This window comes from Bombina bombina, chromosome 5 (assembly GCF_027579735.1).
Source record: "Bombina bombina isolate aBomBom1 chromosome 5, aBomBom1.pri, whole genome shotgun sequence".
Taxonomy (NCBI): domain Eukaryota; kingdom Metazoa; phylum Chordata; class Amphibia; order Anura; family Bombinatoridae; genus Bombina; species Bombina bombina.
The window spans coordinates 119,457,351-119,601,529 of NC_069503.1; the positions used below are offsets into that span (position 1 = coordinate 119,457,351).

Below are 144,179 nucleotides of genomic sequence, written 5' to 3' on the forward strand. Positions count from 1 at the left end.
GCATGTATAAGTGTAAGCTATGTAGTGTGTATGTGTATCTGTATGTACAGTATAAGTGTATTACTATATCCTATAAACAGAGGCATTAATGCTATTATAATTATAAACATACATGGCAAATATAACTCATAGACTATATGTATACACACATATACAGTATATCCAAAAACACAACTCGTTTATCACGTTTGTTTATAATTATATTAACATTAATGCCTCTGTTTATAGGATATAGTAATGCTGTAAAGATAAGAGACTATAGAGGGTTAACGGATGTGTTTTTTTTTTTTTTAATGTTTATCTTATTATTTGGAGCAGATATAAATATAAGGTTTTAAGGCCCTTTTAGACGTTTTAACAAATTAGTAATATAGTTGTTTCTATGTTTTAAGAAATTGTATAGTGTTATTGTATAAGTATGTGTTATGTTTTTTCACATTGCGCTTGGGGAGCTTTTGCCCATAACAAAGATGGAGTAAGGGCGTTTGTATCTCTGTGTCCCAAGATGCAGAAATTAGAGGAGTAGGGGGGCGTCACCTACCTCTGAAGAAGCAACCAATAGCGTTGTGAAACGCATCAGGCCACACCCTCCACTTGTGTTAGGCTAACTTTTAGTGCTATGGCACGCTGTGTATGATACACACTGTGGTGGGATATTTTGTCACAGTTTTAACTTGTGGATGCATTGCATCAACTGATTGTATATGGTTTTATACACATATGTTTGATTTTGAATAAATATCCATATATGTACATTCCCCTCCTAGTCCATTCGTTGATTCCACAGAGTCCCCTTCCTGCTTTGAATCAAAGCTTTTTACAGCACCCGGGGAGTCAGTGTTTTTCTCCTTAACGGTTCATCTTCTGTTTTGGAGGAATACAGAGACACACAGAGAGGATTCTCTGGGCTATGATTAGCCTCCCTGCTGTTATCATACCTCATACTTGTTGAGGGTTATACAAGTGAGTGAAAGTTTAGCTTGTCTTTCCTCTTTCTTTTTGGAATTTTACATACTACACCAGATTGGATCCAGTTGTCTGTGCACCCTTCCCTCTTCTGTTTGTCTTATATGTATTCATATATGTATCTATGTCTGTAAATACATATATACACACATAAATACATAAGTACACACTTGAGTCCTTGTAATTTTTTCTGCCATTTAAAAAAAATGTTTTATTAAGTGTTATTAGTGTAACTGTACTTTGAAATGTGTTTTTGATGTGTTTTGTGAAACAGTTGACCAGAGCTTTGAGGATGCGATAATCATTCTAGCATATATTGAGATTGCACTCATGGGTTACTTTCAACTTGTAATTCGCTAAACTTGATGCGTGCAAACACCTGTAACAAACCCCTTTTGGCTCAGGCTTAACTGTTAGCACGCCACATTTATAATCTGGCCCTACATTTTTACTTTCAACTTGTAATACCAGCGATAACCTGATAGCGCTATTTTTTTTACCATGAACGTAGTTAGTGAGGGATAAACAAATAACACAACACTTGTAATCTAGCACTAAGTGTGTTAGTGTAAAGTTAGATTAAATCAGACGTTCTGGTTGGAAAAACCTTTATTTTTTTGTATCTTGTGATACTTACCAAAAGGAAATGATCACACTGAGCCGGGGAAAAAATTATATACATACACCAAAAAGCCAGCGGGTAAATGGAGATTCCTCTAACTCCAAAAAGACAACCAACACAAGACAAACACAGTAGTGTCAGAAAGACACCACTGTTAGACCCCAGGCGCTGCTAAAAACAGCTTAATTTGGTGAAACAACAAATATATTATTTTATATTATAATCAAAACAAATATATAAAAGACAATAGATATAGATAAATAGCTTACCGGGAAAATGAATCATAAAATAAATGTAAATTTATTGGAACAATTTCACACATTCAATTCATACATACAATATATCACAATAAAATACCTTCAATATACGCTGATCAGGCGTTCACAAGTGTAGTAACAAATTATAAAACTAAGTCTCCCTAACACAGTTGATATATAAAACTAAATAAATGCTAGAAAATACTAAAAAATAATGATCCCTGAGATATGGTGTAAACGAAGATCCCAGAGAAAGAATCAGAATAAGATCCACATCAGCTGGAGATAGGAGTCGTCTGGAGCTGCAATGAGATTGAAACCCAGATCAAAAGACAGGAAAAGAGCCACAAATTATGGTGTTCACTTATTACTTACACCATAATGGTTCTCTGTAGTCCCAGGCTCTTTTTTTCTTCTCTCTTAGTACTTTGCAGATAATCGCCGCAGTCTCCCTTCTTCCAGGTATATAGCAGCACTTTGCGGTGAATAGACCAGGACCGCTCACAGTTGTTCATGCAGTCTCGGCACTGGTAATTTCATCAGGATCACCTGAATAGTGGAAAAGGTGGGCGGAGCAACGTGTTTCAGCCCGTTCTGGGCCTTTGTCAAGCTTGGGACTACAGAGAACCGTTATGGTGTAAGTAATAAGTGAACACCATAATTTGTGGCTCTTTTCCTGTCTTTTGATCTGGGTTTCAGATTTTATTTTATGATTCATTTTCCCGGTGAGCTATTTATCTATATCTATTGTCTTTTATATATTTTTTTTGATTATAATATAAAATATATTTGTTGTTTCACCAAATTAAGCCTTTTTAGCAGCGCCAGGGGTCTAACAGTGGTGTCTTTCTGACACTACTGTGTTCGTCTTCCCAAGAGTTTTCTATTTTTGATTATTATATTTTTTAAATTTATTAAAAACAATCATATTAAAAAAAATTAAAAAAATCCTTTCAGTAACATTGTACTCTTTTGTAACATATGCAGAAAATGACTAATGCAATAACAGTAGATACATTAACTGAACGAAAATTCTGATTTAAAAGTAGTGAGTTAAAGGGATAGTAAAGTCCAAATTAAACTTTCATGATTCAGATAGGGCATGTCATTTTAAACAGCTCTCTAATTTACTTTTATCATCAGATTTGCTTTGTTCTCTTGGTATTCTTATTTAAAAGCTAAATCTAGATACAAACTTTCACTGTGAAAAGGAATCACAAAACAAAGGCACCTCCTAGTGTGATATAGTTAGTGCAACTGGATAATGTGAATGCCAAAAAGATAGTCACAAGTGGAGCGCCACCCAAGTCTGATGAAACAGACAGCAGTCTGAGAAACGCGTTGCTATCTGTGTTTTTTTAATTATCAGTGTCATATGGTTGACATCTGTGTTTTATATATACCATTAAATTGTGGAATTTTAACCTTCTCTGAGAGTTTGAGCTTATTCGATCCATTGAGGACACCGGAGAGACCGGTATACATGCTGTGCCAGTGAGCTGGGACACTGCAGGTTCCCAGTCTGCTTGACTTAGCACAATTGGATGCTGCTCCACTTACAAGTATCTTTTTGGCATTCCCATTATCCATTTGTACCAACTATATCACACTAGGCGGTGCCTTTGTTTTGTGATTCCTTTTCACAGTGAAAGTTTGTATCAAGACCATTTACCTGGCAAAGAGCTGACTTCTCATTGGGTGTGACCAACAGATCATACATCATCTGTATAATACAGGAGGAATATCAACATCTAAAGGACCTTTGTACCTTTGCATCCACTTAAGGATTGACTCCTGGAACAGATAAGAGTCAATAAGAGCATTTGTGCTTTTGCATATATTTTATTACTTTTGCATATCTATTAATATATATGTTTTACTACATTCAATATTAGTATATTACCACAATTGTCCTTTAGTCTTTGGTGTGTATGTCTATATATATCTATCATTATACTCATTTGAGTTAAAAGGTCACATCAATGATTATCTTATCTGTATTTGCGCCCCCCTAGAGTTGCCACTTAGTTTGTGTGACAGGATATCAAAATCTAAATGGGCTCATATGTTAATTTCTAAACCTTTGAAGGCCGCCTCTCAGCTGAATGCATTTGACAGTTTTTTCACAGCTATGGAGCGTTAATGTGTTTCATACAGACAACATTATGCTCACGCACATAGTGTTTTAACTAATTGCCTGAAATGCAAGTCTATCAAAAGAACTGAGATAAGGAGGCAGTCAGCAGAAGCTTAGATACAAGGTAATTACAGAGGTAAAAAGTATATTTCTATAACTGAATTGGTTATACAAAACTGGGGAATGCTAAATAAAGGGATTATCTATCTTTTTAAACAATAACATTTTTGGTGTTTACTGTCCCTTTAAAGTAGATGCTGTACTGAAAATTTGACAGGACAGGATTTTTTTTAATGAAATATATTGTGAAATGTGTAGGATAATGCAGACTACAACATGCCTCATTTGGATAATATAGACACACCCCTGTCAAAGCTTGCTTAGCATAATAACAAAATAATACTAAAACCCCATAAAATAAAAACATGTTTTTTTACATTTTATCACAATCTTTCATGACCCTTTAAACAGAGAGCGAATTATATGAATGGTTTACAAAATGATGCCAGTGTTGGGATTGGAAGGGACAACTTGTAACAGAGCAAAAACATCATATAGCGGCTAATGAAATGTTATACTGCAGTATCCAAGTTTTTCTAATCTTCGTACCACTGTGTGAATTAAAGGGATATGAAACCCATATTTTTTTCTTTCATGATTCAGTTAGAGCAGCAATTTTAAGCAACTTTCTAATTTATTCCCATTATCAATTTGTCTTTGTTCTCTTGGTATCTTTATGTGAAAAAGCAAGAATCTAAGCTTAGGAGTAGCTCCATTTTTGGTTTAGCATCCTGGGTAGCGCTTGCTGATTGGTGGCTAGTAAAGCTAAAATTCAATTCATGTAATTTTAAACAACTGTCCATATTACTTATATTGGAATATATATAAATTGTAAAGTTGTTTAAAATTGCGTGCCCTATCTGCATTGGGAAAGTTTAATTTGTCTTGACTGTCCCTTTAATTTTCTTGCAGGTGATTACTATTTATGTAGTACCCACCTGCTACCTATAGGGGCATGTCCCTAATAATTTGACCAATTCATCATAGTGAAGTTGGGTATTAGATATAGTTTCTACAAAACCTCCTTCCTTTCCAAAAACAACATCCCTTATGTCCTTTATCACTGCTGATCACATTCCCATGCATTTCTCTGGGCTATCACTTCCATTCTAGGAAAACATGGGGTTTTATGTAACTTTAAAGTGGGAGGATACTCATTTACCTCCATATAGAATATAAACTATCACCTGTAATCTTAACACATTTGTGTCCCATCATTTAAAGTTTTTTTTTCTAAAACCAGAGGTACTGTATCTGCATTTGACCATTTCTACCACATGTTGTACACATGAAATAACACAATAATAAAATTAAAGTACTGGTTGTGTCTGCTCAGAACCAGCAGTTCTCTGTGGCTACTGAGACACCTAGGGTTATAAAACACATAGTCTTGCAGGGTCACAGTGCTAAAATAATGATAATTTATTAGGACAATTTGTTATTTTCTGCATTACATTGCCCTTTAATGATTTAAAAGACACTAGTTTTGTAAAAAAAAAAAAAAAAAAACTATAAATCTTTCCACAACCATTTCTCATACTCTGTACCACCGTGAGCTTACTGATGTAGTAAAGCTGAAATGCATTTGTAGAAAGCTGTTACACATTATGCATCTGTGAGAGGATTCTCACTCTGGTGAATGTTCTGGTGCTTTAGGAAAGCTGGCTTCTTCATAAATCCTTTTCCACATACTGTACATGTGAAAGCCTTTTCCCTTGTATGAATAGTTTGGTGCAATCTAAGTTTTGACTTCTCTGCAAAGCTTATCCCACATTCTGTACATGAAAATGGTTTCTCTCCTGTGTGAATTTTTTTGTGCCTTTGAAGAGCTGTTTTATGCATAAAACTGTTCCCACATTCAGTACAAGTAAATTGCCTCTCATTTGTGTGGATGATTTCATGATTTCTGAGATGACTCTTTAATTTGAAACATTTTCCACACTCTGCACATTCAAAAGGCCTCTCCCCTGTATGAATCATTTGGTGTCTTAAGAGACCTGACCTGTCTCTAAAGCTTTTATCACATTCTGTACATGTGAATGGTTTCTCTCCTGTGTGGATCTTTCTATGAGATATGAGAACACTCCCACATGTAAAACTTTTCCCGCACTCACTACATTTGAAATCTCTTTCTCCTGTATGAATCTTTTGGTGTATTTGTAGATTTGATTTGTGGTTATATTGTTTCCCACATTCAGAACAAGCAAATGGTTTCTCTCCTGTATGGATCCTTACATGAGATATGAGGAAACACTTATGTGCAAAACCTTTGCCACACTCTGTACAAGTGAAAGGCTTTTCTCCTGTGTGAATCGTTTGGTGTTCTAGTAGACCTGACCTTTCTCTAAAGCATTTCCCACATTCAGTACAAGCAAATGGTTTCTCTCCTGTATGGATCCTTACATGAGATATGAGGAAACACTTTTGTGCAAAACCTTTGCCACACTCTGTACAAGTGAAAGGCTTCTCTCCTGTGTGAATCTTTTGATGTTCAAGTAGACCTGGTCTTTCGCTAAAGCATTTCCCACACTCTGTACATGTGAATGATTTTACCCCAGTGTGGACTCTTTTATGGGTTGCGAGCACATTCGCCCGTGCAAAACATTTCCCACACTCCCTACATTTAAACGGTTTCTCTCCTGTATGAATCCTTAGGTGTATTATGACACCTGATTTTCGTGTAAAGTTTTTTCCACACTCGGTACAAGTGAAAGATTCATTCCTTTTGTGAATCACTTGCTGTGATTTGAGATTTTCCATTTGTTAAAGTTATTTTGATCACTCAGTAAAATTGAATAGTTGATCTTCTGTAGGAGTCATTTCTTTATCTCTTCACAAACTGTCTGTCATCCAAGATCTGTTAATTAATCTGTTAGTACTTTTAGCACTCAGTAACTTTTAGCTTATGCGGTATCAGGCTGATTCTCACCGTTCTCTGGTGTTGTGTATAATATTCTAGCTATTTTCTACAAAGGATAAATAAATAAAAAAAAAAGGGAAAACTGGTGGTTACTAATGGTGAGATTGGTCAGGGGACAAACAATATTATACTCACACTATTGCTAAAGATACCACCTGCATAGAACATTACAATAAATACAGACTCTCAGTTAAAATAAATTACTATTCATACATTTACTTAACTATATGTACAACTCAAATTCACTAAATATAAATGTAGCGCAAATGAACTTGCTAAATTACCTAATAACCAGTATGGCATTTTTTTTTTTAATAATAATGAAACGCAATCATTTTCTTTTGTGATTCAGACAGGGCATACAATTTAAAAAAAAGTATCCAAATGATGTACATTACCAAATTTGCTTTGTTCTCTTAGTATCCTTTGGCTAAAAAGAATACCTAGGTGTCATCTGGTGCTCTTGCAAATGGCTAACATTCTTTCAAAACTGCTGCCATTAAGTGCTCTAAACATGTGCACGCTCCTGAGCATACCTTTCTGCTTTATAACAAAAGTTCCCATGAGAACAAAGAAAATTTGACAAGAGAAGTAAATTAGTAAGTTGTTTAGAATTGCTGCTCTGTCTGAATTATAAAAGGAAATGTTGGGTTCCATGCCCCTTTAATGGAGCACACAACGTTTTGAACTTCTTTCACTTTCTGCTATGATATTTTTTTTTTAGCAAAAAAGTTTCTGCAGGTCATTTTTTAAATGAAATTTTAACTTTAGTAGTAACACTAAAGTAGAGATGAATTGCTGGAGAATAAAGCAATTTGTAAGGTTTTATAATATAATCCTACATAGAAACCCGGAAAACTGTTACAAGTTGAACTATGGCCCGCTATTACAAAAAATTAAAACTGATCTGGATTTATGGTCCTCACTATCTATCTCTCTTACAGCAAGGGTTAACTTGATAAAAACGATTGTCTTCCCTCGAATATTGTATTTGCTTCAAAATCTTCTTTTATTCTTATCTAATAAGGATATCTTAGATTTACAGCGATGGCAGTCTAATTTTATCTGGGGGAATAGGAAACCACGCATTGCGCTTAAAAAATTAATGCTAAAACGAGAGACGGCAGGACTAGCTCTCCCAGATTTAAGACTATATAACTGGGCTTCCTTGGCTAAAATCGCCTTTGAATGGATTACAGAATTAAATCGTTTTACATCATTAGATCTAGAGGTATTTCTAGTTACACCTTTTGCATTAAAGGCTATTTTGCATTGTCCATTAAAGAAATTACCTCTTAATATTACGAAATCAAGGTCGATAAAAAATATTATTATTGCATGGCAGAAGATCTGTAACTATCTTAAGGTATCTCCGGCATTCTCAGAGTTTCTCCCCATTGTAGAAAACCCAGAATTCTCGCCAGGTATTGCTCAAGGGGTTTTTAGAAAATGGGCTGAGCTTGGTCTTTGCTATGTGCGTCAAATTTTTAGCTCTGATAGATTAATGACCTCGGAAGGACTATTTCAGAAGTTTAATCTTCCAAACTCAAATTTATATGCTTACTTTCAATTGCGACATTTTGTTTTTTCACAGAAATGGGATAGCAAAGCCTTATCGGATTGGTCAGATATCACGAATATCATACGCAGATTCTCGTCAGGGTTTACACCAATTTCTTTAATCTACGACATTATGCTAGCCAAGCAAGGGGATCTGCATGAAAATAATTTATATAACTTTTGGAAGAGGTACTTTCTAGACTTAGAACAGAATAGGATAAAACAGAGTTTTGAGATGATAGATAAGGTATTAGTATCAACAGCATGGAAAGAATCACATATGAAACTTATAAATAATTATTATCTCTCACCGGAGAAAATGTCTAGATTTTATCCCCTACAAAGTTTTGCTTGCTCTCGCTGTGTATTTCCTAAAGCAGATATCCTACATTTATTTTGGGCCTGTCCAAAAATACAGCAACTGTGTTTAAAAATTTGGTTCTGGTATAGCAAATGTTATCAAGACTATAATAAGTATACGGCAGTGGATATATTTTTTCTCACAGGTTCTGATCATAGGTCTAAAAAGACAATCTAAAATTTTGAATATTATTATTTTAATTACAAGACATTTAATACTGAAGAGTTGGAAAGATCATGTGGCACCCAGCTTCTCAGTATTTCTTAAAGAAATACAATACCAGATCATATCATATGGTCTTTTCGACAGAAGCAAGGATAAACATCTTCTTGCTAGACTGGCTACCTGTGGTTAAATCCTACCCACTTTCAATTCAAAGACGTATCTTAGCCCCTTTCCTGAACTCCATCTCTTTTGCTGAGTTGGTGGTATCCAATTTGTTTCCTGCGAGTTGGTTGTCAGCTGCAAGGGAAGTGGACGTATGAGAAGGGTTAACATAGATATGTAAATTGTACTGGAGGATGGAGGGGGTACTAGGGGGGGGGGAGTTGGACCCGGGCGGGGAGGGGCCCGAGGGAAAGATGTTTTCTTCCTTTTTTTTTTTTTGTTTTGCTTTGTTTTTGTTTTGTTTGAGTTTTTGTTTTGTTTTATTGTGTGTTTTTCATGGTTAGAAAATTATTAGGTAATTTCATACTAGAGTGTCCACTATAGTTTTGTGTCTAGTTATTAAAATGGTAAAAAATCCCAGCAAGCCATACAGGACAATAAGTATGTTATATATTGGTAACGAACATTTTTATTTTATATTTTTGATAACCTTTCAATGTATGCCAATACTCTTTTTTGTTTGTATTTTAATATATACCAATGTTTACTAAGCCCTGTGTGGCTTATGAGTTATATTGAATGTCCATGTAATGTTTGCTGGCTATAAAAATAAATATAAAAAAAAAGAATTGCTGCTCTGTCTGAATTATAAAAGGAAATGTTGGGTTCCATGCCCCTTTAATGGAGCACACAACATTTTGAACTTCTTTCACTTTCTGATATGATATTTTTTTTTTAGCAAAAAAGTTTCTGCAGGTCATTTTTTAAACACTAAAGTAGAGATGAATTGCTGGAGAATAAAGCAATTTGTAATGTTTTATAATATATTGCAACAGCTGAAAATTGCAAATTAGCTGCAGAGAAAAAAATAAAAGAAATTTTCCTACGTTTTTAAAATGACTCTTGAATAAATTTGTTTCCTTTACTCTTGATCGAACATCACATAGTTATAAGGTAAAAATATAGTAATAAAAAGGTGCATTGCTCACAAGAACGTCTTAAATTCAGGAGTCACAGCTTTGCAAAACCAAACAAGGCTAGGGGGCAGGTTAAGCCCATGAGGGTCAGTCATCATAAAATTTTCTGTTGCTTTGCAGCACTGCTCCATATTTTACTATTCTCTTTAAAAAGCACTTCGCTTTGGACGCACTGTGTTATGGAAAACTAACAATAATTCAGTTGAGTCGGAAAACAGCATACACCCAACAGAGTGTAAGCAGGCACTAAGACAGGACCACCACGTCCCACTGAATCACAAAAAACAGAACATTTCGTGCCTACTATAGGCCCTTAGTCATGCTAAAAGGAGGCTAAGCGTGTGGCTCACAAGGACTGCACTAAAGGACCTTCTCCTTTAGTGCAGACCCTGGGAGCCGCCATGCTATGTATCCTGTGAAGAAGAGGATTAGCACGGCTCCCCAGTGCACATAGACAAGTATTTTTTAACTATTAAAAGGAAACAAATTAATAACGTCAAATTAGCATTATTCCTTTGTTTTCTTTAAATTTTGTGCTGCATTCGTTTAATATGAATATACGCATTTCGTTAACAAATATGCAACTTTTAAAATTTACTTTACTGTTATCAAATTTGCTTTGTTCTTTTGGCATCCTTTGTTGTATTCTAAATCAACATAGTCTCATAGGAGATCTGGAGCAGTGGTTGGCCTAGTGAGCAGAGGGCACTGGTGCAAGAATATTTTTGGGCCCACAAGACATATATAGTACACAATTATAAACAGCTTTCATTATACTTTTATTAAAGGGGCACTGAATCAATGTCATGATGATTCAGATAGAGCACACAATTTTAAGCAACTTTCTAATTTACTCCTATTATCCATTTTTCTTTGTTCTCTTGCTATCTTTATTTGAAAAAGAAGGCATCTATGCTTTTTTTGGGTTCAGAACTCTGGACAGCACTTTTTTATTGGTGTATTAATTTATCCACTAATCAGCAAGAACAACCCAGGTTGTTCACCAAAAATGGGCCGGCATCTAAACTTACATTCTTGCATTTCAAATAAAGATACCAAGAGAATGAAGAAAATTTGATAATAGGAGTAAATTAGAAAGTTGCTTAAAATGTCATGCTCTATCTGAATCATGAAAGAAAAAATTTGGGTTCAGTGTCCCTTTAATTTTCCTTCATTCTCTTGATATACTTTATTGAATAAGCAGCACTTTTGGGAGCTAGCTGAACACACTGGTAAACCAATGACAAGAGGTATATATGTGCAGCCACCAATCAGCAGCTCCTGAGCCTACCTTGGTATGCTTTTCATTCAAGGATACAAAAGAACAAAGCAAATTAGATAGCAGAATTAAATTGACAAGGTGTTTAACATTGTATGCTGTATCTGAATCATGAAAGAAAAATGTTAGCTTTATATCCCTTTCCAATCACGGCATGGCCTCAGGCAATGACTCCCCTGGGGGGAAAGCCGTGATTGGAGGTAGCCGGATTAGTCATTGCTGATGTGTGGAGAGAGGATCTCCAGGTGGGGAAGCTGCTCCGGCTTTGAAAAGAAGAAACGTACGTTTTTAAACAAAACGGCTGCTTTCTAAACTTTGATGAATGAAAGTGCCCTTTTTATTTTAATAGAATTTTTAAAAAAATGGGCTTTCATTCATCAAAGTTTACCTTCACTTTAAAGGGTGAACAATACTTTTTCTTTTACAGTATTTAAAATAATAATTAAAATAAATAATGACTATTTTACATAATGATTTATCCTCCATTAAACATTTTACAGGATATAATATCTTTAATTTATGGTTTCTTTAAAAGGATGTAACTATAGAAACCTTAATGTCTAAAACAACTTATAGAATTATTATTATTATTTAAAACACCCACCCCTGCTGATACTAAATAGTAAAACAGATTTTCTCAAGGTCCATGTTCCCCCAAAACGCACACAGGCAGATAAACCATTTTAGCTACAGAATATTAAATAGTTTTCTATTATTTTTTTATTTATTTTGTAATAAAGAAGTTAATCATTTCTGCAGGGCTTACTTTAGGGAAGAAGGGGATTCCTGTATGTGGTTCAGCTACAGCAGTTGCTAATCAGATATGTTATAAAGCAGTAACTAGTTCATCCCTTAGCTCCCCCCATCTCTGCCCTTGGCACAACCCATGTGATCACAACCGATTCTAGTTCTAGACCATACACACACCACCATGGCCTAGTACAGTCTGGTAAGGCAGAGTAGTGAGGTATAATTGCACTTACAAAATGGAAAGCACTTCCAGGTGAACTGGGACTTTACAGCCGCCCAGCAGACTGAACTCCCCTGCAAACTGGATGCGCTCCAAGTTCTAAGGTATAAGATTAGATAAATCCAAGCAGCAGCAAGTGTATAATAAAAACAACTCTTTAAATCTCTTGCCCTTGGGAAAACACCTGGCCCTGGCCAAACTGCCCCGGTACAAACTACTTTATTTGATCATTACTTTACAGGCCAAAGTACCCCCTCCACTAGCTTTTCTGCAGCAAATATTACAGACATACACAAAGTAGGTAAGGACCCCACTCTCCCAGCATCATATAGACCGATATCCCTTTTAAACGTCGACTATAAACTGCTAACCAAACTTTGGCTAATCGAGTAAAACACTTACTCCCACACATTTTACACCCAGATCAGTCAGGCTTCACTCCTAATCGATCTTCGGTAACAAACATTCGGAAGGTTTTCCACGCGATATCACACCATTGGTTAGCTAGACAAGACGGAACTCTTCAATCTCTTCCAGAGGCCTTCCTGCTATCCCTGGATGCAGAGAAGGCCTTCGATAGAGTAGAGTGGACCCATCTTTTTCACTCCATGGAAACTTTTGGTATATCAGGCCGCTTTACCACCTTCCTTAAAAATGTCTACTCTAACCCTGTGGCGTACCTACTGATTAATAACCTTTACTCCCCCCCCCCCCTGGTACCCCTCCATAGGGGAACATGCCAAGGCTGCCCCCTTTCCCCACTCCTTTTTAATTTGGCACTGGAGCCACTGGCGGCTCGCCTAAGAAATCTTTTCCCTGGTATCCAAATCAATTCCCATAAACTCCAAATAGCCCTCTATGCGGACGATATGCTACTCTTTATTTCAAATCTCCAAGTACATGTTCCAAATATTTTAGACACTATTGGATTGTTTGGGCAATTCTCAGGATACCAAATTAACATCTCAAAATCTGAAATCCTATGGCTACACCGTAAAACTGATAATGCTGAAGAGCTATATCCCTTTCGTCCGGTAAACTTCTACTTAACTTACCTTGGAATCCATATCTCAGCTAACCCACAGCACTGGTATTCTCAAAATGTATCTCCTCTAATCCAACAAATCAAGCTATATCTAAATACCTGGCAAAACCTACCACTATCTTTATTGGGTAATGATGGTCCTTCCCAAGATTTAATACCCTTTAGAAATGCTCCATTTTTTACTCCGACGGAAAGATATGGCCTTTTTAAATGCCATAATCCGAACCTTCCTTTGGAAGGGCGGCAAGCCACGCATAGGCGCACATAAGCTATATCTCCCCTACTCAAAAAGGGGGGTTAGGCCTACCAAATTTACTATACTATAACTGGGCCTCTCTAGCTAAATTGGCATTAGATTGGAAACTAAATACACAACACTTCTCCAATGCTCACTTAGAAGAAGCCTCATTGCCTTGGGTGTCTCCCGCTTTCCTGCCACATGCTGCTTTATCTGAGCTGCCAACAACTGTACAATACCATCCTATGTTTCGGGATATACTTCTGGGCTGGGACCCTAGCCATACAAAATATCTTCCTATCATAGGGAACCCAAGATTCCAACCTGGCATGTTATACCCCATCTTTCAGACTTGGAGAGATCTAAGCATAGACAATGTAGATAAACTATTAGATTATGCTACCAAATCTGTCCTACCTTTTGATGCCATATGTAGGAAATTTCTAATTCCATACACTAACAGATTTGCCTATTTCCAAACCCGACACTATATAAATCACATCCTACAGAACTGTGAGACATTTTGGACTGCCCCACCTTTAGTGTGTACTATTGCACAGTTTCAAACACATAATTTTACCATATCTTCAATCTATAGGAAGCTGATACATATTAGAATCCCTACCATGCTATCACACCTCTTTAACACCTGGAACAAGAGATTACCCACGGTATCCTCTGAGAAAATTATACTAGATAGCCTTACTCTCACCTGGTCCACGACACTAGCAGCTGACCTTAGAGAATCACAGATACGGGTTATTTACCAAGATTATCTTACACCTGGGAGACTGAGCACGTGGAGAAAAGACTTTTCAAATATATGTGGTAAATGCTCCTAACCCAAACCCTGACTTTCTGCATTGTATCTGGTACTGCCCCAAGGTTCGCAAATACTGGAACCAGGTCTCTTTCTGGCTCTCCAGGATCACAACTGCCCCCATCACACTTACGCCCATACAAGTGTTATTTCTAGATCAGGTGCCAGTTCCTAGAAAGGATAAGAAACTCCTCATTAATATTATACTTCTGGCAAGGAAATGTATTTCCCACAAATGGCTTCATAGAGAGGCACCTTCTATTAGGCTTTTGAAGCAAATGTTACTGAAATCGTTGTTGTATGAACAATATGATACTCTTTATGATGTAAGAGTAACTTGTTTCATTGTAAAGTGGAGACTCTTTTTAGAATCTTTAGATCTCCCAACCCAGAGACAGATACTTTACCCATTCAAAAACACCATATATATGCTGGAAGCGAACCTGCGAGGTGACTGGAATATCTGGTCAGAGGATGTGGAGCATGGGGGGAGAACGGGAAATGTACGATTTAACAATTGCAAGCTTAATGACGTCTAGTTTCTACTTCACGAAGTATTCTTATGGCTAGAAATGTAAATTACTGCTACACATAGCAAAGTTTGTTTTGGTCTTTTACTTTTTGTGTTTGTTCTCTCTTTAATAGAAGAAAAGAGCCCCACCCTAGGGCTTATGTGCAACCTAGGGTGCTTTAATTTTCAAAGGTTTTAAAAATTATATAAAATGGTTCAATAGGTATTGTGACTAATGTCTGCCCCACTAGTGAGGTAGACTCTGCTGGACACTTAACCAACTACTGACTGTGATTGATGCTTTTCCTTTGTCATCTATACTCAATTGCATGACCACGTAAGTGGATTGTCGTGACCCTGTATGTTGGAAATTATTTTTGTTTACCTGTTGACAAATAAAAGTTTTTTCTCAGCCTCTAAAGGGCTGTTTCCTGAGGCTATTGTTTTTTCTTTTCCAGTACTGTAACATCGTTGTACAAATGCTGTGTCACCTCTGGGTAGGAGAGTTACTGTACAGCACTGTGTATCATTATATAGATCTGAGTGACTAACACACACAGTGCAGTGTAATGTAACATAGTTGTACAGATACTGTGTCACCTCTGTGTAGGAGAGTTACTGTACAGCACTGTGTATCATTACATAGATCTGAGTGACTAACACACACAGTGCAGTGTAATGTAACATAGTTGTACTGATACTGTGTCACCTCTGGGTAGGAGAGTTACTGTACAGCACTGTGTATCATTATATAGATCTGAGTGACTAACACACAGTGCAGTGTAATATAACATAGTTGTACAGATACTGTGTCACCTCTGGGTAGGAGAGTTACTGTACAGCGCTGTGTATCATTACATAGATCTGAGTGACTAACACACAGTGCAGTGTAATATAACATAGTTGTACAGATACTGTGTCACCTCTGGGTAGGAGAGTTACTGTACAGCACTGTGTATCATTACATAGATCTGAGTGACTAACACACACAGTGCAGTGTAATGTAACATAGTTGTACAGATACTGTGTCACCTCTGGGTAGGAGAGTTACTGTACAGCACTGTGTATCATTATATAGATCTGAGTGACTAACACACACAGTGCAGTGTAATGTAACATAGTTGTACAGATACTGTGTCACCTCTGGGTAGGAGAGTTACTGTACAGCACTGTGTATCATTATATAGATCTGAGTGACTAACACACACAGTGTAGTGTAATGTAACATAGTTGTACAGATACTGTGTCACCTCTGGGTAGGAGAGTTACTGTACAGCACTGTGTATCATTACATAGATCTGAGTGACTAACACACACAGTGCAGTGTAATATAACAGTTGTACAGATACTGTGTCACCTCTGGGTAGGAGAGTTACTGTACAGCACTGTGTATCATTATATAGATCTGAGTGACTAACACACAGTGCAGTGTAATGTAACATAGTTGTACAGATACTGTGTCACCTCTGGGTAGGAGAGTTACTGTACAGCACTGTGTATCATTACATAGATCTGAGTGACTAACACAGTGCAGTGTAATGTAACATAGTTGTACAGATGCTGTGTCACCTCTGGGTAGGAGAGTTACTGTACAGCACTGTGTATCATTACATAGATCTGAGTGACTAACACACACAGTGCAGTGTAATGTAACATAGTTGTACAGATGCTGTGTCACCTCTGGGTAGGAGAGTTACTGTACAGCACTGTGTATCATTACATAGATCTGAGTGACTAACACACACAGTGCAGTGTAATGTAACAGTTGTACAGATACTGTGTCACCTCTGGGTAGGAGAGTTACTGTACAGCACTGTGTATCATTATATAGATCTGAGTGACTAACACACACAGTGCAGTGTAATGTAACAGTTGTACAGATACTGTGTCACCTCTGGGTAGGAGAGTTACTGTACAGCACTGTGTATCATTACATAGATCTGAGTGACTAACACACACAGTGCAGTGTAATGTAACAGTTGTACAGATACTGTGTCACCTCTGGGTAGGAGAGTTACTGTACAGCACTGTGTATCATTACATAGATCTGAGTGACTAACACACACAGTGCAGTGTAATGTAACAGTTGTACAGATACTGTGTCACCTCTGGGTAGGAGAGTTACTGTACAGCACTGTGTATCATTACATAGATCTGAGTGACTAACACACACAGTGCAGTGTAATGTAACAGTTGTACAGATACTGTGTCACCTCTGGGTAGGAGAGTTACTGTACAGCACTGTGTATCATTATATAGATCTGAGTGACTAACACACACAGTGCAGTGTAATGTAACATAGTTGTACAGATACTGTGTCACCTCTGGGTAGGAGAGTTACTGTACAGCACTGTGTATCATTACATAGATCTGAGTGACTAACACACACAGTGCAGTGTAATGTAACAGTTGTACAGATACTGTGTCACCTCTGGGTAGGAGAGTTACTGTACAGCGCTGTGTATCATTACATAGATCTGAGTGACAAACACACACAGTGCAGTGTAATGTAACAGTTGTACAGATACTGTGTCACCTCTGGGTAGGAGAGTTACTGTACAGCACTGTGTATCATTACATAGATCTGAGTGACTAACACACACAGTGCAGAGTAATGTAACATAGTTGTACAGATACTGTGTCACCTCTGGGTAGGAGAGTTACTGTACAGCACTGTGTATCATTACATAGATCTGAGTGACTAACACACACAGTGCAGTGTAATGTAACATAGTTGTACAGATACTGTGTCATCTCTGGGTAGGAGAGTTACTATACAGCACTGTGTATAATTACATAGATCTGAGTAACTAACACACACAGTGCAGTGTAATGTAACATAGTTGTACAGATGCTGTGTCACCTCTGGGTAGGAGAGTTACTGTACAGCACTGTGTATCATTACATAGATCTGAGTGACTAACACACACAGTGCAGTGTAATGTAACATAGTTGTACAGATAGCTGTGTCACCTCTGGGTAGGAGAGTTACTGTACAGCACTGTGTATCATTACATAGATCTGAGTGACTAACACACACAGTGCAGTGTAATGTAACAGTTGTACAGATACTGTGTCACCTCTGGGTAGGAGAGTTACTGTACAGCACTGTGTATCATTACATAGATCTGAGTGACTAACACACACAGTGCAGTGTAATGTAACATAGTTGTACAGATACTGTGTCACCTCTGGGTAGGAGAGTTACTGTACAGCACTGTGTATCATTACATAGATCTGAGTGACTAACACACACAGTGCAGTGTAATGTAACATAGTTGTACAGAGACTGTGTCACCTCTGGGTAGGAGAGTTACTGTACAGCACTGTGTATCATTACATAGATCTGAGTGACTAACACACACAGTGCAGTGTAATGTAACATAGTTGTACAGATACTGTGTCACCTCTGGGTAGGAGAGTTACTATACAGCACTGTGTATCATTACATAGATCTGAGTGACTAACACACACAGTGCAGTGTAATGTAACATAGTTGTACAGATGCTGTGTCACCTCTGGGTAGGAGAGTTACTGTACAGCACTGTGTATCATTACATAGATCTGAGTGACTAACACACACAGTGCAGTGTAATGTAACAGTTGTACAGATACTGTGTCACCTCTGGGTAGGAGAGTTACTGTACAGCACTGTGTATCATTACATAGATCTGAGTGACTAACACACACAGTGCAGTGTAATGTAACAGTTGTACAGATACTGTGTCACCTCTGGGTAGGAGAGTTACTGTACAGCACTGTGTATCATTACATAGATCTGAGTGACTAACACACACAGTGCAGTGTAATGTAACATAGTTGTACTGATGCTGTGTCACCTCTGGGTAGGAGAGTTACTGTACAGCACTGTGTATCATTACATAGATCTGAGTGACTAACACACACAGTGCAGTGTAATGTAACATAGTTGTACAGATACTGTGTCACCTCTGGGTAGGAGAGTTACTGTACAGCACTGCGTATCATTACATAGATCTGAGTGACTAACACACACAGTGCAGTGTAATGTAACATAGTTGTACAGATGCTGTGTCACCTCTGGGTAGGAGAGTTACTGTACAGCACTGTGTATCATTACATAGATCTGAGTGACTAACACACACAGTGCAGTGTAATGTAACATAGTTGTACAGATGCTGTGTCACCTCTGGGTAGGAGAGTTACTGTACAGCACTGTGTATCATTACATAGATCTGAGTGACTAACACACACAGTGCAGTGTAATGTAACAGTTGTACAGATACTGTGTCACCTCTGGGTAGGAGAGTTACTGTACAGCACTGTGTATCATTACATAGATCTGAGTGACTAACACACACAGTGCAGTGTAATGTAACATAGTTGTACAGATACTGTGTTACCTCTGGGTAGGAGAGTTACTGTACAGCACTGTGTATCATTACATAGATCTGAGTGACTAACACACACAGTGCAGTGTAATGTAACATAGTTGTACAGAGAGTTTCACCACTGGGTAGGAGAGTTACTGTACAGCACTGTGTATCATTACATAGATCTGAGTGACTAACACACACAGTGCAGTGTAATGTAACATAGTTGTACAGATACTGTGTCACCTCTGGGTAGGAGAGTTACTATACAGCACTGTGTATCATTACATAGATCTGAGTGACTAACACACACAGTGCAGTGTAATGTAACATAGTTGTACAGATGCTGTGTCACCTCTGGGTAGGAGAGTTACTGTACAGCACTGTGTATCATTACATAGATCTGAGTGACTAACACACACAGTGCAGTGTAATGTAACATAGTTGTACAGATACTGTGTCACCTCTGGGTAGGAGAGTTACTGTACAGCACTGTGTATCATTACATAGATCTGAGTGACTAACACACACAGTGCAGTGTAATGTAACATAGTTGTACTGATACTGTGTCACCTCTGGGTAGGAGAGTTACTGTACAGCACTGTGTATCATTATATAGATCTGAGTGACTAACACACACAGTGCAGAGTAATGTAACATAGTTGTACAGATACTGTGTCACCTCTGGGTAGGAGAGTTACTGTACAGCACTGTGTATCATTATATAGATCTGAGTGACTAACACACACAGTGCAGTGTAATGTAACAGTTGTACAGATACTGTGTCACCTCTGGGTAGGAGAGTTACTGTACAGCACTGCGTATCATTACATAGATCTGAGTGACTAACACACACAGTGCAGTGTAATGTAACATAGTTGTACAGATACTGTGTCACCTCTGGGTAGGAGAGTTACTGTACAGCACTGTGTATCATTATATAGATCTGAGTGACTAACACACACAGTGCAGTGTAATGTAACAGTTGTACAGATACTGTGTCACCTCTGGGTAGGAGAGTTACTGTACAGCACTGTGTATCATTACATAGATCTGAGTGACTAACACACACAGTGCAGTGTTATGTAACATAGTTGTACAGATGCTGTGTTACCTCTGGGTAGGAGAGTTACTGTACAGCACTGTGTATCATTATATAGATCTGAGTGACTAACACACACAGTGCAGTGTAATGTAACATAGTTGTACAGATGCTGTGTTACCTCTGGGTAGGAGAGTTACTGTACAGCACTGTGTATCATTATATAGATCTGAGTGACTAACACACACAGTGCAGTGTAATGTAACATAGTTGTACAGATGCTGTGTCACCTCTGGGTAGGAGAGTTACTGTACAGCACTGTGTATCATTACATAGATCTGAGTGACTAACACACACAGTGCAGTGTAATGTAACATAGTTGTACAGATGCTGTGTCACCTCTGGGTAGGAGAGTTACTGTACAGCACTGTGTATCATTACATAGATCTGAGTGACTAACACACACAGTGCAGTGTAATGTAACATAGTTGTACTGATGCTGTGTCACCTCTGGGTAGGAGAGTTACTGTACAGCACTGTGTATCATTACATAGATCTGAGTGACTAACACACACAGTGCAGTGTAATGTAACATAGTTGTACAGATGCTGTGTCACCTCTGGGTAGGAGAGTTACTGTACAGCACTGTGTATCATTACATAGATCTGAGTGACTAACACACACAGTGCAGTGTAATGTAACAGTTGTACAGATACTGTGTCACCTCTGGGTAGGAGAGTTACTGTACAGCACTGTGTATCATTATATAGATCTGAGTGACTAACACAGTGCAGTGTAATGTAACATAGTTGTACAGATACTGTGTCACCTCTGGGTAGGAGAGTTACTGTACAGCACTGTGTATCATTACATAGATCTGAGTGACTAACACACACAGTGCAGTGTAATGTAACATAGTTGTACAGATGCTGTGTCACCTCTGGGTAGGAGAGTTACTGTACAGCACTGTGTATCATTATATAGATCTGAGTGACTAACACACACAGTGCAGTGTAATGTAACATAGTTGTACAGAGAGTGTCACCACTGGGTAGGAGAGTTACTGTACAGCACTGTGTATCATTACATAGATCTGAGTGACTAACACACACAGTGCAGTGTAATGTAACATAGTTGTACAGATACTGTGTCACCTCTGGGTAGGAGAGTTACTGTACAGCACTGTGTATCATTACATAGATCTGAGTGACTAACACAGTGCAGTGTAATGTAACATAGTTGTACAGATACTGTGTCACCTCTGGGTAGGAGAGTTACTGTACAGCACTGTGTATCATTACATAGATCTGAGTGACTAACACACACAGTGCAGTGTAATGTAACATAGTTGTACAGATACTGTGTCACCTCTGGGTAGGAGAGTTACTGTACAGCACTGTGTATCATTATATAGATCTGAGTGACTAACACACACAGTGCAGTGTAATGTAACATAGTTGTACTGATACTGTGTCACCTCTGGGTAGGAGAGTTACTGTACAGCACTGTGTATCATTACATAGATCTGAGTGACTAACACACACAGTGCAGTGTAATGTAACATAGTTGTACAGATACTGTGTCACCTCTGGGTAGGAGAGTTACTGTACAGCACTGTGTATCATTATATAGATCTGAGTGACTAACACACACAGTGCAGTGTAATGTAACAGTTGTACAGATACTGTGTCACCTCTGGGTAGGAGAGTTACTGTACAGCGCTGTGTATCATTACATAGATCTGAGTGACTAACACACACAGTGCAGTGTAATGTAACATAGTTGTACAGATACTGTGTCACCTCTGGGTAGGAGAGTTACTGTTGCAACAATGTATCATGAAACACAGCACTCACTGCACAGCCAGGAACAGGTTTACCAAACCCAGTATAGATACATAGACACAGAAGTCGTTCCAGCTGGTGCTACAAAAGACTTTATTGTGCAAACAGGGATAAAAAGCGACGTTTCAGGCCCACACTTGGCCTTTTCTCAAGCTTAACCAAACATTAGTGAACAAACATTTAAATAGCCCTAATGGCGCCAAACATTGTGATTAGGAAGTGATAAAATGTTGCCCTCTAGTGGAGAACCATCATACAATATACAAATATACAAATACTAGTCCTAAAGCCCGTTCACACGGGCCATTTTTTGCATTACAGTGGTCCCACCCCTGGCGTTCTCTCCCTCCCACTCTCTTTTGCTTTCTCTCTCCCCCTCTCTTTTGCGCTCTCTCCCCCTCTCTCTCTCCATCTCCCCCTCTCTCTCGCTCCCCTCTCTCTCTCGCTCCCCTCTCTCTCTCCCCCCTCTCTCTCTTTCTCTCTCTCCCCCCTTTCTCTCTCTCTCTCCCCTCTCTCTCTCCCCCCTCTCTCTCTCCCCTCTCTCTCTCTCCCCTCTCTCTATCTCACCCCTCTCTCTCTCCCCTCTATCTCTCTCTCTCTCCCCCCCCTCTCTCTCTCGCCTCCTCTCTCTCTCGCCTCTCTCTTTCTCTCTCCCCTCTCTCTGTCTCTCTCTCTCCCCTCTATCTCTCTCCCCTCTATCTCTCTCTCTCCCCCCTCTCTCTCTCTCTCTCTCTCCCCCCTCTCTCTCTCTCCCCTCTCTCTCTCCTCTCTCCCTCCCCTCTCTCCCCCCCTCTCTCCCTCCCCTCTCTCCCTCCCCTCTCTCCCTCCCTCTCTCCCCCCCTCTCTCCCCTCTCTCTCCCCCCCCTCTCTCTCTCCCCCTCTCTCTCTCTCTCCCCCTCTCTCTCTCTCTCCCCCTCTCTCTCCCCTCTCTCTCTTTCTCCCCCCCTCTCTCTCTCTCTCTCTCTCTCTCTCTCTCCTCTCTCTCTCCCCCCTCTGTCTCTCCTCTCTCTCTCTCTCTCTTGCCCCTCTATCTCTCCCCCCTCTCTCTCTCCCCCCCCTCTCTCCCCCCCCTCTCTCCCCCCCTCTCTCTCTCTCCCCTCTCTCTGTGTCTCTCCCCTCTCTCTCTCCCCTCCCCCCCTCTCTCTCTCCCTCTCCCCCCCCCTCTCTCTCTCTCCCTCTCTCATTCTCTCTCTCCTCTCTTTCTCTCTCCCTCTCCCCCCTCTCTCTGTCTCTCTCTCTCTCCCTCTCTCTCTTTCCCCTCTCTCTCCCCCCTCTCTCTCTCCCCACATCTCCCCCCCTCTCTCCACATCTCCCCCCTCTCCCCACATCTCTCCCCATCTCCCCCCTCTCTCCACATCTCCCCCCTCTCTCCACATCTCCCCACATCTCCCCCCTCACTCCACATCTCCCCCCTCTCTCCACATCTCCCCCCTCTCTCCACATCTCCCCCCTCTCTCCACATCTCCCCCCTCACTCCACATCTCCCCCCTCACTCCACATCTCCCCCCTCTCCCCACATCTCTCCCCTCTCTCCACATCTCCCCCCTCTCTCCACATCTCCCCCCTCACTCCACATCTCCCCCCTCTCTCCACATCTCCCCCCTCTCTCCACATCTCCCCACATCTCTCCCCTCTCTCCACATCTCCCCCCTCTCTCCACATCTCCCCACATCTCTCCCCTCTCTCCACATCTCCCCCCTCTCTCCACATCTCCCCACATCTCTCCCCTCTCTCCACATCTCCCCCCTCTCTCCACATCTCCCCACATCTCTCCCCTCTCTCCACATCTCTCCACATCTCCCCACATCTCTCCACATCTCCCCCCTCACTGCACATCTCCCCCCCTCTCCCCACATCTCCCCACATCCCTCCACCCTCTCTTGAGCTGTTTGAGCTCTCTCCACGGCCCTTCACGGGCCTTCATGCTAGGCTCCGCCCCTTTCACGGGCTTTCGCGTTAGGTCCCGCCCCCTTCACGATTGGCCACGCCCACTTCTGCTCGGCGCAGTCGGCAGAACAGGTAGGGACTTAGGCCAGTGTGTTTGTCCGCGTGCTGTCTCTACTGCGCATGACAGCTTCGGACAAACACACTTGGCCTTTTATAGTATAGGATATATCAAAGTGCTTATTGATGGCCCAAATTCTGCCACCTAGTGAAACAGCATCATATTGTTAAACAATTATATCTCTCATATCATATGTGTAAAAATCTTAATAAACTAAACAACATTTCAAAATTACATATTATTAAAAAATGATAAAATGCATTGAGAATTTCATTGATGTTTTAATAATCACAATATTAAATTAAAAATTATGTATATATATTAAGTGTACCCAAAATGGATCAATCATATTTGATATAGTTTTTTTAAACGATTAACTTCATCTTTATTTAGATTTTAAATCCATAGTTATATGTATACACTCATATAGTTGGTCATTATTGGCTATTCAACATAGCATATCTATTAAATTTATAGAGACATTAAATCTCATATTAATATCGTATTATATTCGAATGCACATTCATTTATATAGTATAATACAGTCCTATGCTTAACCCATTCTATTCAACTTTATTATATTTCACTTAGAATGAATTTTTATTTTTTAAATGAATTAATTTAATTTAATTTAGTCACCAAAAGGCAGTCCAATTACATTCTCTATTTAAACCTCTTGGCCATAAAGTGCCCAATTCATTGATCCAAAATGTTTCTCTCCTAGTTAGTATATTCTCCTTATCTCCCCCTCTTCTAGGTGTACTAACCCTTTCAATGATTTGAAAGCGCAATTGACTTATTCTATGGCCAGCCTTTATAAAGTGACCAGCTACTGGAGCCTCCTTTTTGCCACAACGAATGTTTGACTTGTGCTCCGAAATTCTTTCTCGGGCTTCCCTGGTCGATTGACCAATATACATCAGGGAACACGGACATTTAATTGCATAAATAATATATTCCGACCTGCAAGTCAAATATTCATTTATGTAATATTTTCTGCCTGTATATGGGTGACAAAAAGTGTCACCCTTAATCAGAGAGTTGCAATTAATGCAAGATAGACACGGAAAACAACCTTTTCGTTTTTGACCGGTTATTGTACCTTGAATCTGTTTTCTCTTAGCCCCAATATCTGCTTTCACCAATTTATCTTTAGTATTAGGGCCACGCTTATAGGCTAGCATAGGTGGTATTGAAAAGGCCCCTATATCTGGATGGCATTTAGATAGAATGTACCAATATTTACGAATGATCTTATTAATCTGGTGACTTCTTGTATTATACTGAGATATAAATTTAATCCTCTCTGTATTTCCAGAACAATTCATGTTCTTTCCTTTCCTTACTGTTTTGGATCTGTTACTACTTAGGCTCACATCCTGTTTTATGTTTTCAATCAATGCCTTTGGATAACCTCTTGAGATAAATTTATCTGCCATTTCCTTCAAACGAACCTCCTTAATGGTAGGATCTGACACGATCCTATCAACCCTAAGGAGTTGACTTTTAGGGACAGCCTTAAAGGTGCTAGGTGGATGGAAACTCTCAAACATTAATGTGTTAATTTTATCAGTGGGCTTGGAATAAATATCAATTTTCAAACCATCTACACCTTTGTATACTCTAGTATCCAAAAATTGGATCGAGCATTCATCGTATGTTAAAGTAAATTTTATACCATTGACTGCACCATTCAGATCATCAACAAATGCCAATAGGGATCCAATGTCGCCGTACCATATGCCAAACACGTCATCTATAAAACGCCACCAGGTGGCGCCATATTGTTTAAATAGATGGTGTTCATAGACAAACAATTCTTCAAAATTAATCATAAATATGTTGGCATATGTCGGGGCGACATTGGACCCCATGGCTGTCCCCTTCTTTTGGAAATAGAAAGTGTCCTTAAATAAGAAGTAATTAGCATACAAGATAACTTCTAGTAAATTCACAAAAAATTGTATTTGAGCTAAACTGTATTTTTGGTCACTAGATAACATTTTCATTACAGCAGCTATACCACTTGTATGTTTTATTGATGTGTACAAACTAGATACATCTAAAGTAAACAGGATGACTTTCTGATATGGTAAATCAAGATTTTCTAGTTTTTTCAAAAAATCATAGGTGTCCCTGATATATGAGGATGATTTTATAACGTAGGGCTGTAAAATTTTATCTAAAAAAATAGCAATATTAGAGAATATGGAGCCTGTACCAGCTACAATAGGCCTACCTGGCGGTAGATCTTTGTGTTTATGGATCTTAGGTAAACAATATATTACAGGTCTTATTGGGTGTTTAATTTGTAAATATTCACTTAGATCCTTAGAAATTAGATCACTCTTTACTGCTTTAGATAAAATATTCAAAATTTCACCTTGTATTTTATATGTTGGATCAAAACCAACCTCCACATATACTGAATCATCATTTAGTTGTTGCATAATTTCATCAACATAGTGCTCCTGTTTCATTAAGACAAGGGCGCCACCCTTATCTGCACCCTTAATGGTTAACCCTTTCTTTTCACGAATTGCTCTTAGTGCAGTTAAATCAGTTTGAAATTTAACCTTATTTTTGTCGAAAATGTAATCCGGTTTTAAAAATAACTTTTCAACTTCAACAAGAACAAGTTCAAAGAAAGTATTAACACTGTTATCAGTGACACTGGGGTTAAAACTACTGGTTTTTTTCAAGCCGACAGATTTACAAGTTAATAAACCTTTATCCTCAGTGTGAACAACAGTGTCACCAATATCAGTATTCTTGTCAAAAAATACTTTCAATTTTATAGACCTAAAGAATCTATGTAGCTACTGTTTTATTTGAAACAGATTACCTTTATTCACAGGGCAGTATGATAAACCTTTATTTAGAAAAGACAACTCTATATCAGAAAGATCTATTCCTGAAATGTTATGTACAATATCATCATTTTTAACACTAACAATTCCTTCAGGTAATTTGTCAGAAATTTTCCCAATTGGTTGTTCATCCTGAACATAAATGTCCACATTTTTCAAATTATCGACATTGCCATAGTGAGTGTTAAACTGCATTTCCCTAGTGTCCCCACTCCAAACCAATTTTCTCTCTTTCACTCGCTTTACACTGGAGCCGGCCGGCTCACTCACCGGACCTTGTGCAGTTCTTATTGCCTCTGTTGGCCCTTTCCTCGGCTGTTCCAGCGGGTCTGCTTGGCTTTTTTCACACTCTGTGCTGGGGGAAAATTGCTTGCGGTGTTTCCTCCCGCCCCTCCGGCGTCGCCATCCGACTCCTCTGTTAAAAAACATGCCGATGTTTCTGACTCACTCTGAGTATCATCCGGTGTGCGCCGCTTGTCGCGCCTCTGTCGTGGGAAGCGGATCCTTGGGGCTCCACCCATTTCCATCCGCTGTGCCCACCTGTAGACATTGCCTTGTAAGTAGTCTTGCTCATCACGCAAGAATTTTGTACGTTTTTTCTCCTCTAGTGATTTTTTATAGTCACTAACTAGGAGAGTTACTGTACAGCACTGTGTATCATTACATAGATCTGAGTGACTAACACACACAGTGCAGTGTAATGTAACATAGTTGTACAGATACTGTGTCACCTCTGGGTAGGAGAGTTACTGTACAGCACTGTGTATCATTACATAGATCTGAGTGACTAACACACACAGTGCAGTGTTATGTAACATAGTTGTACAGATACTGTGTCACCTCTGGGTATGAGAGTTACTGTACAGCACTGTGTATCATTACATAGATCTGAGTGACTAACACACACAGTGCAGTGTAATGTAACAGTTGTACAGATACTGTGTCATCTCTGGGTAGGAGAGTTACCAGGGCCGGCCTTTGGGTGTGGCATCAAGGCGGCCACCTTGTCTCCGCGCTTAGGGGGCCCCGCACGCCAGTGCAACAATTTTTAAAAAAAAAATATTTTTTTTTTAAATATTTTTTTTGGCGCCATTTCAAAAAAAAAAAAATAGGTGCAATGTCATGTGTCAGAGGAGCGGAACGGCGAGCTGCAGTGGGAAATTGCTTCCATACTGGAGAGAGGTGCATCAGTCTAAAGTGACAGCTCCATGCAGGTAAGTGCTGGAGAGCTTTGTTGTTTTGTGGTCTCACCGGTTGTTGTTTCACACTGGATGGAATATTCACTACATTTCACTAACTCATTGTGCAGTGAGACAGCAAGATTAAAGGATGAGACATTTAGACTTGAGGTCCTAGATATTATTAACCAGCTGGGCAATGAGGTTTCTAGAAGATCATAGTAACCCATTGTGCAGTGAGCAGTAGGGCTTATAGAGCTTATTAACCTAATGTGCATTAAAATCATTTTAATATATTATTATAAGTAGATGGTATTAACTCCTTCACACACAGTCAGTCCTATCCAAGACTCCATGTGTGTGTAAATTTAAAGTTCATTTTGAGCTGGCAGTGGTCCATGGGGGCAGCATTTTATTGCAGGGGGCTGGGGGCAATTGAAGGGGGCTGGGGCATCATTTTATTGCTGGGACATCATATTTTTGTTGGGGGCATCATATTTTTGTTGGGGGCATCATATTTTTGTTGGGGGCATCATTTAATTGCAAGGGAGATGGGGCATCATTTTAGAGATGGGGCATCATTTTATTGCTGGGGGCATATTTTTATTGCAGGGGGCATCATTTTATTACAGGGGGACTGGGCATCATTTATTGCAGTGGGCTTCATTTTATTGCTGGGTGCATCATTTATTGTAGGGGGCCTGGGGGCATCATTTTATTGCAAGGGGCATCATTTTATTACAGGGGGACTGGTCTTCATTTTATTGCAGTGGGGATGGGGCATCATTGTATTGCAGTGGGGATGGGGCATTATTTTATTGCAGGGGGACTGGGGGTTTAATTTTATTGCAGGGGCATCATTTCAGTGGGGTTGGGGGAATCATATTTTTGCCGGGGGGCATCATTTTATTGCAGGGGCATCATTTTATTGCAGTGGGGCATATTTTTTGCAGGGGGCTGGGGGCATAATTTAATTGCTGGGGGCATAATTTTATTGCAGGGGGACTGGGCTTCATTTTATTGCAGGGGGGGCTTCATTTTATTGCAGGGGGCTGGAGGCAATTGAAGGGGGGCTGGAGCATCATTTTATAGCAGGGAGGATTAATTTTATTGCTGGGGGCATCATTTTATTGCAGGGGGATTCATTTTATTGCTGGGGGCTTTATTTTATTGCAGTGGGGCTGGGGGCATAATTTTATTGCAGTGGGTCTGTGCAGTGGGGCTGGGGCATCATTTATTGCAGGGGTGATGGGGGAATCATATTTTTGTTGGGGCATCATTTTGTTGCAGGGGGACTGGGCATTATTTTATTGCAGGGGGGCTTCATTTTATTGCAGGGAGACTGGGCATTATTTTATTGCAGGGGCATCATTTTATTGCAGTGGGAATGGGGCATCATTTTATTGCAGGGGAGATGGGGCATCCTTTTATTGCAGGGGAGATGGGGCATCATTTTCGTGCTGGGGGCATAATTTTTTTGCAGTGGGGCTGGGGCATCATTTTATTGCAGTGGGGATGGGGCATCATTTTATTGCAGGGGAAATGGGGCATCATTTTTGTGCTGGGGCATATATTTTTTTGCAGTGGGGCTGGGCATTATTTTATTGCAGGGGGGCTTCATTTTATTGCTGCGGGCTTCATTTTATTGCAGGGAGACTGGGTATTATTTTATTGCAGGGACATCATTTTATTGCAGTGGGGATGGGGCATCATTTTATTGCAGGGGAGATGGGGCATCATTTTATTGCAGGGGAGATGGGGCATCATTTTATTGCAGGGGGGCATCATTTTATTGCAGGGGAGATGGGGCATCATTTTTGTGCTGGGGCATATTTTTTTTTGCAGTGGGGCTGGGGCATGATTTTATTGCAGTGGGGCTGGGGCTTCATTTTATTGCTGGGGTACTGGGCATCATTTTATTGCAGGGGGGCTGGGGGTTTAATTTTATTGCTGGGGGCATTATTGCAGTGGGGCTGGGGGAATCATTTATTGCTGGCGGCATCATTTATTGCTGGGGGCATCATATTTTTGTTGAGGCATCATATTTTTGTTTCGGGCATCATTTTATTGCAGGGGAGATGGGGCATCATTTGTGTGCTGGGGCATCATTTTTAGTGCAGTGGGGCTGGGGCATCATATTTTTGTTGGGGGCATCATTTTATTGCAGGGGAGCTGGGGCATAATTTTATTGCTGGTGCATAATTTTTTGCAGGGGGGCTGGGGGCATCATTTTACTGCAGGGGGCTGGGGGCTTCATTTTATTGCTGGGTGCATTATTTATTGCAGGGAGGCTTTGGGCATCATATTTTTGTTGGGGGCATCATTTTATTGCAGGGGAGCTGGGGCATCATTTTATTGCTGGGGCAACATTTTTTTGCAGGGGGACTGGTCTTCATTTTATTGCAGTGGGGATGGGGCATCATTTTATTGCAGTGGGAATGTGGCATAATTTTATTACAGGGCTGGGGGTTTAAATTTATTGCTGGGGTATCATTGCAGTGGGGTTGGGGGAATCATATTTTTGCGGGGGGCATAATTTTATTGCAGGGGGACTGGGGCATCATTTTATTGCAGGGAGGATTCATTTTATTGCAGGGAGACTGGGCATTATTTTATTGCAGGGGCATAATTTTATTGCAGGGGGCTGGGGGCTTCATTTTGTTGCTGGGGTATCATTGTAGTGGGGTTGGGGGAATCATATTTTTGCTGGGGGGCATCATTTTTGTGCAGGGGGGCTGGGGGCATAATTTTATTGCAGGGGACTGGGGCATCATTTTATTGCAGGGAGGATTCATTTTTTTGCTGGGGGGCTGGGGACATCATATTTTTGTTGGGGGCATCATTTTATTGCAGGGGGCATCATTTTTGTGCTGGGGCATCATTTTTTTGCAGGGGGGCCTGAGGGCATCATTTTATTGCAGGGGGCTTCATTTTATTGCCGAGGTCATCATTTATTGCAGTGGGGCTGGGGGCATCATTTTATTGCAGTGGGCTGGGGCATCATTTTAATGCAGTGGGGCTGGGGCATCATTTTATTGTAGGGAGACTGGGGGCTTCATTTTATTGCTGGGTGCATCATTTATTGCAGGGGTGATGGGGAATCATATTTTTGTTGGGGCATCATTTTATTGCAGGGGCTGGGGGCATCATTTTATTGCAGGGGGCTTCATTTTATTGCTGGGGCATCATTTTATTGCAGTGGGGATGGGGCATCATTTTTGTGCTGGGGGCATAATTTTTTTGCAGTGGGGCTGAGGCATCATTTTATTGCAGGGGAGATGGGGCATCATTTTTGTGCTGGGGCATATTTTTTTTGCAGTGGGGCTGGGGCATGATTTTATTGCAGTGGGGCTGGGGCTTCATTTTATTGCTGGGGTACTGGGCATCATTTTATTGCAGGGGGGCTGGGGGTTTAATTTTATTGCTGGGGGCATTATTGCAGTGGGGCTGGGGGAATCATTTATTGCTGGCGGCATCATTTATTGCTGGGGGCATCATATTTTTGTTGAGGCATCATATTTTTGTTTCGGGCATCATTTTATTGCAGGGGAGATGGGGCATCATTTGTGTGCTGGGGGCATCATTTTTAGTGCAGTGGGGCTGGGGCATCATATTTTTGTTGGGGGCATCATTTTATTGCAGGGGAGCTGGGGCATAATTTTATTGCTGGTGCATAATTGTTTGCAGGGGGGCTGGGGGCATCATTTTACTGCAGGGGGCTGGGGGCTTCATTTTATTGCTGGGTGCATTATTTATTGCAGGGAGGCTTTGGGCATCATATTTTTGTTGGGGGCATCATTTTATTGCAGGGGAGCTGGGGCATCATTTTATTGCTGGGGCAACATTTTTTTGCAGGGGGACTGGTCTTCATTTTATTGCAGTGGGGATGGGGCATCATTTTATTGCAGTGGGAATGTGGCATAATTTTATTACAGGGCTGGGGGTTTAAATTTATTGCTGGGGTATCATTGCAGTGGGGTTGGGGGAATCATATTTTTGCTGGGGGCATAATTTTATTGCAGGGGGACTGGGGCATCATTTTATTGCAGGGAGGATTCATTTTATTGCAGGGAGACTGGGCATTATTTTATTGCAGGGGCATAATTTTATTGCAGGGGGCTGGGGGCTTCATTTTGTTGCTGGGGTATCATTGTAGTGGGGTTGGGGGAATCATATTTTTGCTGGGGGCATCATTTTTGTGCAGGGGGGCTGGGGGCATAATTTTATTGCAGGGGACTGGGGCATCATTTTATTGCAGGGAGGATTCATTTTTTTGCTGGGGGGCTGGGGACATCATATTTTTGTTGGGGGCATCATTTTATTGCAGGGGGCATCATTTTTGTGCTGGGGCATCATTTTTTTGCAGGGGGGCCTGAGGGCATCATTTTATTGCAGGGGGCTTCATTTTATTGCCGAGGTCATCATTTATTGCAGTGGGGCTGGGGGCATCATTTTATTGCAGTGGGCTGGGGCATCATTTTAATGCAGTGGGGCTGGGGCATCATTTTATTGCAGGGAGACTGGGGGCTTCATTTTATTGCTGGGTGCATCATTTATTGCAGGGGTGATGGGGAATCATATTTTTGTTGGGGCATCATTTTATTGCAGGGGCTGGGGGCATCATTTTATTGCAGGGGGCTTCATTTTATTGCTGGGGCATCATTTTATTGCAGTGGGGATGGGGCATCATTTTTGTGCTGGGGGCATAATTTTTTTGCAGTGGGGCTGAGGCATCATTTTATTGCAGTGGGGCTGAGGCATCATTTTATTGCAGTGGGGCTGGGGCATCATTTATTGCAGGGAGGCTTGGCGCATCATATTTTTGTTGGGGGCATCATTTTATTGCAGTGGGGCTGGGGCATCATTGTATTGCAGGGGGGCTTAATTTTATTGCAGGGGGCTGGGGGCATCATTTTAGTGCAGTGGGGCTGGGGCATCATTTATTGCACGGAGGCTTGGAGCATCATATTTTTGTTGGGGGTATCATTTTATTGCAGTGGGGCTGGGGGCTTCATTTTATTGCAGGGGGCTGGGTGCATCATTTTATTGCAGGGAGGATTCATTTTATTGCTGGGGGGCTGGGGATATCATTTTATTGCTGGGGGCATCATATTTTTGTTGGGGGCATCATTTTTTTGCAAGGGGCTTCATTTAATTGCAGTGGGGCTGAGGCCATCATTTTATTGCAGTGGGGCTGGGGCATCATTTTAATGCAGTGGGGCTGGGGCATCATTTTAATGCAGTGGGGCTGGGGCATCATTTTATTGCAGGGGGGCTGGAGGAATAATATTTTTGTTGGGGCATCATTTTATTGCAGGGGCTGGGGGCATCATTTTTTTGCAGGGGGGCTGGGCATTATTTTATTGCAGGGCGCTTCATTTTATTGCTGGGGACTCCATTTTATTGCAGGGGGACTGGGCATTATTTTATTGCAGGGGGGCTTCATTTTATTGCAGGGGTACAGGGCATCATTTTATTGCAGGGGGCTGGGGGTTTAATTTTATTGTGGGGGGCATCATTTTATTGCAGGCGAGATGGGGCATCATTTTTGTGCTGGGGGCATAATTTTTTTGCAGTGGGGCTGGGGCATCATTTTATTGCAGTGGGGCTGGGGCATGATTTATTGCAGTGCAGATGGGGCATCATTTTATTGCAGGGGTACTGGGCATAATTTTATTGCAGAGGGGCTAAGGGTTTAATTTTATTGCTGGGGGCCATCATTGCAGTGGGGCTTGGGGAATCATTTATTGCTAGCGGCATCATTTATTGCTGGGGGCATCATTTTATTGCAGGGGGCATCATTTTATTGCAGGGGAGATGGGACATCACTTTTGTGCTGGGGGCATCATTTATTTGCAGTGGGGCTGAGGCATCATTTTATTGCAGTGGGGCTGAGGCATCATTTTATTGCAGTGGGGCTGAGGCATCATTTTATTGCAGTGGGGCTGAGGCATCATTTTATTGCAGTGGGGCTGGGGCATCATTTTATTGCAATGTGGCTGGGGCATCATTTTATTGCTGGGGGCATAGGGGATGGGGCATCATTTTATTGCAGGGGTACTGGGCATCATTTTATTGCAGGGGGCTGGTGGTTTAATTTTATTGCTGGGGCATCATTGCAGTGGGGCTGGGGAAATCATTTATTGCTGGTGGCATTATTTATTACAGGGGGCATCATATTTTTGTTGGGGCTTCATTTTATTGCAGGGGAGATGGGGCATCATTTTATTGCAGTGGGGCTGGGGCATCATTTTATTGCTGGGGGCTTCATTTATTTTATTTATTTATTGTGTGTGTGGGCTGTGTGTGTGTGGGCTGTGTACCTGTGTATGTGTCTGAGTATGTAGATGTATGTGTATAGAAGTATCTCTGTGTGTATTATATCTGTGTGTTTGTGTGGTACAGTGCATTGCCCCATTTCTTTTAAGTATTTTTTGCTCTGGTTAGAGGCCCCGGGCTGTCAATCTGCCTAGGGACCTGCACTTGCTAGGGCCGGCCCTGGCGTCTCTGTAATGTTCTTGTTATCATAAGAAAACACATAAAAATAAGGCCCAGTTCAACCCACCTGTTCCTAATTGTCAGCATAATTCTTCAGTATATACATAAACAGTTGTTCCAATAGTACAAATAGTATATTGCAATATATACAATGTTATAGTGCTCCACATTAGTGGATTTATATGTTTTTTATATATATAAAATGTTGTGCATTACCTTAAATGATTTTTCTTTTATTTCTTTTAATTTTAAAAGCTGTGGGCGGGGTTGGGGGCGGAGATTTGGCAGGGTTGGGGCGGAGATTGGGTGGGGCTAGGCGGAGATTGGGTGGGTTGGGGCAGAGATTGGGCGGGGCTGTGGCGGGGAGAAAGGGGGCCCCATTTTGTCATCCTGCCTTGGGCCCCGCAATGGCTAGGGCCGGCCCTGAGAGTTACTATACAGCACAGTGTATCATTACATAGATCTGAGTGACTAACACACACAGTGCAGTGTAATGTGACATAGTTGTACTGATAATGTGTCACCTCTGGGTAGGAGAGTTACTGTACAGCACTGTGTATCATTATATAGTGCTGAGTGACTAACACACACAGTGCAGTGTTATGTAACATAGTTGCACTGATACTGTGTCACCTCTGTATATGAGAGTTACTGTACAGCACACAAATAAATAGATTATACCATATCCCTAGGAGAGAAGTTTAATGTTGACTTACATGTCCATTTAGTTAATGCTGATTAAATATCTCATTATAAAGCAGCACACAGTGTAGCTAGTATACAGAGCACTATCTGCCCTCTCTCCCTCATGGGCAGCGGTACTATTACCTATAAATATCTCATTATAAAGCAGCACACAGTGCAACTAGTATACAGAGCACCCTCTGCCCTCTCTCCCTCATGGGCAGCTGTACTATTACCTATAAATATCTCATTATAAAGCAGCACACAGTGTAACTAATATACACAGCACCCTCTGCCCTCTCTCCCTCATGGGCAGCTGTACTATTATCTATAAATATCTAATGATAAAGCAGCACACAGTGTAACTAGTATACAGAGAACCCTCTGCCCTCTCTCCCTCATGGGCAGCTGTACTATTACCTATAAATATCTCATTAAAAAGCAGCACACAGTGTAACTAGTATACAGAGCACTCTCTGTCCTCTCTACCTCATGGGCAGCTGTACTATTACCTATAAATATCTCATTATAAAGCAGCACACAGTGTAACTAGTATACAGAGCACCCTCTGCCCTCTCTCCCTCATGGGCAGCTGTACTATTACCTATAAATATCTCATTATAAAGCAGCACACAGTGTAACTAGTATACACAGCACCCTCTGTCCTCTCTCTCTCATGGGCAGCTGTACTATTACCTATAAATATCTCATTATAAAGCAGCACACAGTGTAACTAGTATACACAGCACCCTCTGCCCTCTCTCCCTCATGGGCAGCTGTGCTATTACCTATAAATATCTCATTATAAAGCAGCACAACAGTATAACTAGTATACAGTACACCCTCTGCCCTTTCTCCCTCATGGACAGCTGTACTATTACCTATAAATATCTCATTATAAAGCAGCACACAGTGTAACTAGTATACATAGCACCCTCTGCCCTCTCTCCCTCATGGGCAGCTGTACTATTACCTATAAATATCTCATTATAAAGCAGCACACAGTGTAACTAGTATACAAAGCACACTCTGCCCTCTCTCCCTCATGGGCAGCTGTACTATTACCTATAAATATCTCATTATAAAGCAGCACACAGTGTAACTAGTATACAGAGCACCCTCTGCCCTCTCTCCCTCATGGGCAGCTGTACTATTACCTATAAATATCTCATTATAAAGCAGCACACAGTGTAACTAGTATACCTAGCACCCTCTGCCCTCTCTCCCTCATGGGCAGCTGTACTATTACCTATAAATATCTCATTATAAAGCAGCACACAGTGTAACTAGTATACAAAGCACACTCTGCCCTCTCTCCCTCATGGGCAGCTGTACTATTACCTATAAATATATCATTATAAAGCAGCACACAGTGTAACTAGTATACAGAGCACCCTCTGCCCTCTCTCCCTCATGGGCAGCTGTACTATTACCTATAAATATCTCATTATAAAGCAGCACACAGTGTAACTAGTATACATAGCACCCTCTGCCCTCTCTCCCTGATGGGCAGCTGTACTATTACCTATAAATATCTCATTATAAAGCAGCACACAGTGTAACTAGTATACACAGCACTATCTGCCCTCTCTCCCTCATGGGCAGCTGTACTATTACCTATAAATATCTCATTATAAAGCAGCACACAGTGTAACTAGTATACATAGCACCCTCTGCCCTCTCTCCCTCATGGGCAGCTGTACTATTACCTATAAATATCTCATTATAAAGCAGCACACAGTGTAACTAGTATACACAGCACTATCTGCCCTCTCTCCCTCATGGGCAGCTATAAATAGGCTTACCAGAAGTCCCACTTTTACTGGGATTGTCCCGGTTTGGAGGCACTGTCCCAGTGTCCCACCCAGTTGTTCATTCTGTCCCAATAGGGTTGCCACCTCCAGGTTTCAAATCATGTGTCCGGGTTTCAGACCACCTGAAACCCGGACACATTATTCAAAATGACTGGACTGTGGCTCTCCAGCATAGTTGGATGCTGGTACTTTGTTACATACAGCCCTGCTTAGCTTAACGTTCGTGTCCTTCAAAGTTTACATTTAGTAATACAGGCTGAGTGAGCAGCGTAGGTTTTTTTAAATTTTGTAGTACTACTTGGTTTATTTTTCTAAGAATTTAACACCTTCTCCCCCCCGACCCTTGGTGTCATTGCCGGTAATACACCTTTAGGGGAATCATATGGGTATTACTAGGAAGTACAGACAGGCAGGATTTTTGGCCTGGATCTTGCTTTACTTCATGCAGAATAGCATGTTGGCTATAATCTTCCTGCATTATGGTATAGAGTAGCCTCTTAAACAGCTTTAGCAGGTACGTGTTTCTTTTTTACTTTCAATGGAGAACATTTTACAAATATAGCAAATTTATCTATTAGTATTATTGACATAGCTCTTGTGCCACCTAGAGGTGGTAATAGGTACACCATTCTACAAAGAAAAGAGATCTATTGGATCTTGCAGCTCCAAACTAGAAGCCCGATGGGTATTAACAGAGAATGTGACATTGACTATTTTATCAATGACACATAGTGTAATTAATAGTCATTTTCTCACAATGTAAGCTCATACAACATTCCAATGTTATTTATTACTTTTGGTCTTTTAATTATTTTCTCAGGTATTAAACATAGAATGTTGGTTTTTCTAATTGCAAGTGTTTATGTAAGGAAACAGATTGAGTTGATCACCCTTACACATGTTTCTTTGTTTTAAATATATTTGCAATTATATCTTTTCACTTAAGGATTTCTACTCTTTAATTAAGTACATCCTTTTTCTAACATAATATATACTAAGACTTATAATAATGTTTTTTATCTTATTTCCTTTTTCACACATTTCTCATGTTGTTTTTTCCTTTGTCCTCTCAGATCAAGTTGTCAGGTTATGTTTAATGTTTGTAACATCATGTTTCAAAATTTAATTATAAGACCTACAAACCAGAGTGTCCATATATACATTTGAATTGTATAACTTTCCCCTTGATTTCTGTTTGTACATATATGTTTGTGCTTGCTATAGTATTAACATGCACTGTTTTAGATCTGGTCCAGCTTGGTCCGGATTACATTGGGTTAATTCCCACTCTTAATTCATTGCTTACATGTGTATTTATAGCATCCTAGTCTTACCTGTACTGTGTCTATGAGTAAGCGCCTGTAGGGGGTGCGAAACGCGTCAGCCAGTCTCCTGTGTGTCACCCTTACCTGTTGTGAGTTACCCTCATGTTGGTCTCCTGTATTTTGGATTGGTATTTACCTTATTTATCTCCGAATAAAATTGGGACTTTTTATATGCAATATTACCTGGCTTGCAGTGCCTGTCATTTCTTTCCTTGTACTACTTTGGTGTTGGATTCGGCACATCCCGACTACGGCACTCCTAGGGCAGCCCAAGCGGCCTTGCGGCTTCACAGCACACTTCTGGTTGGACGGATCGAGGAAGCGTTTGTGCTAGAGCAGTAAGATTCTACACTCTTTTGCTTCGCAGCTGTACTATTACCTATAAATATCTCATTATAAAGCAGCACAGTGTAACTAGTATACAGCACGCCTCTCTCCCTCATGGGCAGCTGTACTATTACCTATAAATATCTTATTATAAAGCAGCACACAGTGTAACTAGTATACAGAGCACCCTCTACCCTCTCTCCCTCATGGGCAGTTGTACTATTACCTATAAATATCTCATTATAAAGCAGCACACAGTGTAACTAGTATACAGAGCACCCTCTACCCTCTCTCCCTCATGGGCAGCTGTACTATTACCTATAAATATCTCATTATAAAGCAGCACACAGTGTAACTAGTATACAGAGCACCCTCTGCCCGCTCTCCCTCATGGGCAGCTGTACTATTACCTATAAATATCATTATAAAGCAGCACACAATGTAACTAGTATACAGAGCACACTCTGCCCTATCTCCCTCATGGGCAGCTGTACTATTACCTATAAATATATCATTATAAAGCAGCACACAGTGTAACTAGTATACAGTGCACCCTCTGCCTTCTCTCCCTCATGGGCAGCTGTACTATTACCTATAAATATCTAATTATAAAGCAGCACACAGTGTAATTAGTATAAGACATGTGCAATTCGGTTCGATTCGGAAATTCTGAAAATTCAGGGATTCAGAATGAACCGAATCTCTGAATTAAAATAGTGCCGAATCTACTGAATAAATCCGAATAACCGGATTTATTCGGTAGATTCGGATGGCCATGGATTACACTAGTATTGTGCAGTATATTAGGTTATATCACTCTGCTATGGGTTACACCTAATGTACAGTACATAATACTAGTCTAATCCCACCTAACACTTACCAAAATTCAGAATTTCCGAACCGAAGCGAACCGAATCGAATCCAGCCGAATTTATTCGAATCCGAATGAATCCGAAACAAATCCGAACCGAATTGATTCAAATTTTTCCAAATTCGAATCGCTCCAAACTGAAATTCGAAAAAAACGAATCAATCCGAACCGAATTTTTTCGCCATGCACATGTCTAATTAGTATACAGAGCACTATCTGCCCTCTCTCTCATGGTTAGCTGTACTATTACCTATAAATATCTTATTATAAAGCAGCACACAGTGTAACTAGTATACCTAGCACACTCTGTCCTCTCTCCCTCATGGGCAGCTGTACTATTACCTATAAATATCTAATTATAAAGCAGCACACAGTGTAACTAGTATACCTAGCACACTCTGTCCTCTCTCCCTCCTGGGCAGCTGTACCATTACCTATAAATATCTCATTATAAAGCAGCACACAGTGTAACTAGTATACAGTGCACCCTCTGCCCTCTCTCCCTCATGGGCAACTGTACTATTACCTATAAATATCTCATTATAAAGCAGCACACAGTATAACTAGTATACAGAGCACTATCTGCCCTCTCTCCCTCATGGGCAGCTGTACTATTACCTATAAATATCTCATTATAAAGCAGTACACAGTAACTAGTATACAGAGAACCCACTGCCCTTTCTCCCTCATGGGCAGCTGTACTATTACCTATAAATATCTCATTATAAAGCAGCACACAGTGTAACTAGTATACAGAACACCCTCTGCCCTCTCTCCCTCATGGGCAGCTGTACTATTACCTATAAATATCTCATTATAAAGCAGCACACAGTGTAACTAGTATACAGAGCACCCTCTGCCCTCTCTCCCTCATGGGCAGCTGTACTATTACCTATAAATATCATTATAAAGCAGCACACAATGTAACTAGTATACAGAGCACACTCTGCCCTCTCTCCCTCATGGGCAGCTGTACTATTACCTATAAATATATCATTATAAAGCAGCACACAGTGTAACTAGTATACAGTGCACCCTCTGCCTTCTCTCCCTCATGGGCAGCTGTACTATTACCTATAAATATCTAATTATAAAGCAGCACACAGTGTAATTAGTATAAGACATGTGCGATTCGGTTCGGTTCGATTCGGAAAATTCAGAGATTCGGAATGAACCGAATCTCTGAATTAAAATAGTGCCGAATCTACTGAATAAATCCGAATAACCGGATTTATTCGGTAGATTCGGATGGCCATGGATTACACTAGTATTGTGCAGTATATTAGGTTATATCACTCTGCTATGGGTTACACCTAATGTACAGTACATAATACTAGTCTAATCCCACCTAACACTTACCAAAATTCAGAATTTCCGAAGCGAACAGAATCGAATCCAGCCGAATTTATTCGAATCCGAAACAAATCCGAAACAAATCCGAACCGAATTGATTAAAATTTTTCCAAATTCGAATCGCTCCGAACTGAAATTCGAAAAAAAAACGAATCGATCCGAACCGAATTTTTTCGCCATGCACATGTCTAATTGGTATACAGAGAACTATCTGCCCTCTCTCTCATGGGTAGCTGTACTATTACCTATAAATATCTTATTATAAAGCAGCACACAGTGTAACTAGTATACCTAGCACACTCTGTCCTCTCTCCCTCATGGGCAGCTGTACTATTACCTATAAATATCTAATTATAAAGCAGCACACAGTGTAACTAGTATACAGAGCACCCTCTGCCCTCTCTCTCTCATGGGCAGCTGTACTATTACCTATAAATATCTCATTATAAAGCATCACACAGTGTAACTAGTATACCTAGCACACTCTGTCCTCTCTCCCTCATGGGCAGCTGTACCATTACCTATAAATATCTCATTATAAAGCAGCACACAGTGTAACTAGTATACAGTGCACCCTCTGCCCTCTCTCCCTCATGGGCAGCTGTACTATTACCTATAAATATCTCATTATAAAGCAGTACACAGTGAGTGTAACTAGTATGCAGTGCACCCTCTGCCCTCTCTCCCTCATGGGCAGCTGTACTATTACCTATAAATATCTCATTATAAAGCAGCACACAGTATAACTAGTATACAGAGCACTATCTGCCCTCTCTCCCTCATGGGCAGCTGTACTATTACCTATAAATATCTCATTATAAAGCAGTACACAGTAACTAGTATACAGAGAACCCACTGCCCTTTCTCCCTCATGGGCAGCTGTACTATTACCTATAAATATCTCATTATAAAGCAGCACACAGTGTAACTAGTATACAGAGCACCCTCTGACCTCTCTCCCTCATGGGCATCTGTACTTTTACCTATAAATATCTCATTATAAAGCAGCACACAGTGTAACTAGTATACACAGCACCCTCTGCCCTCTCTCCCTCATGTGCAGCTGTACTATTACCTATAAATATCTCATTATAAAGCAGCACACAGTGTAACTAGTATACAGAGCATCCTCTGCCCTCTCTCTCATAGGCAGCTGTACTATTACCTATAAATATATCATTATAAAGCAGCACACAGTGTAACTAGTATACAGAGCACCCTCTGCCCTCTCTCCCTCATGGGCAGCTGTACTATTACCTATAAATATCTCATTATAAAGCAGCACACAGTGTAACTAGTATACAAAGCACCCTCTGCCCTCTCTCCCTCATGGGCAGCTGTACTATTACCTATAAATATCTTATTATAAAGCTGCACACAGTGTAACTAGTATACAGAGCACTCTCTTTCCTCTCTCCCTCATGGGCAGCTGTACTATTACCTATAAATATCTCATTATAAAGCAGCACACAGTATAACTATTATACACAGCACCCTCTGTCCTCTCTCCCTCATGGGCAGCTGTACTATTACCTATAAATATCTCATTATAAAGCAGCACACAGTGTAACTAGTATACAGAGCACCCTCTTTCCCTCATGGGCAGCTGTACTATTACCTATAAATATCTCATTATAAAGCAGCACACAGTGTAACTAATATACAGAGCACCCTCTGCCCTCTCTCCCTCATGGGCAGCTGTACTATTACCTATAAATATATCATTATAAAGCAGCACACAGTGTAACTAGTATACAGAGCACCCTCTGCCCTCTCTCCCTCATGGGCAGCTGTACTATTACCTATAAATATCTCATTATAAAGCAGCACACAGTGTAACTAGTATACAGAGCACCCTCTGTCCTCTCTCCCTCATGGGCAGCTGTACTATTACCTATAAATATCTCATTATAAAGCAGCACACAGTGTAACTAGTATACAGAGCACTATCTGCCCTGTCTCCCTCATGGGCAGCTGTACTATTACCTATACATATCTCATTATAAAGCAGCACACAGTGTAACTAGTATACAGAGCACCCTCTGCCCTCTCTCCCTCATGGGCAGCTGTACTATTACCTATAAATATCTCATTATAAAGCAGCACAGTGTAACTAGTATACAAAGCACCCTCTGCCCTCTCTCCCTCATGGGCAGCTGTACTATTACCTATAAATATCTCATTATAAAGCAGCACACAGTGTAACTAGTATACAGAGCACTTTCTTTCCTCTCTCCCTCATGGGCAGCTGTACTATTACCTATAAATATCTCATTATAAAGCAGCACACAGTGTAACTAGTATACAGAGCACTATCTGCCCTCTCTCCCTCATGGGCAGCTGTACTATTACCTATAAATATCTCATTATAAAGCAGCACACAGTGTAACTAGTATACAGTGCACCCTCTGCCCTCTCTCCCTCATGGGCAGCTGTACTATTACCTATAAATATCTCATTATAAAGCAGCACACAGTGTAACTATTATACACAGCACCCTCTGCCCTCTCTCCCTCATGGGCAGCTGTACTATTACCTATAAATATCTCATTATAAAGCAGCACACAGTGTAACTAGTATACAGAGCACCCTCTTTCCCTCATGGGCAGCTGTACTATTACCTATAAATATCTCATTATAAAGCAGCACACAGTGTAACTATTATACAGAGCACCCTCTGCCCTCTCTCCCTCATGGGCAGCTGTACTATTACCTATAAATATATCATTATAAAGCAGCACACAGTGTAACTAGTATACAGAGCACCCTCTGCCCTCTCTCCCTCATGGGCAGCTGTACTATTACCTATAAATATCTCATTATAAAGCAGCACACAGTGTAACTAGTATACAGAGCACTCTCTTTCCTCTCTCCCTCATGGGCAGCTGTACTATTACCTATAAATATCTCATTATAAAGCAGCACACAGTGTAACTAGTATACAGAGCACCCTCTGTCCTCTCTCCCTCATGGGCAGCTGTACTATTACCTATAAATATCTCATTATAAAGCAGCACACAGTGTAACTAGTATACAGAGCACTATCTGCCCTCTCTCCCTCATGGGCAGCTGTACTATTACCTATAAATATCTCATTATAAAGCAGCACACAGTGTAACTAGTATACAGTGCACCCTCTGCCCTCTCTCCCTCATGGGCAGCTGTACTATTACCTATAAATATCTCATTATAAAGCAGCACACAGTGTAACTAGTATACAGAGCACTCTCTTTCCTCTCTCCCTCATGGGCAGCTGTACTATTACCTATAAATATCTCATTATAAAGCAGCACACAATGTAACTAGTATACAGAGCACCCTCTGCCCTCTCTCCCTCATGGGCAGCTGTACTATTACCTATAAGTATCTCATTATAAAGCAGCACACAGTGTAACTAGTATACAGAGCACCCTCTGCCCTCTCTACCTCATAGGCAGCTGTACTATTACCTATAAATATCTCATTATAAAGCAGCACACAGTGTAACTAGTATACAGTGCACCCTCTGCCCTCTCTCCCTCATGGGTAGCTGTACTATTACCTATAAATATCTCATTGTAAAGCAGCACACAGTGTAACTAGTATACAGAGCACCCTCTCTCTCTCTCATGGGCAGCTGTACTATTACCTATAAATATCTCATTATAAAGCAGCACACAGTGTAACTAGTTTACATAGCACCCTCTACCCTCTCTCTCTCATGGGCAGCTGTACTATTACCTATAAATATCTCATTATAAAGCAGCACACAGTGTAACTAGTATACAGAGCACTCTCTTTCCTCTCTCCCTCATGGGCAGCTGTACTATTACCTATAAATATCTCATTATAAAGCAGCACACAGTGTAACTAGTATACAGAGCACTATCTGCCCTCTCTCCCTCATGGGCAGCTGTACTATTACCTATAAATATCTCATTATAAAGCAGCACACAGTGTAACTAGTATACAGTGCACCCTCTGCCCTCTCTCCCTCATGGGCAGCTGTACTATTACCTATAAATATCTCATTATAAAGCAGCACACAGTGTAACTATTATACACAGCACCCTCTGCCCTCTCTCCCTCATGGGCAGCTGTACTATTACCTATAAATATCTCATTATAAAGCAGCACACAGTGTAACTAGTATACAGAGCACCCTCTTTCCCTCATGGGCAGCTGTACTATTACCTATAAATATCTCATTATAAAGCAGCACACAGTGTAACTAATATACAGAGCACCCTCTGCCCTCTCTCCCTCATGGGCAGCTGTACTATTACCTATAAATATCTCATTATAAAGCAGCACACAGTGTAACTAGTATACAGAGCACCCTCTGCCCTCTCTCCCTCATGGGCAGCTGTACTATTACCTATAAATATCTCATTATAAAGCAGCACACAGTGTAACTAGTATACAGAGCACTCTCTTTCCTCTCTCCCTCATGGGCAGCTGTACTATTACCTATAAATATCTCATTATAAAGCAGCACACAGTGTAACTAGTATACAGAGCACCCTCTGTCCTCTCTCCCTCATGGGCAGCTGTACTATTACCTATAAATATCTCATTATAAAGCAGCACACAGTGTAACTAGTATACAGAGCACCATCTGCCCTCTCTCCCTCATGGGCAGCTGTACTATTACCTATAAATATCTCATTATAAAGCAGCACACAGTGTAACTAGTATACAGTGCACCCTCTGCCCTCTCTCCCTCATGGGCAGCTGTACTATTACCTATAAATATCTCATTATAAAGCAGCACACAGTGTAACTAGTATACAGAGCACTCTCTTTCCTCTCTCCCTCATGGGCAGCTGTACTATTACCTATAAATATCTCATTATAAAGCAGCACACAATGTAACTAGTATACAGAGCACCCTCTGCCCTCTCTCCCTCATGGGCAGCTGTACTATTACCTATAAGTATCTCATTATAAAGCAGCACACAGTGTAACTAGTATACAGAGCACCCTCTGCCCTCTCTACCTCATAGGCAGCTGTACTATTACCTATAAATATCTCATTATAAAGCAGCACACAGTGTAACTAGTATACAGTGCACCCTCTGCCCTCTCTCCCTCATGGGTAGCTGTACTATTACCTATAAATATCTCATTGTAAAGCAGCACACAGTGTAACTAGTATACAGAGCACCCTCTCTCTCTCTCATGGGCAGCTGTACTATTACCTATAAATATCTCATTATAAAGCAGCACACAGTGTAACTAGTTTACATAGCACCCTCTACCCTCTCTCTCTCATGGGCAGCTGTACTATTACCTATAAATATCTCATTATAAAGCAGCACACAGTGTAACTAGTATACAGAGCACTCTCTTTCCTCTCTCCCTCATGGGCAGCTGTACTATTACCTATAAATATATCATTATAAAGCAGCACAAAGTGTAACTAGTATACAGTGCACCCTCTGCCCTCTCTCCCTCATGTGCAGCTGTACTATTACCTATAAATATCTCATTATAAAGCAGCACACAGTTTAACTAGTATACACAGCACCCTCTGCCTTCTCTCCCTCATGGGCAGCTGTACTATTACCTATAAATATCTCATTATAAAGCAGCACACAGTGTAACTAGTATACAAAGCACCCTCTGCCCTCTCTCCCTCATGGGCAGCTGTACTATTACCTATAAATATCTCATTATAAAGCAGCACACAGTTTAACTAGTATACAGAGCATCCTCTGCCCTCTCTCTCATGGGCAGCTGTACTATTACCTATAAATATCTCATTATAAAGCAGCACACAGAGTGTAACTAGTATACAGAGCACCCTCTGCCTTCTCTCCCTCATGGGCAGCTGTACTATTACCTATAAATATCTCATTATAAAGCAGCACACAGTGTAACAAATATACAGAGCACCCTCTGCCCTCTCTCCCTCATGGGCAGCTGTACTGTTACCTATAAATATCTCAGTATAAAGCAGCACACAGTGTAACTAGTATACAGAGCACCCTCTGCCCTCTCTCCCTCATGGGCAGCTGTACTATTACCTATAAATATCTCATTATAAAGCAGCACACAATGTAACTAGTATACAGTTCACCCTCTGCCCTCTCTCCCTCATGGGCAGCTGTACTGTTACCTATAAATATCTCAGTATAAAGCAGCACACAGTGTAACTAGTATACAGAGCACCCTCTGCCCTCTCTCCCTCATGGGCAGCTGTACTATTACCTATAAATATATCTAATGACAAATGTACAATATATAATCAGTATAAAACATACAGAACATAATTCCTGATACACTCACCCAGCAGCAGCCTGACAGGAAGTAATGTTTTCTACAGAATAGCAGTCACATGGTTACACATAGAAGTCACATGTCTCACAGCAACCAATTAAAAAAAGGGAAGTGTGACGTCCAGTTTAAAAACAGGAATATTTAAACCTGAATATTTAAAGGGACAGAAAGGAAAAAAAAACAATAATGCAATAATCTAATGTGTTAGCACAGAACTATGTGTTTAACCTCAAAATATGGGTTAAACACAAAAATAAAAGGAATTTCCAGACCATTAATACACTATTTATTCTGTACTAAACATGGTCAGTTAAAGGGACAGTAAACCTAAAAAATAATGTTATATAATTCTGCACATAGTGCAGAATTATATAACATTATTTTACTGCTATAGTTATAAAACCCTTTTTTCCCTTTTAATATTTTAAAAACATGCCGCTTTTACAGACCCGCTCTCTGCTCTCTGCTGAGCGGGTCTGTTTTTTTTACTCAGTGCATCGGGCCAGCTGTATAGTCACAGCCCGGCCCGACCGCGCCATAAGACTAAGTGCAGCTCGCTTCTGCTCTGACTGACAGCAGGAGCGAGCTGCACTTAGTCTTATGGCGCGGTCGGGTTTTATAACTATAGCACTAAAATAATGTTATATAATTCTGCACTATGTGCAGAATTATATAACATTATTTTTAGGTTTACTGACACTTTAACCAATCAGGGGAAGCAAATGTGTGTGCAGGTTTTAAGGTGTAGTGCATTGCTGCTCCAGTGCTGACTTTTTCTATGTGTTTAAGCCATTTGCAGTTACCCACTATAGTCCTGTGCAAGAATTAGCACAATAAAAAAATAATCTAGCACAGTACAGTAGTTTATTGTTGCAATTTAGTTTAAAGGGACATACAACTCTTTTTCATAAATGTGCATTAACCCCTCAGTAGCACAGACATTTGCATGGTATGCATTAACCCTAAGTAGCACAAACAGCTGTATGGTATGCATTAACCCCTCAGTAGCACAGACATCTGCATGGTATGCATTAACCCTAAGTAGCACAAACAGCTGTATGGTATGCATTAACCCCTCAGTAGCACAGACAGCTGCATGATATGCATTAACCCCTCAGTAGCACAGGCAGTTGCATGGTATGCATTAACCCCTCAGTAGCACAGGCAGCTGCATGGTATGCATTAACCCATCAGTATCACATACAGCTGCATGGTATATATTAACCCCTCAGTAGCACAGACATCTGCATGGTATGCATTAACCCCTCAGTAGCACAGACAGCTGCATGGTATGCATTAACCCTCAGTAGTACAGACAGCTGCATGGTATGCATTAACCCCTCAGTAGCACAGACAGCTGCATGGTATGCATTAACCCCTCAGTAGTACAGACAGCTGCATGGTATGCATTAACCCCTCAGTAGTACAGACAGCTGTATGGTATGCATTAACCCCTCAGTAGCACAGGCAGCTACATGGTATGCATTAACCCCTCAGTAACACAGACAGCTGCATGGTATGCATTAACCCCTCAGTAGCACAGGTAGCTGTTTGGTATGCATTAACCCCTCAGTAGCACAGGCAGCTACATGGTATGCATTAACCCCTCAGTAACACAGACAGCTGCATGGTATGCATTAACCCCTCAGTAGCACAGGCAGCTACATGGTATGCATTAACCCCTCAGTAACACAGACAGCTGCATGGTATGCATTAACCCCTCAGTAGCACAGGCAGCTGTATGGTATGCATTAACCCCTCAATAGCACAGGCAGCTGCATGATATGCATTAACCCCTCAGTAGCACAGGCAGCTGTATGGGATGCATTAACCCCTCTGTAGCATAGATAGCTGTATGGTATGTATTAACCCCTCAGTAGCACAGACAGCTGCATGGTATATATTAACCCCTCAGTAGCACAGACATCTGCATGGTATGCATTAACCCCTCAGTAGCACAGACAGCTGCATGGTATGCATTAACCCTCAGTAGTACAGACAGCTGCATGGTATGCATTAACCCCTCAGTAGCACAGACAGCTGCATGGTATGCATTAACCCCTCAGTAGTACAGACAGCTGCATGGTATGCATTAACCCCTCAGTAGTACAGACAGCTGTATGGTATGCATTAACCCCTCAGTAGCACAGGCAGCTACATGGTATGCATTAACCCCTCAGTAACACAGACAGCTGCATGGTATGCATTAACCCCTCAGTAGCACAGGTAGCTGTATGGTATGCATTAACCCCTCAGTAGCACAGGCAGCCACATGGTATGCATTAACCCCTCAGTAACACAGACAGCTGCATGGTATGCATTAACCCCTCAGTAGCACAGGCAGCTACATGGTATGCATTAACCCCTCAGTAACACAGACAGCTGCATGGTATGCATTAACCCCTCAGTAGCACAGGCAGCTGTATGGTATGCATTAACCCCTCAATAGCACAGGCAGCTGCATGATATGCATTAACCCCTCAGTAGCACAGGCAGCTGTATGGGATGCATTAACCCCTCTGTAGCATAGATAGCTGTATGGTATGTATTAACCCCTCAGTAGCACAGACAGCTGCATGATTTGCATCAACCCTCAGTAGCACAGGCAGCTGCATGGTATGCATTAACCCCTCAGTAGCACAGGCAGCTGCATGGTATGCATTAACCCCTCAGTAGCACAGGCAGCTGCATGGTATGCATTAACCCCTCAGTAGCACAGGCAGCTGTATGGTATGCATTAACCCCTCAATAGCACAGGCAGCTGCATGATATGCATTAACCCCTCAGTAGCACAGGCAGCTGTATGGGATGCATTAACCCCTCTGTAGCATAGATAGCTGTATGGTATGTATTAACCCCTCAGTAGCACAGACAGCTGCATGATTTGCATCAACCCTCAGTAGCACAGGCAGCTGCATGGTATGCATTAACCCCTCAGTAGCACAGGCAGCTGCATGGTATGCATTAACTAGGCTTACCATAATTTTTAGAGGTGAATCTGGGACCACCCGGTGCAGTGCCAATGTGGGTGTGGTCAAGGGCATGGTCAAGGGCGCGTGGCAATTACCGGTCCTTTTAAAGTAGTATCTTTTATGTGCATAATATTTTGTGGGTACTTTACCCTTCCTCAGTCACACAACAAGTGAATCACACAGTTTAAACAGACCATAAGATCACCCCCTAGTTAAAAAAGCACCATTACGTTGTCATGGCAACCCATACACAACATGAGCAAATAAATCATTCATCTAAATCTCAGATTCTAAATAATGCCAAAGATTATGAGAGTGGAAGGCCCTCTAGTGGGCCTGTAACAACATTAAGGGATTACCAACTTGAAGTCTGGAGAAAGGCTAGGATGTGTTTTGTTACAATGTTGCAGGTTGGGAGGCTGTGTTTGTTCTTACCTTTATAGGGTCCTGCAGCAGTGCGTTCAGCCTCTTTCGGTTTCCAGACTTCAAGGAGAAGGTTTTTGAAGTGATCCTAAGAAAGATTGGAAGATGGAGAGATCCAGGAGGAAGTCTTTGCCTCCCAAACAATACAGGGAGGTGAGAAAAAAAGGAAAAAGAAGAAAAACAAATATATCCCAAATTTATATGGATTTCTTACCCTGTTTGGATATAATTGGTGATAATCTCCCTGGAGACCTTGAATTTAAGTAATACTCTAGTAATTAGGTCTAACTTTGGGAGCAGTGCGTAAGCATGAATTTGGTAATTACAACAGCTTGACTCAGTTCACAGAGAGTGTGAGCTGAATTAAAAAAAAATATGCTTCTATGCACTGTTTGTGGAAAACATCTTATGAGTTCATACTACCAACACAGTACCTTGATTTATATTATAATTTAACCTTTATTGAGTATTACTAAAATGACAGCAAAATTGCAATGGTATCTGCTGCCTGCGCTTGTACTTAAAAACACATCTCCATGATGTTTGGTAATGACTCTAATAAATAGGTGGTATGAAGGGTAAGACCCTGGGTAGATTAGAAACTTTAACACTATTCTAAAAAAAATAGTAATAGCCTTATGATGGCTTGTCTAAGCAGGTTCTTATGTTAAAGTGTTCTATAATCCACAGTAAAGAGAGTCTAAACCTTGTGTTCTATATATCTTTCTTAGCCGGATAATATCTTGCTAAAAACTATCAGTTTCTGGCATTAAAGGAGTCTTAGCCCATATACAATTTTTTTTTAACTTGTAAGATCTGCCTTATGGAGGCTCAGATTGGTTATACTGATTTTAATAATCAGGATATCCTCAGTGATACTAGAAATGCTAAATTATTATGCAGTCCTTTGTTTATTTATGCTCCTTTAAAGTTTGTCTGAAAAAATAGCAACTACTGCTGATTATATGTAGCCATTAAATTGTTGGATGACAATATGTATGTGGCTGAATTACTGGTTACTAGTGTTTCATCGACAATGTATTGAAGCAATCTTTATTATTTAAACCATTGTAAGAAGTGATGGAAAAAACAGAACTTTATCTGTTGTGTTTTAGAGTATTAAATACAATTGGCTGTTTAATTATTAAGATCCACCCTGTGCTTTGTAATATAAGCCTTTAAGTTGCCGCTATTGGCTAGGTATACTAGCACTCACATTCTTGTGTTTCTCGGTCTATTACTTTAAATTACCACTTCTAGTATCCTTGTTTACTGCGGTTTCAATAAAAACTGGGTGACCAGAATCTCATAGCGTGTAAATTAACAGCCGTCTTTTAACACTACTAATTTTCTATTAGGTTGTCAGAAAAAAACTTGTAAATGCCCACTATTGCATACAATGGTTACTATTTAGTTACCGCAGCTATACAGCAAATATTACCTTGTAGTTACCGCTACACTGGGAGCGTATCCTCAGGGGGAGCGTATGGGAAACGCGGCGTCAGGGGTTTGCTGTATAGCTGCGGTAACTAAATGGTAACCATTGTATGCAATAGTGGGCATTTACAAGTTTTTTTCTGACAACCTAATAGAAAATTAGTAGTGTTAAAAGACGGCTGTTAATTTACACGCTATGAGATTCTGGTCACCCAGTTTTTATTGAAACCGCAGTAAACAAGGATACTAGAAGTGGTAATTTAAAGTAATAGACCGAGAAACACAAGAATGTGAGTGCTAGTATACCTAGCCAATAGCGGCAACTTAAAGGCTTATATTACAAAGCACAGGGTGGATCTTAATAATTAAACAGCCAATTGTATTTAATACTCTAAAACACAACAGATAAAGTTCTGTTTTTTCCATCACTTCTTACAATGGTTTAATAATAAAGATTACTTCAATACATTGTCGATGAAACACTAGTAACCAGTAATTCAGCCACATACATATTGTCATCCAACAATTTAATGGCTACATATAATCAGCAGTAGTTGCTATTTTTTCAGACAAACTTTGAAGGAGCATATATAAACAAAGGACTGCATAATAATTTAGCATTTCTAGTATCACTGAGGATATCCTGATTATTAAAATCAGTATAACCAATCTGAGCCTCCATAAGGCAGATCTTACAAGTTAAAAAAAAATTGTATATGTGCTAAGACTCCTTTAATGCCAGAAACTGATAGTTTTTAGCAAGAGCTAACAACTAGGAATACTAATTGTACAAAGAAATACATTTAGGATTAGTGGAAAAGAATACCACAAATGTGATAGATTTTCTAACTCCAATTATTCATGTGGCTGTAGGATTACTCTATCTATTAACATGTTCCATATCATTCATACTTTAAATCTTTATTCTTACAACTAGGAACAAACATTCACACAGTAGTAGCCTGAAAGATTTAAAAACACTTAAACCCAGTCAAATAGGATTAATATGATCAGCAATAATAGTATATTTATCCTGATGCCCACAACAAAATATTGTAAGATAAGCTAAGCCCTTACAATCCGAGGGCTAGATTACTTTTAAGTTTTTTATATTAAAGTAAACAGTAGGCACCAGGAATCAACAAGTATTCGTAAAGACAATGGTTCTTTTTTAACTTGGGTAAGCTGTTAAAAAGTGACAGACAGGAGAGAGCGAGCTTCTCCTGCTGGACCCCTGACGCGCGTTTCACAGAACGCTTCCTCAGAGGGGGTGCGGGCCGCTGCTACTCAGCGTTATTTATGTGGGTAGTTGTCCCACCTCTTGCCCCTGATTCGTTGTCCCTCTTGATTGTGATTGATCTGATTCGCTGCTAAATCAGTCTATAATAAACATAGACTGTGACATCCGGAGTTACGTTACGTAATGAGGGAGTGTGAGTTGGGGGGCGTGTTTACTTTTACTCATTGACCAGTCACTACTCGGTAGATAGGGCTATTCCTAAATGATAACCTACATATAGGATTCTAAACACTAAAATTGAGAGATAAGATTACATACGTTGATGAGTTGTTTTATCTATCTGTCTGAACGTATTATATACACTTGAAGATTGGAATAACAGTGATTGGCTAAAGGCTAAACAGCAGCATGAGTTCCATCCTACTGGCAGTATGTAAATCAACAGTGCTTATTAGATTCAGTCCAATGTTTGATAGATTTACTGTATATCAGCAGACATAAATATAGTGTGATGTCCTGTTTTATGCAGGAACTTATGCAGTGTTTTTAAGCTAAGGGTTTGTTGCTCTTTTAATGAATAAAACAGGCAGTATGGTTTGAACAACCTGTTAAATCACTGGTGAGACTTTTACTGAAAGAAAACTTCGTAGATGCCAAGCAGAAGCAAGGAATATTTGAGTAGAAACAATTGTTGCAATATAGGTAAGGAACATAAAGCAAACAGTTCAGAGAAATGATAGACTAAATATGTATTTTGATACACTTAGTAATACATCAGTAGTTGATTCTTGTTGTAGCAATTCTCAGGAATGACTTCACGCACTCACACACTCATACATAAAATATATACAGCACAGTCAGACTATGGTAGTAACCGGTAGATTCAGCAAGGTAATGCGGATGCTATCCAGAGAGTGACAAGGTAAGAACAGATCCTTTGTAAATGGATTAAATATTACCTTAGGTTTGAGGAGAACGGTTTTACCTCTGTGACCGGTATACTGCGTTGGTGTAAGTGCGGCTTCCGGGACGCTGCAAGTAGATCCGGTGGCTCCTTGATTCCGGTAGAATTTGAGAAATAATGAAATAATTTTGAAAGTAAAGTGTACAACAAAAGATCCTCGCTTACTACTGCTGTTCAGAGAGAAAGTAAAAATGAAGCAAGTTAGGTAATATCAAAAGTAGAATCACAACATGAGGGATGCGATCAGATAAGCTCCAAAGAGAAAACAATTTTCAGGCAAGGAATGATGGTTCAGGTGTGCCTGATATAGGGTGGAGGAAAGGTAGGCGGGATATACCTTAAAGGTATATCACACACTCCCCCCGCTAAGGGGTCCCCCAATTGACGAGAGGGATGGCTTCAAAGGATACCTGCGATGAAAGGATCTAATCAGACGGGGAGCAGAAATGTCAGTACTACGATGCCAAGAATTGTCCTCAGGACCAAAACCTTTCCATTTTAACAAGTACTCTAAGTGACGATTCTTGATCCTAGAATCTAGAATACGGTCCACCTCAAATTCGTCATGGTCATCTATTTGTACCGCAGTTGGAGTCTGAAGACTGGTTTGTACAGTAGAATTATAAGGTTTAATCAGAGACACATGTATAGTGGGATGAATCCTATAAGCTGCAGGAAGAGTTAAACATACCGTCATAGGGTTCAAAATTTTATTGATTACAAAAGGTCCAATGTATTGGTTCGCCAATTTCTTAGAGGGTACATGTAGTTTTAGATTCTTTACAGATAGTAACACTTTGTCACCCACTTTATAGACTGGACTGGGTCTGTGACGTTTATCATAATAAGCTTTCTGGTAATTCTTTGCATCAGATAAGTGTTTTTTGACTAGGGCTAGTCTTGCTTCAAGTTGTAAAGAATAGTCTTTAGCAGCTGGTGAGTTTACGTCAGTTTTAGATAGTGTCAAAGTTGTCGGATGATAGCCATAGGTTACATAGAACGGTGTCATTTTTGTTGAGGATGATACCGAATTGTTGTAAGAGAATTCCGCCATTGATAAATAATCTATCCAATCATCCTGCAAATGGGAAATGTAACAACGAAGATATTGTTCTAATGTTTGGTTTAGTTTCTCAGTCATCCCATTGGTTTGGGGATGGAAGGCTGTTGAGTATCTTGGTGTGATTTTTAACAATTTGCATAATGATCTCCAAAAGGATGAGGTGAATTGTGTACCTCTATCTGTTATAATATCAGTGGGTAGTCCGTGGAGTTTCACTATGTGGTTAAGAAAAACATTTGCTGTAGTAAAAGCTGAGGGTAACCTTTTTAGGGGTATAAAATGTCCCAATTTTGTTAGATGATCTATGACAACTAATATAGTGTTAAAGTTCCTTGATTTTGGTAGCTCTACAATAAAGTCCATCGAGATCATGGACCAGGGTTTATCCGGAACTGGCAATGGGGTCAACAATCCGATGGGCCCTTTATGATCTATTTTATTTCTAGCACAAGTGTCACAGGAATTGACATAATCTTGGATGGTTTGATTCATTTGGGGCCACCAAAAGTTTCTTCTTGTTTTTTCAATGGTTTTTTGTATTCCGGTATGACCGGATAAAGGTTCGTCATGAGTGTGTTTCAATATTTGTTTTCTTAATGAACAGGGTATATACAATTGATCTTTATGGTTTATTAAACCAGTATTTAGGTTTTTGTGACATGATTTAGGTGTATTGGTTTCTTTTTCTTGTGCCCTTTTAATCTCTTCCTCTAGAGGTGTTAGGACTCCAATAAATTTTTCGATTGGTACTATTGGAGTCAGGGTCTCTTGAGATGTCATTTCCTGTACTCTGGATAATGCATCAGCCTTGGTATTCAGGCTTCCTGGTCGGTAAGTGATCAAGAAATTGAACCTATCTAAGAATAATGACCACCTTACTTGTCTGGAAGTTAGAGTTTTACTTTTCTTCAAATATTCCAGATTCTTATGATCTGTGAAGATTTTAAATGGTTTTTGTGTACCTTCCAGTAAGTGCCTCCATTGTTCAAGGGATACTTTGATAGCAAGGAGTTCTTTATCTCCTATACTATAATTATTTTCTGCAGGTGTGAATCTTCTTGAATAATAAGCTACAGGAAATAATTCTGATTTGTTGTCTTCTTGTTGAGATAGAACTGCTCCTATACCTGAACTTGAGGCGTCTACCTCTAACACATATTGTAGCTTAGGATCTGGCATGTGTAAAATGGGGGCTTTGGAGAATTGCCCCTTTAAGTAGTCAAAAGCTAATTGGGCCTGTTCGGTCCATTTATATCTTTGTTTCTTACTAGTCAACTGAGTTAAGGGCTTTACTATATCAGAAAAGTTTTTTTATAAACTTTCGATAGTAATTGGCAAAGCCAATAAAACGTTGTAGGGCACGAACCGATTTTGGTGTGGGCCATTCTAATACAGATGAAACTTTATCTGGATCCATTTGGATCCTGTTAGGAGTTATTATGTATCCCAGGAATTTGATTTTGTTCACATGAAATAAACACTTTTCATGTTTGGCATATAACTTGTGTTCCTTCAAGCGCATTAAGACCCAACGTACATGTCTTTCGTGTTCCTGTTCTGTCTTGGAATAAATTAGAATGTCATCTAGATACACTATAACACAGATATCCATTAGATCTCGGAAGATTTCATTAATAAAGTGTTGGAAAGTAGCTGGGGCATTGCTCAATCCAAAAGGCATGACGTTGTATTGATATAACCCATATCGAGTCCGAAAAGCGGTCTTCCATTCGTCACCTTTCTTCATTCTGATAAGGTTATATGCCCCTTTTAAATCTAGTTTAGTAAATATTTGTGCTCCTTTTAACCGTTCTATTATCTCTGGTATTAGTGGTAATGGATACCTGTTCTTTATGGTTATGGAGTTTAAAGCCCTGTAATCAATTATAGGCCTTAGAGTGCCATCTTTGTTTTTTACCAAAAACATGCCTGCAGCAGCAGGGGATGTGGAGTGAGATATAAATCCCTTTCTCAGGTTGTCATCCAAATAGGACCTTAAATACACTAACTCATCTTGTGATAAAGGATAGATCTTCCCATGTGGTATTGGTGACCCTGGAATTATATCTATAGGGCAATCGAAGCTTCTGTGGGGTGGTAAATTCTCTGCTTCTTTCAAATTGAAGACCTCTGCCAAATCCTGATATATCCCTGGTATCCCTGTCTCAGATGATGTTAAAATACTATGAGGGTAACAGGTGTTTAGGCAATATGTTGAGTCTAGTGTAAGTTTTGAATGTTCCCAATCTATTTTGGGATTATGTTTTTGCAACCAACTATATCCTAAAATAATAGTATGTAGTGATATGGGGATCACATCAAATGTAATATATTCTGTGTGCCCATTGTTTATCATTATAAGCAAAGGTATTGTCTGGTGTGTAATGGGTCCCTTATTTATTAAAGTACCATCAATTGATTTAACAAACACAGGGTTCTGCTTGCACACCAGAGGAATTTTATTATTTACAATATATACAGAATCAATGTAGTTCCCAGATGCACCTGAGTCAATCAATGCCTTGGAGTGTATATTTTCCTGATCCCACTGCAAAGAGAGAGGTAAAGTCAATTGCATTGTATCTGAGATATGATATATGTTTTTATAACCGGTTTTCTTACCCTTCTTTTGTCTTTGTAATGAAGGACAGCTTGAGACGGTGTGTTCCATTTGTCCACAGTATAAACACAAGTTTTCTAACCTTCTTCTCATTTTTTCCTCATTACTTAGTGGCCCCTTGATAGTGCCTATCTCCATAGGGGTTACACTACCTTGAGATTTCTCAGATGTTGTAGGATAAGTGACCTGACGTCTGGGTATTGTGTCTGAAGTGAATCTCTCTGCTCGCCGTTCCCTGAGTCTTCTATCTATGGATGTGCTTAATTTAATAAGTGCTGGAAGAGAATCAGGCATTTCCTGGCGAGACAGTTCATCCTTAAGGTTTTCAGATAGGCCCAGCCTAAACTGATTCTTAAGGCTAACTTGGTTCCATAGTGAGTCTGTTGCCCACATTTGAAATTCAGTTGTGTACTCCTCCACCGTGCGCTTACCCTGTTTGAGTGCGCGTAGTTTAGAGTCTGCAGTTATTTGCGTATCTGTATCTTCATATAAATTAGACATAGCTTGAAAGAAATCCTGTAGTGAATCCAAAATTGGGTCATTATTTTCATAAAACCTGTTAGCCCAGGTTCTGGGCTCTCCCTGTAGAAATGAAATAGTGGTGCAAACCCTGATGCGGTCTGAATAATATGTGCGGGGTCTCATGGTAAAAAGAAGTTTACAAGCAGTCTTGAAATCTCTGAATTCATGTCTTTTACCAGTGAAAGGTTGAGGGTATTGAATATGGGGTTCAGGTACATCAGTACTTTTGTGAGACATATATTCTTTAACAATAGCTTTTAATGCGGTATTATCTGCTTGCACTTCTGTTAAGCCTTGTGCAAGATAATCTAATTTTCTTTGTATGTTAGAGAACTCAGTTTTAATTTCATTTGCATCCATAATAACAAAGTTTTGTTTACCAGTAACAAACCCTTAGAACACTGTGGCCTGAAAATTATGTGATGTCCTGTTTTATGCAGGAACTTATGCAGTGTTTTTAAGCTAAGGGTTTGTTGCTCTTTTAATGAATAAAACAGGCAGTATGGTTTGAACTACCTGTTAAATCACTGGTGAGACTTTTACTGAAAGAAAACTTCGTAGATGCCAAGCAGAAGCAAGGAATATTTGAGTAGAAACAATTGTTGCAATATAGGTAAGGAACATAAAGCAAACAGTTCAGAGAAATGATAGACTAAATATGTATTTTGATACACTTAGTAATACATCAGTAGTTGATTCTTGTTGTAGCAATTCTCAGGAATGACTTCACGCACTCACACACTCATACATAAAATATATACAGCACAGTCAGACTATGGTAGTAACCGGTAGATTCAGCAAGGTAATGCGGATGCTTTCCAGAGAGTGACAAGGTAAGAACAGATCCTTTGTAAATGGATTAAATATTACCTTAGGTTTGAGGAGAACGGTTTTACCTCTGTGACCGGTATACTGCGTTGGTGTGAGTGCGGCTTCCGGGACGCTGCAAGTAGATCCGGTGGCTCCTTGATCCGGTTTGATGAAATAATAGGATTCCGGTAGAATTTGAGAAATAATGAAATAATTTTGAAAGTAAAGTGTACAACAAAAGATCCTCGCTTACTACTGCTGTTCAGAGAGAAAGTAAAAATGAAGCAAGTTAGGTAATATCAAAAGTAGAATCACAACATGAGGGATGCGATCAGATAAGCTCCAAAGAGAAAACAATTTTCAGGCAAGGAATGATGGTTCAGGTGTGCCTGATATAGGGTGGAGGAAAGGTAGGCGGGATATACCTTAAAGGTATATCACATATAGATATTAGAATATAGTGTGAAATTTTAGCATCCGATTGTATGCTGTTAGTATATTTACCAATTTGGTTTACACTCACTTCTAATGATTCGGCATAACAGTGCTACACACATCGGGAAAGTAACATTATATTATCTCACAAAGAATAATCGCTATTCCAAAAGGTTAATCTATACGTAGGATTCTAAACATCTAAAATTATAAGATATAAGTCCACACGGCGATCAGTTTTTTAGCTGATTACCTACCTATCAGAACGCATCATATACACTTGGAAAATAAAAACAACAGTGATTGCTTAAAGACTAGACCGCAGTTTGCTTTCCATCTCACTGACAGTATGCTAATCAATTATGCTCAGTAGATTTAGTCCAACATTTGATAGAATTATTGTATATAAGCAGATAGAGATATCGACATTATAACATATTACGAAATTTTAGCATCTGATCGTATGCTGTCATTTTATTTACCTAAATCGTCTTTCAATTATTATAAGGTACTCTGTATTCCTTAATTTGTCCGTCAACAAAGTACATCTGAACTATCTGCTTTGAAAACTATGATCTCAGTTCGGCCAATTCGGTACGATATAATAATTTTCTATGGAGCATTGTATGTGACGATATAAAGCAATTCATAGTCTTTGATGTTTTGTTTATAACTCACAGTGATCATCCAATCGCTACTGCAGAACACACACACCCCCTATCTACCGAGTAGTGACTGGTCAATGAGTAAAAGTAAACACCCCCCCAACTCACACTCCCTCATTACGTAACGTAACTCCGGATGTCACAGTCTATGTTTATTATAGACTGACTTAGCAGCGAATCAGATCAATCACAATCAAGAGGGACAACGAATCAGGGGCAAGAGGTGGGACAACTACCCACATAAATAACGCTGAGTAGCAGCGGCCCGCACCCCCTCTGAGGAAGCGTTCTGTGAAACGCGCGTCAGGGGTCCAGCAGGAGAAGCTCGCTCTCTCCTGTCTGTCGCTTTTTAACAGCTTACCCAAGTTAAAAAAGAACCATTGTCTTTACGAATACTTGTTGATTCCTGGTGCCTACTGTTTACTTTAATATAAAAAACTTAAAAGTAATCTATCCCTCAGATTGTAAGGGCTTAGCTTATCTTACAATATTTTGTTGTGGGCATCAGGATAAATATACTATTATTGCTGATCATATTAATCTTATTTGACTGGGTTTAAGTGTTTTTAAATCTTTCAGGCTACTACTGTGTGAATGTTTGTTCCTAGTTGTAAGAATAAAGATTTAAAGTATGAATGATATGGAACATTTTAATAGATAGAGTAATCCTACAGCCACATGAATAATTGGAGTTAGAAAATCTATCACATTTGTGGTATTCTTTTCCACTAATCCTAAATGTATTTCTTTGTACAATTAGTATTCCTAGTTGTTAGCTCTGTTCTCTAAGAATCCACAATAGATACGTACCTTAACTGTTATAAGTGACTACATAGTACTGGTATATTACATACCCTTGTTGATTCATATAATAGGTACAATATCTATCACTTACTAACTCCTACTAATCCCCCACTTCACTGCAAAGCTTAGTTTTTAGCAAGATATTATCCGGCTAAGAAAGATATATAGAACAAAAGGTTTAGACTCTCTTTACTGTGGATTATTGAACACTTTAACATAAGAACCTGCTTAGACAAGCCATTATAAGGCTATTACAATTTTTTTTAGAATAGTGTTAAAGTTTCTAATCTAGCCAGGGTCTTACCCTTCATACCACCTATTTATTAGAGTCATTACCAAACATCATGGAGATGTGTTTTTAAGTACAAGCGCAGGCAGCAGATACCATTGCAATTTTGCTGTCATTTTAGTAATACTCAATAAAGGTTAAATTATAATATAAATCAAGGTACTGTGTTGATAGTATGAACTCATAAGATGTTTTCCACAAACAGTGCATAGAAGCATATTTTTTTTAATTCAGCTCACACTCTCTGTGAACTGAGTCAAGCTGTTGTAGATACAGGGAGGTGGTTGAGATGGCTGCCGGGAAGAAGGGGCCTGCAAGACAGAGAGAGGAGCCTGAGTCTGAGGAACTGGTACCCCCTACACCCCAAAAAACACCACCCACCAGGAGGTTTAATAAAGGAAAGGGGAAGAAAGGGGTTGGGAATGGGGAGGCTGGACCCAGTACACAGGCCCCGGTTGGTAGGGGGGTTGGAGTAGGCCCAAATGTGGGGCAGCAGCCTCAGGGACATAGCGAGCCCATCAGCTTAGGGCAGGCTGGGCCCAGTATTGTCTCAGGGGGGCAACAGGGAGATTTAGGCCCCGGGGGGCAGCATGCAGGTGTTTTGGGCGAAGGCCTGTTGGGCCCGTTCGCGGCCTTGCCTCCGGCGGCTATGGTGGCAGTCCTGGCCCTAGCACAGTCACTTTCCACTGCTATGGCCCCTACGGGCCGAGTGCTGGGCCAGGTTGCTGCCGGTGCGGCCTGTGGTGAGCCCAGAGATGCTAGGCCCACTAGGCCCGATGCAGAGTGCGCAGCTGCAGGGCCTCCCTCTGATGGCGGCTCACACAAGATCTCCTCCTCCACAAGTTCGGCAGAGGAGGAGGATCACAGCCGCCATCTTGGGAGGCGGAACATTGGCGACGGACAGGCCCCACGCGACTGGAGCATCCCAGGTAACTTGGGGAGGCTACCGGTCGCGGAGGGGGCATCAAGGGGGAGCGCTGCAAGAGGGCAGGAACACTTACCTACCGGGAGTGGTGTGAGACAGTCGGGTGCTGGACCGGATGTTGTGGCGGTAGTGTGTGGCGCAGTTGGGGGTCCGAGCGAGAGGCCAGGCACTAGTGCACAGGCGCATGCAATGGAGGAAGTGAGTGATGCACGTAGGCTCACAGGAGCTGATGAGAGTGCAAGTGGCATCAGAGGGCCTCCGGCAAGGCCAGTGTACAGGTCGGTAGGACGCATAGGTGATGATTCACACAGGGGGTTGGAACATGCGGGGATAACGCATGGTGCTGTGCAAAGGGATCAGTTTGTGTCTGGGGACCGCATGAGACAGGAAATGGCATATGAACGGAGTGTAAGGCAGTGTGATGGTAGGCAGATGGAGAGAGGTGTGAGTGAAGACACTATTAGGAGGGCAGTAGAAGCTGCGCTGCGTGAGGTTAACAGAGCCAATGCTCATCCTGGGTTTAGTGACAACGCCCGGGAGGGCACAGCTCAGGAAGAGGTGATTAGAAGTGCGGTGGCTGCCGCATTGGGTATGAATGCTGGAGTGGGGCAAGGGGTTGCGAGGGTGGGTGCCTCTGTTGATGCACCTTCTGCAGACCGGAGTACTCCCCAAGTTGTTTTGTCCCAACAGATTTGTGGAAATACAGCAGCAGAGATGGCAACTGGATCATCAGGTCCACTAGTGGTTGCAGGGCCCAGCGCCGCAAGTGACAGCAGGGCCAGAGACGCCAGGAACCAGTGAGTGCCATGCACCTGACACTATGCACACTGACACGGGGTCTTCCACGAGTGAGTCAGGTTCAGAGAGTGGGGAGGACCTTGGGCTAGTGGGAAAAGAACAACACAGAATGTTTAGGTGGATAAAAAAGATGGCAGCGGCTCAGGCAAAGGATAGGGCGGGCGCTAAAGGACAGGCAATGAAGGTTACAGGGGCGCTTGGGCCCAGGGGTAATATGTCCCCGACGGGCCCGGTGCCGCGTAAAGTGGCGGCACATGGGGACACTTACCCTTGCTTAGTCCACTCCCTTTACAGACATCTGAAAATGAAGGTCGTGAAGAAGATTCAGGAAGGTAAATACGTGAACGTGTTTGACCTCTCCCTGGATGCCTTCAGGGCGAAAGAAAGGGCTATGGACGGTTCGGAGCCTAAGAAGGTGCGCAGGCCAGAGACCTACGAGGAATGGCTGAAATGCTTCCGGGTCTTCGCCGCATGCTACGTGGACGTGCCTAAGAAGGAGGAAGGGAAGTACAGGTTGATACATCACCTGTCCTTTCCAAAAGGGGGATTGGTTAACGACGCTATTGACCCAGAGCTGAGTTCGGTCCATTATCAGCCGTTTGATAAGGCACTGGACGTAGTAAGGGCATGTGGCCCGGGTGTGCTGTTGGCGTAGCTGGACAGAGTCAGCTTTCCGGCTACTGCCATTACACCCCTCAGCTTTCAGGCTAATGGACATGAAGTTTGAGCGGTTGTACTATGTGGACAGATGCTTACCTATGGGTTGCTCGCTGTCCTGCTCGCTGTTCGAATGCTTTAGCTCATTCCTCCATTGGGTGGTACATAAGGCTTCCGGTGGGGGAGCGGTGGCCCACTATCTTGATGATTTCCTACTGGTAGGAAGAGCTGGTTGCGTGGATTGCGAACAGCTCATGGGCATCATGAAGGATATGATGGCATGATTCGGGGTTCCGCTTGCAGACGATAAAACGCAGGGCCCTTGCATCTGCCTCACTTTTCTGGGGATAGAAATAGACACAGTGCAGGCGATATGTAGGTTGCCACAAGAAAAGGTAACACGCATGTTATCCTCGGTGCGGGGAGTCAGGAGACTGGACAGAGTGCCCATTAGGGAGGTGCAGTCTTTACTGGGCCTTCTGAATTTTGCACGAAGGGTCATTCCGATGGGAAGGGTCTTTAACCGTCGGTTGGAGGGTCAGCTGAAAGGCCCGAAAGGCCAGGTGAAATGGGCTAGGGTCACGGCCGAGGTAAAAGAGGACCTGGCGGTTTGGGACAGCTTTCTAGAGGATTTTAACGGGGTGTGCTTATGGAGGCGCCCTCCCGTATCAAACCATGTGCTGCACCTGTTCATAGATGCAGCGGGTAGCTCCGGGTATGGGGCATACCTTAATGGCGAATAGAGCACAGCTCCATGGCCACGGGAATGGGTAGAGGCAGGTTGTACAAAAAATTTTACGCTGCTCGAGCTATTTCCAATTGTGGTGGCTGTCGAAAGTTGAGGGGAAAGGTTGGCCAACAGATCGGTGGTATTCTGGATGGATAACCTGAGTGTGGTGCACGCCATTAACAGGTTGTCTGCGTCATCGCCGGCTGTGGTTTGCTACCTGAGGCACCTGGTGTTGCGCTGCTTGCAGCGTAACATCTGTTTCACCGCCAAACACGTCCCGGGAGTGCAGAACGTTATAGCTGATGCACTCTCTCGATTTAATTGGGGGCAGTTTAGGGAAAGAGGGTCTAACGTGCCCGTCTTCTCTTTGGCAGTTGTTGAAGATTGGGCGAGCATCCTTCCCTTAGTAAAGGCATCTTTAGCACCAAGGACTTGGTCGGCATACGTGAGCCATTGGAACAGATCAGAAGCTTTCTGTCAGCAGAAGGGTGTGCAGGTACGGGGGGCTTCAAGGGTGCAGGTGTTAGAATGGTTGGCGCAGCTACGATGGGAAGGGGTCAGTAGGGCTGGCGCAGGGGGGAGGCTATCTGCGATAGCCTTCTTCAACAAAGCGTTAGGTTATGCGGACCACTCCAGCGCTTTCCTGGTCAGGAAGGTGCTGAAAGGGTGGGGTAGCCTTGCCTCTAGGCAAAAGGACCGGAGGGAACCTATCACACTGGGCAGGCTGCGGCTGTTAGCGTTAGGATTGGGCTCTGTGTGCACATCTGAATACGAGCAGTTGCTCTTTCGGGTGGCCTTCGCAATGGCATTCGCAGGGGCGCTTCGGGTGGGCGAGCTGGTGGCATCGTCCAAGGTGAAAGGGACTGGGGGAGTCCTGTGGGAGCACATCCAGTTGGCGGACGGTGGGCTCCTATTATTTGTACCTAGGTCAAAGACGGACCAAGAAGGTCGGGGGGCATGGTTGCCCCTTGCACAGCAGGACTGCGAGGAATGTTGTCCGGTGCGTTGTGTGGAAGAATACATTAAGGTGAGGCCGGTTGGCGGGGAGCAGTTCCTGGTGCACCGGGACGGGACGGCCTTGTCGGCCTTTCAGTTCCGCAGGGTGCTCGCCAAGGCAGCTGGGAAGGCGGGGTTAGATCCCTGCAGGATAGCTCCACATTCCATTAGGATAGGCGCGGCGACCAGTGCGGCGGTGAAGTGCCTCCCCGCGGCGGAAATTAAGCGATTGGGAAGATGGAAATCATCCCAGTATAAGACATACATTAGGCCCACAATAGGGGAATGTTAAGCTGATTTCAGGGTTGGGGTGTTGTTTACTGGAGGTTCATGCGGTGGACAGGTAATGTTGGCTGGTTAGGTCATTTGTGGTACTCTGTTTTGCCAGGTGTTGTAGGTGAGAAATCCCCAGCAGTTCGCGTGTAGATTGTAGGGCATTCGTACATCCACTGGGCACACCTCAGGGAGCTGCGGTCGCGGGAAGGACAGCAGCTTGGATTCCCAACGTCCAGGGCAAACTTCCAGTGGTTAGGGCGCAGGGGACTGTTATGGGCTGATTTGCCAGCATTGTTGCAGGATGCACACAGAAGGTGGGGGCAGCCTAATATATTAGTGCTGCACCTTGGGGGGAACGATTTGGGGGCAATGCCCGCATTGAACCTGATTAAGAGGATGGCGGCAGACGTGAAATGGGTTCACACATGGTTGAAGGATGTGACTTTAGGTTGGTCAAATGTGGTTGCTCGACTGCAATGGCGACACATCGTGACCCAGAAGGCTGCTTACAATGTAAGAAAAAAGTTCAACAAGGAGATGGGAAGGACGGTCACGGCCCTGGGGGGCTTCGTGATCCGGCACGAAAATATAACGGTCGACAAAAAGGACCTATTCAGGCCTGACGGGGTCCACCTGACAGACGTTGGGTTGGACTTGTTCCTAAAGGACGTCAGGGGCGCTTTATTGAGGGTTATTTAAGTTAGTTAAAAAAAAAAATAATAATAATAATTTTCTATAATTCGTTATTATTGTTAAAATGTTTATGTAGGTAATAGGTGCCTGTTGGCTTTGTTTGGCGGCAAGAGGACGCTTGGCTCTTGTGGCGGGTGGTCAAGGCCCTGGGGAGCGGGCACGGAGAGAGAAGAGTGACGGTCCAGAAATAAGGGGGGGTTACGCCTGCCAGGCGCCAGCCTGGGGGTCCTCTCCCTTGTGAATGCAGGCCGAAGATCTCTTAACATCACAGCTCTCTCTGCGTGCCATTGGGCGTGTACAGCCGGGTGTCACGCTGCAGGCATCGGAAGGGGCCTTGACCATCTGCTAGTAGGGGCTAGGTTAGGGTGAGATGCCACCAACGATGTTATGATTACGAACTTGTTGCCAAGTTTGATGTTAGGTTAATTTGAGTGCCTAAGAGTAATTAGAGTAATGCTTAGGCACTAGTTAAATCGTTTATTTTAATAGACGTGGACCGTGACCGGTCTTTTTCTCCCAACGCTTGTCTGTGTCTTATTTATATAGATATAATGGTGATCAGCAGTACGGAGGACGGAATAGGGGGTTTAGACCTTATGAGAGTGGAAGGCCCTCTAGTTGACGTCTGGAGAATGCTAGAATGTGTTTTGTTACAATGTTGCAGGCTGGGAGGTGGTGTTTGTGCTTACCTTTATAGGGTCCTGCAGCAGTGTGTTCAGCCTCTTTTGGTTTCCAGACTTCAAGGAGAAGGTTTTCCCGCCCACCCGTCCCCTGGAAAGAAGCAATTGGCGGCAACGATGCAGCTGAATAGGGTGAGTCGACCCGGCAGGGGTAGGTTTAATTGAGCTAGCCTGCAGTAAGTCCGGGTCTGTAATGTAGCCATCCACCCCTGGCGGTAGGGTTGTACGATTCGGCTGACGGGGGTCGCCTTACCGGGTTGGTTGGATATGCCTCAGCAGACGGGTGGTCAAGGCCCTGGGGAGCGGGCACGGAGAGAGAAGAGTGACGGTCCAGAAATAAGGGGGGTTACGCCTGCCAGGCGCCGGCCTGGGGGTCCTCTCCCTTGCAGATGCGGGCCGAAGATCTCTTAACATCACAGCTCTCTCTGTGTGCCATTGGGCGTGTACAGCCGGGTGTCACGCTGCAGGCATCGGAAGGGGCCTTGACCATCTGCTAGTAGGGGCTAGGTTAGGGTGAGATGCCGCCAACGATGTTATGATTATGAACTTGTTGCCAAGTTTGATGTTAGGTTAATTTGAGTGCCTAAGAGTAATTAGAGTAACGCTTAGGCACTAGTTAAATCTTTTATTTTAATAAACGTGGACCGTGACCGGTCTTTTTCTCCCAACGCTTTTCTGTGTCTTATTTATATAGATATAATGGTGATCTGCAGTACGGAGGACAGAATAGGGGGTTTAGACCTTAAGCATAATTACCAATTTCATAAAATAATGAAAAGCGTATACATCACACAATTTAATATCTGCAATGTAATATGTGTTTGATGTGTCTAATCAAGGAACAAAACTGGATACTGATAAGGCATAAATACAACATTGAATGAAATAAGTAAAAAAGAAACACATACCTGCTAAAGCTATTTAAGAGTCTACGCTATACCATAATGCAGGAAGATTACAACCAAAATGCTATTCTGCATGAAGTAAAGCAAGCTCTACGCCAAAACCCTGCCTGTCTGCACTTCCTGGCCATACCCACATGATTCCCTTAAACGTGTATCACCGGTGATGTCACCATGGGTCGGGGGGGTGTTACCATTTTGAAGAATTAGTGCCCGGTTTTTAATAAACCTATTAAAAACAAGGCACTTTAATTCATCAAAATTGACATTTCACTATTTTCTTCAAAAACGTACCTTTTAATCATGAATGCCGCTCCAGTGATTCCCTCGGCCATCGGAAGCCTCTGCAGATGTCAGAAGTGACGAATCAGGCTTCCTCCAATCACAGCTTCCCCCCCCCCCCGGGGGAATCTTGTCCTGATGCAACGCTGTGATTGTAGGAAGCCAGATTCATAATTTTGGACCCGCGAAGACCGCTTGCGATGGGCGGAGGAAGTGCTGGAGCGGCTGCCAGGATTAAAAGGTAAGTTTTTGAAGAAAACAGTGAAATGTCAATTTTGATGAATTAAAGTGCCCTTGTTTTTAATAGGATTATTAAAAACCGGGCACTAATTCACTTCTTTCACTTTAAATTCCTAGAAAAATAAACAAAGTAGTACTACAAAATTTAAAAAAAACCCTATGCTGCATGCTCAGTCTGTATTACTAAATGTAAACTTTGTAGGGCACGAATGTTAAGCTAAGCAGGGCTGTATGTAACAAAGTATCAGCATCCATCTATGTTGAGCCACAGACTCACAGTCAGGTCATTTTGAATAATGTGTTTGGGTTTCAGGCGGTCTGAACCCCAGGCACATGATTCGAAACCAGGAGTTAGCAACCCTACTGGGACAGAATGAACAACCGGGTGGGACTCTGGGACAGCGCTTCCAAACCAGAACAATCCCAGTCAAACTGGGACTTCTGGTAAGCCTACATCAACCCCTCAGTTGCACAAGCAGCTGCATGGTATGCATTAACCCTCAGTAGCACAGACAGCTGTATGGTATGCATTAACCGCTCAGTAGCACAGGCAGCTGCATGGTATGCATTAACCGCTCAGTAGCACAGGCAGCTGCATGGTATGCATTAACCGCTCAGTAGCACAGACAGCTGTATGGTATGCATTAACCCTCAGTATCACAGACAGCTGTATGGTATACATTAACCCTCAGTAGCACAGACAGCTGCATGGTATGCATTAACCCTCAGTAACACAGACAGCTGCATGGTATACATTAACCCCTCAGTAGCACAGACAGCTGCATGGTATGCATTAACCCCTCAGTAACACAGACAGCTGTATGGTATGCATTAACCCCTCAGTAGTACAGACAGCTGCATGATATGCATTAACCCTCAGTAGCACAGACAGCTGTATGGTATGCATTAACCCCTCAGTAGCACAGGCAGCTGTATGATATGCATTAACCCCTCAGTAGCACAGGCAGCTGTATGGTATGCATTAACCCCTCAGTAGCACAGGAAGCTGCATGGTATGCATTAACCCTCAGTAGCACAGACAGCTGCATGGTATGTATTAACCCCTCAGTAGCACAGACAGCTGCATGGTATGCATTAACCCCTCAGTAGCACAGATAGCTGTATGGTATGCATTAACCCCTCAGTAGCACAGACAGCTGCATGGTATGCATTAACCCCTCAGTAGTACAGACAGCTGTATGGTATGCATTAACCCCTCAGTAGCACAGGCAGCTGCATGGTATGCATTAACCCCTCAGTAGCACAGACAGCTGTATGGTATGCATTAACCCCTCAGTAGCACAGACAGCTGCATGGTATGCATTAACCCCTAAGTAGCACAGACAGCTGCATGATATACATTAACCCCTCAGTAACACAGACAGCTGCATGGTATGCATTAACCCTCAGTAGTACAGACAGCTGCATGGTATGCATTAACCCTCAGTAGAACAGACAGCTGCATGGTATGCATTAACCCTCAGTAGTACAGACAGCTGCATGGTATGCATTAACCCTAAGTAGTACAGACAGCTGCATGGTATGCATTAACCCTCAGTAGTACAGACAGCTGCATGGTATGCATTAACCCTCAGTAGCACAGGAAGCTGCATGGTATGCATTAACCCTCAGTATCACAGACAGCTGCATGGTATGCATTAACCCCTCAGTAGCACAGACAGCTGCATGGTATGCATTAACCCCTCAGTAGCACAGGCAGCTGCATGGTATGCATTAACCCCTCAGTAACACAGACAGCTGCATGATATATATTAACCCCTCAGTAGCACAGGCAGCTGCATGGTATGCATTAACCCCTCAGTAGCACAGGAAGCTACATGGTATGCATTAACCCCTCAGTAGCACAGGCAGCTGCATGGTATGCATTAACCCCTCAGTAACACAGACAGCTGTATGGTATGCATTAACCCCTCAGTAGCACAGACAGCTGCATGATATGCATTAACCCCTCAGTAACACAGACAGCTGCATGGTATGCTTTAACCCCTCAGTAACACAGACAGCTGCATGATATATATTAACCCCTCAGACAGCCCAGGGACAAGCGGCGCAGGTGGGCATGGCTCTGCCCTCTCTAGCTGCACGTACGGCCAGGCAAGCATGCAGAGAGAACGAAGTGAACGTGATGGCTCTGGACTCAACCCGGGAGTGTTAGCGTGGTCGTGAAACTGAGTGGGCGCACAATGAGAAAGGTAACCAACAGTGATAGATTATCTGAGTGAGCAGTGCACACTGGGTGATAGAGGGAGCACACGGAGTGGCTGCAGAGTTATATAGCAGGATGACAATGTTATACTATGTGTAGGTCCCAGTATTTATAAGTATGTTATTTTATGCATATGTATCCTAGAGTGTTTGTATTTGTAGCATATTTTCTTCTAGTATTGAAGTCAAGCCATAGTGTGTTTCTAGATTATATTGCAGTTAAATATTTATCAACTTCTTTTCTACATTGTCCTCAAACTAATTTACTCTGTGTTTATTCAGACTTGAAGAACATAAGGCATTAGGTCATGGAAGACATATAGGGTGACCAGATTCTTAAAATGAAATCCAGGGACATTTTTTTTTTAAACCCCTTACAGTAAATTATATTTTGCCCCTACAATCATCACTTGCAAAACTAACCGCCCAGGTCAAATCCCACTAATGTGTTTAATCCCTGCTTTGTTCCCCTCAAAAAAAAAAAAAAAAGGCCTAGTAAAATTTAGAAAGCCGGGGGGGTTTCCCACATTGCTTCCCTATCGTCTTAGATCAAGAACAATTGTGTGTTACCCTGCGCAGGAATTTCTAAAAAAAACAATATGCCAGTAGGTAATGGAGAGCCCCTCTCTCCACAAGTAGGACAAAAGACTGAAAAAATAACTTGCTCAAAAAATGAGACAAGATATTTATCCCTATCGTCTACCACCAGTCCAAGTAGCGTGATCCATTAATTGAGGTAGAGGATTCCAGGCCTGTATAGGACCAGCTCAAACACCTACATAAAAAAGTTATTTCTTGATAAACTTGATCTTTGATAGAGAACTAGAATTCCTCCCCCCCCCCCCAAAAAAAAGCACAAGTAAAAATGTCAAACGTATACTATAACATACCCCTACAAGCAACGCATTTTGGTTTTTAACTAGCACGCATTACTCAAAGACAAAGATACACATCTCTCTTACACGCTTTAGTAATAATGCCTTACGATAGGCCCCTAGTAAAATCAATCACCAGAAGATACCTCTACTTTGTAGTTTTTGATCAAAATCTTAGAAAGATTACGTACTTCTAAACATTACAATTTAACATACTAGACCTACCTAACAAGGGCTCAGCCTCTTGATTCCATTGCGCCTGCACAAATATAACATGCTTCCGCTATTAGCTAAACACCAGCAACCAATGAGAACTTATCTTGCACCTTTGAGCCCTTGCAAAGCGGGACTGGCAACCCCATGAAACACCTAACAATCTATATAAAGAGGGGTCCAAAGCTTTTTAGCTTGAGTTGCGCTGTGAGCGCCAGTGGTGAAGTATCCAGGGGAAGCAGAATCAGGGTCTAAAACAGATCTATCAACTTCCCACCAGGGATAGGCAAGGTGTCCGTACATGGACACTGGTGTCCGTGACTGGCCCTTGCAGTGTCCGCCACACGTTTTTGCGGCGGGGAGGGAGGAGTAGGACAGATGCTCAGTAGCGGGATAGTGAGTGAGAGGGAAGAAGCAAGCTGCCTGCAGTGCAGCCTGTGTCAACCACCGATGAGTCACGACCCATCCTAATTCCATGCTCTGTGCGGCAGCGTAGTGCTTGTGTCTGTGTGTAGAAGACCGTTGCCTACTCTGACAAACCTAACCACGTAAGTAACCAACCATGATGATCATGCGATTAACATAAAGGTGGGTGGGTTTGGTCAGGGGTTGTAGACTCTCAATAGAAAAAAAAAGGTAAGAATTTTGAAAACATTTTATACTAGTATACCACAAGTAGTCTTTATATAAATGTTATTTTAAACTTGTTTGATTAGATGACTAATTTGTACATGTAGAACTAGACCAGGGGCGTCCAACATGCATGTTTAAACTCCTTCACTATGTCTACCACTTCTGCTGGATGGCTATTCCACCATGCATCTATCACCCTCTCGGTAAAGAGTGTTTTTTGATTTTTTTTATTTGAAATGTACTTTGGTGTCCTTCACATAAGGTCTGTACTTTGGAAAACGTCCGCCACAGCCTTGGTCCGTGCCTATCTCTGCTTCCCACAAACACCTCTAACATGCACATTGCAAAGGGCTCAAACCGTCTTCCTGGGGACATTTCCCGGGACATAATTTGTCCGGGGACTGTCCCCTAAAATCGGGGACATCTGGTCACCCTACTCTAATAGTATTAAAGGGACAGCAATGTACTACTGGGAGCTAGCTGAACATATAGGTAAGCAAATGATAAGGGGCATTAATGTGCAGCGACCATTAAGCTGCTAGCTCCCAGTTCCTGGACCTACCTAGGTATGCTTTTTAACAAAGGATACCAACGAACAAAGCAAATGTGATAGAAGTAAATTGGAAAGTTGTTTAAAATTGCATGTTCTATCTGAATCATTAACCTCTGAGAGTGTAGATCATTGCTGGTCCTCAAAGCACAAAGAGCGGGTGGGATGCTCCAACCGGCAAAGCCGTGGTGGTCTTCTGCGCTACTCCTCTGTGAGGACGCTGAGACAAGACATAGTGAGACGGGTGCATATGGAGGATACATGCCCCTGTCCAGGTATGAGTAAACGATTAAGATTTCCAGCACTCTTTATTGAAGGTGCATAAAAACAGAAGGCAATGGATGGCAGTCTGTATAAAAACAAACAGGAAAAGGGGAACCAAAGCCCCTACAGCAACAGACGCGTTTCATGCCGCTAGGGCACTTGTTCACTGATATTTTGTTAGGGACTGGTAGTCAACTTATATTGCTTCAATGAGCCAATCAAATTCACATGTGATTAAGTTAACTTTTTAACCCCTTATGTCCCGAACAAAATATGTTTGAAAAACACAGCAGAGCATACATATATACAAATGACATAGTGCAATAGTAGATACTTTGTAAAAACACAATACATAATATAGGTAATCCGCTTGCTTGCTCTGCTGCAAAGTGTCCCTGGAATTTTTTTTTAAATGTTGGCAACTATGGACACTACATACACAAAATATCAAAGGGACAATTGTAGAGTAGTATCAAATGTTTAACTGGCTACAAATAAGGTAGTAGTTTTGAAATCTCTTATTTAATTACTTTTAAAATATTTATTTATTTTCTCTGGCCTAGATTTGGAGTTCGGCGGTAAAAGGGCTGTTAACGCTCCGCGGGCTTTTTTCTGGCCGCACCATAAATTTAACTCTGGTATCGAGAGTTTAATCAAATGCTGCGTTAGGCTCCAAAAAAGGAGCGTAGAGCATTTTTACCGCAAATGCAACTCTCGATACCAGAGTTGCTTACGGACGCGGCCGGCCTCAAAAACGTGCTCGTGCACGATTCTCCCATAGGAAACAATGGGGCTGTTTGAGCTGAAAAAAAACCTAACACCTGCAAAAAAGCAGCGTTCAGCTCCTAACGCAGCCCCATTGTTTCCTATGGGGAAACACTTCCTACGTCTGCACCTAACACTCTAACATGTACCCCGAGTCTAAACACCCCTAACCTTACACTTATTAACCCCTAATCTGCCGCCCCCGCTATCGCTGACACCTGCATATTTTTTTTAACCCCTAATCTGCCGCTCCGTAAACCGCCGCAACCTACGTTATCCCTATGTACCCCTAATCTGCTGCCCTAACATCGCCGACCCCTATATTATATTTATTAACCCCTAATCTGCCCCCCCCAACGTCGCCGACACCTGCCTACACTTATTAACTCCTAATCTGCCGAGCGGACCTGAGCGCTACTATAATAAAGTTATTAACCCCTAATCCGCCTCACTAACCCTATCATAAATAGTATTAACCCCTAATCTGCCCTCCCTAACATCGCCGACACCTACCTTCAATTATTAACCCCTAATCTGCCGAGCGGACCTCACCGCTACTATAATAAATGTATTAACCCCTAAAGCTAAGTCTAACCCTAATACTAACACCCCCCTAAGTTAAATATAATTTACATCTAACGAAATTAATTAACTCTTATTAAATAAATGATTCCTATTTAAAGCTAAATACTTACCTGTAAAATAAATCCTAATATAGCTACAATATAAATTATAATTATATTATAGCTATTTTAGGATTAATATTTATTTTACAGGCAACTTTGTAATTATTTTAACCAGGTACAATAGCTATTAAATAGTTAAGAACTATTTAATAGCTACCTAGTTAAAATAATAACAAATTTACCTGTAAAATAAATCCTAACCTAAGATATAATTAAACCTAACACTACCCTATCAATAAATTAATTAAATAAACTACCTACAATTACCTACAATTAACCTAACACTACACTATCAATAAATTAAACACAATTCCTACAAATAAATACAATTAAATAAACTAGCTAAAGTACAAAAAATAAAAAAGAACTAAGTTACAAAAAATAATAAAATATTTACAAACATAAGAAAAATATTACAACAATTTTAAACTAATTACACCTACTCTAAGCCCCCTAATAAAATAACAAAGCCCCCCAAAATAAAAAATTCCCTACCCTATTCTAAATTAAAAAAGTTACAAGCTCTTTTACCTTACCAGCCCTGAACAGGGCCCTTTGCGGGACATGCCCCAAGGATTTCAGCTCTTTTGCCTGTAAAAAAAAACATACCATACCCCCCCCAACATTACAACCCACCACCCACATACCCCTAATCTAACCCAAACCCCCCTTAAATAAACCTAACACTAAGCCCCTGAAGATCTTCCTACCTTGTCTTCACCATACCAGGTTCACCGATCCGTCCTGGCTCCAACATCTTCATCCAACCCAAGCGGGGGTTGGCGATCCATCATCCGGTGCTGAAGAGGTCCAGAAGAGGCTCCAAAGTCTTCCTCCTATCCGGCAAGAAGAGGACATCCGGACCGGCAAACATCTTCTCCAAGCGGCATCTTCAATCTTCTTCCATCCGGTGCGGAGCGGGTCCATCTTGAAGCAGGCGACGCGGATCCATCCTCTTCTTCCGTTGTCTCCCGACGAATGACGGTTCCTTTAAGGGACGTCATCCAAGATGGCGTCCCTCGAATTCCGATTGGCTGATAGGATTCTATCAGCCAATCGGAATTAAGGTAGGAACATCTTGGATGACGTCCCTTAAAGGAACCGTCATTCGTCGGGAGACAACGGAAGAAGAGGATGGATCCGCGTCGCCTGCTTCAAGATGGACCCGCTCCGCACCGGATGGAAGAAGATTGAAGATGCCGCTTGGAGAAGATGTTTGCCGGTCCGGATGTCCTCTTCTTGCCGGATAGGAGGAAGACTTTGGAGCCTCTTCTGGACCTCTTCAGCACCGGATGATGGATCGCCAACCCCCGCTTGGGTTGGATGAAGATGTTGGAGCCAGGACGGATCGGTGAACCTGGTATGGTGAAGACAAGGTAGGAAGATCTTCAGGGGCTTAGTGTTAGGTTTATTTAAGGGGGGTTTGGGTTAGATTAGGGGTATGTGGGAGGTGGGTTGTAATGTTGGGGGGGGGGGTATGGTATGTTTTTTTTTACAGGCAAAAGAGCTGAAATCCTTGGGGCATGCCCCGCAAAGGGCCCTGTTCAGGGCTGGTAAGGTAAAAGAGCTTGTAACTTTTTTAATTTAGAATAGGGTAGGGAATTTTTTATTTTGGGGGGCTTTGTTATTTTATTAGGGGGCTTAGAGTAGGTGTAATTAGTTTAAAATTGTTGTAATATTTTTCTTATGTTTGTAAATATTTTATTATTTTTTGTAACTTAGTTCTTTTTTATTTTTTGTACTTTAGCTAGTTTATTTAATTGTATTTATTTGTAGGAATTGTGTTTAATTAATTTATTGATAGTGTAGTGTTAGGTTAATTGTAGGTAATTGTAGGTAGTTTATTTAATTAATTTATTGATAGGGTAGTGTTAGGTTTAATTATATCTTAGGTTAGGATTTATTTTACAGGTAAATTTGTTATTATTTTAACTAGGTAACTATTAAATAGTTCTTAACTATTTAATAGCTATTGTACCTGGTTAAAATAATTACAAAGTTGCCTGTAAAATAAATATTAATCCTAAAATAGCTATAATATAATTATAATTTATATTGTAGCTATATTAGGATTTATTTTACAGGTAAGTATTTAGCTTTAAATAGGAATCATTTATTTAATAAGAGTTAATTAATTTCGTTAGATGTAAATTATATTTAAGTTAGGGGGGTGTTAGTGTTAGGGTTAGACTTAGCTTTAGGGGTTAATCAATTTATTAGAATAGCGGTGAGCTCCGGTCGTCAGATTAGGGGTTAATAATTGAAGGTAGGTGTCGGCGATGTTAGGGAGGGCAGATTAGGGGTTAATACTATTTATGATAGGGTTAGTGAGGCGGGTTAGGGGTTAATAACTTTATTATAGTAGCGCTCAGGTCCGCTCGGCAGATTAGGGGTTAATAAGTGTAGGCAGGTGTCGGCGACGTTGAGGGGGGCAGATTAGGGGTTAATAAATATAATATAGGGGTCGGCGGTGTTAGGGGTAGCAGATTAGGGGTACATAGGGATAACGTAGGTGGCGGCGCTTTGCGGTCGGAAGATTAGGGGTTAATTATTTTAAGTAGCTGGCGGCGACGTTGTGGGGGGCAGGTTAGGGGTTAATAAATATAATACAGGGGTCGGCGGGGTTAGGGGCAGCAGATTAGGGGTACATAAGTATAACGTAGGTGGCGGTCGGCAGATTAGGGGTTAAAAATTTTAATCGAGTGGCGGCGATGTGGGGGGAGCTCGGTTTAGGGGTACATAGGTAGTTTATGGGTGTTAGTGTACTTTAGGGTACAGTAGTTAAGAGCTTTATGAACCGGCGTTAGCCAGAAAGCTCTTAACTCCTGCTATTTTCAGGCGGCTGGAATTTTGTCGTTAGAGCTCTAACGCTCACTTCAGAAACGACTCTAAATACCAGCGTTAGAAAGATCCCATTGAAAAGATAGGATAGGCAAATGGCGTAGGGGGATCTGCGGTATGGAAAAGTCGCGGCTGAAAAGTGAGCGTTAGACCCTTTAATCACTGACTCCAAATACCAGCGGGCGGCCAAAACCAGCGTTAGGAGCCTCTAACGCTGGTTTTGACGGCTACCGCCGAACTCCAAATCTAGGCCTATGTAAGGCTAAGGCAGCTCAGGGAAATGAAACCCAAAATTAAAGGTTCATGATTTAGATAAACAGTTTTAAACAACTTTCCATTTTACTTTTATTATCAAAAGTGCTTCATTCTCTTGGTATCAATTGTTTAAGGAGGAGCAATGCACTGCTCGGAGCTAGTTGAATATATTGGAGGAGCTAATGACAAGAGGAATATATATGCAGCCACCAATCAGCAGCTAGCACCCAGTAGTTTATTGCTGCGCCTGCTTAGTTATGCTTTTCAAAAAAAAAAAAGCATACCAAGAAACAAAGTAAATCAGATAATAGAAATAAATTGAAAAGTTGTTAAAAATTGCATGCTCTGTCTGACTCATGAAAGCTTAATTTTGACTTTACTGTCCCTTTAAAGGGATAGAAAGGTCAAAATTGAAATGTGCATTTACATTTTAAATAGAAGCAATTTTGCAATATACTTCTATTAGCAAAAACCCAATGTTGTAATCTCTCGTGTTTGCTAACCTTTTTACCACGAAATTGCATGGGGGACCCAAGAAAATGTTTGCCCAGGGTCCAATCAATATTAAAGATGGCCCTGCCCACGTGAGTCAGACGGTGACCAGTCAGTGGAGGAGAGGCGCGCCGTGAGGAGGAGCGGAGATAGTATTGTGGCCCTGCCCGCGTGAGTCAGACGGTGACCAGTCAGTGGAGGAGAGGCGCGCCGTGAGGAGGAGCGGAGATAGTATTGTGGCCCTGCCCACGTGAGTCAGACGGTGACCAGTCAGTGGAGGAGAGGCGCGCCGTGAGGAGGAGCGGAGATAGTATTGTGGCCCTGCCCGCGTGAGTCAGACGGTGACCAGTCAGTGGAGGAGAGGCGCGCCGTGAGGAGGAGCGGAGATAGTATTGTGGCCCTGCCCGCGTGAGTCAGACGGTGACCAGTCAGTGGAGGAGAGGCGCGCCGTGAGGAGGAGCGGAGATAGTATTGTGGAGCTGCAGACCAGCAGAGAGTGGGAGTGTGGGACCAACCTATTAAATACTATTAAAAACAGGGGCACTTTCATTCATGAAAGTTTACATTGAAGCCATTCTTTTAAAATACTTACCTTTTATTCCTAGCAAACGTGGAACACCGGGCAGTGATTCCTCCACCCCCAGGACGTCTCTTCTTACTTCAGAAATGACGAATCCGGCTGTAACACAACAGACTAAAACCTGGATACAAAATTAAAGCAGATTTTGTGCCATCTTCCTGTTGAGATGAGACTTTACTGAAACATCTTCCATAAAGTGAAGTCACCGGATGAGATGAAATTCCTCCTGAACTACACATTTATACAACTGCTTACTGTTACAGGGGTATATGGTCAGCCATGTACTAATTACAGGGGTGTTATAAGGAGTATGACATAGTGGGCTTTACAATAGTTTTACAATCAAGGGGTTCATTTTCTTGACTGAAATTTTTCATGTAACCCATTTATTGCTGAGCCTTTTCATGTGTTAAAGATTTTTTTTTTTAATTGTTTATTTTTTTTTGCACAATTTCAGTTTTTTTGTGACATTCTCACACAAGTCTTACTTTGTTTTTTTTTCTGTGAGTTCTTTTTAACAAGTTAAGATTAAAAGAAAAAGTTTTTAGAGAAATAACTCATTTGCAAAGTCATCATATCAAATGCAATAAAAATGTAATTTTAATGTAATTTTATATAGTGTACATAAAAAAAAAATTAGCATTATTTCCTGAATAATTTAATTTAAAACGCCACCCAAGACACCAAAATGTAGGATTGTATAATAGTACTGTTGTTCAATACAAATGACTTATTGGACCGTCCTCATGATAGAAGAAGCGACTTTCGTTGACAAGTTTCTTTGGATGAAAACACCTCTTTTTGTAGAGAAGTGCATCTGTGGGTTCTGTTAGCAATGGAATGATAAATATGGCAATCGCCAGTGGCATTTGGGTGTTTTTGGAGCCAGGTGTCTTCTTATGAAAGATCCAGATCTTAGTGTTTTTTTACTTTCACAAGAAGAAATCCGGCTCTGAAAATAGTTAACAAAACGTACAAATGTGCATCCCTAAAGGTTTGTATCTTGTGATATTTCCCAGGTGTTAGTTTTGTAAAATAATAACAATAAAAAAATTATATACCAATTAAAAAAATAAATAAAATAAATGTCACTTTATACCATTATCCAACTTATGCAGAAAATAAGTCATAAAATAAAAAACATTAAAAATATTAAATGACCCAAAATTCTGATTTTACAGAGTGAAGAGTTAAAGGGATGCTCTGCTCAAAATTTGCCAACTGTGCATATGAAAAAGTGTCTTCAACAAAAAACACTAAAAAAAAAAATTATGAAAGTGATAGTAGACTATGTTGATTGCATTTACCTCTATATGCTGTATATAAGTTTAGCACATATATTTTGTTTTAATAAGAGCCCCAGAAAAGTCTGCACTGCCCTGTCTATTGTTCTGAACAGAATCCCAATCCCACAGGGGGCAGATGCCTGAGCAAATTTATATATTTATATTTAATAAAACTATATACTTATATATTTAATAAAACTAATAAAAAAAATATTAAAATACAGCATTGTTTTTTTTTTTTTACTTTACATAAATAAGAATTGAGTTTTAATCACTAAGGGCCTGACTATGAAACACTCACCGGCACGGAGTGGAATTACGCATTTTGAGCATAACATTTTAAGATCAGTGTCTGCATAGTGAGATAAACCTCTCTCAGGGTACATTTTGCTTTTTCCTAAATTCTTTTCAGGACCTCACAGTACTGATGAGACTTATTATTTAATCTTGCCAAACCAGAGAGCATTAGATGTTCTGGTGATCTGGCCCTTTAAACTAAGAACTAAATGGTACAAATGTTTGCACAAAGATGGCAATGTTAAAGGGACCTTAAACCCAAACTTGTTCTTTCAGGATTCAGATAGAGAATACACTTTTAAACAACTGTCCATTTTACTTGATATCATTTGCTTTGTTCTTTTGCTATGCTTTGTTGAAATACATACCTAGTTGGGATTAGGAGCTGAGAGCTAGTCCCCGATTGGTGGCTACACATATATGCCTCTTGTCATTGGCTTATCAATGTGTTAAGCTAGCTCCCAGTAGTGTATTTCTTCTCCTTCAATAAAGGATATGAAAATAGAAGTAAATTGAAAAGTTTAAAAGTGTATGCTCTATCTGAATTCTGAAAGACATAATTTGGGTTTCATGTCCCTTTAAGATTGGAAGTGTTCCGTTATTTTTATTATCTAATTTGCTTCATTACTTTGGTATCCTTTGTTGAAGAGCATACCTAGGTAGGTTCAGGAGCAGCTAGTTGCTGATTGAAGGCTACATATACAGTGAGGGGGAAAATTATTTGATCCCCTGCTGATTTTGTATGTTTGCCCACTGACAAAGAAATGATCAGTCTATAATTTTAATGGTTTATTTGAACAGTGAGAGACAGAATAGCAACAAAAAATCCAGAAAAATGCATTTAAAAAAAGTTATAAATTGATTTGCATTTTAATGAGTGAAATAAGTATTTGATTCCCTATCAATCAGCAAGATGTCTGGCTCCCAGGTGTCTTTTATACAGGTAACGAGCTGGGATTAGGAGCAGTCTCTTAAAGGGAGTGCTCCTAATCTCAGCTTGTTACCTGTATAAAAGACACCTGTCCACAGAAGCAATCAATCAGATTCCAAACTCTCCACTATGGCCAAGACCAAAGAGCTGTCCAAGGATGTCAGGGACAGGATTGTAGACCTACACAAGGCTGGAATGGGCTACAAGACCATCGCTAAGAAGCTTGGTGAGAAGGTGACAACAGTTGGTGCGATTATTCGCAAATGGAAGAAACACAAAATAACTGTCAATCTCCCTCGGTCTGGGGTTCCATGCAAGATCTCACCTTGTGGAGTTTTAATGATCATGAGAATGGTGAGGAATCAGCCCAGAACTGCACGGGAGGATCTTGTCAATGATCTCAAGGTAGCTGGGACCATAGTCACCAAGAAAACAATTGGTAACACAATACGCTGTGAAAGACTGAAATCCTGCAGTGCCCACAAGGTCCCCCTGCTCAAGAAAGCACAGGTACAGGCCCGTCTGAAGTTTGCCAATGAAAACTGAATGATTTAGAGGAGAACTGGGTAAAAGTGTTGTGGTCAGATGAGACCAAAATCGAGCTCTTTGGCAGCAACTCAACTCGCCGTGTTTGGAGGAGGAGGAATGCTGCCTATGACCCCAAGAACACCATCCCCACCGTCAAACATGGAGGTGGAAACATTATGCTTTTGGTGTGTTTTTCTGCTAAGAGGACAGGACAACTTCACTGCATCAAAGGGACGATGGACGGGGCCATGTACTGTCAAATCTTAGGTGAGAACCTCCTTACCTCAGCCAGGGCATTGAAAATGGGTTGTGGATGGGTATTCCAGCAAGACAATGACCCAAGGCAAGAAAGGAGTGGCTCAAGAAGAAGCACATTAAGGTCCTGGAGTGGCCTAACCAGTCTCCAAACCTTAATCTCAAAGAAAATCTGGGGAGGGAGCCGAAGGTTCGAGTTGCCAAATGCTTGGAGAGGATCTGCAAAGAGGTGTGGGACAAAATCCCTCCTGAGATGTGTGCAAACCTGGTGGCCAACTACAAAAAAAGTCTGACCTCTGTGATTGCCAATAAGGGTTTTGCCACCAAGTACTAAGTCATGTTTTGCAAAGGGGTCAAATATTTATTTCACTCATTAAAATGCAAATCAATGTATAACTTTTTTTAAATGCGTTTTTCTCAATTTTGTTGTTGTTGTTATTCTGTCCCTCACTGTTCAAATAAACCTACCATTAAAATTATAGCCTGATCATTTCTTTGTCAGTGGGCAAACGTACAAAATCAGCAGGGGATCAAATATTTCCATCACTGTATGTTACAGAAGCATTAATTATTTTGTTGTGAAGAGCTTATTTCCCAGCAGCAATGCCTGAACCAGCAAGCCAGCGCCTAAGAAGGGCTCCAAGAAAACCGTAACAAGTATCATTTCATAAAGAGTTAACTCTTTTTTTTCAGCTTTTAGAAACTATTGTCTAATCACCTCTGGAGCCAGACTGCTAATTGATAAGATGAACTTGTAAACTTGTTATCTTAAGTACTGTAATCCTATTGTGGCCTGTCAAAGGACAGTGCTCTCTATCTAAATGTGTGATGGGGGATTTTGTGCTTCCCCCCCTCTCCCCTGGGAGTGCCCTGTGTGCATGTAACCTTAATAAAAAGCAGGCTGGGCATCCCAGTCCTGAGTTCTTGTTTGACCCTCAATCGCAGCGTTGACTCGTTCTTGTGGGCAGAAGGGTATCCTAGCTGTACTGCAGCTAAGGGAGATTATTCTATATTTGCGAGACTCATATAGAATACTATGGAAAGCAGCTTCTCCCCTCTTTAGCAATAGGGATCCAGGCTACTAAGCGGTCCATCTCTCAGCGAGACTAAGGGTAACCGTAACATTTGGCGGCAGCGGCGGGATTTTCCTGGATTTCCTAGGAGAGGTACAGAACGGATGGAGAGCGCTTACGAAAAATTGAAGCGTACAACCCTAAAGGATTTACTTGAAAGCAGAGGGGGGTACGCCAGCAACCGGCCGAGGAGAGAGCTGATCGCAGAATTGACCGAACTGGATCAGAGCTTCATAATGGCGGAAACACCGACCACGATTAGTGACGAAAAAACCAGGATTGTTCGGGAAAGGCTCTCATTATACGGGCCGAACCCCTCCATGGAATTGGTACAGCAGTTGATGGCGGAGGCGGACGAGGATATACGAGAGACTCGAGCCCATGAACTCAACCTAGCGAACGCACACCGCAATGCTGAAGCCCCGCAGGTAATCATCCCTGTCGAAAATGCTGGGAGGCCCAAGATACCCTATGCAGCATTTCGACCCTTCCTAGAGAGCGAGACAGGGATTGATGAATATTTGGCGGACTTCGAAAGGCAATGTGCCCTGCACCAGATTCCCAACAGAGAGTGGCCCACGATATTGTCTGGGAAACTATCCGGGCGAGCCCTGGAAGCCTTTCGTACTCTGGGTGCTGAGGAAGTGACACAGTATGAGCTAGTTAAGGAGACACTGTTGCGACGGTACGCTGTAACTCCGGACACGTATCGCCGACAGTTTCGGGGCACGGAAAAGAAGCCTAACGATACCCATATGGAATGGGCGCACCGAATGCGGAGAGCGGCAAATCACTGGCTGAGCGGAAGTAAAGCGGTGACTGGGGAGGAAATTTTACAATTGTTTCTCTTAGAACATTTTTATAATGGCATGGAACAGCAAGGGAAGGAATGGCTGCGAGACAGGCGGCCTTCTACCTTAGAAGAAGCAGCCAAATTGGCCGATGAACATTATGACTCCCGTCTTCACGAACCCATGAACTACCGAGCTCCAGCACGGGTCGAACCCAGAGAGGTTTACCGTGCACCCCCTCGTGCTGAATTCCGAGCCCCGGTGCCCACAGGGCCCGTCCGACACTCAGGACCACCCAATAACAGCTCTGAGCGTCCCAGACCGACTTGCCACCGATGCAAGCAACGAGGGCATTTCATGGCTAGCTGCCCCCTTAATACGCACCAGACACCCAGGAATTACAATTACCCCTCTGGGTCCTATCGTCCGGCCCGGGCCCTCTGTGTTAACCAAGAGGCCCCTATGGAGGGATATGTGGGGCCGCTTCACGAGGCAGACCCTGTATATGCTGCCTCAGATAACCGCCAGCACCATCGGCAGAGGGTATGGCTCGAGGGGCGATCTACCGAGGGATTGCGAGACACAGGGGCTACTATCACGCTGGTACAGAGTCATTTGGTGCCAGAGCACAAGCGATCCGGACAGACTGTGGCCGTTAGAGTGGCGGGGGGGGATGTGTACAAAATTCCAACAGCTAAAGTGCATCTTGATTGGGGAGCGGGAAAGGGGGCTGTGAACGTGGGCCTAATGGATAATTTACCTGCCGAAGTACTACTGGGCAACGATTTGGGCCCCATGACTTCTGCCTATGCTCCAGTATGCAACAACGAGGCGGACCCAGTGACTACACGGGCCCAAGCCCGGACGGAGCGAGAGCTCTCACCAGTGCGGGAGACACAGGTAAGACCTACCCCGACCTTGCCTGACAGGTTAGGCCCCATACCCTGGGACACCCCAGATGCTTTCGAGGCAGAGTCTAAGACTGACCCGACCTTACAAAAGTACCGGGAACGAGCAGAGACCGGAGGGGGCGGGGCAGATAACGAAACATTCTTATGGGAAAAAGGGAAACTATACCGCTGGACAGAGAAAAGGGGACAGCGTAGGCGACAGCTGGTAGTGCCCCACAAATACCGTCAAGAAATCCTCAAAATAGGCCACGACATCCCCTTAGCAGGCCACCTAGCCGTTACCCGTACCCTACACCGCATTACTCACACGTTCTTTTGGCCAGGGGTGCACGCTGACGTTAGAACTTACTGTAACACCTGCGATGTGTGTCAACGAGTAGGAAGGCGAGGCGATCACCCTAAAGCCCAGCTAGTAAATATGCCCATTGTAGAGGAACCCTTCAGCCGGGTTGCTATTGACCTAGTGGGACCACTGGCTACCCCTAGTCCCTCCGGTAAGCGATACATTCTTACCGTAGTGGACTACGCTACCAGGTACCCAGAGGCTGTCGCCCTATCCAACATACAAGCGGATACGGTAGCGAATGCACTAGTACAGGTGTTCTCCCGGGTAGGATTTCCAAAAGAAATCCTATCCGACCGAGGCACCCAATTTACGGCTGAATTGACCCAACAACTCTGGCAGGTTTGCAAAATTAAGTCCCTCCTGAGCTCCCCATACCACCCCCAGACGAATGGGCTGTGTGAGAGGTTCAATGGGACCCTCAAGCAAATGCTCAAGACGTTCACTCAGGAATACCGAGACTGGGAACGCTTCCTGCCGCACCTCCTATTTGCTTATCGGGAGGTGCCCCAGGAAACGACAGGGTTCTCTCCCTTCGAGTTGCTCTACGGAAGAAAGGTACGGGGACCCCTAAACCTGATCCGGGAGCACTGGGAGGGAGAGATGGAGGCTGACGGTGTCCCAATTGTGCCATACGTGCTGGAACTCAGGGACCGAATGGAGCAATTAGCCAAATCCGTGCGGGCTAATCTCCAGTTGGCCCAGAGAAGACAGAAAGTATGGTACGATCGGGGGGCCCGAAAGAGAATCTTCACCATAGGACAAAAGGTGTTAGTACTTAAGCCGGTGAAGACAGACAAATTGCAGGCGTCCTGGCAGGGTCCCTACCAGATCGTAGAGAAAAGGGGAGACACCACTTATGTGATAGCTAGCTGCCACGACAACAATCTTAGAAAGACATTCCATGTAAACATGCTCAAGGAATATTTTGAGCGACCAGAGAACGTGACGGCCGTATGTTGTTCCCCTCAGGAAGACCCCGACAGTTTACCCATTCCAGACCTATTAGAAAAGAGCCTCCCCACAGGTATAGTGGCGCAGGTTCAGATAGGGGACCGACTTAGCCCCACTGAAAGGGAGCAGCTCAACCAACTCCTCCAGTCCAAACACCTCACCTTCTCCCCGAAGCCAGGGTACACTACTTTAACCACCCACCAGGTAGATACTCCGGGACAAGCTCCCTTGCGCCAGGCTCCGTACCGAATCCCTGAAGCAGTTAGGACAGGAATGAAGAAGGAGATCGATGAGATGCTCCAGCTCAGGGTAATTGAGCCCTCCGATAGTCCCTGGGCCTCCCCAGTTGTCTTGGTGCCCAAGAAAGATGGGACCACCCGGTTCTGCGTAGACTATCGGAGGCTCAATGAAAATACCGTGACGGACGCTTACCCTATGCCCAGGGTAGACGAGCTACTCGATCGTATAGCCAGGGGAAATTACCTGACCACTATTGACCTCTGCAAAGGTTACTGGCAGATTCCCCTGGCCCCGGAGGCTATCCCCAAGTCGGCATTCGTCACCCCCATTCGGCTTATATCAGTTTCGGGTAATGCCGTTTGGGATGAAGAATGCCCCAGCTACATTCCAGCGCTTGGTGGATAGGCTCCTGGATGGCTTCCAGAGTTTTGCTTGCGCCTACCTGGACGACATAGCGATCCACAGTGAGTCCTGGGAGGACCACTTAGCTCATGTGGGAATGGTTCTGGATCAGATCCGGGCTGCTGGCCTGACTCTGAAGCCAGAGAAATGCCACTTTGGGATGGCCGAGGTACAGTACCTGGGTCACCGGGTGGGGTGTGGAAAGCAGCGACCAGAGCCGGCCAAAATAGAAGCTGTCGCCAATTGGCCCACCCCCATCACTAAGACTCAGGTCCTAGCCTTCCTGGGCACGGCAGGGTACTATAGACGGTTCGTACCAGACTACAGCACACTTGCCAAACCCCTGACTGACTTGACCAAGAAGAACTTACCTCGACAGGTCCTGTGGTCTCCCCACTGTGAAACGGCTTTCCAGGCTCTCAAAAATGCTCTAATTAACGCTCCTGTCTTGGCGGCCCCAGCCCTTAACAAACGTTTTATCGTCCATACAGATGCTTCCATGTTCGGGCTGGGAGCCGTCCTCAGCCAAGTAGGCGAAGATGGAGGGGAGCATCCAGTTGCCTACATCAGCCGGAAGCTCCTGCCCCGCGAAGTCAGCTATGCAGCGGTCGAAAAGGAGTGTTTGGCTTTGGTGTGGGCATTAAAGAAATTGACTCCCTATTTATATGGTCAGGAGTTCACTCTGGTCACCGACCATAACCCGTTGGTGTGGCTGAACCGGGTCTCTGGAGATAACGGCAGGCTTTTACGTTGGAGCTTATCGTTGCAACCCTTCAATTTCACCATTACTTACAGACCTGGGAAACAGAATGGCAACGCCGACGGGTTGTCCAGACAAACCGACCTCAGCCCCACATAACCAGCGGTCTGGACAGCCTTAGTCTGCCCCGAAAAGGGGTCAGACAGTGTCTGCCAGAGTGTTCCACAGAAAGGGAGCACTGTTACAGAAGCATTAATTATTTTGTTGTGAAGAGCTTATTTCCCAGCAGCAATGCCTGAACCAGCAAGCCAGCGCCTAAGAAGGGCTCCAAGAAAACCGTAACAAGTATCATTTCATAAAGAGTTAACTCTTTTTTTTCAGCTTTTAGAAACTATTGTCTAATCACCTCTGGAGCCAGACTGCTAATTGATAAGATGAACTTGTAAACTTGTTATCTTAAGTACTGTAATCCTATTGTGGCCTGTCAAAGGACAGTGCTCTCTATCTAAATGTGTGATGGGGGATTTTGTGCTTCCCCCCCTCTCCCCTGGGAGTGCCCTGTGTGCATGTAACCTTAATAAAAAGCAGGCTGGGCATCCCAGTCCTGAGTTCTTGTTTGACCCTCAATCGCAGCGTTGACTCGTTCTTGTGGGCAGAAGGGTATCCTAGCTGTACTGCAGCTAAGGGAGATTATTCTATATTTGCGAGACTCATATAGAATACTATGGAAAGCAGCTTCTCCCCTCTTTAGCAATAGGGATCCAGGCTACTAAGCGGTCCATCTCTCAGCGAGACTAAGGGTAACCGTAACACTGTATATGCCTCTTGTATCTGGATCACCAGATGTGTCCAGCTAGCTCCCAGTAGTGCATTGCTGTTTAAAATTGCATGTTTTATCTGAATCATAAAAGAAAGATTTTGGGTATCATGTCCCTTTAAACAGGGTATTTAACACAAATGATGTTCCTGTTCTGAGATTTATGCTTGGGAGGCATGTCATTCTCCTCCAATAAAGTAGTGAGAGATCTGCTTTATCGGCCAGTGAGCAATCAGTCCTTAGGGACCATCTGTACATATACACAGACAACAGTTTGCTTTAAAATCAAAATAACCAGTTATAATGTAAACATTTTTTATTCTTAATTTTAAAAAAAATGCTTTAATATTCATGATAAAATGTTTGAGATAGATAATGCCTTTATTACCCATTCCCCAGTTTTGCACAGAATGAAACACGGTGATAATTAATATATTTTTACCTCTGTGATAATCTTGTATCTTAGCTTCTTCTGACAACCCCCCTTATCACATGACTTTTCAATTTTTTTATCTATTGATTTGCGATTAAGCCAATTAGTGCTGTATCATGCACAACTCCACGGGAGTGAGCACAATGTTATCTATATGACCCACATGAACTAGCAGTCTTCTGTTGTGAAAAGCTAATAAAAAAAGCATGTGATAAGAGGCTGTCTGTAGTGGCTTAGAAACAGACAGAAATGTAGAGGTTTAAATGCTATAAAGTATATTAATATAACAATGTTGATTGTGCAAAGCTGGGGAATGGGTGGTAAAGGCGTTATCTATCTTTTCAAACAATAACAATTTTGTTGTAGACTGTCCCTTTAAATTAGTATTCTCTTCTTGATATTTCCATTTATTTATACAATCTTAATTCCATTTTACAATCCAACTGGCAGTTAAATAATCTTTATAAATCATTTTCATGTGTGACTCCTTAAAATAGGTCTCCAACGTGTATTGATACACTCTTAAGACTTTTCTTATTAACTTCACCACATATATTTTTCTTTATATATTTTCCTTTAAATCAGAACCTCAGGAGCGTGCAGTCCGCCCATTCAAAGACAGAGAGGATTGAAAATCTCCTAAAACTTTATTTTAAAAATAAAATTCACAAGAACAATGGTTCAATTATAACAGTCAATAATTACCATAATTCTGTAGATCAATTCTACATCCTTATATTAAAAAAACAAAATAGAAAAACATATCCAATTTACCAAAAGATCATTACAATGTTAATATGTACATTGCCCCTCTTCCTGTCTTTGTTGTTCTGTGTTTTTAAATGTATATAAGATTATTCACTTTTCCATACATACCTCAAGTTTGTTTATATCCATCAACACATCTTTTTTTAAGTATTTATCTGCTGTCATGTATCCCTTTTTAATAGATTTATTGATGACTTTCTTTTTTTTATCCAAAATTTAAATTGCATCTGTTTAGCTAGTAATATACTAAAACAATTATATATCTCTTTAAAGGGACAATTTACCCATTTTTTTTCTGCCCTCTAATTTGTTCTCAATGATCTATTTTACCTGCTGGAGTGTATTACATTGTTTTCAAGTAGCTCCTTTACTGTTATTTCAGCATTTGAAGTAGCTGATTTAGCCAGTGGTATCCCCACCTATACTAGAAGTTTTTGGTCTTAAAAGGGACATAAACCCAAAATGTTACTTTCGTGATTCAGATGGAGAATACAATTAAAAAACAAAGTTTTCAGTTTACTTCTCAAATTGACTGTTCTCATATTCATCTTTGTTGAAGATATATCTAGATAGGTAGCGTGCACATTTCTGGGGCACTATATGACAGGTGTGCTGCCATCTAGTGCTCTTGCTAATGTATAAAAACTGCTGCAGACACGTGCACACTCATTAACTTACCTTCTTGCTTTTCAACGAAGGATAAAAAGAAAACAGACATTTTGATAATAGAAGTACATTCAAAAGTTGTTTAAAACTGAGTTTTATCTCCCTTTAAGTCCAGGCAACTGACAGGCTGTAAACACAGCCAGCAGAGGAAAATACACTCCCAGTGGGGTGTAGAAGAGATAACTAATACAATTATCATTTTCCATTGTTCTCTCCAAGTATTGTGCTTTGGTTTACAAACAGACGTAAGATAAGTATCAAGTGTGTGTACACAAAGTGATAACATAATGAGATCTGATATTACCTGCAAGCTCAACCCATATTGTTATAGGCTACGTAAAACAGTGAGAGAAGCACAATAAACGACTTAGCAAATTTATTAAAGTGCAATAAAACTTAAGCACTTACGTTAAAATGAAGACAATTCAGCATCCATATGAGATGAATGTCCCTGATGCGATATGTAGCAGCGTCTGACATCACGACCAGCAGATCGCTGAAGCGCCCCCCAGCAAGCGGGTAATCGTCAGTGCAAACAGTTTACAGAACACATCCGATAGATCCCTAGGCGCAGAGTAAGATCTTGGATGTCGAACTGCTAGTGGGACTCAACAATCGGCTACATATCACATCACTGACATTCATCTCATATGGATGCTGAATTGTCTTCATTTTAATGTAAGCGCTTATTTATGTTTTATTGAATAAATTTGCTAAGCCGTTATTTGTGCTTCTCTTACTGTTTTTCATAGCTCTCTGTGTCCTTTGGTTTGTGGAAATACCACTAAAAGAGAGCAGCATTGGCTTGTATTAGAGCAATCTGACCTGGATACTGATATACAGACTTTCCTCTACTATTCCTTATTTGGACTCTTACAGTGTCTTATTAGACTGTGTATGGCTCTCTGAAGGTAATCATCATCATCATTCATTCTCATTCTCTCTCTCTCTCATTCTCATTCTCTCTCTCTCTCTCATTCTCATATTCTCTCTCTCTCATTCTCTCTCTCTCATTCTCTCTCTCTCTCATTCTCTCTCTCTTATCTCTCTCTCTCTCTCTCTCTCATTCTCTCTCTCTTATCTCTCTCTCTCTCTCATTCTCATATTCTCTCTCTCTCATTCTCTCTCTCTCATTCTCTCTCTCTCTCATTCTCTCTCTCTTATCTCTCTCTCTCTCTCTCTCTCTCTCATTCTCTCTCTCTTATCTCTCTCTCTCTCTCATTCTCTCTCTTCTCTCTCTCTCTCTCTCTCTCTCTCTCTCTCTCTCTCTCTCTCTCTCTCTCTCTCTCTCTCTCTCTCTCTATATATATATATATATATATATATATCTCCACCTCTCCCTCCCCATCTCTCTCTCTCTCCCCATCTCTCTCTCTCTCCCCCCATCTCTCTCTCCCCATCTCTCTCTCTCTCCCCCCATCTCTCTCTCTCCCCATCTCTCTCTCCCCATCTCTCTCTCCCCATCTCTCTCTCCCCCCATCTCTCTCTCTCTCTCTCCCCCAATCTCTCTCTCTCCCCATCTCTCTCTCTCCCCCCATCTCTCTCTCTCTACCCCCCCATCTCTCTCTCTCTCCCCCCATCTCTCTCTCTCTCTCTCTCCCCCCATCTCTCTCTCTCTCTCCCCCCCATCTCTCTCTCTCTCCCCCCCATCTCTCTCTCTCTCCCCATCTCTCTCTCTCCCCCCCCATCTCTCTCTCTCTCTCCCCCCATCTCTCTCTCTCTCTCTCCCCCCATCTCTCTCTCCCCCCATCTCTCTCTCTCTCTCTCCCCCCCATCTCTCTCTCCCCCCCCCATCTCTCTCTCTCTCTCTCTCTCTCCCCATCTCTCTCTCTCTCCCCCATCTCTCTCTCTCCCTCTCTCCCCCATCTCTCTCTCTCCCCCCCATCTCTCTCCCTCTCTCCCCCATCTCTCTCTCTCCCCCCCATCTCTCTCCCCATCTCTCTCTCCCCCCCATCTCTCTCTCCCTCCCATCTCTCTCTCTCTCTCCCCCATCTCTCTCTCTCCCTCTCCCTCCCCCCCATCTCTCTCTCTCCCCCCCCCCATCTCTCTCTCTCCCCCCATCTCTCTCTCTCTCTCTCTCTCCCCCCCATCTCTCTCTCTCTCTCTCCCCCCCATCTCTCTCTCTCTCCCCCCCATCTCTCTCTTCCCCCCCATCTCTCTCTCTCTCTTCCCCCCATCTCTCTCTCTCCCCCCCATCTCTCTCTCTCCCCCCCATCTCTCTCTCTCCCCCCCATCTCTCTCTCTCCCCCCCCATCTCTCTCCCCCCCATCTCTCTCTCCCCCCCATCTCTCTCCCCCATCTCTCTCTCCCTCCCCCATCTCTCTCTCTCCCCCCATCTCTCTCTCTCCCCCCCATCTCTCTCTCCCCCCATCTCTCTCTCCCCCCCATCTCTCTCCCCCCCCATCTCTCTCTCCCCCCCATCTCTCTCTCCCCCATCTCTCTCTCTCTCCCTCTCTCTCTCTCCCCATCTCTCTCTCTCCCCCCATCTCTCTCTCCCCCCCCATCTCTCTCCCCCCCATCTCTCTCTCTCTCTCTCCCCCCATCTCTCTCTCTCTCCCCCCCATCTCTCTCTCTCCCCCCCATCTCTCTCTCTCCCCCCCATCTCTCTCTCTCCCCCCCCATCTCTCTCTCTCCCCCCCATCTCTCTCTCTCCCCCCCATCTCTCTCTCTCCCCCCCATCTCTCTCTCTCTCTCCCCCCCCATCTCTCTCTCCCCCCATCTCTCTCTCTATCTCCCCCATCTCTCTCTCCCTCTCTCTCTCCCCCATCTCTCTCTCCCCCCATCTCTCTCTCCCCCCCCATCTCTCTCTCTCTCCCCCCATCTCTCTCTCTCTCCCCCCCATCTCTCTCTCTCTCTCTCCCCCCCATCTCTCTCTCTCCCTCTCTCCCCCCATCTCTCTCTCTCCCCCCATCTCTCTCTCCCCCCATCTCTCTATCTCTCCCCCTCCCCATCTCTCTCTCCCCCCATCTCTCTCTCTCCCCATCTCTCTCTCTCTCCCCCCCATCTCTCTCTCTCCCCCCCATCTCTCTCTCTCCCCCCCCCATCTCTCTCTCTCCCCCCATCTCTCTCTCTCTCTCCCCCCCATCTCTCTCTCTCTCCCCCTCCCCATCTCTCTCTCTCTCCCCCTCCCCATCTCTCTCTCTCTCCCCCCGATCTCTCTCTCTCTCCCCCCCATCTCTCTCTCTCCCCCCCCCCATCTCTCTCTCTCTTTCTCCCCCCATCTCTCTCTCTCTCTCCCCCCCATCTCTCTCCCCCTCTCCCCCCCCATCTCTCTCCCCCCCATCTCTCTCTCTCTTTCTCCCCCCATCTCTCTCTCTCTCCCCCCCCCATCTCTCTCCCCCTCTCCCCCCCCCCATCTCTCTCCCCCCATCTCTCTCTCTCCCCCCCCCATCTCTCTCTCTCCCCCCCATCTCTCTCTCTCTCTCGCCCCCAGTCTCTATCTCGCTCTCCTCTCTCTTGCCCCCCCAATCTCTCTCTCCCCCATCATCTCTCTCTCTCTCTCCCCATCTCTCTCTCTCCCCCATCTCTCTCTCTCCCCATCTCTCTCTCTCCCCATCTCTCTCTCTCCCCCATCTCTCTCTCTCCCCCATCTCTCTCTCTCCCCCCATCTCTCTCTCTCCCCCCCATCTCTCTCTCTCTCTCTTTCCCCCCATCTCTCTCTCTCTCCCCCCCCATCTCTCTCTCTCTATATCTATATATATATATATATATATATATATATACACACACACACAGTATATTGTGGCTCTATAATGTTATTTCACTGTATACATTCACTTATTGATCATGACTAATAAAGCTTTGTATTAATTATTTAGTTTATCTCATATTTTTGGTTATGTCTTAAGCCTATTGCCCAAATCACTTATTTGTTTATTTTATCTCGTTTTACAATACTTAGAGATATCTGCTATTGAATTAGAGCTGATTTACTTTCTTTTGTTTCATTGTTATAGGCTTTGGTTTCAAGGCACAAAACCAGCAATTTCATATACACAAACCCGAAAATGCAATTTCTCATACATTCTATACTCTGCCGCGGATATAACAATTCATTGAAAATACATTAAGGAAAAAAAACATTTTACATTATACTGTCCCTTTAAATGTGAACTTGCCATTTTAAAAGAGGAAATAAAGGGGATTTCTCTCAGAAATGAGGAAATCTCTTCACAAGATCCATAATACAATGTTTAACTTGAATAAAAACTTAAATTATGCTTACCTGATAATTTTCTTTTCCTCTGATGGGGAGAGTCCACAGCTGCATTCATTACTTTTGGGAAATACAGAACCTGGCAACCAGGAGGAGGCAAAGACACCCAAGCCAAAGGCTTAAATACCTCCCCCCCACTTCCCTCATCCCCCAGTCATTCTGCCGAGGGAACAAAGAACAGTAGGAGAAGTACCAGGGTGAAAAAGGTGCCAGAAGAATAAAAAACACGGTCGCCCCATAGATAAAAACGCAGGTGGGGAGCTGTGGACTCTCCCCGTCAGAAGAAAAGAAAAATTATCAGGTAAGCATAATTTAAGTTTTTCTTCCTAATTGGGGAGATTCCACAGCTGCATTCATTACTTTTGGGAAAACAATACCCAAGCTATAGAGGACACTGAATGCAAAATGGGTGGGTACAAGAGGCGGCCCCATCTGAGGGCACCACAGCCTGAAAACACCCAAAGCCCAACAAAAAAAGTGCTTCACCAGAAGCAGAAGGAACCAAACAAAAAAGGAAAGGACCAAGGAACTTCCTATCAGTTAAGACCAACAAGGTCCTTGCTAGAGACCGCCTAGAATCACTAGACTCCACCGAGCACAAAGGCCTCCAACTAGACAAAGTCCCACAGGCTCCGAGCCCACATAGAAATGCACCCCCGACCCGAGGGAAGGGGGAACCTTCCCATTCTCCCAAAAGGGAAGAAGAAGAACTCAGATACAATAGTCCAAAAGGATAGAGCAACAGAGGAATAAACCACCCCCGGGAACCGCTAAAAATAGCGGCATAATATCTAAGTATGCTCCAGATGAAGCCACAGGCTTCCCTCTGCAAAAGAGGTCTCAGCGGATGCGAGCCGTCAACACTAGCGAAACAATGCTAGGAATCTGCACCAGGACTCTCCCCAGAGGAAAAGTTCCAAAGAAAAAAGGTGCAGAACAACTCCCTCCCAAGAAGACAGGGAGGAAGAAGAGCACCCAAAAAACAGCAGAGAACGCTACCTGCGGAGGGAAGGAAACACCGCAAAACCTCCCACCTAAGGAAGGCCCAAAAAGATCTAACGATGATACGTGGTCAAGGCTCAACAGGGCCATAAGATCCCTGACCCCCATTCCGAGGTAACGGACCCAGCACCAAAGTGACTGGCAAAGTCCGAAAGGACAAGGGAATTAAAAGTTCATTCTCAGGAATGAGAAGGCGGGGATCCAGACCCCCCAAAGACGAGCTTGGGTTCCAGAATCCAGACACAGCTCCCTTCCCAATAGAACTCCCAAAAAAAGGAGACCCCATACTGAAACTACAGAAACGGCATGCCACCAGAAACCAACCCGTCACATAACATCCTGCACACAAGGCAGAGAGGACCCCCTGAACAAAGGAAGAGAAGGACCTCCGGTGCACCAGGCGGATACTGTGGTATGCCCAGTCTTTCCATAAAAGGAGGGGAAACGCAAACATAACTGCTTACCTGCCCACAGGCATGGAGTGTAAAGCTGTAGATGGACGTCAAAAGGACAATACCAATTGACAGGAACCATCCGGTGATTAGAGTCGGCCCAGAATAATTCAAATGCTCCATTAAAGAAGAAAACCCAGCCAAAGAGACGAGGATGTTCTGGAACAGGAAAACTGGGCCGTCCAAATCAGATCAGGACACAGAAAAACACAAAAACGTCCAGTCAAAGACAAGGGTCAAGGCCATAAAACCGGACACCCGGAACCCGGAGCCGGCTTCAAACTAATAACCCCTGAGGAACCCACGGGTTACCCCATCCGGAGAAGACATTGTACCATAGGCAATGCAATCACAGCCGCATCCAAGGGACCCTGCATATCTCCCAAGATCAGGCGAGATCGGGCGCATTCAGGGTGGAGAGGGCACTAACAGCCCTTGCTAGGTGAAATTTTAAGAGTTATATAATAGTTCACTATCTTGAACTTAAAACATAAATTTGTCCGTTATAACAGAACACAAAACAAAAAATATATATAATCAAACAACACCCTATTTTAAATGCATATGAAGACTCTAAGCAGTGTAAAATAAAAAATAATAAATAATATTGTATGCAATCTAAACACAGTTATACAGAAAATGTTTTTAACATGACCAAACTGCAAAGTCCAAAATGCAAAGTCCAAATTTGAAATGGGTACACAGAGTCTGATGCTGTTTATTTTGCAAAATGTATCCTTCACACCAAATGGAGTAGGGCAGAAGCTTGAATTCTAGAAGAAAAAAGTGCAAAGAAACAGACTCAAGTATGGTAATCAACAAATCACAAGAGCGCATGCTTATAAAGTTGCACTTACAGTGTTTAATAAGCTTAATGAAATAAAAACAGAGTTGACTTAAAATAAAAACAAGGAACAACATTCCCCTTTCAGGTACTCAATACTCAGTAATGCAGTCTTTCGTTATCCGGTCCTGGCTTCACGGCGTGGTAGAAATCCAACATTCCTCCCTGGTATCCAAATGCGAGCTATGACTATGGGGAACTCTGCCTCCAAAGCTACGGATGCCCGGACAGTCCAAAACAAGCCTTGAATAACCTCTACGTGTTTTGTCTGCTATCGTGCAGATTTTTTAAAGAGGGTAAACAACCTAAATGCCTAGCCGGGGCAACCACAGGAAAAAGAGACTACACCATCTCCAGAGCTCCAAAAATATGGAAACAGCTGAGATATCGTAGGGGAAAATAAAGGGCCAAAACCCAGAGCTTCCAGAACACAGATGACCAGAAATCCAGCCCCAATGAAGTGGAAAAGCGGCACAGCAACCTTGACCCCATATGGATGAGGTATGGACAATCCAAGAAAAAGAATACCAAAAGAGGAGACAAGAATCACTACCTAACCTGGTACCATGGATATCCAAAGAGTCATCTGAACTTGCAACCCCCTCGAGAAGAGAACTCTAGCTCCTAGGCCAAAGGACCTCAGGAACCCTCAGAGTAAGCCTTAGCAGGATCCGACCACGGTAACCCCGCCAACAATCAGGAACAGGACATTTAGGACTGATGCCCCTCTGATGCCCCACCCAAAGGAAAAACCAAGGACCAGCCTAATGTCTAGGAATGAAAAGGCCTACTATAACATATAAAATCAATTAAAAAAAACAACTCGTCACCAGAGTGAGCAAACTTGGCACCCCAACCAGGCCAGCCGATGAAAACGGGCACCACGTGGTTGATATAGACTTCTAAGAACAGAAAAACTAGTGCCCGACCAGGACCAGCCTGATATATAGGCACCACGGAACTGTCCAAGTCCACAGAAAAGTTGATTCCCTAGTAGGGATAGACAAACATACTATAGACATAACAATGTCCTAACACAAATGATCAAACTTCCGCGGAAGTGCTAAAGTGACCACAAAATCGCTAGTATCAAATTCGAGAAAAGAAATGGTTTCCAAAAAGGAAAAACTATAACAGACATGAGCTTCTAAATATGAAATGAAATACATCCTAACTGTATCAAAGTAAATGAAGGCAGTACCAGCAGGTGAATGCCCAAGAAGAATGGACACATTAACAGGACCAGCCAATCAGAGGCCCAATTCTTCCAAAGGTCAGGACTGGAGTAAGATACCCCCCCAAAAAAAAAAATGGAGATGACAAGGAGATTGACTTCATCCCCATGCGTCTAACCCAGCTTGCTGTCCGGAACAGGAGACCAAGGATCCATCGAACCATTAGAAGTAGTATCCTCCAGCACTGCCAAAACATGCCTCAGAAGGACACAAAGGCATGCCAGTCTATAACGAAAGGCATGACTTACCTTTGCCGTGGTAACTGATGACCCCGGCCCTGAGGGTTGGACCCCTGAAGCCTCGGAGGAAAACGCTTCCCTAGAGGGCTGATCTGATCCAGACAATCCCATGCCTGATGAGCCCTGGTTGGCAGAACACAGACAGTATATCTTCTGGGAAGATGTAAATGCGCCAACGCCATAAATATGGCCATGCAAAACCATGCCGTAACTTCTGGAGGAAACAAGCCGCCTTCCGGAGAAGGGGTAACTGCATTTAGGACACCTGCTTGCGTAGCAAAAGAAGGATCTAGGGCGCGTGCCCCACGGGATATGGAATCCTCAGGGGCGGATGGCTCGGCGCACTCTAAGTTCCCCGATTCAGGAGAAAAGATCACTCTAAAGCGGAATTCGGAACATAACTGATGGGCATGGATTACCCGGGCCATTTCATATTGTTTGCAAGAAGTAGAATCGGAAACAGAGACATCTGTCTCCACAAAATCAGAATCCTCCATAACTTGGTGATTGAAATAAACGGCACCTAACAACCCCAATGGCTATGGCGCTCACCACCTTCTAGGACCCAGATAAGTAGCGAAACAGAGTCTCTCTGTCACCACACAGTCAGGAATATGGAAATGGAGAACAGAAACATGACCACGCCCGGTCACAAGGTGCATCGTGCAGGCCAAAGAAAAGCACGCCAGTCCAAAAAGACAGCGCATGCCTGATAAAAAAGGCTGTTATGTTCCAAAATAGCCACAAGCCCAAGCATCACTACACATAAGCAGACAGAATCGCATAACAAACATGATTAAAGTCCCCCCTGTTCAATAATCTCCCTCAGGAGATTTTAACCCTTGATTCCCAAGATAAAGGAGTCCCACTGAGACCCTGACTTATTCATATACATTACATACTCATACTGAAAGTAAAATTAAATGATCTTACCGGAATCTACGCAGTGGAACAGGAACACAGCCCTTCAAGTGTGACAGATAGTAGCATCGCTTCTGACATGGACTTGAGTGAAGAAAGCAGGCAGCAAAACTCATTAACGCTGATTGCTTATGAAGCTGTTAATATGAGTCAGGAAGGTTTCGTAGAAAGACTCTCCATACATCTCTGGACTCTAACTTTCATCCATGCTCTCAACGAGAGGCTGACAGGACTACTTAAAACTCCAGTCCCATTCCGAAGAATACTACCCTCAATAAGAGACTAAACCAAATCTTCCGACACTTCTCTGCCAACCTCCTGTGACGAAAGGCAAAGAATGACTGGGGGATGAGGGAAGTGGGGGAGGTATTTAAGACTTTGGCTTTGGTGTCTTTGCCTCCTCTTGGGGGTCAGGTTCTGTATTTCCCAAAAGTAATGAATGCAGGTTGTGGACTTTCCCCGTTTAAGAAGAAAATCAAATAAATGAGATGAAGGAAGTTAAAGTCCAATTCTCATTGCTTTGAACATTCTTATATTGTGATTTAATACTACAGATCTCCCACTGATTATATGACTGCATCTCATAACCAAAAACAGGGATTCCAGATAAAAGGAATATAATAAACAAAAACATGAAACTACTTTCAATTTTCTCATGACTGCATTTCCGTGCATTTAATTTATCATTTAAATGGAACTAGAATTAATTAGCCAAACATAAGAGGAAAGGGATTTGGGAGTAGTAATAACAAGCTAAAGGTGGGTGCACATTGCAAATGGAGGGCAGCGGCTACAAAGGCTAATAAGATTGATTCAAGGGAGGAATGCATAATTCTGTCACTATATAAATCCCTGGTAAGACCTCATCTTGAGTATGGAGTGCAGCTCTGGGGATCAATTAAAAAGAATACATTGAAGACTTAGAAAAAGTTCTGAGAAGGGTCACAAAACTAATAAAAGGAATGGAGAATATAAGCTATGAGGAGAGGTTAGCCAAACTGTGTTTCTCTAGAAAAAAAAGACAATTGAGAGGTGACATGATTACTTTATATAAATATATTCAAGGCCCTTATACAGAAATGGCAGAAGCTCTGTTTATTCTAAGAAAATTGTTTGTGACAAGAGGTCACAATTTAATGCTGGAGAAAAGGAGATTTAATCTCCAGCAATGTAAATGTTCAATTGTGGAACTCATTACCTAAGGAGGTAGTAAATGCCAATACCTTAGATACATTTAAAAATGGTTTAGATACATTTCTGGCTAGAAACAGAATTCAGGGATATGAGATTACTTTAAAGGGACAGTCTAGTACAAAATAAACTCTCATGATTCAGATAGAGAATGTAATTTTAAATAATTTTCCAATTTACTTTTACCGATTTTGCTTTGTTCTCTTGGTATTCTTAGTTGAAAGCTAAACCTAGGAGGTTCATATGCTAATTTCTAAGCTTTTGAAGTCCGCCTCTTCTGTCAGGGCATTTTGACAGTTTTTTACCACTAGAGGGTGTTAGTTCACGTTTATCATATAGATAACCCTGTGCTCAAGCACGTGGAGTTCCAGTGAGCAAGCTCTGATTGGCTAAAATTGATGTCTGTAAAAAGAACTGAAATAAGGGGGCAGTTTGCAGAGGCTTAGATACAAGGTAATCACAGGAGGTAAAAAGTGTATTTATATAACTGTGTTGGTAATGCAAAACTAGGGAATGGGTAATAAAGGGAATATCTATCTTTTCAAGCAATAAAAATTCTGGTGTAGACTGTCCCTTTAAGGTCGACTGGAGCTTTTAATGTAGATGAATTAAGATTTGTATTGGTTGAACTCGATGGACTTCTTTCTTTTTTCAAACTTATCTTCTGTGTTACTATGTTTTACAAACCCAGGAACCTGGGAGCCATTGGCTCCTAGAATTTTACCCCTGGCTCCTAAAATTTGGGGTTATCCTCCATATATCTCCATATATCTGTATACAAATACCACTGTCTTGCTCCTAAAATTATGCCTGGCTCCTAAATTCTAAACAAATTGGTCGACCCCTGTTTAAACTATGTTTTTATAAATATTATGATAAAAAACCTTCAGAGATGCCATTTCCAAAAAAACAAAGCCCATAATCAGCAGATACACCCGAAAAAAATTGTCCTTTCCATTTTATAATTTGAAAACTGTTCTGTTCTTAATAACTAATCTATACAGAACCTATTTCAGACATGCTAGATTATAGCAATACATATTGGGTAGACTCAATCCTCTCCGTTCAGCATATCTGTTTAATGTCACTAAACTAATGTGTGCCCTTTTGCCATGCAAGAGAAAGGACCTAAACGTTTTATTAGTCCTCATGATATTGTTTGACAACAGAAGCGGTAACATATTTAATGGGTAGAGCAATTTCAGGATTATCATCATTTTAATCAGGTGAACGCTTCCAAGCAATGATAGAGGGAGGTTTACCCATCTATCTACATTTTCTCAACTTGTTCATTGGTTTTAATTACATTTAATCTATACCATAAATTGTTTTTTTTTCCAAAAATGTTTATACCTAGACATGGTAATTAATGCTTAACCTTAAAGGGACACTGTACCCAAAATGTTTCTTTCGTGATTCAGATTGAGCATGAAATTAATAAGAAACTTTCTAATTTACTCCTATTATCAAATTTTCTTCATTCTCTTGGTATCTTTATTTGAAATGCAAGAATGTAAGTTTAGATGCCGGCCCATTTTTGGTGAACAACCTGGGTTGTCCTTGCGGATTGGTGGATAAATTCATCCACCAATAAAAAAGTGCTGCCCAGAGTACTGAAACCAAAAAAAAGCTTAGATGCCTTCTTTTTCAAATAATGATAGCAAGAGAATGAAGAAAAATTGAGAATAGGAGTAAATTAGAAAGTTGCTTAAAATTGCATGCTCTTTCTGAATTACAAAAGAAAAATTTTGGGTACAGTGTCCCTTTAAGAAATGGAAGTTTATACTGATTTGGAGTATAATCGTTATCTAAACAAAGTATTTCCGACTTGTTTTCATGGGATGTGAATTTTCGCTTCTTATGAGATCTTATTTTTGCATAAAGTTGTTACACATTATGAGTGTTTTGATGCTTTAGGAAAGCTGGCTTTTTCGTAAATCCTTTTCCACATTCTGTACATGTGAAAGCCTTTTCCCCTGTATGAATCATTTGGTGCCGTCTGAGTTTTGATTTGTCTACAAAGCTTAGCCCACATTCTGTACACGTAAATGGTTTGTCTCCTGTGTGAATTTGTTTGTGTCTTCGTAGAGCTGTTTTAAATGAAAAACTGTTCCCACATTCAGTACAAGTGAATGGCTTCTCCTTTGTGTGGATAATTTTATGATATCCAAGATGACTCTTTAATTTGAAGCATTTTCCACACTCTTCACATGCAAATGGGCTCTCCCCTGTATGAATCCGTTGGTGTCTTAAGAGACCTGACCTTTCTCTAAAGCTTTTATCACATTCTGTACATGTGAATGGTTTCTCTCCTGTGTGGATCTTTCTATGAGATATGAGACTATACATGTTTATAAAACCTTGCCCGCACTCACTACATTTAAAATCTCTCTCTCCTGTATGAATCTTTTGGTGTATTTGTAGATTTGACTTGTTTCTAAATTGTTTCCCACAATCAGTACAAGCAAATGGTTTCTCTCCTGTATGCAGCCTTTCATGAGCTATGAGGTGACTCTTCCGTGCAAAACGTTTGCCACATTCTGTACAAGTGAAAGGCTTCTCTCCAGTGTGAATCATTTGGTGCTTTAAAAATCCTATCTTCTGCCTAAAGCTTTTTCCACACTCAGTACATTTGAAGTGTTTCTCTCCTGTGTGAATTGTTTGGTGTTCCAGTAGAGCGTTCCTTTGTCTAAAGCATTTTCCACACTCTGTACATGTGAATGGTTTCTCCCCAGTGTGGACTCTTTCATGAGCTGCAAGCACATTCTCTCGTGCAAAACATTTGCCGCACTCCCTACATTTAAATGGCTTTTCGCCTGTATGTACTCTTTGGTGTAATAAGACACCTGATTTTCGTGTAAAGCTTTTTCCACACTCTGTACAAGTAAAAGATTCCTTTCCTTTGTCCATCATTTGCTGTGATTTGAGATTTTCCATTTGTTAAAATGATTTTGTTCACTCAGTAAATATACGTTATCTTCTGCAGGAGTTGTTTCTTACTTTCTGCACACACTGTATGTCATCCAAGATCTGTTAATTAACCTGTTAGTACTGTTATGTTAACGTTTAGTACTTTTGTATTATGTGGTATTGGGTTTATTCTCTCTGTTCTCTGGTCGATTTTCTACAAAGAAGAAAGAAAAAAAAAGAGAGAAAATGGCTGTTATTTATGGTGGAATTAGCCAGAGGCCACATTTTTAAATTTAAAATAACACTTTACCCTAAAATTTTCTCCCCTTTAATTTGTTACCAATTATTAATTGTATCTGCTGAAGTGTATTGAATTGTTTACCTTTATAATCAGCAATTTAAATAGCAGAATTTGCCTGTGGTAGCCCTTCCTATACTAACAGTTTTTATACTTAAGTATAGGCTAAAAAAACAGATGTGTAAACACAGGCTGCAGAAGAAATTACACTCCCAGTGGGAGGTAGGTGAGATAAGTAAAAAAAATGCTAATAATTGTTGTAAAATAGTAACATAGTAGATGAGGTTGAAAAAAGACCGAAGTCCATCGAGTTCAACCTATACAAATCTAAAATATATACAAAAAGCTCCAGTTAAGCTTAAATAATCCCACTAAAAGGTGACCCATTTAATACTAGCAATCATATCCATGAATTTTGTTTATAGACAGAAATGTATCCAAATATTTTTTAAATGTATCTAGGGTATTGGCATTCACTACCTCCTTTGGTAATGAGTTCCACAATTTTATTGCTCTTACAGTGAAAACACGTTTCCGTTGCAGGAGATTAAATCTCCTTCCCTCCAACCTTAAATTGTGACCTCTGGTCACAAACATTTTTCTTGGAATAAACAGAGCTTCTGCCATCTCTGTATATGGGCCTTGAATATATTTATATAAAGTAATCATGTCACCTCTTAAGTGCCTTTTTTCTAAAGAAAACAGACCCAGTTTGGCTAGCTTCTCCTCATAGGTTAAATTCTCCAATCCCCTTATTAGCTTTGTGGCCCTTCTCTGAACTTTTTTCTAGTTCTGCAATATCTTTTTTTGCGATTGGTCCCCAGAACTGCACTCCATACTCAAGGTAAGGTCTTACCAGGGCTTTATATAGTGACAGAATTATGTTTTCCTCCCCTGAGTCAATGCCTCTTAATACATGCTAGTATCTTATTAGCCTTTGAAGCTGCTGTCCTGCATTGTGCACCCATCTTTAGCTTGTTATCTATTACTACCCCCAAATCCCTTTCCTCCTGTGTTTGGCTAAATATTGTCCCATTTAAATAATACGTTGCCTGCTTATTTTTACTTCCAAAATGTAGAACCTTGCATTTTCCAGTATTAAATCTCATTTTCCATTTACCTGCCCATACTTCTAATTTTTGCAGGTCCCTTTGTAACGAAAGTTCATCCTGCTCTGACCTAATGACCTTACTTAACAAAAATTTTCAGCTATTCCCAGTCCCTTAATTTTGTGCTTTAATCTCTCATGTGGCACTGTATCAAACGCCTTTGCAAAATCTAAGTATATCACATCAACTGATTCCCCTTTATCTATATTTTTACTTACTTCCTCATAGAATCTAATTAGATTAGTTTGACATGATCTATTTCTCATAAAACCATGCTGATTAGAACTCATAATCTTGTTTACACGAATATGCTCATCAATATAATCCCTTCAAATATCTTCCCCACTATTGATGTCAGACAAACTGGTTTATAGCTTCCTGGATCATCCCTACTTCCCTTTTTGAAGAGTGACACCACATCAGCTTTACGCCAATCCTTGGGTACCATGCCTGAGGATAAGGAGTCTTGAAAAATTGAGTAGAGGTTTGTTTATAACAGTGCTAAATTCCCTTAACACCCTTGGGTGTATTCCATCTGGGCCTGGAGTTTTATTTACCTTAATATTATCCAATTTGTTCCTGATATCCTCTATACATAACCCAATTAATGGTATGGGCTGGCATGTTCTATTTTGTTCCAAAGTATCATCCAATGGTTCCTCTCTTGTGTATACTGAAGAAAAAAAACTGGTTTAGTATCTCAGCCTTCTCCCTGTCCCTGTTAATCATGCTGACCTCCCCGCATTTTAATGTACCTATATTGTCTTTCTTAGATTTTTTGCTATCTATGTACTTAAAGAACATTTTAGGGTTAGATTTAGAATCCTTTGCAATTCATTTTTAATTTTCAATTTTGGCTAATTTGATGGCTTTTTTGCATTCCTTATAAATATGGAATTTTGAGTCTGCACTATTTTCTTTGAATAAATTAAATGTCCTACGTTTTTTCCTAATTTCTCTTAACACATTTATATTCAGCCACATTGGCTTGGATTTTTTATTTTTATAATCATATGGTATTTGTTGATATGTATATTTATTTAACAGTTTTAAATGTTATCCATTTATCCTCTGTATTTTTATTAGAGAATACTTTGTCCCAATTTATGTTATTTAATGATTTCCTTAAATTGTTGAATTTTGCTTTCTTAAAATTAAAAGTCTTGGTTAAACCTTTAAGACACTGCTTATGAAAAGAAATTTCAAATGTGACCATGTTATGATCACTGTTACCTAAATGTTCTTTGACTTCTATGTTTGATATTATATCTGTATTATTTGATAGCACTAAATCCAATATAGCTTTACTCCTAGTTGGCTCCTCTATTAATTGTGACAAGAAGTTATCCCTGAGAACATTTATAAATCTATCCCCCTTAGCTGAATTACTAGTTTAATTGGCCCAGTTTATATCAGGATAGTTAAAATCTCCCATAATTACAGCACTGTTATTAGCAGCCTTACCTATTTGTATTAGTAGTTGAGTTTCCTCCGGGTCACTAATGTTGGGAGGCCTTTAGCATGTTCCTAGTAATATTTTTTTAGGATTTTTCCCCCCACTCTTTATTTCCACCCACAGGGTCTCTACATTGTCGCCTGTATCAGAAATAGCTTCCCTTATTGTAGGTTTAAGCTTAGGTTTAATATACATGCAGATTCCTCCACCCCTTTTATTATTTCTGTCCCTCCTAAATAAAGTATACCCCTCTAAGTTAACTGCCCAGTCATGTGAATCATCCCACCAAGTTTCAGTTATACTGATAACATCATAGTCCTCTTCTGCAACTAAGAGCGTCAGCTCCCCCATTTTACCTGTCATGCTTCTTGCATTTGTTGTCATACATTTAATTTTCATGTGCTTTCTGCTGATACTTGGTGTGCTTTCCTCCATACTTTCTAATGTGACATTTAAGTCATCTCTTCCTTGAGATAGCAAAAGACTGACAGATTCACAGACAAATCTCTCTATTCTATTGTGTTCTAACTGACCCTCCCCCCCTTTGCCTAGTTTAAAAGATTATCTAAACTTGCTACCATCCTTTCCCCCAACACACCTGCATCCATGTCATTCAGATGCAATCCATCCTTACTGTACAAATTGTACCCAAGTGAAAAGTCAGTCCAGTGCTCTAAAAAGTCAAACCCCTCATTTTTGCACCATGTTTTTAGCCATGAATTAACAGACCTTAGCTCCTTCTGCCTTACTGAATTAGCACACTGCACTGGTAATATCTCAGAAAATATTACTTTGGAGGTCCTTGCTTTAAGCTTGCTACCCAACTCCCTGAAGTCATTTTTTAGGACTCTCCATATCCCGCTGATTCCTTCATTAGTACCAATATGCACCATGACTGCAGGATCAGACCCACATCCCTCTAACAATCTATCAATACGCTCCACAAGCCCCTGGAAGACAGCAAACTGTTCTATTTAAAGGGTCTGGATGACAAATTACCCTATCAACCTTCCTAATAATAGAGTCTCCTACCACCAACATCTGTCTCAGGCCCTGACTTGTATGCCCCTCTACCATGTCTGAAGGACTGCCCACCATAGTATGCTGCTCTTCCACAACTAAAGGACTGTTCACTATACTAGGCAACACAGCCCTCTCTGACACTGCCACCCCTGAACTGATATCCCCAACATCTTCACTTAATCTGGCAAATCTGTTGGGGTGTACCAGCGGTTTACAAACAGAGATAAGCATTTGTGTGTAGAAAAAGTAATAACATAGCGAAATCTGCACGCTCAACCCAGTTTGATGGGTTGTGGTATCAAAGAACAAAACCAGCTATTTTATAAACAAACTTAAACCTAAAGAAGCATTTTCTATTATGTTTTGTACTGCTGGTACAACAAGACATTTGAAACATATTAAGGGAAAAACTTTTTTTTTGTATGAGAGCATACAATTTTAAACAACTGTAAGGAGACTCCTCTAGGACCACGACCCTCTTATTTTCCTCTGCTTCAGGACTCTGGTATCTACCCTGCAAAGTGTTTTCAAGTACTTGGAGAGCCGCTCAGAGAACACACAAGAATATGTTTGTTGAACAGCTCTAATTTTATTGTTCAGGATAGCGAGCTTATATACCTTTCAGAATACATTGAAATCTGTAGTCATTAGCTCATTTCTAAGATGAGGAAAAACATCTGGCATCCTGTAAGTTGTACATCACATTTGTCAGATATCCTTGAAGATATTAAGTAAATTTATGACTGACAGGAAAAAAGGAGTAATGTAGGATCTCAAAATATTTCAATCTGATGTATAGCTACCTTTGACCTAACTAAAATTCCTTACATCAGCAGTGTTTTCTCACACATAGCTCAAAGGTTCAAAAGTACATATAAAATGTGTGTATAAAGGTCATCATGCATCTTGCTTCAATTGAATATTAAAGGGATACAGAAAAGATACATTACAATTAAACATAACATATAAAAATGATACAATGTATATATATGCTCCCTAGATATTATAATATTCTTACAATGCCTCCTTTTATTCTGAAAGAATAACATATAATAAGGAGAAAAAAAAACTTATAGGTTGATATATATATATCTATATCTTAGGATTATTATGAGACCAAAAAGAATAAAACTTTACCTGAGAGTGAGGGTGTGATAAAGAGGGTAGGAAGGATGAGAGGGTGGAGAGTCTTTGGGGGGCTCAATGGAAAGAGTACGTTTAGGAGAACAAGATGGTATAATAGTCAGGTATTGGGGAGTGGAAAGAAATGAAGAAGTAGAAGGTAACATAGCCATGTAAGATTGATCATATTGAACATTGTGTGGTGATGATTTGGTATTAGGTGATGTGAATCTATTAATAGCACATACACTAAGCTTAAACAATAGATATACTAGCAAGATAATAATAATAGCAATAATAATACCTGTAATAATACGCATTCCAAGGGAACCTATCCATGAGCCAAAACCAAATAGCCAATCAAAACCATCAAAGGCACTATGTGCTTGTTTACGTATTTTACTTTGGACTTCATGTAATTTATTTATATCTTGGTGTATTCTACCTGTATTATTGGTAATAAAAACACAACAAGTTGCGCCAATCCTAGCACACACACCCCCCTCTGCCGCTAAAAGATAGTCTAACGCCATTCTATTTTGGAGAGTGGTTTGTGCAATTTGTTCTTGTCTCATACTGAGTGATTCTATAGCGTCAGTAGTGTAATTAAAAGCCTCATCTGTGAGTGTTGCAAAGAGATTAAGCTTATAATAAAGTCTAATGGATGCTGCGCTAGGTACCCAGGATGCAGACCATATTTCATTATAACTAGTTTTAACAGTAAGGCCTGATGCAGATGAGTCTCTAAAAGCTGCGCTTCTACGCCGGCAAAGTGTATCTTTAGGCAGGGTGTTGTGAGTGCGTATTGCAGGGATGATATATCCTAAATAGCATGGTGAAAGATGTGTGCATGGTATCATTTTTACAGCCCATTTTTCACATAACCAATAATAACCATAAGGTAAAGTGGGTGTAGGTGGACATAATGGATTCTTACGTAAGGAACGGTTACCTAAGATAGTTGCACCTGTAAAAGTAATCATTTCAGGTACAGTTAATCTATACCAATCATAAATGGTTTTGTGTACTGGATCTAATGTTAGAGATTTATTATAGTACACAGAAATATAAGTGTGATCCCAAATGGAAATACTTTTACGTGTTCTATCTATTAAACCACCATTGTAGGAAAATAACACAGTTGGGGGCCATGTTTTCATGGTATCTGGGTAAAAAATAGAACCATTATGATTCCATGACATTATGGAGCCATTATTAGCATAATTTACAAGGTGTACTTTTTGCTTTTCTGATAAGTCTTTGGATGAGTTACTAAATGTAAAGTTCCACATAGTATGTGAAGTAATTAAATGATGTAAATCGTCAGCGTTGAGAGGGTGACCATAATATGGATATCCCCACTTCTCTCCATGAGGAGCATAACCACATACCCAGCATGGTGTTGTTTTGTTAGTCACCTTATATAAGTTCACAGTGGTTTTAATAAAAGTATTGCCTTTTTCCCATGATGTGAGATGTAGATCTCTTAACCTGCGGGAGTGCAACATATTGGCTTTTGGGGTGTCATTATTATCATCGTGCAGGGGCGCACCAGGACTAGGGATTGAACTTGGACTGTAGGTTGGGACTCCAATGGCTACAGTAGCCATTAGGCCAATGGCAGCACCAGCAATGACTGTTATGAATAACACATAGATGATAGCTTGTTGGGTTGGGAAGCGGGCACTGTAGATCCAGCGTCTGTTTTCCAATTCTGTGGGAATATCTTGATCCTGCTGGCATGGATCCATGTTGGGCTCTCGTCTGTGAGAACTGCGGTGCGTGTTACTGCAATGACCTCTGTGGGTGGTCCAAAAGGAGGATCCAGACTTTTATTCTTGTGCAGTCGCTTTACCAGGACCTTGTCTCCAGGCTTGAAAGGATGTGTCGGTGTACCTGAAGGGGATGGCAAAGAAAGAGATACATCACCATAGATACTGTTCAGTTTCTCCACAAGTTTCAAAACATATTCTTCTTGGATCACATTCAGGTCTCCCCTTACCACAGGAGCACCTTTATGTTTGCACCAAGGAGTAGGAAAGGGTCTGCCCATTAAAATTTCAAATGGTGAATAACCCGTAGTGGCGCTAGGGGTCATTCTGACTTCTGCCAATACTGCAGGTAAATGTTCAGGCCAATTAGTAAAAGTACCATCAGTTCCCTTCCTCAACTTTTCCTTTATAGTTCTATTCATCCTTTCTACCTGACCTGATGATTCAGGATGATATGGGATATGAAATTTCCATTCAATGGACAGCAGAGTACAAACCTGTTGCGTTACTTGAGAGACAAATGGAGTACCTCTATCACTATTTATCTGTAGAGGGCAGCCAAATCTAGGTATAATTTCTTTACACAAAATTTTAGCTACTGTTTTAGCATTTTCTTTTGCTGTAGGAAAAGCTTCTACCCATTTACTGAATTGGTCTACAATAACCAGCAAGTATTTTATGCCTCCTTTTGCAGTAGGCATATGTGTAAAATCAATCTGTAATGTTTGCATAGGACCATCAGGTGGCGGTAAATGATCTAATTTACCATGTATTGTACCTCCAGGATTATTGCGTGCACATGTTAGGCATCTACTTAGTTGTGCATCTATTAGTGAGTGTAAATCATGTATTACATACTGTTGTGACATGTTATGTTCTGTATTTTTCTTGCTCATGTGTCCAAAACCATGATAATGTGATATAAAGAGTGGAGCTGCAGCTCTGGGAATACCTAATCTCCCCTCTTTGTCTGACCAAAGACCCATAAGGTCAGCAGTCAGACACTGTTTTTCCCAATAAGCAATGTCATGTTGTGTGGCTGATTGTTGAAGTGAGATTAAATCTGCGTCTTGTGCTAGCAAAGGGATATGTACCATATGCAAATAAGAATCAAGTGTGTGTGTGTAATCTGGGTGTTGTGGACCATTTAAAGCAACATGTTTGGCTACATGGTCAGCAAAATCATTTCCCAAACGAACGTCAGAATTATCAGAGCTATGGCCTTTACACTTAACAATGGCAATAGTTCTGGGAAGTAAAAGTGCTTTTAGAAGAGCATTTACTAAGGTTGAATGAGAAATACCTTTACCATCAGCAGTGACAAATCCTCTATTACGCCAGATTATACCAAAGTCGTGTACGACACCAAAGGCATACCTGGAATCAGTGTAAATTGTTACATCTTTGTTAGCAAAAATTTTACATGCTTGTGTGAGTGCAACTAGTTCTGCAGCTTGAGCAGAAACAAAAAGTAAAGAACCTGCAGTTAAAACAATATTTGGGAGTTGTACAACAGCAAAACCTGTAAAAAATAAACCATCAGAGGGTTTAGAGCATGACCCATCTACAAAAACTACATCACCTGTCGGCAAAGGAGTAGAATAAAGATCAGGGCGAGGTGAAGTATCATTTTGAATTAGCTGTAGACAGTCATGGGTGTCGTCAGTGTCAAAAGGAGTGAAAGTTAAAAGTTGATGCAAAAGAGGAGCAGGGCCTCCAGAAGGAGAGATGTATTTGACAGTAAGATTTGAAGTAGATGTGAGAATGGTTTCATAGCCGGAACGGCGTTGTGCTGTCATGTGTTGTGTAGTGAGGTTACTGAGTACCTGTAATACTTGATGTGATGTGTGAAGTATCAGCGTATGGGATAGTACAAGAGTCTGTGCTGTCTCAACCATCATGGCACAGGCAGCAGTGGCTCTTAAGCATGCAGGCATACCCTGGACAATGGTAGGTAACAATTTGGAATAATAAGCGACTGGCCTGTATGCTCCCCCATGGTCTTGGGCAAGAACGGCAGCTGCGGTCCCACCCCCCTCTTTGCAGTATAGATGAAATGGCAGTGTGTAGTCTGGTAGGCCCAAGGCAGGGGCCTTGCACAAGGCAGTTTTGAGTGCCTCGTATGCTTCATTCAGGGATGATGTCCAGCTGATGAAGGAAGAGCAGTCTTTTCCTGTAACTGAACGAAGAATATGGTCATAATAAGAACAGTCAGGTATCCATTGCCTACAATAAGTAACCATTCCTAAAAAGGAAAGCATAGCTTCTTTGGTTTTCGGCTTAGGCAATGACAAAATAGCTTTAACCCTGTCATGAGAAAGCAGTCTTTTTCCTGCAGCAAGGGTGAAACCTAGGTACTGTACTTCAGGTTTGCAAAGCTGGAGTTTCTTTAGGGTAACCTTGTGACCAGTGTCAGCCAAGTGGTGCAGCAAGAGCAAAGAGTCAATGTTGCAACAGCGTTCATCTTTACTACACAGTAAAAGATCATCCACACACTGTAGCAAAACGGAACCTTCAGGGGGTGACCATGACTCAAGGGTCTTACGGACCACGGCGGAGTAGGCAGTCGGGCTATCAATAAAGCCTTGTGGCATTCTACAGTATCTATATTGACTGTTTTTGTATGAAAAACTAAACAATGGTCTTGTTTGAGGGTCTACCGGTATGCTAAAGAAAGCACTGCATAAATCAATAACAGTGAAGCAAGTGGCATCACTGGGGATGGATGTGAGTATAGCATTTACATCTGGTACTATTGGGGCAAGTGGTTGGACTAGGGCATTTACAGCTCGCAAGTCTTGTGTCATTCTCCATGATACACCATCCGCCTTGCGGACAGGGTTAATAGGTGTGTTGTAAGGTGATGTGGTAGGTTCAATAATGCCTTTCTGTAATAATTCTGCAATGATGGGAGCTATCCCATCCTCTTTGTCCTTTGACGAAGGGTATTGTTTTATGTATACTGGTGTAGAGTTAGGTTTAAGTGTAGCTTTGTATGGTGTACAAGAAATAAGTCCAGGATCAGTAGAAGAATTTGCCCACAGGGATGGGGGCAAACTAGCAAGTGTAGAAGGGATCTGCAGAGCTGGGGGCTCTATGGTAACCATACATAATGCATCAGTACCATTTGGGGGTTGTATTGGTATGTACTTAGGTTCATAGAGGATGTTTAGGCCTTCTTTCCATAGCCATAGGTGATCTTGTGTAGTGACAAATACCTGAGTTGGGGTTATGTACAGACCATCAGGCTCTATGGGTCCTGTATCATGCACGGAAACTGAGGAAAGAAAAGGATTCTCATAAGTACAGCACATAATTGCATTGTCATGTTTTGAGTAATTAAAAGCATTTTCAAGGATTGACTTGAATGGCAAAGAAATTTGCATTGCATGTGTCACAGTTGCTATTTGAGTCTGTTGATTGTCAGAAAAAGTAGTGCATTTATTATGATACTGATTATCATGCATGCTCTCATCATTACCAATGATTAAAGGAAAAGCTAAATAACCAAAGTATGATATGTCAGGTACTTTCATTTCATCCCATGGTGTGTCAATTTGTATACCTCCTTGTGGATCAATTTGAATGCCAATACCTAATTGCCCTAACAGGTCACGTCCCAATAAGTTTACAGGGGACTGTGGCATAATGCGAAATTTGTACATTAATGTGACATGTGGTGCTGATGTAGGATGTACAAGAAGGGAGGGTGTTTTAGGACAAAGGAATGGGACTCCACCCACGCCAACAGATCTTTCACATGTATTAGTAATTGGCCCTTGATATTCATGTTTAGAGATGCTAGAAGCACTAGCTCCTGTGTCAACTAAAAAATCATAAGGAACTTCATTGACAGTCATAGAAATGAGAGGTAGCTCATCCCATGAGTGTGTAATTTGAGCCATATAACATGTGAGGAGTCCCGTCTGCTGGCTGTCCTAGTAAGTGTTACCAGCATTCCAGGATATGGGAAAACGTACTGCATTTTGTGATTGCATGCGCTGCTGCTGCTGCTGTTGGTATGTCTGTGCATGCTGATTTGTGCCTTGTGAGTTTTGTGGTGTGTACTGTGTCTGTTGTAGGTGTGGGCAGTTTCTCTGCCAGTGATCTAGGGACCCACAATTAAAACAAGCTTGATTACCCTGATTACCTCTATCATAGTATTGATTACCATTTCCAGTTTGATTATTATGTGTATTGCCATTTTGGCCATTAAAGTTTTGATTATTGTAATTTGGATTTTGATTAAAATTTCCACCTTGATGATTAAAATTACCTCTACCTCGTCTGTTAAAATTACCCCTTTGTTTATTTCCTTGTCCTCTATTTGATTTATTACCTTGAAAACCTGCAAAATCACCACTGAGTTGTTCAGTGGGAAACACACCAGCTGCGTCTTTTTCCCTCACCTCCTGTTCAAACTGTAAGGGAGTTTTCAAATGTATTCCTGTTAGAACTTGCTTAATAATTTGTGCTGTTTGTGGCAACATGTTATTCAACATGTATTGTACATACAGTTTACCCATATTGTCATCTAAGTCTAAACAACATTCTTGTATCCAGCAATCTCTGAATCTTTTTATAAACTCTGAAACAGATTCATTTTGGGTTTGTTTGCATGTTGTGGCCCTTGTAATGTCTTTCCTGTCTCCACTTTTCTCTGTAAAATACTTAGTGATGCTGTCCCACATTCTCTTTACATGTTCTGTGTTTTCCCATGCATATACCCCATCAAATCTAGGTTTATCATATTCTGGGTGTAACTGTGGTGCCATTACTACAGGATCTATATCAGCATACTTAGTTATAAGGCAAAATAATATTCTGTAATCAGGACCTCCTAAATGCATGTCTTGTGTTATTCTTTTTAAGTAAGCTAAGGCACCTGAAGGACGTTTAAAAGGATCAGGACATTTTTCTGCCCATTGTGCAAGGAGTGATGTGTCTGGTGGTCTTATCATTACAGAATTTCCTACAGTGACAAATGGATATGCTGCTTCTGTGTCTGTGTTTTCTTTAACTTTTATTGTGTCCTCACTTGTTGTGCTAGCTTCCTGATTAGATTTACAAGCATTTTTCTTGCTTTTGCTAGCTGTCTTTTTATCTTTGCTAGGTTTGTTTATTTTTACTGCTACGCTAACTTCCTCAATGTCACTATTCCCATCTGAATTACATTCTTCCTCACTTTCGCTATTCTCTGTGTGTACTATAGAACCTCTTGTGTTTTTAACCTCTTCATATCTCCTTTCTTTTCTTCTTACATCCATTATGGTGTTAACCTTTTCTTCATCACTGTCATTCTCTCTGTCTGATTTAACCTTTTGCTGTCCTGTTCTGCTTCTGGATCTAGTACTACTTGCAGATGTACTTTTAGTAATTCCCTTTTTGTGTGATTTTGTTTGTTCTATTCCTTTAGTGGATATAGTTTTAACATTAACTTGTTTATTAGGTAATTCCTTATTCTGCTCAGAACTTTCATCTTTCCAATTACTTTCTATTTCTTCATCATTGGAAACCTGTTCTCTCTCTCACTATATTCTGACTGATAATTATTCTCTTTTCTGTTATCTTGTATTGTGACATTCTTATGTGCTTTTCTCTCTGTTTGTTTATTTTGTGGCATGTCTTTGTTTGCTATTACTGTCTCTAGCTGTGTTTTAACTATGTGTTTACTTCTTACTATTGTTTCTGGCTGGCTGTTAACTGTAACATGACTTATAGTTGCTGTTTCTGGCTGTGTGGTAACTGTGTCAATATATACAGCTGCTGCTTGAGGCTGTGTATTAATTGTGTCATTATGTATTGCTAATGTTTCTGCCTGTGTTTGAACTGTGTCCTTGCGTTTAATTGCTGTCTCTGGCTGTGTGTGAAGAGTGTCACTACATATTGCTGATGTTTGTGGCTGTGTCCCTTTAATTTCTGCAGTCACATTGTCTTTGTTTATATCTGAGACTATTTTGCAAGTTGTAAGACTATCTTGAATGCATTCACGTACTACAGGAAGTCTATAATTGGGTCTTTGTAATATCGCTATTATTGCAGCCGCTTCCTCTAGCTGTTCAGTGTCTTTGCTTAAGGCAGACAATTCAGGATATAATTTGTTAAAGGGATGTCCCGTTGCAGTAGCCTGGGACATTAAAGGGGCAGACGGAGCTGCACTATCAGAGTGAAGCAAATATGGAGGAGGGGAATTATTATCTGTCCAAAAACAAGCCATTTTAATCCACACTTCCCCACATTTTTCATGTACTTTTTATTCCATCTTGGATCCCCATATAATAAAAGCTTACCATTATTACCTTTTTCACCTATGCACATAGATTTTATCATTGTTATATATGGTTCAACTAAAGAACCTTCTCTGGGAAAGGGATGTGATATTTGTGGTATTAAACCTTCGGTCCATTTACATAAATTTAAGAGAAATGGAGAGCTATAATATTCTCCTATAATTCTAGTTATAAATTCATTAGGTGTTTCATCAGGTAAAGGCTTTGGGATAATATTTTGTAAACTAGTTTGACTAGCATTAGCAGGTAAATCTTTAGAACTTTTATATTTGATTTTCATTTGTTTAGAAACATTTTGTTTAGAAACATTTTCTTGTATACTTTTGGCAGATCCCATGATAAAAACTTATCACTTTAAACAAAGCAATTAGAAAATGCAAATGCAATACAGCAATTTGAAGTGTGCAAGCAGGAAAACAAATGCAATACAGCAAGTTCAGTTTATAGCAAGCATGAAAGAAACAGAGTGCGCATAGACAAAGATAGCAAAACAATTTCCAGGCTGATACCAGAGTTTATGGATAATATGCAATAATTTTTATGAATTATACCCCTTTTATATTACAACATATATACCGCATACAACACTATATACTTCAAATACCACATTAAATCCTTATATTCCAACAGAGACTCGAACTCCGTTTTAACCTTAAAATACTATAATTTTAACCAATAAAAAAACATATGTCTCTAGAGGACTCTAACCTCAGACAATATCTAATATCAAAGAACCAATAAATATGTATCATTAGAGGACTCTAGCCTCAGATATCATATCTAAAAAAAAATAATAAATATGTATCATTCAGTTTTAACCTTAAAATACTATAATTTTAACCAATAAAAAAACATATGTCTCTAGAGGACTCTAACCTCAGACAATATCTAATATCAAAGAACCAATAAATATGTATCATTAGAGGACTCTAACCTCAGATACCATTTAATCAATAAACCATGTATCACTTGGAGGCCTCTAACCTCAGATACTACTTTATAACCAAAAAACAACTTTTACCAAAAATTTTCCATAAAAAAAAACACCTTAAAAACACCTTAAATATACATATATACACAACATACACAGATATGCATAACATACATACACATTCCCCACTATATATTTTTTTTTTTTTTTTGCAGAACAACTCTAACTTTATTGGTCAAGTTAGCCAGGTATATACATTTCAGAATACATTGAAATCTGTAGTCATTAGCTCATTTCTAAGATAAGGAAAACATCTGGCATCCTGTAAGTTGTACATCACATTTGTCAGATATCCTTGAAGATATTGAGTAAATTTATGACTGACAGGAAAAAGGAGTAATGTAGGATCTCAAAATATTCCAATCTGATGTATAGCTACCTTTGACCTAACTAAAATTCCTTACATCAGCAGTGTTTTCTCACACATAGCTCAAGGGTTCAAAAGTACATGTAAAATGTGTGTATAAAGGTCACTATGCGTCTAGCTACATTTGAATATTAAAGGGATACAGAAAAGATACATTACAATTAAACATAACATATAAAAATGATACAATGTATATATATGCTCCCTAGATATTATAATATTCTTACACTCTCCTACCCAGAGGTGACACAGTATCTGTACAACTATGTTACATTACACTGCACTGTGTGTGTTAGTCACTCAGATCTATGTAATGATACACAGTGCTGTACAGTAACTCTCCTACCCAGAGGTGACACAGTATCTGTACAACTGTTACATTACACTGCACTGTGTGTGTTAGTCACTCAGATCTATGTAATGATACACAGTGCTGTATAGTAACTCTCCTACCCAGAGGTGACACAGCATCTGTACAACTGTTACATTACACTGCACTGTGTGTGTTAGTCACTCAGATCTATGTAATGATACACAGTGCTGTACACTAACTCTCCTACCCAGAGGTGACACCGCATCTGTACAACTATGTTATATTACACTGCACTGTGTGTGTTAGTCACTCAGATCTATGTAATGATACACAGTGCTGTATAGTAACTCCTACCCAGAGGTGACACCGCATCTGTACAACTATGTTATATTACACTGCACTGTGTGTGTTAGTTACTCAGATCTATATAATGATACACAGTGCTGTACAGTAACTCTCCTACCCAGAGGTGACACAGCATCTGTACAACTATGTTACATTACACTGCACTGTGTGTGTTAGTCACTCAGATCTATGTAATGATACACAGTGCTGTACAGTAACTCTCCTACCCAGAGGTGACACAGTATCTGTACAACTATGTTACATTACACTGCACTGTGTGTGTTAGTCACTCAGATCTATATAATGATACACAGTGCTGTACAGTAACTCTCCTACCCAGAGGTGACACAGTATCTGTACAACTATGTTACATTACACTGCACTGTGTGTGTTAGTCACTCAGATCTATGTAATGATACACAGTGCTGTACAGTAACTCTCCTACCCAGAGGTGACACAGTATCTGTACAACTGTTACATTACACTGCACTGTGTGTGTTAGTCACTCAGATCTATGTAATGATACACAGTGCTGTACAGTAACTCTCCTACCCAGAGGTGACACAGTATCTGTACAACTATGTTACATTACACTGCACTGTGTGTGTTAGTCACTCAGATCTATGTAATGATACACAGTGCTGTACAGTAACTCTCCTACCCAGAGGTGACACAGTATCTGTACAACTATGTTACATTACACTGCACTGTGTGTGTTAGTCACTCAGATCTATGTAATGATACACAGTGCTGTACAGTAACTCTCCTACCCAGAGGTGACACAGTATCTGTACAACTATGTTACATTACACTGCACTGTGTGTGTTAGTCACTCAGATCTATATAATGATACACAGTGCTGTACAGTAACTCTCCTACCCAGAGGTGACACAGTATCTGTACAACTATGTTACATTACACTGCACTGTGTGTGTTAGTCACTCAGATCTATATAATGATACACAGTGCTGTACAGTAACTCTCCTACCCAGAGGTGACACAGTATCTGTACAACTGTTACATTACACTGCACTGTGTGTGTTAGTCACTCAGATCTATGTAATGATACACAGTGCTGTACAGTAACTCTCCTACCCAGAGGTGACACAGCATCTGTACAACTATGTTACATTACACTGCACTGTGTGTGTTAGTCACTCAGATCTATATAATGATACACAGTGCTGTACAGTAACTCTCCTACCCAGAGGTGACACAGTATCAGTACAACTATGTTACATTACACTGCACTGTGTGTGTTAGTCACTCAGATCTATATAATGATACACAGTGCTGTACAGTAACTCTCCTACCCAGAGGTGACACAGTATCTGTACAACTATGTTACATTACACTGCACTGTGTGTGTTAGTTACTCAGATCTATATAATGATACACAGTGCTGTACAGTAACTCTCCTACCCAGAGGTGACACAGCATCTGTACAACTATGTTACATTACACTGCACTGTGTGTGTTAGTCACTCAGATCTATGTAATGATACACAGTGCTGTACAGTAACTCTCCTACCCAGAGGTGACACAGTATCTGTACAACTATGTTACATTACACTGCACTGTGTGTGTTAGTCACTCAGATCTATATAATGATACACAGTGCTGTACAGTAACTCTCCTACCCAGAGGTGACACAGTATCTGTACAACTATGTTACATTACACTGCACTGTGTGTGTTAGTCACTCAGATCTATATAATGATACACAGTGCTGTACAGTAACTCTCCTACCCAGAGGTGACACAGTATCAGTACAACTATGTTACATTACACTGCACTGTGTGTGTTAGTCACTCAGATCTATATAATTATACACAGTGCTGTATAGTAACTCTCCTACACAGAGGTGACACAACCTCTGTACAACTATCCTACTACTCTCAGACTAAAAAGTAGATTTACCATATGGAAAAAGATGGGTGTAAGAGGAAGTCTTAAAATATAGTCAGGATGTATGGTTTACACATGAGCTTCTTGAACTTACTTGTGTAATCAGCAGCTGCACACAGTTCAAGAGGGCAAAGTACACATATAGAAGTTACAAGTCTGCATTTTACACTTCACACTGTCACAAAAAGATTAAATAGAGGAGGTAGTATTTATCACTAGCAAGCTAAACTACATTACAATAATTATACACTGTGTCTTCTAATATTCCTTATAAAATGTTACATTGTATAACATAAGCTTTTTACAGTCTAATACTTTACAGTCTATCTATCTGTCTGTAATCTATCTATTATTTAATCTCACCCTGTATATGGCAGATAGAAGGATAGATAGATAGACATAGTGTCACCCGGTATACTGCATAGGAATAGAAATCATCCTTATTTATAAATTACGCTTCCAGATGAAAAGGCTCAGTAGTGTGTGTGTAAATACCTTACATGTGTCAGGACACAATCGCCTAGATTATGAGTTTTGCGTTAGAGGCTGTGCGGTGCTAACGAGCAGTTTTCCCTCACCGCTCACTTACAGACAGCACTGGTATTACGGGTTTTTACAAAACAGACAAGTGAGCGTTGAGCAAAATTTTACTAATTACCGCACTTCAATACCAGCGCTGCTTACGTTAGCGGTGAGCTGAAAAAAAGTCTTACACCTGCCTAAAAGCAGCGTAAAACTCCCTAACGCAGCCCCATTGATTCCTATGGGGAAATACATTTTATGTCTACACCTAACACCCTAACATGAACCCTGAGTCTAAACACCCCTAATCTTATGAACGATTTAATAACTACCAAGTTAACGATTTAATAACTACCTAGTTAAATAAAGACAAATTTACCTTTAAAATAAAACCTAACCTAAGTTACAATTACACCTAACACTACCCTACAATTAAATTAATTCCCTAAATTAAATACAATTAATTACAATTAAATAAAATTATCTATAGTATAAAAACTAACAAACACTAAATTACAGAAAATAATAAACAAATTACAAGATTTTTAAACTAATTACACCTAATCTAATCCCCCTAACAAAATAAAAAAGCCCCCCAAAATAAAAAAGCCCTACCCTACACTAAATTACAAATAGCCCTTAAAAGGGCCTTTTGCAGGGCATTGCCTCAAAGTAATCAACTCTTTTACCTGTAAAAAAAATTGCAAATCCCCCCAACATTAAAACCCACCACCCACACAACCAACCCTACTCTAAAACCCACCCAATACCCCCTTAAAAAAACCTAACACTAACCCCTTGAAGATCACCTTACCGGGAGAAGTCTTCATCCAACCGGGCCGAAGTCCTCAACGAAGCCGGGAGAAATCTTCATCCAAGCCGGGCGAAGTGGTCCTCCAGACGGGCAGAAGTCTTCATCCAGGCGGCATCTTGTATCTTCATCCATCCGGCGCATAGCGGGTCCATCTTCAAGACATCCGACGCGGAGCATCCTCTTCACCCGGAGTCTTCTTACAAAATAACGGTTCCTTTAAGTGACGTCATCCAAGATGGCGTTCCTTCAATTTTGATTGGCTGATAGAATTCTATCAGCCAATCGGAATTAATCAGCCAGTAGGATTGAGCTGGCATTCTATTGGCTGATTGGAACAGCCAGTAATTTTTTTTACAGGTAAAAGAGCTGATTACTTTGGGGCATTTTTTTTGTACTTTAGATAATTTTATTTATTTGTAATTAATTGTATTTAATTTAGGGAATTAATTTAATTGTAGGGTAGTGGTAGGTGTAATTGTAACTTAGGTTAGGTTTTATTTTACAGGTAAATTTGTCTTTATTTTAACTAGGTAGTTATTAAATAGTTAATAACTATTTAATAACTATTGTACCTAGTTAAAATAAATACAAACTTGCCTGTAAAATAAAAATAAACCCTAAGCTAGCTACAATGTAACTATTTGTTATATTGTAGCTATTTTAGGGTTTATTTTATAGGTAAGTATTTAGTTTTAAATAGGAATTATTTAGTTAATGATAGTAATTTTATTTAGATTTATTTAAATTATATTTAAGTTAGTGGGGGTTAGGGTTAGACTTAGGTTTAGGGGTTAATAACTTTAATATAGTGGCAGCAACGTTGGGGGCGGCAGATTAGGGGTTAATGAAATAAATGTGAAAAATTAAACTAAAAGTTCATTAATTAATTGCAAAGGATATATGATTAAACCGGAAATAGAGGATACATAGTCCGTCATTTCTGATAAGGGCAGTGTACACCGATCATACAAAGCTTTATGTTCATATTCATCATATTATTTCCGGTTTGATCACAAGCTGAGGTTTAAAAGAAATCACGGACATGCGCACTTCATTCCTTGATAAAGCTGATTAAGCAAAACATACGTCGGAACTGTAACTCTAATCTCACCATTGCGTCTTTCATCTGCCTATACACCTGGGGAGTAGCCATTTCTTGCTGGTATCAGAGTGCGGACGGTTAGCAGTTAAGCTTCTGCCTTCTATCCGCATCCATCTAGTGTTTGGGACTGCTCTTTTGAATGATAACCAATGTATTGTCACTCACTAGTCCTCTGTTTATGGTGTTAGCTGTGCATTTGTGACGCTTTTATATGTTTTTAATAAATATTACCTTTTATAACATTTGCGTGAGCGATACTGTTTACCTACCAGTATAAAGTAGGTGTGCGCATTACCCTGAGCTTGGATTGGCCCCATCAAATGTGAGTAATGACTTGTTAACAATTGCATTCATTTTTTCAAGTGGGCTACAGAATTACGCTATGTTGTGTATTTTGTTCCTTTTCTTTTGAGAACGATCTGAAGATAACTACTGCAGAAGACTCTATGAGGAGTGGACATATCCTTCGCAATTAATTAATGAACTTTTAGTTTAATTTTTCACATTTATTTCACTTCCTTTTATTTTGTGATTTATTGGTATATTTAATATATTAGATTAGGGGTTAATAAATGTAGGTAGGTGTTGGCGATAATAGGGACAGCAGATTAGGGGTTAATAATATTTAATGTGGAGGAAGAAGTGTAGCCGCAGCTAAAGCATCCTTGGCGTGATCCGGAAGTAGATTCCTCAGGAAGAGGGCACAATGATGGACCCCTGAGTACTCACGGAGAGCCGTAGCCAAAAGCGGAGGATGAGGCCGCAAAGAACTGGACACGAAAAGAAAACAGGTAGCAGGCACTACCTAACAGACCCACAGAAAAAAAAGAAAAAGTATGAGCTTAAAAATAAATTCTTTTTTGTCCAGCCTGTCTGTCAGTCTGCCTTTTTACTCTGCACAACGTCTCAATAAAGGATTTATTTTTAAGCTCATACTTTTTTTTCCGTGGGTCTGTTAGGTAGTGCCTGCTACCTGTTTTCTTTTCGTGTCCAGTTAATAATATTTAACTAGTGTTTGCGAGGCAGGAGTGCGGCGGTTTAAGGGTAAATATATTTATTATAGTGGCGGCGATGTCCGGTTCGGCAGATTAGGGGTTAAAATTTTTATTTTAGTGTTTGCGATGTGGGAGGGCCTCGGTTTAGGGGTTAATAGGTAGTTTATGGGTGTTAGTGTACTTTTTAGCACTTTAGTTAAGAGTTTTTATGCTTCGGCGTTGTAGTGTAAAACTCTTAATTACTGACTTTTAAATGCGGTACGAGTCTTGACAGGAGAGGGTATACCGCTCACTTTTTGTCAGACTCGTAATACCAGCGCAATGCAAGTCCCATTGAAAATATAGGATTTGCGGTATTTCCAAGTCTGGCCAAAAAAGTGAGCGGTACACCTGTACCTGCAAGACTCGTAATACCAGCGGGCGTTAAAAAGCAGCATTAGGACCAGCCAACGCTGCTTTTTAAGCCTAACACACAACTCGTAATCTAGCCGTGTGTTTCACTTGTTGATTTACAAGTGTTTCAGGTTTTGTATTGAACAGGGTGCTGTACCAGTGTGTGTGTGTGTGTGTATATATATATATATATATATATATATATATATATATATATACATACACAAAACACGGAAGAGGACTGCACTCTCCAACTAGACTGGGAACCCCCCCCATGACCCTGTAACATGCTCAGCCCTGGGTGCTCACTGGCACTCACAGGAAGCTGTGCTGTCCCCAGAGTCACAGGCAGTGAGCCCCAGACAGGCCTGGGCGCAAGGCCCATAGGGAAAATTACAAAACAAATTAATATAACACACAGAGAAAGTCCAGCACTCACTTACAAACTCTCAGCTAAGATTAAAAGCAAAAATGGAAGGGTTAGTTAATGCATTTGGCGAAATGGGACAAGCACAGGTACCTCGGGGCTCACTGCCTGTGATTCTAGGGACAGCACAACTTCCTGTGAGTGCCAGTGAGCACCCAGGGCTGAGCATGTTGCAGGGTCATGGGATGGGTACCCAGTCCAGTCTGAGAGTGCAGCCCCCTTCCGTGTTTTGTATATGTCTAGGGTGATTACATAAGCCTGTGCACCCTTCACTTGTTCCCAGTTTGTTGGATTGAGAGCTTGGATTGTGTGGCTGTTTTAGTGACCCAGGTTTTGGAAGGGACCTTGATGAGGTACCTGGGCTTGTCCCATTTGGCCAAATGCGTTAACTAACCCTTCCATTTTTGCTTTTAATCTTAGCTGAGAGTTTGTAAGTGAGTGCTGGACTTTCTCTGTGTGTTATATTAATTTGTTTTGTAACAAATTGCTTTCAATAATCTATATGTATATATACACACACACAAACTTGAAGAAAGAGATTATTGAAAGCAAAAAGGAAAAGCCAATGGCACTAGTTTATTATTTAGAGGACTTCTGCTGATCAATTGGATACCCCAGTCAAATAACTGTGGGTTCATGAGAAGGTGCTGTGTATATTAACAATTGGAGGGGAGAAAACAGAGGATTAGATTCCTCTAAGAGTATACACTATTAGCACTCAAGAGTCCACTAGCAATAATTGAAATACAACAAAAAGTTCGAAAATTATCGTGAATAGTCTCCCTCTTGGGATTTAGGTACCAAGGTCAGTTAAAATATAACTTTGAATTAATAATTACTAAAAACAAGGTGCAACCTTAAAAATACGACCTGAGGCAAAGTGGACTCTTGAGTGCTAATAGTGTATACTCTTAGAGGAATCTATTCCTCTGTTTTCTCCCCTCCAATTGTTAATATACACAGCATCTTCTCATGAACCCACAGTTATTTGACTGGGGTATCCAATTGATCAGCAGAAGTCCTCTAAATAATAAAGTAGTGCCATTGACTTTTCCTTTTTGCTTTCAATAACAGTTTATGGTACTTCAATGAAAGTACTTTCTACCAATAGAGCACATTTAAAGGGCCATAATACCCAAATGTTTAAACACTTGAAAGTGATGCAACATAGCTGTAAAAAGCTGACTAGAAAATATCACCTGAACATCTCTATGTACAAAAGAAATATATTTTACCTCAAAAGTTCCTCAGTAGCCACATCCCATTGTAAAGGACTTCTAAGCAGCATTTTAGTGTGTCTGTCCTGGGACAGCTTAGGGCATGAGCCTCGTGCACTCTCATATTATTTCCCTATTCAGCTTACTATGAAATCTCATGATAGTTAAGTGAAATCTCATGAGATCACAGTAAAAGAGTTCATGACCTCAGCACTGCTGATGCTGATTGGCTGCTGTTCATTTATTCATTTTTTTTTTACCTGCAGCTGGGAGCAGCTGAGTATAACTTTTTACACAGAACTTACTCTGCTGAGCTGAGGAGATTGTGAGGTAAAATATCTTCCTTTTTAACATAGAGATACTCAGGTGATATTTTCCTGTCAGCTTTTTACAGTTCTACTGCATCAGTTTCAAGTGATTTAGCATATGAGTATTATGTCCCTTTAACTAGTTTGTTAAATAATACATACCTCTAGATATTATAGCAATAATTATTTTGCTATTATATTAAACATGTCAACCAAATGGGAACAAGACAGGTACACAAGGCAACAAAAAAGACAAGCAGATTTAAATGAAGTTTTTCAAAATCCATCTACAAATATCACAAATTCTACAGAAATGATGAACCAATCCCTAAGAGAAATTCATAAAATTATGCACAAACAAGACAAATTATGGTGGAATCACCATTTTTTCGAAAAATATATTGAATTAAAATTAATACCAAGAGGATTGAGGATTCAACTATTCCCTGCATTTGAGTTTCGCAAACCTGAGTTGGCTACTGAATGGGAGGAAGCACTCTCTGAATGTTCCCATAAGCTAATGCAGATCCTGATTAAGCACGACAAATCAGAGTATGATATCTTAGAAACACAAATACAAGATTTGAATATTAAGCTTAACCCCTTGAGTGCTAATGATGGCTCTGAGCCGTCACAGAGTTTCCCACTCTGGTGCTAATGACTGCTCAGAGCCGTCACTGGCACTCTCCCAACTTGAGGGAGATCTGGGGGCTCCCACCCGCTCCTATCCTGGCAATCGGTGCTGCATAATGAAAGGCATCGCCGGGGCTTCCGTTTTGTGTGGTGACGTCACGCGCAATAAACGTGATGACGTCACCGCGCAACTTTATTTAACATTAACAATGTTAAATATAGGAGCAGGGGGCATGCTGCTTAGAAGCCTGTATCTCAGGCATTACATTAACCCCTGTAGTCAGAGACACTAGTGAAGCATCACATCACACTCACATGATATCAGTGCAGGCAGTGGCAGGTCAACGTTTTTTATCTTTGAATCAGGTCCCCCTCAGGGGCCCGGTCACAGTTGCCACCTCTGCACTCCCTGTAGTTCTGCTCCTGTGCATATGTATGTATCTATGTGTGTATATATATATATATATATATATATATATGTGTGTGTATAAATATATATATATGTGTGTGTATATTTGTGTGTGTATGTGGGAGGGCAGCAGAATTTTGAGTGCCTAGGGCAGCACAAAACCTAAATACGCCGCTGATATATAGATATATGTGTGTGTATGTATGTATGTGTGTGTATATATATATATATATATATATATATATATATATATATATATATATATATATATATAATGTGCGGTACAGCTATACCGCTGAAAAATTGGCCTTTGCGTGCAGAATAGTCAGCTCACCCGTATTAGAAGTCGCGCCGGTACGACTTTACCACAACAATCCATTCCACACTCAAAAAATGGCATTTGAGTGTGGAATATTCAGCTCGCTCTTATTAGAGGTTGTGCGGTATGGCTTTTACGCTAGCGTTATAGCTTATACTGCCACAATCCATTCCGCAATCAAAGGCCAGTAGTTATGGATTTTGGGAAACAAAAATGTTTCACAAAACTCATAACAAAAATGTTACAAAGTACTAACACCCATAAACTACCTATTAACCCCTAAACCACAACCCCCGCATCACAAATACTATAATAAACCTATTAACCCCTAATCTGCCGCCCACCCACATCGCCAACACTAAATTAAAGTATTAACCACTAATTCGCCACCCCCGCATGGCAAACACTAAATAAACCTATTAACCCCTAAACCGACGGCCCTCCACATTGCTACTACTAAAATAAACCTATTAACCCCTAAACCACCGAACCCCCACATCACGACAAACTAAATTAAACTATTAACCCCTAAAACTAACACCCCCTAACTTTAAATTAAATTTACAATATAACAACCTTCAAATAAATAAAAACTTACCTGTGAAATAAAAAAATTAAGCTTAAACTATAAATAAACCTAACATTACTATTTAAAAAATATTAAATATACCAAATAATCCTAACACTACGAAAAAAACAAAAAAATCTAACATTAAAAAAAATAACAAACTCTAAAAGATTACAGAAAATAATTAACAAAATTATCCAAAATAAAAAAAATCTAATCAAATCCCCCCTCAAAAAACCCCAAAAAAGACACTGCAAAACAACAACATAATAGCCCTTGAAAGGACCCTTTGTAGGACATTGCCCTGAAGAAATCAGCTCTTTTACATAATAAACTACAAATGAACCCCTAACAGTAAAACCCCCCACTTACCCAACCCCCCAAAATAAAAAAGACCTAACTCTAAAAAAAACAAATCTACCCATTGCCCCTAAATGGGGCATTTGTATGGGCATTGCACTCTTTAGTGCCCATTAAAAAATAAAAAAAGCCCTAATCTAAAAAAAAACACCCCAAAAAACAAAGCAAAAAAAAACACTAACCCCAAAAAAATTTACTCATCATTCCTGAAGCTTGGACATCCAACTTCTTCCAGGCGGAGCAAAGTCTTCATCCAGGTGGCGAAGATCTTCTTCCAAGGCGGCACCATCTTTTATCTCCATCCCGGTGGCGCGGAGGCGGAAAGGAGCTGGAACAGCGGCGGCACAGATATCCGACATGAAGGGTCCTCTTCATGCAATCGTCCGCTGCACACTGAAAATTTAATGCAAGGTACCCATTTTATATTGGGGTACCTTGCATTCCTATTGGCTGAAATATTCAAATCAGCCAATAGGATGAGAGCTGCTTAAATCCTATTGGCTGTTCAAATCAGCCAATAGCATTTAAGCAGCTCTCATCCTATTGGCTGATTTGAATATTTCAGCCAATAGGAATGCAAGGTACCTCAAAATAAAATGGGTACCTTGTGTTATTTTGGAGTGGCTTTTTTGTTTTTATAGGGGTATTAGATTAGATTTAATTTTTATTTTTTTGGATAATTTTGTTTATTATTTTTTGTAGTCTTACATTTTTTTTTTATTTTTTGTAATTTTAGACTTTGTTATTTTTTGTAATGTTAGTTTTTTTTGTTTTTTTCGTAGTATTAGGATTTTTTAATTTTGTAATTTAGGATTTTTTCGTATATATTTTATTTTTTTTAAATAGTAATGTTAGGTTTATTTATAGTTTAAGCTTAGATTTTTTTAATTTCACAGGTAAGTTTTTATTTATTTTAAGGTAGTTATATTGTTACTTTAATTTAAAGTTAGGGGTGTTAAGTTTAGGGGTTAATAGGTTTAGTTTAGTATTTGCGATGCGGGGGGCAACGGATTAGAAGTTAATAGTTTTATTTAGGTGTTAATAGGTTTATTGCAGTGTTGGCGATGCGGGGGGCGGCGGATTAGGGGTTAATAGGTTTATTGCAGTGTTGACGATGCGGGGGGCGGCGGATTAGGGGTTAATAGGTTTATTGCAGTGTTGACGATGCGGGGGCCGGCGGATTAGGGGTTAATAGGTTTATTGTAGTGTTGGCGATGTCGGGGGCGGCGGATTAGGGGTTAATAGGTTTATTGCAGTGTTGACGATGCGGGGGCGGCGGATTGGGGTTAATAGGTTTATTGCAGTGCTGACGATGCGGGGGGGTGGCGGATTAGGGGTAAATAGGTTTATTGTAGTGTTGGCGATGTCGGGGGCGGCGGATTAGGGGTTAACATCTTTAGTTAGTGTTGGCGATGTCGGGGGGCAGCGGATTAGGGGTATTTAGACTAGGGGTTTATGTTAGGATGTTAGATTTATAACAAACTTTCTTGTCTCCATAGACATCAATGGGGAATGTTTTATAGCGATCGCCATCGTGCAAGAGCACATCGAGTCAGGCCTTGGCTTTTGTGCAGTATGGAGCTTAACGCACCAAAACGCACAACACAAGAAGGTTCTTTTGTAACTTGTAATAGCAGCACTATGGAAAGTGCGGTACCGCTAAATTTTTAGCGTTATATACACACTGGGTTTAGCGCACAACTTGTAATCTCGGTCTATGATTGTTATCTGTTTAGCAACTTCTGAAGCTAAATCACATACAGGAATCACCTGCTTCCCTGCAGTTATCCTGTACTGTAGAAATGATTAACTCATTTACCGCAAAATAAATAAATAGAAAACGACTTAATATTCTGCAGCTGTGTGTGTGTGTGTTTTGGGGGCAGCGCTAAACTATACACAATACATGCAACAGATGTATATATTTTATTATTTAGTAGCATATGGGGTTGTTTAAAAATAATATAAACATAAATAAATAGCTTTAGTGATACTGAACAATTTAGTTGGTTTTATAGGTATATCCTTTTAAATAAACAATAAATAAATTAAGACGATTGCATTATATAGTCACAATTGATTTTGCTTGCTTTTGCTGTAGTTTATTTTTCCATCCCTCACACACGGCTAGATTTAGAGTTTTGCGGCCAAAGGGGTGCATTAGCTACGCGTCTTTTTTTCCCCCCTGCACCTTTTAAATAACGCTGGTATTGAGAGTTCTCTGAAGGGCTGCGTTAGGCTCCAAAAAGGGAGCATAGAGGCATATTTACCGCCACCTCAACTCTCAATACCAGCATTGCTTACGGTAGCGGCTAGCTGGAAAAACGTGCTCGTGCACGATTCCCCCATAGGAAACAATGGGGCAGTTTGGGCTGAAAAAAAAACACAAAAAAGCAGCGTTCAGCTCCTAACGCAGCCCCATTGTTTCCTATGGGGAAACAGTTTCTAAGTCTTCACCTAACACTCTAACATGTACCCCGAGTCTAAACACCCCTAACCTTACACTTATTAACCCCTAATCTTCCGCCCCCGCTATCGCTGACCCCTGCATTTTATTATTAACCCCTAATCTGCCGCTCTGGACACCGCCGCAACCTACATTATACCTATGTACCCCTAATCTGCTGCCCACAACATCGCCGACCCCTATATTATATTTAATATGTGTAGTGTAGGTAAGGTAGCGGCGACATTGGGGGGGCAGATTAGGGGTTAATAAATATTATGTAGGTGTCGGCGATGTTAGGGGCAGCAGATTAGGGGTTCATAGGGATAATGTAGGTGGCGGCGGTGTGCGGTCGGCAGATTAGGAGTTAAAAAAAATTATTATAGTGGCGGCGATGTGGGGGGACCTCGGTTTAGGGGTACATAGGTAGTTTATGGGTGTTAGTGTACTTTAGAACACAGTAGTTAAGAGCTTTATAAACCGGCGTTAGCCCAGAAAGCTTTTAACTCCTGACTTTTTTCTGCGGCTGGAGTCTTGTCGGTAGAGGGTGTACCGCTCACTTCAGCCAAGACTCTAAATACCGGCGTTAGGAAGATCCCATTGAAAAGATAGGATACGCAATTGGCGTAAGGGGATCTGCGGTATGGAAAAGTCACGACTGGAAAGTGAGCGTTAGACCCTTTCCTGACTGACTCTAAATACCAGCGGGCGGTAAAAAGCATCGTTAGGACACCTTAACGCTGGTTTTGATGGCTAACGCAGAACTTGTGGGATTACGCCTCCTGGTCAGCAGGAGGAGGCAAATAGCACCACAGCAGAGCTGTATATATAGCTCCTCCCTTCCCTCCCACTCCAGTCATTCTCTTTGCCTACGTTAGTGATAGGAAGAGGTAAAGTGAGGTGTTAGATTAGATTCTTCAATCAAGAGTTTATTATTTTTAAAGTGGTGCCAGAGAGTGCTACTTTCTCTAGGGTGTAGCCGTAGTCCATGTCAGTCTCTAGAGTAGAGCTATTGGTGGCTTTAGAGCAATGGGAACTGGTGGGACATAATTTCCACTGTGCCTCTCATACTGTGATGCTGCCCTTTTTGTGATGGCCTAAGCTGGATCTCACTCAGGATTCATCTTGTCTATAGGACTATAGGAGGGAACCTGTGGACCTCTGAACCCTGTTGAAGCTGTCCTGCTGTCGGACAGCATAAGAGGTAAGTGCAGCCTTTATTTCTCTACAGGAAAATCCTCAGGGACATATTTGCCTCAGAGAGGTTTTCTGCACTTAAATATATTTTATGGGAATCAGGGGCTCTGTCAGTGAAGAACTCTTTTACCTGACAGCATTTGGCAGACTCTGGGCCACGCTTATATTGGGGACTTAGTCTCATTAACAATAAGCGACTTCTTCACATGGCAACTTTATTCCGGCACTGGGCTACGCTTGGGGTTAATTTTCATAACCGCTTGGTTTTTGAGTGTTAAACTAGGGCTTCACTTTTCTTTGTGTTAACGGCTACGTGAAAGAACATGTCTTAGCCGTTGAGGGAGGCAGTATAACAGGCACTGAAGGACTATCGGGTCTTATGTTATTCTTAGCTGTGAAGTGTTTTTTAGATGTTGATGCCCACGAAGGGCGGGGCTCTTTTCACGCGCTTCAGTTTACTTCAGTGACGCCGCGCAGTTGTTTTTCCGGAGCCGACTTCAGTCTTCCCAGCTGGGTGTTACGCTAGGAACCTCTTGGTTTTAAAAAGAGCAAGGGGTTGATAGCGTTTGATATCGCTTGCTGGCTGTCGCTATTAAGCTTGCTGGAGGAGCAGTCTAAATTCCGGGTTACCAGGTAGGCGCCTCAGCGGAGCTGCTGAGGCGTAGGAGTGCAATATTTACTGAAGTTTTATCCTTAATAAGAACATGTTTTTAAATTTTAAGGGGCCATTTCAAAAGATATAATTTATCTTTCTTTTTTAGTTTTAATGGGCCAGTTCAGTTCATTTTTTATTTTAGGGCCAGTTTCTAATTGAGTATTAGTCATATACCCTCTTGCTTCCTTTTTTCAACTCATTAGAGAGTGGCTGCCTGAGGTTTAAAGGAGTTATTTCCCTTAAAGGGCTAGTATATATTTTTTATATAAATCTGTTTTATCATGGATTTAGAAGATATCCAGAATGTTACTTGTGCCATGTGTTTGAATGCCAATGTGGAACCGCCTGTTCCTTTTTGTCCCTCATGCATTGAGTGGGCTTTAAGCTATAGGGAAAGGATTTTCTTTGATAAAACCTTGAACAAAGCGGATGCTTCTCAGGAATCTAACAAGGAGATGCAGAATATGCTGCAGCTTTCTCCCCAAGCGTCAAAGCCCTTAGCACCCGCTCAAGCAGTGTCCTGTACTTCTTCTCCAGTTTCTGCTGCAGTTACTTTAAAAGACATAGCTGCAGTTATGTCTTCTATGCTTTCTGATGTGTTATCTGCCTTTCCTATATTTCAAGGCAAGCGTAAGAGGAAGGACAACTATGTGGTCAATGAAGTTTTGGATACTTTCATGGCAATCTTGGAGGTACCCTCCCAGGGTTCTGAGTTGGAGGGTATGGAGGTTCTGTCGGAAGGTGAAATTTCTGATTCTGGAAGTTCCTTACCTTTGACCGATTCAGAAGTGGTTTCTTTCAAGTTTAAACTAGAACACCTCCGCTTGTTACTAAGGGAGGTTTTAGTGACTTTGGACGACTGTGATACGATAGTGGTCTCTCCGGAGAAGTTGAGTAAGTTGGACAAGATACTTGGAAGTGCCTTCTCACTCGGATGTTTTTCCGGATCCCAAGCGAACTTCGGAAATTATTGCTAAAGAATGGGAGAGACCAGTTATTCCCTTCTCTTCTTCTCCAATTTTCAAGAAGATGTTCCCTATATATGACACTGTCAGGGACTCTTGGCAGATGGTCCCTAAGGTGGAGGGAGCTATTTCCACCCTGGCTAAGCGGACTACTATTCCTATTGAGGATAGTTGTGCTTTCAAAGATCCTATGGATAAGAAGTTGGAGAACCTACTTAAAAGAATTTAAGTCTATCAGGGTTTACTTTTACAACCGGCTGCTTGCATTGTTACGGTCACTAGTGCGGCAGCTTATTGGTCTGATGCTCTTGCAGAGTCTCTTAAGATGGAGAATTCTCTGAAAGAGATACTGGATCGGATTAAAGCTCTTAAATTAGCTAATTTGTTTATTACGGATGCTTCTCTGCAGATTACTAAATTGGCTGCTAAGAGTTCAGGTTTTTCTGTCCTGGCCCGCAGGGCATTATGGTTAAAACCTTGGTCTGCGGACGTGTCATCCAAGTCTAAGCTGTTGGCCATTCCTTACAAAGGTAAGACCTTGTTTGACCTGGCTTGAAGGAAATTATTTCTGACATCATGTGAGGCAAGGGTCATCTCCTTCCTCTGGATAAACGATCCAAACAGAAGGGTCGACAAAGTAATTTTCAGTCCTTTCGAAATTTCAAGGGAAACTCCTCAGCTTCCTCTAAACAGGAAGAAAACTATTCACATTCCAAGTCTACCTGGAGACCCAACCAGTCATGGAACAAGGGTAAACAATCAAAGAAACCTGCTACTGCTTCCAAGTCAGCATGAAGGGTTGGCCCCCGATCCGGGACCGGATCTGGTAGGGGTAGACTTTCATTTTTCATCCAGGCTTGGGTGTGAGATGTTCAGGATCCCTGGGCTCTAGAAATAGTGTCTCAGGGATACAAACTGGAGTTCAGAAATTCTTCCCCCCGAGGAAGGTTTCTTCTTTCAAGATTATCTGCAAACCAGATAAAAAGAGAGGCGTTCTTACATTGTGTAGGAGACCTCTCTTCCATGGGAGTAATCTGTCCCATTCCAATACAGGAACAGAGACAGGGGTTTTATTCAAATCTGTTTGTAGTCCCCAAAAGGAGGGAACTTTCAGACCTATTTTAGACCTCAAGAGTCTAAACAAGTTTCTCAGAGTTCCATCTTTCAAGACGGAAACTATTTGTACCATTCTTCCGTTGATCCAGGAGGGTCAATTTATGACGATAGTGGATCTAAAGGATGCATATCTTCATGTTCCTATCCACAGAGATCATCACCTGAGGTTTGCCTTTCTGGACAAACATTTTCAGTTCGTGGCTCTCCCTCTCGGTCTGGCCACGGCACCCAGAATTTTCACAAAGGTTCTGGGGTCTCTACTGGCGGTTCTAAGACCATGGGGCATTGCGGTGGCACCTTATCTAGACGATATTCTAATCCAGGCATCATCTTATCAACTAACAAGGTCCCATACCGACATTGTGCTATCCTTCCTGAGAACTCATGGGTGGAAGGTAAATCTGGAAAAGAGTTTGTTAATTCCGCAGACAAGGGTACCTTTCCTGGGAACTCTAATCGACTCTATATCCATTAGAATTTTTCTGACGGAGGTTAGAAAGTTAAAAATTTTGAATACATGTCGAGCCCTTCAGTCCAATCCTCGGCCTTCAGTGGCTCAGTGCCATCAATCCGAGGTAATCGGATTGATGGTGGCGGCAATGGACATCATACCGTTTGCTCGTTTTCATCTGAGGTCTCTGCAGTTTGGGGCTCTTTAAAGGCTCAGGGAGTATGGACTCAGGCAGAGTCTCTCTTTCCCATCAACATTCTAGAGCTGAGGGTGATCTTCAATGCGCTTCGGGCCTGTCCTCAGCTGGCTTCGGCACAATTCATCAGATTCCAATTGGACAAAATAACGACGGTGGCTTACATCAATCATCAGGGAGGAACAAGGAGTTCCTTAGCAATGACCGAAGTAACCAAGATAATCCAGTGGGCGGAGGCTCACTCTTGCCATCTGTCGGCGATCCACATCCCAGGGGTGGAAAACTGGGAAGCAGATTTTCTGAGCAGGCAGACCTTTCATCCAGGAGAGTGGGAACTCCATCCGAAAATATTTTCCAACCTGATTCTCAGATGGGGTCGGCCGGAGTTAGATCTCATGGCATCTCGTCAGAATGCCAAGCTTCCGAGATATGGGTCCAGGTCCAGGGACCCCAGGCAGAGCTGATAGATGCATTGGCAGTTCCTTGGTCCTTCAGCCTAGCATATGTATTCCCCCCGTTTGCGCTCCTTCCCCGGGCTATTGCTCGAATCAAACAGGAGAGGGCATCAATGATCCTCATTGCTCCTGCGTGGCCTCACAGGATTTGGTATGCTGATCTGGTGGACATGTCATCTCTTCCACCTTGGAAGCTTCCATTGAGGAAGGACCTTCTCATTCAAGGTCCCTTCCGTCACCCGAATCTAGTTTTTCTGCAGCTGACTGCTTGGAGATTGAACGCTTATTCTTATCCAAGTGAGGTTTTTCTGATTTGGTCATAGATACATTAATTCAGGCGCGTAAGCCGGTTACTAGGAAGATTTACTATAAGATATGGCGCAAATATCTTTATTGGTGTGAATCCAAGGGCTACTCATGGAGTAGAGTTAGGATTCCCAGGATTTTGTCTTTTCTTCAAGAAGGATTGGAGAAGGGGTTATCAGCGAGTTCTCTAAAGGGTCAGATCTCTGCCTTATCTGTTTTGTTACACAGGCGTCTGGCAGATGTTCCAGATATTCGATCTTTTTGTCAGGCTTTGATTAGAATCAGGCCTATGTTTAAACCAATTGTTCCTCCATGGAGTTTGAATTTGGTTTTTAAAGTTCTTCAAGGGGTTCTGTTTGAACCTATGCATTCCATAGATATTAAGTTCTTATCTTGGAAAGTTTTGTTTCTTGTTGCCATTTCTTTCTGCTCGAAGAGTGTCTGAACTTTCGGCATTACAATGTAATTCTCCTTACCTTATTTTTCATTCGGATAAGGTGGTTTTACGTACTAAACTTGGTTTTCTTCCTAAAGTTGTTTCGGACAAGAACATTAATCAGGAGATTGTTGTTCCTTCCTTGTGTCCTAATCCTTCTTCTCAGAAGGAACGCCTGCTACCCAATTTGGACGTAGTCCGTGCATTATAATTTTACTTACAAGCAGCTAAAGATTTTCGTCAATCGTCTTCTTTATTTTTTTATTTTTTTTTGGTTTTTAAAAGAAGCTTTATTGAGAATTAACAAAATACAATACACAGACAAGAATGTCAACAAGTTACAGCAATCAGTATCACAGAATGAGATTCCTCCCATATACCGCATGCTCCTGCTCTGTTAGCTTTAAAATGCTGGACCAAATAAGCGAAATAAACATCTTAATGACACACACTTGTCCAGAGTTCTTTGCTTCATGTCCGTACCGCTTACATCTAGGGCATAGTAATTTCTCGCATATGGACAACATGCGGACAACTGTTATCTGATCCACTCAGTATTAAACAAGTATACAAACATATTAATACTAGGTTGAGTGTAAACATTCAACATCTTTGTTGCGACGTACATCGGAAACTTCGATGTTCGTCGTAGGAAGAGAAAAGAAAGAGAAGGAGAGAGAAAAAAGGGAAAAAGAGAAAGATCCAAGAGTGGGGAAAAAGATAAAAGGGGAGGGGGGAAGAAACTAGGCCATATGTTAGCGCTAAGGGAAGTGGGGTGCCCAGGTCTCATCTAATCAGTGGTCTTCAAATTTCTTTCATGTATTCATGAATTTCAATTCTGTCGTCCCTCATATATCGAAATCTTTCTAACGATAAGTGTCTGTCTACTTGTGACTCCCAATCGGAGGTCTGAGGAATTCTGTCTGATTTCCAGTTTTTAGGAATGAGGGCTTTCGCGCTGTTTAACATTATATACAGGAGGAATTTTTTAGGTTTCTCTGTCAGTTTAGGCAGCCCATGAAACAACAGGAGGTCTGGGCTTCTGCGCAATGTAATGTTTAGTTTGGAGTCTATTATGTCCAGTATAGTACTCCAGAATGGAGTTATCAATTCACAAGTCCACCAAATATGGAGGATAGTGCCAGCCTCTCCACAACCCCTCCAACACCTACCATCGGGCCTCTTATATATTTTTTTGATCCTGACTGGTGTAAGATACCACCGAGATAGGAATTTATAATTGGATTCTAAAGTTCTGGCCGAGACCGAAGCCTTGACGTGATTGTGATATATGTTTTGCCATTCCGTGTCTGTGAGGGCACGGTCTAGCTCACGTTCCACTGTCTAACAAAGGTAGGTGTGTAAGAGTCCTTATGGGACCTATACATAATTGATATTAAATGTGCAGGAGTGTGTGTTAGCAAGCATAATGATTCCAACAAAGTTGGTGGTCTGGATATGCTGTCTGCCCTTTTGTGTGTGAGTATGTAATGTTGGAGCTGTCTGTGAAAAAAACCACGATATATTCAAACCCGACTCCGATAAGTCTCCCAAGCCTTTAAGTTTTTTATTTGATAATAGCCTGTAAAACATAGTCTGATCTAACTGTGTCTTGTCTAGGGCTGTCTGAGTAGTATTAGAGAATGGGATGTCTGGATTAAGTATAAAAGGAGTTAGAGGTGAGGGGTTAGTGGAAATATATGGATGTTCCACTAGTGATTTATCCCATTGTGAGAAAAATTCCCTCACAAGTGGGTACTGCCCGATAACTTTAGATCTGTTTTTGTTCGAGATCCATCCCAATGAGCCCGCATTTTGCATTCCTAAAATAGTCCATCCTATCTGGACCCACCTTTTATCTTTAGAGTTAGTGCACCATTCTACCTGATGTTGGAGATTAATAGCTTTTTTGTAAAGTAAAAGGTTAGGGATGCCCAAGCCACCTTTCTCCTTAGGCAAATATAAAAATATTCCTAGAGAGCCTAGGTCTGGTACCCCCCATATATATTCCTCCAGCTGTCCCTGTAATTTTGATAAGTATTGGGCAGGGAATGGGGTCGGGAGTGTCTGAAGGTAATATAGGATCCGAGGAAGGATATTCATTTTCACAACCCCAATCCTGCCCAACCAGGAAATCTTCTTGTTTTTCCAGGATGAGAGGTCTCCCAGTATTGATTGTGATAGATGGGTATAGTTAGCCTCAAAGAGGCTCTCTACTTTGGGGGTTAGGTTAATCCCTAAATATTTGAGTGTTCGTATTTTAACCCGTAATTTACAAATGTCAGAGATGTGGCATAGATCCGTTTGGGGCAAATTAATATTTAAGATTTCCGATTTTGTATGGTTCAGGTGAAAATTGGATACCTTGCCATATTCTTCAAATTCTCAAAGAATTTCTGGGATTGAGGTTAGAGGGTCAGTTACCGAGAGGAGGACATCATCCGCATATAGCGAAACCTTGTGGACATGATCTCCTATTTTAATCCCAGAGATTTTCTGGTTGTCCCGAATCTTTTGCTCTAATATTTCTATTGACGCGTTCCGTTCGAGATTTTAAAAGGGTCTGATAAGATATTGTTGATTTTTACTTGTGCAGTTGGGTCTGAATATAAAGAAAAGATTTTTTGCATAAAAGCTTGGCCAAAGTTAATTTTTAACAGGACACCTCTGAGGAAACCCCAGCTGACCCTATCAAAAGCCTTTTCGGCATCTGTTGAGATAAGCACTGACGGGATGTTATTAAGTTGTGCGTGATTTACTAATAGAGCAGCTTTTATGGTGTTGTCCCTGGCCTCTGTCTGGGACAAATCCCACCTGATCGGGAGATATTTGCTGCGGTAGGAATTTATTTAGCCTCGACGATAAGATTTTTGTGAATATTTTCAGGTCTACATTGAGGAGAGAGATCGGCCTGAAATTTTCAGGCCGGTCTGTGGACTTGCCCGGTTTCGGGATAGTTGTGACATGCGCTAAGAGCATGGTTGGAGGGAAGTCATGAGTATTCCCAATGCTGTTAAACAAGGAGGCACGGCGGGGGGACAGCACCTTTTTAAAATTTTTATGGTATTTTACACTGAAGCCGTCCGGGCCCGGACATTTACCTGCTGGTAAGCTTTCTATAGTCTTGACCACTTCCTCTACTGAAATGGCTGCTTCTAAACTCTCTCTTTCCCCCTCAGACAGGGCCGGGAGAGTCAAGGAGTCCAGGTAAGTGTCGATAGGAGACCCAGAGGGTGTCCCAACGCCACTTTGGGAAGGAGCCTTGTCTTTTTGTAGGTTGTACAAGTCCTGGTAATAGGATCTAAGTACTTCAGCTATAGAAGGGCTGTCTGAGGCTGGTTGTGGTGATTTAGTATGGAATGGATGTGAGATTTGGATTGTCTCCTCTTTAAGGCTCTCGCCAGGAGCTTCCCGGGTTTATCTCCAAACTCATAATATTTTTGCTGTAGTTTTAGTGCAAGAATTTGATGTTCCCTAGAGTGTATGTCCTGTATTTCTTTTCTGGCATGTAGAAGGTCTTGTTTGATTTGTGAGTCTGTGGGGGTTGTTTTGTGTCTAGCCTCCAAGTCGTGTATCTGTTTGAGGAGGTCTGTATATCTGAGTCTAAGCTGTTTAGATTGGAAAGCTTTCTGTTGAATTAGCTCACCTCTCATTACACACTTATGTGCCTCCTATACAACATGATCCGGTACCTCCCCATTTTCATTGTTTCGAAAATATTCCATAAGTTTTGTTGTAATTTGAGTTTTAATCACTTGGTTGTTCAACAGGAAGTCGTCAAACCTCCAGATAAATGGTCTATCTGGCATTGAAGGCCAATTTATTTTACAGACGACTGGGGCGTGATCGGACCAGGTCATAGGGAGTATTTGAGTATTTATAACCCTTGCTAGAGTCGATTGGTCCGTGAAAAAGTAATCAATCCTTGTATAAACCTCGTGCGGGTGAGAATAAAAAGTAGTAGCTTAGTGGAGTATAGCGTGCGCCATGTGTCGTGAACTGCCAATTCTTCCAGTCTGGCATTACACTGTCGCAGGATTTTTTTAGTGACTGAGGCTGTCATTTTGGAAGTATCTAAGACTGTGTTGAGTGGGACATTGAAGTCCCCCCCCCCCAGTATTAATGCTCCTTTACGGAGTTCAAGGATTTTGTTAGAGAGGGAATTCATAAATTTGTTCTGGTGCTGATTGGGGAAATAGGCGTTAATGAGGGTAACCAGTCTATTATAGAGTGTGCCTACTATGATCAAATAGCGACCCTCAGGGTCTCTTTCTATGTGAATGAGGGAAAATGGGGAAGAGTGCTTTATCAAAATACCTATTCCATTTTTCTTTGAGGTCCCAGAGGCGAAAAAGGAGGTTGGGAATTTAGGATTGAACCATACCGGTTCCTTGCCTCTGCGAAAGTGCATCTCCTGCAGGTATATAATGTCACAGTGGGCTCGAATGCCATATCGAATTAGGTGTGAATGTTTTTCTGGGATGTTTAAGCCCTTAGTGTTCAATGTCATGAAGGACAAGGTGTGCGTCCCATGTGCAGCCATAGTTGAAGGGAGTGGGGAAGAAAAGAAAAAAAAAAGGGGGGGGGGAGAGGGGGGAAGGGGGAAAGGAAGCGGGGAAAGAAAAAATAAGAGGGGTATAGGAAGCAAGAGAGAGTTATAGGGTAGGGAAAGGTGGGTCAAATATGGGTTAGGGTAGTTGAAGGGGAATGGGTTTTTCGGATATTTATCCAGAGAGTGGTGAATGGGTAGGGTAAGCGATAAACGGTCAGCACACCTCTGAGAGTGGTCAGCCGAAGACCGCAGTCAAGGTGAGAAGGGTAAAGAGGTAGAAGAAAGTGCGGGATCTGTATCTCTGCACCTAATGCAAGTGAAAAAGAGATAAGAAGAAAAAAATGAAAGGAAGGGGCATAACATGCCCAGTTTAGGAAGTCTTTGGGGAAAACCGAGGGTGTTAAAAGACAGCAAGGTACATAGTGAAAAAGTGACATACATTGCAGAACTAATAACCTTTTGGGTATCTGCGTCATGGAGCAGGTAACCATATGTAAACATAAATAACAATATAACAAGTGTAACGTCTAAGTTAATTGCTAGCTTGTAGCGCAATGCACCATTCTGGTATAAGTATACGCATTAGGGCTACTAATACCTTTACATGTGGCCATTTATGGTACATATTTATGAGATCCGTACTTAAACATTTTCCTATGAAACTCAATTGAAGACTCCCCTAATTTTCACATCTAATATCAGGTAGCAATGTTGAATCGTACATGAAAACATAGCAGGTTTAACAATTTAAATAATTAGAGGTTAGTAGCACTGTGCTCCATTGTGGAATAGATATACACATTTCGGTTACTAGAATTTTTTCATATGGCAGTCTGTAATAGTTGATTTGTAGCGCGACGTACCATTTATGATATAGGTATACACGTCAAGGCTACTTAAAACGTAACAAGGAGCTACCCATGCCACAGGGTATTAGGACCCACGTGAAAACATTTCCTTATAGAACATGACTTATATCTAAAGCAAATAATAGTGTGAGCGCAACAATGATAACATTTCACATTCAACAATTTAAACAATTATTAACTAGTAGTGTAATGCACCATTTTGGTATAGGTATACACATTGCCACTACATATACCTCTCATGTGGTTATCAGCAAAGGGTTAAGTTGGCAGTGGTAGACCTCAGGGAACCACCAGCAAAGCACTTATCTAAAGCCTGAAAGGGAGTTCACTGTAATCCATGGTCTCCAGCATAGGCCTTGTAGGGCCCAGGGAATAGCATGTAAGGGAGGCATTTTTCTACACGTTCTAGTCCCTCAGTGAGGTTGATTCCTCTTCGGGAGAGGGGATATTGATATCTAAGATATTGCAAAAATCCTGTAAGTCCGCCTGAGTTCTATATATCGCCTGTTTTCCATTACGGGTGGCAATGAGGCAGACTGGGAAACCCCACTTGTATTGAATTTTGTGTGATTGGAGTGCGCTGGTTAAGAACCGTAGGTCTCTCCTCTTCTGTAATGTTAGCTGACTCAGGTCAGAAAATACTTGGATGGGGATGCCGGCATGTGTGAGGTCTTTGATAGACCGGGCTTTCTGGGAGACTGCATCCTTGTCCCTGTAGCTCAGAAATTTCACAATTATATCCCATGGGGGAGCTTTTGGAGATGGCTTAGGTCGAAGAGTGTGGGCTCTCTCTATCTGAACATCTGGTGAGCTTGGTGTACCTTTTATGGTACGAAACAAGTACTGTAAGTAGCCCTCTATTGCCGAGTTATTGACCGTCTCTGGGACTCCTCTGAACCTAAGGTTATTTCACCTTCCCTTGTTGTCCAGGTCTTCAACCCTAGACAGCAAAAATTGAATGTCCCCTTCTTGATCTAGAGCCCTTTGGGTATTGGATGTTACCTGAGCTTGCATGGTCTCTTGCCTTCTCTCTAGAGTATGGACCTGTTGGCTGATTTGATGAAAGTCCTTTTTTAAATCCCCAAATAGGGATTGCATTTCAGACAGCACCATGTTAATATCAGCTTTGGTGGAATGAACACTAAGGTCCTCTCCAGATAGTGGTTCTTGTAGCTGTGTGTCCGGCACTGCGTTAGCAGTGGCTGTTACAGGGCGGGCAGTGCTTGAGCTTTCACTGCTCATTGAGTCAGGTCCAGTAGTGGCCATTTTAAGATAGTTGGTAAGGTTAGTGCTTTTAGGACCTTTTTCCCCTTTGGTGTTTTTCCTATGTGACATTGTTGGGGGTTTATAGGGCTTCCCCTCACTGAGCGAAATTTAATGTGAGAGGAATTAAGTCTCCAGAAGCAGTTCTGTCATAGGGCAGATCAAATGGCGGAGTGTTGGTCTTTGCGGTTAGTGAAACCAGTACAGTGTGATTTTAGGTCTATGCGCCTCAAGTTCTGGGCCCGAAATGACCAGTGGCGTCTGATGATAGTGAAAGTTGTAAAAGTTCTCAGGGCTCAGTGCGACCCCCTTTGCAAAACTATTTTCCCTCTCAGCCCGGCTGAAAGTGTGTAGAATAGACCTGTTGGGGCTGGGCCCTCCAGGGAAGAACGCTGTTCCTCTAAGTTAACACTTAATGTAAGTTAGCTTCAGCTCTAATTGTTGGATTTCACACTGTTCCATAGCATGGGTTATAGTACTGCAGTTTTAAGCCCACTGTGTAATAGCCTCGGGGCAAGAGTACTCCGTC

At 41.4% G+C, this 144,179-nt stretch overlaps 1 protein-coding gene and 1 long non-coding RNA gene across 2 annotated transcripts; both read right to left on the reverse strand.

Moving 5' to 3' along the window:
• Positions 1–5,440: 5,440 nt before the first annotated feature.
• LOC128661377 (gastrula zinc finger protein XlCGF26.1-like) lies at positions 5,441–103,709 on the reverse strand. The gene is made up of 2 exons (XM_053715638.1): positions 102,950–103,709; positions 5,441–6,711 (listed from the first exon to the last, which is right to left on the reverse strand). Exons 1-2 carry the CDS (start codon positions 103,707–103,709, stop codon positions 5,648–5,650), a joined length of 1,824 nt encoding a protein of 607 aa, XP_053571613.1. The 3' UTR covers positions 5,441–5,647.
• Positions 103,710–110,279: 6,570 nt separating this feature from the next.
• LOC128659241 (uncharacterized) lies at positions 110,280–114,867 on the reverse strand. Its single transcript, XR_008402315.1, has 3 exons — positions 114,802–114,867; positions 113,681–113,739; positions 110,280–110,586 (listed from the first exon to the last, which is right to left on the reverse strand). It is a non-coding gene; the product is annotated as an uncharacterized LOC128659241 (long non-coding RNA).
• Positions 114,868–144,179: the final 29,312 nt, after the last annotated feature.

Excerpts from the sequence above, each read along its gene's own strand:
- LOC128661377 (XM_053715638.1), bottom strand. The coding sequence starts at position 103,709 with ATGGAAAATCTCAAATCACAGCAAATGATGGACAAAGGAAAGGAATCT. Across the intron at positions 6,712-102,949 it reads AAAATGCTTCAAATTAAAGA|GTGTCATAATACACCTAAGG; the intron begins GTCATCTTGGAT and ends CACGAAAATCAG.